General features: G+C 44.7%; 4 protein-coding genes and 1 long non-coding RNA gene across 10 annotated transcripts in view; 2 read left to right on the top strand and 3 right to left on the bottom strand.

Annotated features, from left to right (window-relative positions):
• Window positions 1–419: 419 nt before the first annotated feature.
• On the top strand, window positions 420–33,836 carry TMOD1 (tropomodulin 1). 2 transcript variants are annotated; one of them, XM_026111155.2, is made up of 11 exons: window positions 420–565; window positions 12,406–12,569; window positions 15,130–15,286; window positions 19,227–19,346; window positions 23,962–24,051; window positions 25,059–25,189; window positions 26,769–26,876; window positions 28,389–28,532; window positions 29,557–29,701; window positions 31,428–31,487; window positions 32,311–33,836. In XM_026111155.2, exons 2-10 carry the CDS (start codon window positions 12,450–12,452, stop codon window positions 31,460–31,462), a joined length of 1,050 nt encoding a protein of 349 aa, XP_025966940.1. In that variant the 5' UTR covers window positions 420–565; window positions 12,406–12,449; the 3' UTR covers window positions 31,463–31,487; window positions 32,311–33,836. The 2 variants fall into 2 exon arrangements, with proteins under 2 accessions (XP_025966940.1, XP_025966939.1); XM_026111154.2 differs by having other exon boundaries at window positions 432–570.
• On the bottom strand, window positions 32,741–48,941 carry TSTD2 (thiosulfate sulfurtransferase like domain containing 2). 2 transcript variants are annotated; one of them, XM_064501242.1, is made up of 9 exons: window positions 48,629–48,937; window positions 48,278–48,561; window positions 47,151–47,259; window positions 45,388–45,513; window positions 43,288–43,393; window positions 40,502–40,620; window positions 39,703–39,861; window positions 38,636–38,774; window positions 32,741–37,319 (listed from the first exon to the last, which is right to left on the bottom strand). In XM_064501242.1, exons 1-9 carry the CDS (start codon window positions 48,722–48,724, stop codon window positions 37,060–37,062), a joined length of 1,398 nt encoding a protein of 465 aa, XP_064357312.1. In that variant the 5' UTR covers window positions 48,725–48,937; the 3' UTR covers window positions 32,741–37,059. The 2 variants fall into 2 exon arrangements, with proteins under 2 accessions (XP_064357312.1, XP_064357313.1); XM_064501243.1 differs by having other exon boundaries at window positions 37,097–37,319; window positions 38,622–38,774; window positions 48,629–48,941.
• A 53-nt stretch (window positions 48,942–48,994) lies between these two features.
• Window positions 48,995–80,560, top strand: NCBP1 (nuclear cap binding protein subunit 1). Its single transcript, XM_026111169.2, has 23 exons — window positions 48,995–49,235; window positions 49,409–49,494; window positions 50,282–50,382; window positions 51,934–52,090; window positions 53,936–54,043; window positions 55,390–55,511; window positions 56,006–56,075; window positions 57,764–57,979; window positions 59,159–59,256; window positions 60,523–60,586; window positions 63,178–63,288; window positions 64,593–64,657; window positions 65,366–65,428; window positions 66,785–66,859; window positions 67,589–67,692; window positions 68,534–68,656; window positions 69,591–69,693; window positions 71,270–71,363; window positions 73,166–73,269; window positions 74,015–74,129; window positions 76,562–76,705; window positions 77,112–77,225; window positions 78,140–80,560. The coding sequence occupies exons 1-23, from the start codon at window positions 49,202–49,204 to the stop codon at window positions 78,251–78,253; spliced, it is 2,385 nt and encodes a 794-aa protein (XP_025966954.1). The 5' UTR covers window positions 48,995–49,201; the 3' UTR covers window positions 78,254–80,560.
• A 1,470-nt stretch (window positions 80,561–82,030) lies between these two features.
• Window positions 82,031–90,841, bottom strand: XPA (XPA, DNA damage recognition and repair factor). 4 transcript variants are annotated; one of them, XR_010386258.1, is made up of 8 exons: window positions 90,777–90,841; window positions 90,193–90,398; window positions 88,925–89,056; window positions 86,771–86,876; window positions 84,847–85,012; window positions 83,993–84,110; window positions 83,123–83,291; window positions 82,240–82,464 (listed from the first exon to the last, which is right to left on the bottom strand). XR_010386258.1 is itself a non-coding variant. In XM_064502409.1 (7 exons), exons 1-7 carry the CDS (start codon window positions 90,824–90,826, stop codon window positions 82,316–82,318), a joined length of 921 nt encoding a protein of 306 aa, XP_064358479.1. In that variant the 5' UTR covers window positions 90,827–90,841; the 3' UTR covers window positions 82,031–82,315. The 4 variants fall into 4 exon arrangements, 3 of the variants coding, with proteins under 3 accessions (XP_064358479.1, XP_064358478.1, XP_064358480.1); XM_064502409.1 differs by lacking the exon at window positions 83,123–83,291 and having other exon boundaries at window positions 82,031–82,464; window positions 90,783–90,841; XM_064502408.1 differs by lacking the exon at window positions 83,123–83,291 and having other exon boundaries at window positions 82,031–82,464.
• Window positions 90,842–129,792: 38,951 nt separating this feature from the next.
• Window positions 129,793–141,647, bottom strand: part of LOC135324715 (uncharacterized) — a 12,935-nt gene continuing 1,080 nt past the window's right edge. Inside the window, exon 2 of the long non-coding RNA XR_010386006.1 lies at window positions 129,793–141,132. This is a non-coding gene — a long non-coding RNA (uncharacterized LOC135324715). The remainder of the gene's footprint in view (window positions 141,133–141,647) is intronic.

A 141,647-nucleotide genomic window follows, 5' to 3' on the forward strand; every position in this document is an offset into this window, starting at 1 on the left:
GGTGGCCACGGATATGTCTGAGCCTTGAACCCCCCCGGGAGAGGAGGAGACCCCCAGCTTCCCGGTGCCCTGTCCCAGGCCGGCACCACCCTCCCGGGGAAGGGTTCTTCCTCTGTCACAGCCCCAGCCTCAGGCTGCTTGGCACGCACGTGTACCAGGGCTTGTGCAGAGATCCCAAACCCGCCCGGCCGCGGGGCTGTGCAACGTGCTCGAGGCGACCCTAGATGGTCTCGGAGGCCCCTGCCACCCTCCCCCGCTCCCTTTCCGGAGGGCGTTTGGCCAAGGGCCCTGCTCCGGCAGCCCCGGGGAGGCCGCGGCGTGCACACGGAGCTCCGAGCGGGCACGAACCGCTCGGCTCCCCCGCGCCGGGGGCTCGGACCCGCCGCGCTCGCCGCGCCCCGGGATGCGGATCCCGCCCGCTGCCGGCGCCGCGAGGGGCGGCCGGCGGGGAGGGGCGCGGGGCCGCCCCCGCTGAGTGACGGCCGCGCCGGGGCCGCGGGGCCGCAGCGGCGGAGCGGAGCGGAGCGGAGCGGGGCGCGGGCAGGACGCGCCGCCCGGGCACGGGGTGCGGTAAGCGGGGCGCCCTTTTCGGGGCAAAATATTCGCCGGGCGGCACCGGCTCGCCCGAAATAGCGGCCGCCTCCGCGCTGCGTGCGCCCGGGGGGGGCGGGCCGCGTGGGAGCCCCGCGCGTGGGAGTGGGAGCCGCGGCCGCGCTCCCCGCCCAGCCCAGCGCGAAAGCGGCGCCGCGGTGCGTGGACGCGAAATCGCGGCGGGAGGGTGGGGAAGAGCGCGCTCGGAGTTGTGGTTTTCTGGGTTTTTTTTTTTTGTGTGTGTGTGTGCTTTTCCTTGCTTTTTTTTTTTTTTTTTTTTTGCTTTCTTTTTGCTTTTTTTTGCTTTTCTTTTTGCTTTTTTTTTTGCTTTTTTTTTTTTTCCTCCTGGTGCTGCATTTGTAATCCTTGGGGGGGAAACGATTCTGGCGGGGGGGGACGGCGTGAGAGAAAGTTGCGCTGCGTTTGTGCAGGGGAAGCGAGAATCGGAGGGGAAAGCGACTCCGTGGGTCGTGGCGGTGCGTTTTCCGCGGCCGTGCTTTGTCCGGCTTGAGTCGGTCGCTGCCTGGCTTGAAAGACGCTTCCCAGCTCGCACATAACTTTCCCTCGCCCGACCGACCGCCGCTTCTGTCGCCGCTCGTGTGCCACCCTGACGTGCGCAGCCGCCTGCGTCCTCTTCTGGAACGGTCCTGGGCGGTGTGTGGGGCGCAACAGCGCGTTGCTCTCCGGGCCTCTTCTGGGCTGGTCTCCCTACCCCCGGGCAGACTTCCTCTGTGTAGCTGTTTTACATTTTTCCACGGGTGTGGGGCCTTGAGCCAGGAGGGTGCTCGGCTATGTGGCTGAGGTTATTTTTAAGTCTGTATAAACTCCCTTCCTCTCAAGTGACCTGCCAGCTCGCACTGCAGTAAAGTATAAATTTCTCATTGATGAGACAACGGTTGTGCGGAGGTGTGATACCTTCTTTTAGACTGGCTGGTGGAGCAAACAACGGACAAACTTCTGAGCGTGCAAGGCCTTCTCCAGGCTGTTGTAGTGAGCCCTTCATCTTTTGCTTTCTTAGGAGGAGGAGCTGGGCCACAGCGTTAAAGCCAAGCACTGTCTTGCTGGCACCACGGTTGCCAGAGCTGAATGCGTTTTGCCGTGGAATAGAGCAATCCTCACTGATGTCCCTTGACAGCCTCTGTTTGCGTTACCCGGACTTACATGTGTTTGGTTATTCTGACATGCATACCACATTGCAAGCTCACAGCTGGTCATTAACAAGGTCTCTTTATCTCTCCTGTCAGAGCTCTCCCTTCTTTCTTCCAGCAACAATGCTCGCTTTTCCAAAGCGACTTGCCTTGTTCTTTTCTCCACAAATTTCTCATTCGTGTTGGTCTGTCAGTTTTCTTCCCGGTAATGTGTTTTTACATGATGCTGGGAAAGTGTCGCTGTCTCTCATCCTCCCTGATATATTTGGGAAAGTCAAACCAGTGTGGAGGCAAACCGGTCTGTCTCATTACTTGTTTTCTTTGCGCAGGTTTTACTTTCATTCACACTAAAGTCAGTTTGATACATCTTTTTGAGAGGTACTGAATGGTTCTTTTGTAAGAAACGTGTGTTCCCTGTTGCTAGATGTGCTGCTCCAGAGTGATGTTCTACTGAATGTGATGTTTGTGGATGTTCGCTTATTATTTGCTGCTTCACTATTTTGCAGGCACATGGAGTTGCAAAAGTCCAACACAGCTCAAGGGGGGGGGGAATCAAGATCTGCTTTCAACTTAGCTCCTCTGCATACGACAGCTGTTTGCAAGCTATGTGCTAGGAAGCCTCTTCTGTATTCAAGGCAGGGACTTGCAGTCAAAATGCGTTTATTCTGAAAATAACAGATTGTTGGAAAAAAAGCAGGAGATAACAATTGTGTTCCATGGTTGTGTGTTGCTGAATTGCCATGTGCTTTCAGCTGCATCTAGAAGCTCACCAGGGTTGCAGACCCCCCACCTCCCTGGTGCCCTGTCCCAGCACTGCACCACTCTCCAGAGGAAGCAGTTTTTCCTGGCCATTCATGAAGAACGGGATAAGCACGTAAGAGAGGCTGTCCTGGATCAGACCAAAGTGTGTCTAGCCCAGGATAATCTGTTTGGCCGCAGCCAATAGTAGATGCCTGGGAAGAGTGTAGAAATAGATCTTCGGAGCAGCTTCCTCAGAGCTCTCCTGGTTCCAGTTTAGGAACACTCAGAGCTGGAGATGGTGGTGTTGTTTCTTTAGCCCTTGACAGATTGTGTGAAGATCCCACTTCTGTTAAGTGTTTTGCTCAGATTCGGTGCACAGCTCACACCGAGTGGAACGGTGCTCATTTTATTCCTCTGCTCATTAAACACCAGCCTGTCAAGCGCCGTTAGATGCAGCTTCACAGAGCTCCACTTTCACTTCCTCCTGGTTCAGCTGCACTAGCAGTGGGGTGAGATCAGGGACATACAGATGCAGATGTATTACTAACCAGCTCACTGTGCCTTGCCCCGATGGTCTGACGAGGGCCTCTGTTGCCTAGGGCATCGCTATACCCGCTCAAAGGGTCTGAGGCACTGATCAGTGCAAGGCAGGTGTCATTCTTGCTCCTGTGTTCGTGTGGCATCCATCAGGCTCAGTGTTCCTGCAGCTGGAGTGTGCCAGAGAAACAGAAGTGCATCAGAGGACTAACAAAAGTTAATGCAAGGGACTCAGGATTTCTTCTCTGAGGAGGAGAATATGCAGGCTGTGAAGTTTCCAAGTGGAACATTTCAAGTTACCGAGCAGGAACTGAATGTATAGTGTTGCTAATGACTCAAGTGTGCCCGTGTGCTTTCCATATGGATTAGCAATTAGGCAATTAAGAAGTACATGCCAGGTGCATGAGACAACATCACCCCAAATAGAAGAAGGCATAACTGTGCTTACAAGCATGTGCCTTAAAAGTATTCAAAGGGGGAGACATAGCAGGGGTGGTTTGTATTTGGGCTTTGGCAGAGTTTGACCCCACTACGTGTTGCCTGTGTTGTGTTAGCTATTTGCTAGATGGCCTTGATACGAAAGACTGCTTGATAAGAGCCGGTGTTGAGCAGTGTGGCTTGCAAAGCTGCAGAAATGTTGCAGAGAGAGGGACTAGAAAGCATAGGCAGTTTCTGAGTACCAGGTTCGAGTCTGGGTGAGCCGTACTTCCTAGAACGCTAATACTGGCCAAGGAGAGAGGAATATCCAGGACAGTGCTGCCGGCGTAAGGCTCTGCTCCACGCCAGTGGATGAAGGGAGAGTTTGCTTCAGTCGAGCACGGGGGACTTTCTGTAGTATATGTGTGACCTTGGGTAACTGGCTGTTTGCTGTGGAGCTCTCTAGTGCAAGGATGAGAAGGTCAGGTCCACAGTAAGGATCTCCATGGGAATGAAGCAGCGTCATCAGTAAGTGTTATCCATGACGTACTCTACTGCTTTGCTGTAGGGTTTTAAGTAAGTAGAGGTAACTTCAAATATCAATAGTGTTATGTATTGCATGGCTGGCAAGTTGCTTGGAGAAGTGTTGTGGGAGCATTGTGTGACTGCCAAAGTCATGGTGTGCTTTGATAGATCCAAAATGCCACATTCCAGATGTTTCTTTTCTAATATTTTACTAAGGTGAACATGAATTGCAGTCTCTTATGTTAACAACACCTGGCTGTAAAAGTTTTAACAAAGTAGGGGAAATGCAGGTCTTCTTTGGAGAAGCCTGCAGCTTCCCGTGGAGACAGCAAATTCCCTGACAGGTTTGGTTAGGCTTGAGTCTCAGCAGGGAGGCTGAGAGGGGCTCAGTCTTTCTGGCTGGTGGTTTGCCTTGGTGCGGTAAGGGTGTGTGCTGAGCTCTGCTTTATGTGCACGACTTAGAGACAGAGAGTCTCGCTGTCTGTAGCATCCCAGCCCCTGTCTTTTCTCTGTCCCCTCTTGCCTTCCAGGGCATGGCTGTGCCAGCAGTGCATAGCTCTGCTGGTGGAAAGGCTGAGAGATACATGTCTGATGGGCACTGCTCCTTGGGCAGGGGCTGGGGATGTCCACTATACTGTGTGCTCTGTTTTGTTGTGGATTGTTGAAGATGATGGTTTGCTACTGTGCAAGCTGCACAAGGGCTTCTCAGCGCGGTGCTGCAAAGCAAGACACTGCGATGGTCTCCTGAGAGCTGGGCTGCACTCGCTCTCATGCTGCAGAAGCAAGGGGCTTAGGCCGTGTGACCTTGAGCCTCATCTGTGCTCTTGGTAGTTTGAACAGTTTATTTCAGGAGAAGGCAGCTAAACCCCCTTATCTTGAACCAGAATCAGGACTCAAAATTCAGTCAAAGTGGTGAGGGCTTGGATTCAGTGGGGTAAATGAAATGAGTGCAGAAAACGATCAGCTTTTGCATGAAAGTAGCAGATCAGCCTGCAGCCCAGTCCCCGTCCTGTGTAACCTGCAAACGTGGGCAGTCAGGTAGAGTGCTCTGCATTATTCTGAGGTCAAACCGTGGAAAGTTTAGATGGGAATGTCCAGCGTCCTCCTCTGAGCAGGGCTAGCTGCAAAGCTAGATCAGGTTGCTCAAGGCCTTGTCCAGTTAAGCATTGAATGTCCAAGGATGGAGATCCCACCACCTCTCTGGTCTTTATCCCATGGCTGCACCACTCTTGTGTCGAGGAATTTTTCCCTGATGTCCAGCCAGAATTTCTCTCGCTGCAACTTGTGCCTGTTGCCCCTTCTCCCTTCCCTGTGCGCTTCTGAGAAAAGGATAGTTCTGTCTTCCCTATAAACCCTTTCCCATTAGGTAGTGGATGAGACTGCAGTTAGGTCCCACTGCAGCCGCCTTCTCTGCTGGCTGGTTCCCTGAGCTCCCCCTCACGCACTGTACCCCAGCCCCCTGCCCGTCCTGGGGCTCTGCACTGGAGTCCCTTCAGCTTGGTAAGATCTGTCTTTTACCGGGGGGCACCAAACAGGATGCAATATCCAGATGCAGCCTCAGTGGTGACAAGAAGAAGGGAATAACCACTTCTGTGGACCTACTGGCTACGCTCTTTCTAATGCAGCCCAGACTGAAAGTCTAATGCAGAATTTGTAAAAGTCTTTTGTAGCTTTAAGTGTTTCAGCATCTTGTATACGCAAGGTGGTCATGTGGAGCCCAAGCAAACTGTGCTTGATGCTGTAGCCTGGGCCTATGTTTATTGCTTGTTAAAAAGGTGCTTTTCTCTCTGACTAAGAAAATGAGATCAGCCCCCAAAAAAGTGTCCAAAAAAAAAAAAAAAAAAAAAAGTCATGTAGGAGACAATCCCTTAAAAGGACTGGCTTTAGCTACTTACTTTCCTTTTGTTTGTCCAGGCCAAAGACTTGATATTTGGAAAGAACAAAGTATAGTCCTAATTCACTTGAAATGGGGCTAACTTCTGAATGCCTGTAGTGCAGGTGCAGAGCATGGGGTCCCCTGGAAGGCAGCTGCTGGACTCTGGTTTGTCTTCCGAAGAAGGGACCGCTGTCTCTGGACGTGGCATTTATACCTGTGCTCGGGGAGGAATGCATTCCTGTACCACCTGCCTTTACATCACCCATGACCTGGGTAACTGGTGACGGGAGGCATGCAGCAGGAAAGAACTGGGATGTATAATGCCGTGTGATGACAGTGGGGAGGCCCAGGTCCTCCTGTGCTCTGCATCACCCCATACTATGGCTTCGCTAGTAGATTTTGCACAAGCCACCTGCACTCACATTTTTAGACGTGACCTCAGAGGGAGCTGATGTGCATCTTTCCCTTCTGTCGTTACTGGATCTGGCCCTAATTGGGCGGACCCTTCTTGCCGCTCCTGGGAGCTGATGGTATGATGCTCAGCCCCAGGAATTCAAGCAGCAGAGTGGAGGTAGGCTCAGGCTTCTGCAGGCCAGCACCGCAGTACGCTGGGATGTAAGCCCAGAGTTAACATGCTATCCCGTGAGTTGCAGAACCAGCAGAACCTCATTTTTGGTGAAGTGATGTCCTTTATCCCCACATGAATCCCCCATTGGGATTGCCCCAGCTTCACCATTTATAATGGCTCCCTCTTCTTTCAGTGCTTCTGGTACCCCGGTTTCCCTAGACCTCGGCCCTCTCCTTTGTTCCCCGTCTGCTGAGTGAGGTGCTTGGGCTGGCTCTGCGTTATATACACACTGAGCAGCTGTTTGTATACATCTGCAGCTTGACAAGAGATTAGTGTCTGAGGTATGTTGAGTCCTGCATGAGATTCAAGTTAGCTAATGGTTTTAAGATTTGTCTGACAGGCCATGTAAATATACAGTCTTCATTTAGGAAACCAACTGGATCTAGTTTGTTTCTCTCACCTGCACATACCTACAGCATGCATCCTAGATCAGCACCTAGGTGATGTACTGAAGTCTAAGCATATGCACAGAAAATACTTAGTTCTCTTGAATTTATAGTAATTGGTCCCTTGAGGTATATCCAGTTTTCCAAAAACCACCTGGTGTTTATCTTTTAAGTTATGCTGAAGGTCAAAAAGAAGAAATAAACTTTTGTAGCAACTACAGAGGGATTGGTTTACATTGGTTTATTATTTTTATAATGTAAAAATAATAGCTCTGAACTTTGACTCCATTTTTTACTTAAGCCATGCAGAAATCTCATAAATCAAAACCCTGCATGAGCCAAATAGAAACTGTTTTAGAGCCAGGCTATCCCTGACAAGATTAACTCCTGCCTCTAGTGCTTCTTAAAAACAGCTTTAATCCTGAATAGCATTCTGCTTTAAACTTGGCAGTTTTTCCAAGAATCATCAATAATCCCACTTGTAGCACTTGTTGGCTGAGTACCTATCTCAGAAACCAAACTCTTGGCCTACTTTCTTATTTCAGATTGTTGGCAGTGTTTTTCAGTGGATTTGAGGGTTCTTTTGGGCAGACGTTCATTTCTTCAGCCATGGCTGTCGTTGGGGAGTACCTAGTGCTCATTGTGTCCGCCTTTTGCTGGTAATTCAGGGTGACCAGTGACTTAAGATGCATCAAACACTCCCTTAGGCTGCAGTCCCTGCAGACAAGGTCCGGTTTTATGGGCTGCAGGAGCACTGTGGTCAGAATCTGTGGAAGTGACAACTCTTCGTTGCAGCCTGCTATGAAACACTAAAATTGGACATCAGCTTAGATTTGTAATGGAATTTAGCACTAGAAAGTTCTGTGTCTTCCCTGAAAGTAGTTGCTCTTTCACCCTGTGTGTGTGTAAAAAGACAAAGGCTTTCCATCGTTTCTCACTGTTACGCTGCTGATGCAAATGGGAATTGGTGTGTTCACAGGCTGGGCTTCTCAGAATGAGAGTGCTAAGGACCACTGTAATACTGTGCTATGCTGTATGTCATGGGAAGTCTCTCTTCATGACGTGTTTTCTTTATGGCATTTTTGTTTTCTTGGAATTTGTCATTTTCCTTGCTGTTTCTGTCACTTTATCCAGTCCTGCTTTCTTATTCTTTCTTTTTTTTCTGGGATTGTCAGACCCTTGAGAGGTGGTCCCACAAGTTCTCTTAGTCCGTGCTGCTCCTGACCAGGGTTACTACACCTAGCCGGCGCTGGACATGCTGCAGCCTCCCCAGGCAGTCTGTTCCAGCCTAAGCCCTTCGCCACCCTCCCGCCTGCTGAAGAAGATGATGGTCCTCCCCGTTGTGCAGCCCTTCACCTGTCAGAAGAACACGACCATGTCCCCATGCCTGTTTGGTTGTACGGACCAGACACAGTGGTCCTGCATGGGTCGTGTTTCCAGGGTTTTTGAAGTTTCTCTCTGAGCAGAGGTCTCTGCAGCTGGCCTTGACCTGTGGTGCCCCAGCACAGACACGGTACTCCAGGGAGGGCCCTACCTGTGCAGAACACAGTGAAAAGAGTATTTTCCATGTCTTGTAGGAAATGCTCATCTTTTTTGCTTGTTCCGCATTATCAGTTCTTTTATTGAGCCTTGAGTATTCTTTTTGGTCCCTTCAGAAAAAAACCTATTTTATCCTTCTCATAATCACAAACTCTATTTTATTTTGTTTTCCTTTCATTCCACATATATTCGCAGAAGGAAAAGTCTTCTCCATACATGATCTGCAGTGTATGTTCAATCTTCATCTGATTCCATTTTTCTCCTCAAACCTCTTTATTTGTCTTCAGGCATACCGACTTGTGAACTCATCTAACACATCAAGGGCAAGATTTTGAGTTAATGTGTCTGCAGAGCAATTCTCACAATGAGACCTACTATCTCACTATCTTTGTAGCTGATGTCAGTCTTAATTTTTAAAGATTTTTCACGTTGAAGTTGTGATAGTGTCAGTCCTATGCAGCTTCTGTGTATTAAGGATGTATTTCGTTGCAGTGTTTCTTTAGTTGACTGAATGAAAAGTGGAGTGGTAGGTTTAATAACAAATAACGAGAGATCAAATTTGCATCCTCAGGGTGGCATTTGGAATAGATTTGATGGAGCAGGTTTATGGTGAATTTGGGGTTAACTCTTTCCTGAATGCCCAGATGTGCTAAGATTTAATATTTGGGCGTAGTATTGCAGCCGTGTTGGAGGATCATTGTTTTAATCTTTTGTAGTGCAAGTGTTTGTGAAGAGGACCCACGTCATACGTTGTGTAAATGACAACAAATATGCTCAGGCAAAATCCCCTGCTTTCTCACTTGGGCAGCACAAAGCCCTCTTGCCATTTACAGCAAACAGGCGATTTGTGTTTTCCACCACTTGTCAGCAAGATAGGGAAGAACGGGCCTGGGATGAGGAGACAGGGGAGAGTCAGTGAGCGCAGCGGCCCTGGAAGCCGTGCTGGTGGATGCACTTGCGCTAAACCAGTACGACGTGTTCGTCAGGCTGGGGAACCGTACAAAATGTCTTGCCACCGCGGATACTGCTAATTCTCCAGGCGCGTTCTCCGTGGGAGCAATGCAGGTCAGCGTTTCGGTTCTGCTGCGCTGGCACGCGTGCGAGGGGACTGTTTCCTCCCAGCAGCTCTGCTTGGGATCGCAGCAAATGAAGTTCTCCCTGCTGGGATTTACGCCGCGTTTCAGCAGGCTCCACACCTGTTCCCAGCACTCACAGCCTTTGCTATATGCAGCCCGGCCTTTAATTCTTTGCAAGATGCTTTGAAACCTGGAGTGTTTTCCAGAAACGTTGACTGTGCACGCTGACATCAAATGTCTCTCCTGCCTTTCGCCTCTTGGTGCTGACAGTCTCTGTCCTTTCGGCGGGCAGCTGCAAGGTCAGAGCGGCGGAGCATGCGTTGTGGTGTTCTTCTGTATGCGGACAAGTTGCAGGGTTACCCCTGTTTGCTAGAAAAAGGCTGTGGGTGCCTCAAGTAACAAAGATAGAGATTGCCATGTTCGTGCAGATATGGGTATTTTGAGCCATCACACAGAATATAGCCGTCTGAGGTCAGTTATCCTCTCCCTTCCTGCCTGTTTTTCAGCTCCAGCTGTTTCTGCAGGCAGTGGAATAGGCAAAATTGAAAACAGAATTCAAAATACGGCCTTGTCATGGCTCATGCACTTTAAGGTCATAGTGGCACAACACTTCTCTAGATTAGGTCCAGACTGCTTTTCCAGGATCTCTCACATCAGAGGTTATCACTGTAGCAGTAAGAGTTTGTTGATATGTAGTTGTGATAAAAGCTTTGCTTTTCTCTCACGCCAAACAGAAGGACAGTCCCGCTGGGGCATTAGACATTGCTGCGCCTAGTCTGGCAGATGTACAGTTGCACTGTGGTAGTACATCGGTCACTGGACACAAAATGTGCTAGGCTTAAGACCACACTGGATCGATAAAGCTCGGAAGTGCCGGACTCCAAACCGCTTTGCTTAGCTGATATGCCAAAAGCATGAAATGTCATAACTTGAGCTTCCTCATTCAGCTACCTGCTGGCAGTGCCCTGAGTGTTTGCAGATTCGCTTTAGTGGCGTAAAACAAGGGGTTGTTCTTACTGTGTCGGTTCTGCCCCGTAGGAGCCCAGGGGGCTGGTCCTCCAGTAAAACAAGGCATCGTTTCCTAGCGCTCCGCTTCCGAAGTGGCGAGTGGCAGGAATGCCAGTGATGTAGGAATTGTAATCGCATCGGTGGGAAACCAAATGTTGGACCAGATGACTGCTCTAAATTTAAGGGCTTGCTGTCAAGCCACGTATGCGTTAATGTGCCCTTTTGTGACCAAGCTAAAGATAATTTTATCAAGAATAGTAGCTGCAATACAAGTTGTATAAAGAATCTTCTCCACTAATGAAGAACAGTCATAAGAGCATGATCCGCCCGGAGAGCATGGGCAAAGCTGGAGCGATGTGACTCAGGGCAGGCCTGTGACACGCCAGAGGGACTTAAAAGAGGCCATTTATAGAAACAGAAGAGATTTTTGTCTTCTTGAAAAATGGATAAAGACTGCAGTTATTTTACTGCAGATATTACTTGGGAGAATAGCAAAACTTTTCCCCCCTGTTTAAACTGTAGGAAAGCTGACTTTAAATAAAGATCAATATTCTGTGCAAAAATCTGGTCAAAAAACGTAGATATACAGACTGTGCTGTGGAACAGAGGGAAACTTTCAGCTAGAAAGCCGAGTTGAATGCACTTGTGTTGTAGGTGCTATTTCAGGTTCTAATGTATTTTTAACCCACTGGCATGTTTTAAACAAGTTGAGCTTAGTTGAATCCCCGAATCACTGAAGCTGGAAGGGATTGCTGGAGTTTCTTTGGTCCAACGCCCCTACTTACAGCAGCATCACCTACAGAAAGTTGCTCAGGGCTCTGTCCCGTCCTGTTTGAATGTCTCTGACGATGGAGACTCCGCAACCTCTCTGGGCAACCTGTTCCAGTGTTTGATCACCACTGCGATGAAAAAGTGGTTTCTTGTGTTCACGTGGAATTTCCTGTGTTTCGGTTTGTGGCCGTTGCTTCCTAGCCTGTCACTGGACACCGCTGAGAAGAGTCTGGCCTCATCTGTTTTACACCCTCCCATCGGATATTTATACACCCTGATAAGATCCCGCTGAGCCTCCTCTTCTCCAGGCTGAACAGTCCCAGCTCTCGCCGCCTCTCCTCTGTTACAGCCTTTCTCGTGTCTCTGCAGTGCACTCAGAGCTGGCAGAGGTTCAGTTATGTATCTATGGTTGTGTATGGCATTTTACATTATGAGACTTGGCACAAAACCCTGGGTCAGCAGGGGTTATTCAGATAGAGCATTTAGCGTGTTTCTGCCATTTCTCCTCTTGGCGGTTTGGTTTAGATGTAGACTAACACTTAGGTCATGTGCTTAGCTTGCAGCAGTGCACACACACATGTTGTTACCGTGAAGGTGGGTAGCTAAACAGCATGTTTAACCGGCTGTGTCTTGAACATGAGTGAATAATACCTCCTGATCTTGTGGCTTTAAGACACTGATCCGACAGGAAGAAGTGCTATACGCTGAGATCTGTGGCCTCCTGGAGATTTTCGGGACTCACGTGTATTCAGTGATGCTGTGATCTGTTTTTCTCACCTGGCCCCACTATCCACAGTGCTCTGCGCAGGATGGTGTTACCGAGGATTTGTACGGGTGCGGGGGTTGCAGCCGTTCTGATCTGTGGTTTGTTGTCCCTCAAGGAAATTAACACGTAGGTCATTTCGTTAAAATCTTACTACTTGGAGAAAGAAATCTCTAACTGGGCTCCTATACAAAGTACTTCCTCCCTGCCACCCTGTAAGTCTGTGATGGGGCCAGGGTTGTTACCCAGGTGCAGAACAGGGGCAGCGCCCTGAGCAATCTCGCCCAGCTGTGAAGCAGAAATCTTCTGCAGCGCTGTGATATTCAGCATTCTGCTACCAGCAGCACTGCAGTCTGTGTTTCATGTATTCAGTGTGATGCTTCTTGTTTTTCATTTCAGATCCTGTTTCAGTGTAAAAGTAAGGTTCACCAGACTCCTCTAAGATGTCTTACAGAAAGGAGCTAGAAAAATACCGAGACCTCGATGAAGACAAGATCCTTGGAGCTCTGACAGAGGAGGAGCTCAGGAAGTTAGAAAATGAACTTGAAGAGCTGGATCCTGATGTAAGTCATTTTTAAAAGACATTTTCCAGGTGGTAAATCTGAAGTAATTGTGGAAGAAGGTGGGCAAATGGGCCTATATTTAAGTGGGATATATTGCGCAGCCCATACTCAGTGCAAGGATGGAGGAAACTGGCCCCAGATGAACAGAAGCCGTTTCGCCATCAAGAGCACTGGCTCTGGGATGGGACTTTGCTCTTGTGATATTCCTCTGCCCTTGTTCCACCATGCATGCCAAGATGAGCATTTCTGGATCAATTGTTTGCGTTCTTTGGTCTCTGGGTTTCGTGGGCTGTTTCTAACTGATGGAAGTGAGGAGGCTGACACCAAGCCCCTGAAAGTCTGCCTCTGCTGATTTGCAGCACTGATGTGGGTCAGTGCTGGTGCAGGGCTGTGGGGAGGTTTTGCAGAAAGCAGTTGGGTCTGGTCCCCTTGCTGGAATGGGACTTGTAAAGTGACTGTCCCCTGGGGTGGGGAGTGTATGACACTTTTAGCGAGTGTATGTGTTTTTTATCTCGCGGCAAGGTGTTCTGAGATCTCTTGTCTAAGGGCGAAGGGAGGTCGTAGCAGATTATCCTGATACATCACAGTATTCCACCATAAAAGACCTGTTGTGTCTTGACCTTTCCTGAACTCTTTTATGTCTTACCTGTCTGTTTCCATGTTTTGTTTCTGGCTCAGTACTTAAACAGTCAGGATGTTGGAGCAAAAACTTAGGTGTTGTTTTATTGCTGCACAGCATCTTTTGCAACAGGGTCTTGGCCTGTACTTGGGGTTCTTACACCATCCTGACACAATTATGTTTTGGGAAGAGCTGTCCTAATAATTGGACATTTGCTACAAACTTGAGGAACCTAGACCTCTGCTCCTGATCAGGCCATTTTGGAGGAGGTGTTTTGGGTTTTGTGGGTTTTTTTTGCTATTATTATTTTTGCATTAGGAAACCTCAAGAGACCTCACTTTTCCTCCATTTAGGAAGAAAAGCAAATCCCAGAGTCTTGCAAAATGTGACAGTTGCTTTCTAGCCAACCTCCCAGCATCAGCAGGAGCTACACGTGTGCAAACACTGTGTATACGAGTGCCAAGCCATGATAACCTTTTGAAAGCAGTGTTATCCTGTGCCCATAGCAGGGGATGTGCAGAGCCAACTGGCAGGCCATTGGGTTATGGCAACACTAGATGAGGCTGGACACAGCCAAGTGAGAAATTGTTGCCACAACATCAACGTCTCTGGGGAAGTTAATGTCTCTGGGGAAAACAATGGGCAGTGTAGATTGCATCATCAGCGTTTTTAATCCCAGGTGTCAACACAGAAAAATAATTAGGTGGCAAGCAGTCTCCCAGGATTAGTTGTATGTGCTGGTAGGCTGATTCTGTGTCTTTAGAGGTAGCAGTAATCAGACAGCATTCAGTAAAAGATGCTGAAAAGTAAAATAATTGCAATCATCTGGCAGTATATGTATAGCCTGAATACTGGAGTTAAAATATGAAGATTGCATGGTGACTTCTCACAGTACAAAGCCAGAGGAAACATAGTGCATTAGAAGAGTTCTTCTGTGCTGTCCTCTAAAGCTGCCTAGGTCTAATTGCTTTTCATTATTTTTCCAGGCTTTCCACTAATACAGACTTACATTATTATGAATTCCTTTTATTATGCAGGCAAGGAAAAATCAACACTTGGTCCACTGTCATCTTGGATGTCTTAAAAAATAAATGTTGACTCCTACCCAACAAAGCTCTAAAGAACATGCTTAGTGTCAAATCTGGGAGTAGTCTTGCTTATTGCATTAAGGCTGTTCTATATTTAAATATAAGCAGGTGCTTACGTGCCATGTGTGTCAGGCACAAAGCAACTTCCCATGGTGGCTCGTGTCGCTGAATAACAGGGAGACATTTAGAAAAAGAGCTGAGGTTCACAGGGGTTTTATTCTGCAGTGGAGTTGTGGCCAGTCAGTCTGAAGTGACCTTCGCTATGAGATCCGACCCGTAGTTTTGGGATGGGCCATAAAAGGCAGAAAAGACCACCGTGACTTTCTGATTGGCTGTCAGAGACCACAGGATTTCTCTGAAATGGTTCTTGTTAGGCCCAGAGTGCATATCCTGTCGCCTCTGGTGATGCACGTTGGTACTTGGACAGGCACATAGGGAGGAGAAGCTCTGTCAAGTTTAGTAACTTGCTTCTAGCGCTGAAACAACTGCAAAGTAGCAGCAGAACTGGAGGGAGTGTGGAAAGAGGCCAGGAAGAGAAGAAAGTGATGGCTGAGAGCCCCTGAAGAAAGGGCTGGACCTCCTGCTGTAGAGAAACATCCTCTTTGCAGCATGGAGGTCTGGTAACAGCACTGTGCATATGAAATTTCATGCTGGAATGAGAAGGCGCACAGTATCTCTAGACTATATGGGAGTCAGCGGGGTTGGGTTGGGATCACGTTGATGCAATGAGAAGCAAAATATCCAGCGAGCCAAAAGGAAACAGTTCAATGAGGAAAATGGAGAAGGGAGAGAGTGGAATGGATGGGGACTGTGGTCTGCTAAAATAATCTGAGTTTCTCCCCTGTGTGTCTAGAACGCACTGCTGCCGGCAGGGCTCCGACAGAGGGACCAGACGCAAAAGCCACCAACTGGCCCGTTCAAAAGGGAGGAACTCATGGCCCACCTGGAAAAGCAGGCAAAAGATATTAAAGACAGAGAAGACCTGGTTCCTTTCACAGGAGAAAAGAGAGGTATGATCATCTTTCGCACCGTGCTGAGGGTGTCATGATGAAGGCAGAGTGCAGCAGGAGGCTGCTCTGCGTGCAGTGAGCCTGCTAGCATGGCAGAAGGGTTGTACCTGAGCCAGGGTTGTTAAGTCCTGCTCCGTTTTGACACCGGTGGGGTGGTGAATCTGCTCTATCTGCCGTATAGCCCAAGTACAGGCTGGCTGATAGATTGGGGTGTACCAGGAGGTGGGTGTTCATGCCGATTCGGGTACCACCCGGTGTGTTGTCAGGTGATGGGGTGAGGCTGTACCACTGTGCAGCATGTGTACTTCCTCATCTCATTGCAGCCGCATCCAGATCTGGGGAAAACATCTTCTGTCCTCTCTTATTCTTCCTCTGAGCTTACTGGGCTGTTCCCTGTCTACCCCTGTTGCCTTTCACGCTCCCTTCCTGCACCCTGACCTTCATCCTGGTACAGAGAAACTCCACAGCTCTGCACTCCCTTGTACCTCAGTGACGATGTTTCCAGCAGTTCCCTTCTAGTCTCAGCCCTGGCAAGACAACCCTCGCTTTCCAGCTCACTGCGGTTGTATGCTTCTGCCTTCCTACGCCATGCTCTGTCGCTGCTGATGCCGCCCCGCTTTCCTTGTCACTGGGGCCACGGACTGGCTCTGCCTCTCCTCTGTCGCCTTGTCCTGCCACCTCCCTGCCCATCCTCCTGTGACGTGCCCCGTTACTCAAAGCGCTTCCCTGCTCCCATCAGCACGCTGAATACCATCTCGTTTGACACATGGTCCAGACAGCCCTTGTCTGCGGGTGCCAGGGGATGCTCACCAGCTTTTTTTGCTTTTGTGTTCCCCCCTGCACCATGATCCCCCTCCAGCAGAAATTCCACTTGTGCACCGTTCTCTCTCCTGGTTGTCCTATGCCAAAACAGCAGAGGTGTACTGAAAACACGGGCACACGTGTATTACAGGTTCCCCAATGCAGTCTTTCTCAGAGCTGCCTACCTCTTCTCCCTAATGATCTGTATGCATCTGTGAGAGAGAGTTCATGTTTAAATCCGTCTGACTTAGTAAATCTTGAGGTGATATTTTTAGAAAAATGAGTTCTTCTTAGAAGAAGTAAATGAAAAGATTAAATTGAGTGCTGTGGGGAAGAGTAATTTAGCAGCTTTCAGCATATCTCAACCCAGCTTTATTTACCAGCCTTTCTAATACAGCAGAAGGTTACAGCGCTTTGCAGGAGAGGGAGATATTTAAGGAATTTCAGATCTTCAGCTTCTGTTATGGGTTAATTATATTTCCATCTGATCATCCAAAACACATTATACATAGTTTCAGTTGTGACTCTCTATGAGATGAGGACACTACTTATACTGAATGCAAGGCAGAGATGTTAAATTACTTGCTCACAGTTGTTGTAGAGCTGGCAATAAATCCTCAGATTTGACGTTCTGAGGGTAGTTTACCAGTTTGAACATCTTATGGGAGATGGCTCTCCACTCTCATGCTAGTGGACAGGGTAGGAGTTGATGTGTGCATACATGCTCTACTGTGATATATAAAGCTGTATTAGCACCATCAAATTTAGAAAAACAAACTTGTAGTTAAGAGTGATTGAAATACAAAATTGCTTAAAATTAAAACCCAGACATTTTGATGACAACGAGATGTCAAAAGGAGCTTTGTGTACAGGGCGGAATTAGTTTGTTCTGTTCCTTTTACTTCCTGCAGAACTGACCAGTCTTATTTAGTTCGTTAAGCAAAGTGTCCAGTGAGCAACTGGGAAGAAAACAATTGCAAGTATCTACACCAAGTCAGAGCTGATGGTGCCAGTCCTTTCCAAACGTTTCACTGCCAAATACCCAGAAGGTGTGTGAGCATACAGGCTCACATGACACTGCCTATTTTTGCTAGAACAGCTGCTTCACGGAAGGCAGATTCCTGCCCGCTTTGTCAAGGCAGCAGCACGCCGAGCGGAGACGAGCGGTTCCACAAAATGCTGTCCGTGGCAGCCTCTGTTTCGTACTGAGGCGGCCCAAAGCGCAGTTGCTTCTTCCTTCAGTCTAAATTTAGTTGCTTCTGTTTCTGTACGTCCCTGGGCAGTGGGATCTTTGTTTCTCTCCTTTGGCGTTGCTGACTCCGGTTTCAGAGAGTGGCCAGAAATAGTCCTGGCCGGCATTCCAGGCTGAGCGCTCTGCACTCGCTATCTCTGCAGTGATCCTGGACTGTTTCAGGGGAGGGGACCGCTCTGAAATGCTCTGGGATTCCTCCTCCTTCCTTCCGACCTGCAGCAGCACTGAATTTCACCAGCAGCCCACTCCCTGCCATGTTGCTCTAAAACACAGCGAATCTGTTTCTTTTCTTTGGTGGCGGGGGTGATTGCAGGCTTGTGCACTGTGGTGAAGTCCTGACGGACTCAGCTTCTGGCAAAGAGATGCACCAGCCTCTCAGATGTGAGGCGAGCGTAGGGATCAAGATGGGCATGTGAGGTTAGTGCCTGATATGCAATACTGGGGACAGCTGCCAGGGGTCGTGTCTTCTTAGAGGGACGGGCCATCTCCCGGACTGGCAGTAATGGAGGAGGCTCTGCCCACTGCATGCCGTGGGATGTCAGCTTCCCCTGAGGCTGGCTGGACAGCAGAAGACGTCCTTCTGCGAAGGATTGCTCTGCTTCCCAGGGCAGGAGAGTCTCCTTGTCCCACCAGCTGGAGCTGCAGAGCCTTGCTGATCGGAGCCTAGTGTGGTGGTGTGGCCAAAAGCATGGTTTAGTGGGTGACGTACCTGCCATTGCCCTCAGCTCAGGGTGTGAGGCAGCCACACCGGACGCCCATGCAGGAGAGCAGAGAGGACTACCGGGTTCCCCAAGGAAGGACAGGCAAGGAGATGCCAATGTGCGGAGCAATCAGGAGCTGGGAGCAGTGATGCTCTGCAGTTAACCTCATGCCGTGCCCTGTGCGTCTCCTGCTCCATTGGGATGGAAGAGCACTGCAGCGTTCGGAGGTGGACGGGAGCTACCTCTCTCACTGCACAGCCCCTTGTTCATTGCTGAGTTTGGAGTTTGTGCAGTGACTGTTGGGAAAAGGCCACAAGTGAGTTTCCTGTCAGCTGAGGCAGCAGCGAGTGGCTTCGTGTTATCAAATAGCAACAGTACCCTTCGCTTTGCACCTTTGACTGCGGGGAAAAAGCAGGTTTCTTGGCCTGCTGGCAGCCCGCAGTCGAGAGCATCAAGGTCCCCATCAGGTATGCCCTCTGCTTCCCGCCCCTCTGCCCTGGCGTCCCCTGCAGCGGTGTTGAGCCAGACCAGCTGCCCATGCCTGCTCCTCCTCGGGTCTCTGCTGCCCACATGCACACGTGGCAACCGACTGCTGTCCTTGCCCACCACTGGTTCTCCATCGCTTTCTTCCCACCTTCATTTCAGAAAAAGGCCATCTGCTCTGCCCCTGTGCATTTGGATTTAGCAGCAGCAACTCTTAGAGACAGGGGTGATCCAGGACAGCGCCTTATCCAGCCCACTTGGCTTTCCTCTTTCATCCAGATGTTGGCAAGAGTGCATCCCTTTTACACATCTGTGATGCAGCCTTCAAATAAGTGAAGTCTTGCCAGGCCAGACTGAGTGTGTCTGACTCCTGTATGTTCAAAAGTCATTATACTGTGGAAATGTACTATTAGGCTTTGTAGGTGCAGCCATCCACTCTGGTAAACGAATCCAGCTGTACAGCTGGAGGTGTCTGGCAGGTCCCTCCTGGCATACACCACAGTTGAGCCAGACTGAGCTAAACTGGAGCGATTCAGTACCTTTCCTGATTTTTTTCTAGGTTATTCTGCCTGCTCCATGTCTTGTGCACTGTGTGAATTTCACCTGATGGAAATTGCACCTGCACAGCTAGTAAAATCCTGCTTTGCAGTTGTGAAACAGATGCTATAACTACATTGAGAGTGACCTCACTTTGTGTTTATAGGAAAAGCTTGGATCCCCAAGCAGAAGCCAATGGATCCTGTTTTGGAAAGTGTGACTTTGGAGCCAGAACTGGAGGAAGCCCTTGCTAATGCCTCTGATGCAGAGCTCTGTGACATTGCTGGTAACATAGTTTCACATGAATCAGGGTTTGGGTTACTTAACTACTGATTTTTTCCTTCGTTGGGCTTCTTTGGTGGGAAATGAGTGAATGAGCTTTTTGCTGCTTTATCTGAATGCTGTTAGTTCCTACAGGATTTATTTGTTCATTAGAAAGGGAATGTATATTTAAAGTTTCTTTCAGCCTAGCAACCCCATCTGATTTAATCAGGAGCATGAACCAAAGATGAATAAGAAGATAAAGGATTTATCAAGGGAATGGAATACCATGTTCAATGTCTTCTCTCGTCTCTGCCATTGAATCTTGCAAATTGCAGCCTGTCACCTTCAGGAGCACAGCTATCTTTAAGCCAAAACTTTAGGCTTGTGCAACCCATTCAAGGAGCTGCCAGGTTAGGGCAGTCTTTCAAAGAGTGCTCAGGGCTTCTGTTTGTCAAAGGGCTTTTCCAACACATTTTGAAGATACTGGTTTCCTGCAATTCATGTGGTCAGTCAGTTCTGTGAGCATTAGCTACATAGGAAAATGAAAAAGTTCATGTACTTAATGGTGGCTGAGAAGCAAGTTGGAATGAATTAATGAGCAGACTAGCAGGGCCTAGACCATTGCATATATTCTGTGTATATGAGAGTGCTCTTAAAACTAGCACAGCAGGATGCAAGAAGAATCAGTGACTTAAATTTCGCTATGACAAATGCAAATGCCAGTTCAGCTGCACAGTCTTAACAATGGTTTGGCCTCTGGAACAAATTCCTGGGGAAGGGGATAGAGTTTCCGTTTTCTTTTTCATGGTGGGAGGAGGTGCTTTTTTCAGATAGGTTACTGGAATTCCCTGTGTTGTGTGGGAGATCCGTCTGGGACATCTAATGGCCTTTAAATCTATAGCCTCTCCCTGAAGAAGGTATCTGCTGTGCAGACCTGTGTGGAAGATCTACCACCTGCCAAGGGAGCTGAACTGCTTATTAGCAGCTGTGTGCACTTGACCACAAGCTGATTTGCCTGTGAAATACCTGCAGCCAGTACCCAAGTAAGCTGGTATAAAGATGTTGTCTTGGTCTTTCCCTTGTTGCAGAGTTCATGCTCTCTATCCTGCGGTTGCTAGGGGCTGCTCTGTGCTGTGCTGAGACACGCAGACCTTCAGCTGTGGCACAGACATCGCTAAGACTCTGTTTTGAGTGCAGGGAGCAAATGCCAGCTGGGGTAGCTGGAGGCCCTGCAGTGTGGAGACTGCTATGACTTGCTCGTGTGGCTGCCTCGACTGAGAACTGGGTGAAAGATTAATAGCAGAAGTGGGTTTTGCTCTGCTAAACCACTGGGACAGTTTCTTCAAGCCTAGAGATAAAGTCACTTAATCCTAGCAGTGTGACCAGAAGGAACAGCTTCTCCTCGGTCTTTTCATGCAGACCTGAAGCTGGCAGTTGCTTCTAGGCGAAGGGTGATGACATTGGCATGTCTCATTATTAATGACTGAATGCTCACATTCCCTCAGGATACCCCAGTTGTGCACAGGATCTCGGCAGCGCTGGTGGCAGGGCCCTCTGAAGGTCTCCAGTCCAACCCTCTGCTCACAACAGGGCTGTCCCCAGTCCTAGGTCAGGGTGGCCATGGCTTTGTACAACAACATCTGGAAACTCCCCAAGGATGGAGACCTCCCACCTGCCTGGTGCCCTGTCCCGGGGCTGCACCACCCTCCTGGGGAAGGAGTATCCAACCTGAACCTGCAGGGCTGCAATCTGTGGCTGTTACTGCTTGTTATATCCCCTGGTACCACCAAGGGTTTGGCTCCACTGGCTTTGTAGTCAGCTGTGAGATCCCCAGCTTAGAGCCAGCTGTTCGATAGATTAGTTCCCCGGACTAACCAAGCCCAGAGATCTGTTGTGCTTGGTGCTGTACAAACAGAGGAGGACAGGCATGGTCCCCACTCTGAGGATTTTAAGCTTCAGTTCTGGTTAGATTAAAGCAGTGTACCACTGTTGCTTTTCAGGACACTTTACTTGAGTGGAGGTGACTCCCCGCAGGCCTCCTCGCCCTGCCACATTAGAAATGGCAATATTGGTGTCTTGCTGGGGCTTGCGGTGTAGCCTTAGCTCTGCGACTGAGACAGGGTGCCTTGGCCAGAGGAGTGTGAACATCTCAGTGTTGCTTTAACACGTTTACATGTGTCCCCTGCTGGTCTGGCAGTCGATTAATAACCCTGTGCTACTGGTTTCTCCTTCCAGTTCTGTCCCCTTCAGGTGTCCATACTCCCTGACGACTTCCTTCTTGCTAGAAGACTGTAGGTGGGAAGCCTGTAGGATAACCACATTAACCTGACTCCTGCTGCTGCATAGTATCACATTCAGGCGTAGCAATGAATTACTGCATTAAGGCTTCCAGCGTGCTCTGGCCAAGCATTTCATTTCTTGGTTTTGCCTTTTTTCTGTGCTTGTAACGTCCTATAAATCCTACTCCATAAAATATGGTTTACTAAGCTCCAAACCTGCGAAGTGATTATTTTCATACAGAAATGCTATTTAGGGCAGTTTTTAGTGCAGTCTCCCTGTAATTTTTGGGAGAATACCCTTGAAATGGCAGCAAGAGAACTGATGTGATACAAGCTGTGCTGAAATCTCAGTAGTGACAGCGACAGCGTTGCTTTTTCCAAGTCTGCTAAGACTGTTAAACAGCTTCTGCCTATTTAGCAGGGCTCATTGTCTGCCTTGACGTGTTTGATCCTGTCTTTGGCAAGCCCGGCTGGGCTGCCCTTGTGCATGCTGGCTCTCTGCAAGTCCTGGAAGGGCTCTTGGTTTTTCCAGTGCCTTTGGTCAACTGCAGGAGGCTCAACTGGATGCTCTGAGTTCAGCTTTGAGTGTCCTTGGACAACACATGATAAGCACTAGACTTCCAAACAGCAGATCCCTCTTACCTACCAGCACAAACCCTAAAAAAACCCATAAACCTTTAAAAAAACCCAAGATCATAATAGTATATCCTTTCCTCTATCTGTTTGCAGTCCAGATATCCCCAGGTGTGGCTGGTGGAGCAGTTTTGTTATCAAAGCAAGCTGTGTTTGGGGGTGTGCGTGCGTGTGCGTGTCTCCGAAATTCTGAGTCCACGAATTATTTTCCCTAGCAGTGTTGCAATTCTGAAAATTTGGGCCGTGAGCACATAGCAGAGAAGAAGGCCAGTTAAAAAACAGGCAGACAAATGCACTCAGAGTTCCCGTACTCACTCAGATTTTCAGATGGGGACTGCTTGGCTCTGTGAAATCCACCTGGGGACATGTTGTGGGGGAAGTGGATGGTGGTGTTCCCTGATGCCCTTGCTGTGGGCACCCTGGCTCAAACAGCCAGGACCTGCGAGTGTGACGAGCTATGACCACATGAGACATCATTCACATAAGTGACAAATTGCCAGATGAAGGGCCCCAGAGGGAGCCTCGCTGCTTCTGCAATTCCCCGTGCTTCTTGGCACTGAGAAAATGGTGACTATTAGGTGCCAACCAAGCATAACAAGAACAGCTTGTGGAAAATAAAAGTTCACTGGTGGTTGCATACTTGAATTTTAGGCAGAGATTTGCCCTTTATTTTTCCTAACCACTGTGAGCTCAAGACATATTCATAAATGTCTATTCATAGCAAATATCTACATGTATGCAACTTTCTGTAGAGGGTCACATACCTATTTAAAAAAAAGATCGAAACCTCATTTTATTTCTAAACACAAACTTTCTGTGAGGAGCAGGGTTATTTTTATAAGAATCTTTGCCCAAATGTTTCTAGCCATTGGCTTCTCGCTCTTCATTAGCAGCTAGCAAGATTGTCAGCAGACCCCATAGGACTGTTGCTATGTATATTTGCGTTTTGGTTTTGTAGTCATGAGATTGAGATGCACACATTGTCAGATATTTGGCTTTTGTGCTTTTGCAGTCTTTGAATTGTATTTGTACCATCACTTTCTGTATTTCAACAAACCAGTGCAGCCTTAGATTCTCAAAATGTCAACTTTCAATTATTAAAGAGCACAAAGGTCAGTTCAAAGCCACCCCTGCTTTTTGCTGAGCAGAAACAGAATATGCACTGCTGAAGTTCAGGGACTGTCATGCAGTAGCTTGCTGTCTGAGAGTTATTTGTCTGAGAATCTCTTGGTTCTGAGTGTGTCGCAGCTAATTTCAGAAACAGGATTATAGCAAAGTGTGGCACACTCCCAGGTGTACAAGGGTGCTGAGGGTGTGCAGACTCCTGCTGGACTGGACCTTAGATTAAATCCTACTGATGGCATTTTTTTATTTCACTGCTTTTACATGATGCTTTACCAAGGCTGCTATTGAGAAACCTCAGCTGTTTGTCTGTTTGCTGTCCACAAGACAGTGGTTCCTCTTCTCCTATAAATCAAACTGCTCTTGCATAAAAAGGAGCACAGTTGAGCCCTGTTGTATATTAATGAGAGCTGGGCGATTTGTTCCCACTTTGTATGTTGTTCTGTGCTTGTACAGAAAAAGGTAATGTCCTATTGACACCCATCCTGAGCAGCTCTGGAAGAACTGGCATGCATGCAGATGTGACATATAAAAAGGCGCATCTTTTCCTGGCTTTGGAGTCTGCAATATCTCAGGTTGTTTTCTCCTTTTCTTTTACTGCAGCCATCCTTGGCATGCACACCTTGATGAGTAACCAGCAGTACTATGAGGCACTGGGGAGCAGCACAATAGTGAACAAAGAAGGGCTCAACAGTAAGTGATTTAGAGTGCTTAACGATCTGCATGCAGGTATTTGGCTGCCAGTTTTGAAGCTGCTAGCAGAGAAAAAGTGGGAATTACTTTTAGGCTGCGGATTGGTTTTTATTTTCTTTGTACTCCTGCCACTCACGCCAAGCTTTTGTGTGAGTGAAGACCCTTTCCTTGGCTGGAGCACAGTTGCTACAGCTGTGCAGTCCTGAGTCGGTGCATTTGGGAAAACCATTTCTTCTGCAGTCTGCCGTCTCCTGGTGTTCAGCTTGGGAAATGCCTGTCCTGTGACTGTGGAGAGGCTGGGTGTTCACAGGAGAGCTGCTGGGGCAGAAGCAATTCTCCCAAGAGACATTTCAAAACACTCCCTCCTCCCAGGCTAACAGGGAAGGTAACTGGAAACGTTCGAGTTTTAATGCACTTTGACCAGGAAATGTGTCTCTTGGTTGATCATTCCAAGCAGAATGATTTCTTCATGTCAAAACTAAAACAAGTGACTTTTAAGAGGAGATGAAAACATTTCTTCTCTCTCACTCTTTTCTTGCAAGTGAAACCTCAGAGGGGGGAAGGGAACCATTCAGATAGTCTGTGGCTCCCAGAAGATTTTACAGTGCTGTAGCCATTGCTCATCACCTCCCCATAGACCTTGGAGTGTCCTCTAAGGCTTCTCAGCTGAGGAGTTAAACAGCCAGGAGCTAGTGTGGGCTGCAGAACAGTCCCACACAGGCAGTACGACTGTAGTCACCCAGTTTGGGACCCTGAGGGCATTTAGCAGCAGCCCCTGGCTGTGTTGTGCAAGTTGGCCCCTGTGCCTGGCAATGTTTCTGGACTTGCACGGGTATAGGTGGAGCTGCCAAGTGCTCGTGCAATCTTTGCATCTCATGTGCTTGCAGCATTTGCCAGGTCATACGCCTCCTTCCCAACACTGCTTCTGGAAGAGGAAAAACACACCTAAAGAGCATGGCAGTCCTGCAGGTATTTTGGGTTTTGCATGTTTTGCTTTTCACTTGCAGGTGTGATTAAGCCCACACAGTACAAACCAGTTCCAGATGAAGAACCAAACTCAACAGATGTGGAAGAGACTCTGAAACGAATACAAAACAACGACCCTGACCTTGAGGAAGTCAACCTTAATAATATTAGGGTATTTGCTCCTTCCTACTCTATTGCCTTACTAGCAAGAGCAAACGTTTGAAACACAGCAGAAACCAAGTGTGTTGTGTTGCACAGAGTAATGGCATAACACTGTGTGTAGCTGGGTGCCATGTATGAAACGCCAGTGCTTTCCGTCTCTCTGGGGCTGGAGGGGTCGTTACCTGCTGGGTGATAAATGGTGTGGAGTCAGTAGCAGGAGATGTCTGCAAGAGCTGAGCTGTGTTAAGGGCAGTTTGAGAAACCCATCTCCAGGCTGTCTGATTAAAGGTGTTTTAAGTTGTTTTTAATAGTTTTGTCAGCCTCTTGGTGGAGTGGCAGTTCATGGAAGATAAAATAGTGGGAGGAAAAAGGCTTCATAGTCTTGATGTCATGAAAAATGAAGAAACCTCCATTATTGCTTGTATCTCTGTCCACCTCCCCCTCACCCGCCCTTCACTGGAAATCGTTTACTTCTTGTAGAAAGCAAATCGTGGCACAGCACAACCTTTTGTGTTGCCTCTGGAACACATACACATGCTAAACAGTACAGTTTCCATTTACCCTCTTTAATTCCAGTCCACTGAGGACCCTGTCTCACGAGGTTTGTTAAATGATGACATATTCAAATAGCAGGAACGTGGTTAACTGCATGTGCACAGCAAAAACACGTGTGCCCAGCCATTTTCACCTGTCTGTAGTGAAAAGATTTTTACTTCAATGTTTTCAGCTGCGGCCAATGAATGTGCCTTAAGGACATCAGGCTTACAAAAACCAGACACTTCTTTTTGTGTTAGACTTGTGATTTTGGGGACATACTTCAGAAAACTGGGGAGTGGAGGTGGAAGAGATGATAGTCTGCTTAGCTCTGCGTTATCTGCAGATGGCTTTGATTATAGGTTTTTCCACACTGTGTGGTCCAAGGTAAGAAATCTAAGCTGGGGATACAGCTTAAAATCTTAGACAGCTGAAAATTGTCTGCATCTGAAAAGGGTATATAAAATCTCTGATGAGTGAAAAATACTCATTTTATAAAGAACTCAAAATAGGCAGCATGGATTTATTTTCTGGGCTGAGACAGGATGGCAAATGTTAGTCTGAAAGGAATTGTATAAAGCAGTATTGAACAAAGGAGAAATATTCCTGAACATGACATGAATGTTGTTCAGAGCTGTCATTAGTATTAAAAAGCACAGTAGCAGTGCTTTATAGGCTCATGGATCCTAGTTACGTGCATCCCCACAACACCTTGGTTGGTGAGTAGCTGAGTTTCTGGACAGTGAAACTGAACAGGAGAGACATTAGACCTTCCAGTCAAGGCAGTGAGCTATCAGCAGAGTGGGAAGTAGGATGAAGACATTCCCACAGTTCTTAGGCCATGATGACTTTAGATAGAGAACTTTTAAAAACATGTATCATTTCCTTCATGAATTACCTGAGTGTATTTGGTAATGGTTGCAGCTTGATTGTGATAGTTAGTCGATAATAATTTTAAAATATTGTTTAAATATAAAAGATTTGTTCCAGTCATGTACCACAAACATGAAGACAGATGAGGGCCTAACACACGTTTTCTGTGTTTCTTTTCACAGAATATTCCCATCCCAACTTTAAAAGCCTGTGCTGAAGCACTGAAGAACAACACCTATGTAAAGAAGTTCAGTATAGTTGGAACAAGGAGCAATGATCCGGTTGCTTTTGTAAGTGCTGTATCACATAGGCTATTCGTTATGAGGAAGTTGTCACATGACTTGTTCTTGGGCAAGGTATTTTCAGAGTTACTTATTGCTGCTTTTATATGTTACATTGCATTTGGCATGTTCTGCACTTTTGCCGCAAGCATTTCAGTTTCACAAGCATTAATGAAAGCAAGCAATAGACAGACTCCACTTTCTTCAGCTCATTTTTCCACAGTGGAGATTTCAAGTTCTTTATTCCAGGACACAATCCTTTAATCCTATTAGATGTCATATTTGTCCTTAAGAATCTCCCAGGAGAAGTGTGGTAGACAAGAACTGACTTCCTAGTGATATATTTTGAAAAAGTCTAAGAAGAAATTTTTCTGTTTCTGTTCATCATACATCATACTCCATTTACTCTTGTTTGTATAAAGCTGTATGCCGCTGTGTGCACATCCTTCCTGCTCAGTGCGTGCATATTCTTCAGCTCTGTTTCATGTTCATATGCATATATAAGGTAGCTCACCTGTCCCTCCTGCTACCTGCTCTTCCCACCAGTCCTTCAGCTGCCTGCCACATGTCGTCCAGCCCCGTGCTGGAGTGTCTCAGCCTACATAATGAAATAAAGAGAGTGAGAGAGTGAACCTGAATGTGAGCCTCTCTGTCCCTGCTGCTTTATGATTAGATCTCCCCCAGAGCCAGCCTGGCGAGTCCAGGGAATAGTTCACACTCCAGGCACTGCTTTGAACTTGCAGCATGGGTGAGACTGCTCCCAGGCTGCATCGTGGCACAGTCCACCGGCATGATCACAGGAGACCTGATATCGCTCTTCACCTGACAACCCAGGCAATCCTTTCCTACCTCCACACACACGTGCAAACCGTGTTCTGGTCCTTCTGCTTCATGATATAGATGAGGCAGCTTATGAAGTAAGATTATTAGATCTGGTGGCAGAACTTGGGTGTCTGGGAGTGTGCCAACCCACTTCTGGACTTAAACGCTGAGGGAAGCAAGAGAGATAATATGGTTGTGATGATGCTTGGAAGAAAGCCTTAGATGTGGAGAATCCCCTTCTGCCCAAGACAGACGTTCCTCTCTCTGACTGCTGTGACAGGAAGCCTTTCAGCTCTGTGCAAAAGGAGCAGTGCAGGGAGGGAATGGACCAGGCAGGAGCTAAGGCTGAGGCCATCCAATCCTCCCAGCCATCACCATGCTGGCTGTAGAAAAGGGACAAACGAAGCTTGCAGGACAGAAGTGTGTGTGGACTGCACCTTTTGGGGTGGGCCTAAACACTTCTTCAATGAGATATTGCTGTAGCCTCCAGTACATTCACATTTGAGAATCCCCCTGAGACAGGAGGGAAGTCCTTTCTTCTTGCCCAGAGCTGTCCCTCTTGGTGGCAGTGGAAACACACACCATCCAAGGTCCTCCAGGAATCTTCCAGATGAGAAGAGAATTGAGCCCATGTCCCTCTGGGGTGCTTTGAACCTCCTTGCCTAACTGCTAGCTATTCCTGTGTATCTCTGATGGCAGGCACTGGCAGAAATGCTGAAGGCGAATAACACGTTGAAGACCCTGAATGTTGAGTCAAACTTCATTTCTGGGTCAGGGATCTTGGCTGTTGTTGAAGCACTCCAGTATAACACATCACTCATAGAGCTTCGAATCGACAACCAGGTAAAGCATGCATGAGCAGGAATGCTGGTCAAGTAAAGGTGTCCTGATTGTGAGAAATCAAGTGGCTGGTCAAAGTGGGTGGCGACTGCCTGCTGCCACTGTCAGTTTGCTTTGGAGAGGTTTCAGCCCTTTGTCTTGCTGCAGCTCCTGGACAGTTTTTGATGCTACCTACAATAATTAACAAATACTGCAGTAGTGCAAGATGCTTTCTGTGTTCCCAGTGCTGCGCTGAGAATGCAGCAATGCACTTGTCCACTATCACACCCTGGTCTGCACTCTGGGCCAAGGGGCTTAAATAATAATAATAGGTATTTAGTAAAACTGAATATTTTACTATGAAGCAGGGAAACAGAAGGTACCTGGCAGGAGAAGGCTGGAGTGTGTAATGGTACAGATGTCGTGGCAGGTTAAGTTTTCTAGAAGCCCAGGAGTAGAAGTGAAACAGCTAAGCTGTCAGGAGCCCTGGGACAGGTGACCATGACATCAAGATGAAAGGCCCTCTAGACTGCTCTGCAGCTGCAGATCCCTCCAAGATAAAGATTTTGGGCAGCAGAGCTCGTGGAGGATGACTTCTGCGACAATCAGAGCCACTCAGTTTATCAGGATCAGGCCTGCAGTTTGTTTCATTGGCTAGAAATGCTGAATAAACCAATAGATCTGAAGAAAGAGAGAGGGAGGAAAGATGGCAGATCTGATGGCTCACTCTGAATCACCCTTTGGCCTGACCAGCTTGGCAGGGTCTGCAAGCCAGGATGTATCTCTAAGCAAGGAGGACAAAGATGTGGGCAAGTACAAGTCATTTACAACAGTAAAACATTTGAGCTTTGAAAGACTGAAGTGCCACAGGTTCCTGGGCATTGCATGGTGAGGGAGAAGCACAGGCTTCTGGTCCACCTCCAGGACAGTCAGTGACTGCACAGGGAGTCTTCCAAGGGCCGCAGTGAAGAGGCAGTCACTGAATTAAAAAGCAGGAATAGGAACCACATCTGCCCTCACTTGCTTTTTTGTTTTCTGTTTTCAAAAGAGCCAGCCTCTGGGCAATAAAGTAGAAATGGAAATCGCAAACATGCTGGAAAAAAACACCTCCCTGCTGAAGTTCGGTTACCATTTCACTCAGCAAGGTCCCCGGCTGCGTGCGTCTAATGCCATGATGAACAACAATGACCTAGGTGAGTTGGGCTGGCTGCAAGCTGGTGAGCACGGGAACGTCTCTCCCTTTGCGGGTCCTCCTGATGGGCAGCCTGGGAGAAGGGCAGAACTGCTTATGTGAAGTGGATGTGCTTGAATCACCACCTCTTGAAAGGCCTGGTGATTCCTTGCAGACTTCACTGACAGGTTCCTGATGCAGAAGGACTTGTAGCAGCTGCTGTCACCAAGGCAATGGGTTGTGTTCCATTTTTGGAGAAAGTGTGCAGCTAGAACTGCTGGAAGACACTGTTCTTGACTGTAACAGTGGGTCCTGAGTGGAGGAAGCCAGAGCTGTTAATGTGCTTTGGTACAGCAAGTGATACGGTTTATGGCAGATGGGTTATGAACTGACAGCGCTTTTGATTCCTGCCAGCTGTTTGTCTTTCTCTAGTTTCACTTCCACTTTAACAAGGAGATGAAAAATAGTAGATTTGAACTTTGAAGGCAGTGGGGCTTGGCGTATTCCCTTCAGTACATCAGGCTGAAAGAATTTCTAGAGAGAGGTGTGAAGCCATGTGGTTCTGAGTTGTATTAATATCCCCAATGAAGTCATCAAAACTGCTTGTGAAGCACAACGTGGGCAAGTTTGAAAAATTGCTGTTTCAGCTAATGCTAGTGCTTGTCTACAGGCTGACCTAGAGCACTGGAAATCAGTCCAGCAGAGCGCTACTTGAACGCAGTTAAAATAGCAGCTTAGCTCTAGTGAATGGATCCTAACTGTATAGATGGGATGACACAAACGTGACACTGCCAAACTCCTCTCAAAAGTGGCAGAAAATATAACAGGGAGGAACGGCGACAAGCTGCAGAGTGAACACCCAGTTTCCACATTAGGAAAAAATTCCTTCTCCAGGAGGCTGGAGCAGCCCTGGGACGGGGCATGGGGGAGGTGGGGCTTTCTGTAGCTTAAGGGTTTCCAGGCTCAGACAAAGCCAGGGCTGCTCTGAGCTACGGCTGGGGAGAGCCCCGCTGTGAGCATGGGGTGGGGCTCGGTGCCCCAGGGAGCCCTCCTGCTACCAGCACTGATGACGTCTGTAAGAAACATCAAACATTGAGAAAGGCCTGGTTAACAGGCAGGGTCTGAGAGAAGACCTAACATATAAATGTTAGTCTTGAAGACTAAGCCAGTCATGAAGAAATGGCAATAAACTGGACCCGCCTATTTTAATCTGCATGTGGCTTACCAGTCTAGTCAGCTGGCCTTCTGGCCCTTCATGATTCAGCTTCATGTTTAAAAGCCACAGCAAAATAGCTTTAAATGGCTGTCAGATAGCTGGATAAATATGTTTTAAAAAAACAAACAAACAAACAAACAACAGTCTGGCTTCAGCCAGTACCATGCTCTTAGGACAGCATGGCCACATGTGGAGCTGTGTGCCAGTTCCTCAGTGACCACAAACACTGAGTATCACAGTTCACTCTGTATTGCCAGTCATTCTGGCTGCCTTTGCATTTTGGGTCAGTAGAAAGCTGCTCTAGGAAGAGCTTGCTGTTTTCTGCCTTTTAGAGCACAGCAGGCTTTATAAGAACATGCGGAGTCCGTGGCATTCATAGCAATCATCTGAAAGATACACGGATCTAGTCTTTTAATTGTTCCTGCTTTGAGGCAGAGGGGATTCACAACTTTGCCTTGCATGTAGCAGTTGTGCAGTTTGCCTCTTTGACTGTTAAGATCTGCATTATGTCTGATCTGGTTCTTGTTTACAGCTCGCATTCATCGGTGTGATGGTGTCTGGCAATAGCTTCTCAGCTCTACACCTGGACAATGTATAAGTATAGAAAAAACTTTATTTTCCTCCCTGTCAGCAACAGCTCTCTGCTTGTGTGCCACTCCGGTGCTCTCGCCTGCCATCATCACCTGATGCTACCAGAATTTGGTCTTGGTCCTCTAGCTTCTGTTCTTTGAGATGCCCTGTCCAAACTGGCTGTGAAGGCTTTTATATTCATTCTCATGAACTAATTTCTGTATCCTCTTTCCAGCTTTCTTTTTTCCTCTTGTCCTTGCAAACATTTCTTGAAAAATCATGGTTGAAGCTGTCAGAGCTGCAAATTAACTTTTAGAGAAGATATGAGACTCCTTTAATCACATTAACCATGGCCAAAAGACTGGAGTTTGAAATCAGAGGTTCATTAAAAAAAAAAATCTGTCTCATTTCTTAGTTGAGAGGACACCACTGGGAAAAACTGGCAGAGGAAAAACTGTGGCATCTGTCTCCTGTGCTATCTTCACATCAGTCAGTGTTAGATGCCTTGTAACAGAGATGCTATAGCCAAACAGATTACAAAGACAATTGGATGAAATATAATTGACCGTAGAATAAGGGATGTATGGCTGAAAGTAGCTTCTAGCCACAGAATTCATAGGGACAGAAATTTTAACTTATTTCCTTTAATTTTAAACTGTGTAAGTTTAAAATTCTCAAAGAAAACCAAAAAAACCCCACCTGCTCAAGGCAGAAATTCGGAAGCTCATGCTATCCTGTTTCTCCCTGGTAGAAAGTATGTCTCTGAGATCCTTTTCACAATGGGTAAGCCTGCAATCCACATGTTCCCATTGCCACAACTGACTCCTCTTCCTCTTCTTTTTCAGTGAGGAAGAGAAGACTTGCAGAGTTGAATGGGCCTATTTTTCCCAAGTGCAGAACTGGAGTGTAGCTCCTGGCTACAAAGGTCGTTCCTGGTGATCTGTGCTGTACTGTGGAAATCTAAAGGCAACAAGTGCCTTGACAGAGTATTTGTGGTGACTCGGTTCTGTGTTATGCACTAACAGTTTAAATTAACTAGCGGCTGTAGTTGAAGATTTTATCCAGTAGGACTATTGGTGTTTTCTGTAGAGCTGGAAACTATTCAAGCCAGTAACAATTTGCCAATTTTAAGCAATCTTGGTTTAGAGTACATCCCAGTGTAAAAGTGACTATTAATCAACCTAAGACCTAATTTTTCTATAAATTTCCTGCACGGTGTTTCATATAGTTAGGATGTGGTATGCATGAGTGAAAAATACTACTGTTCCACACAAATTATAGAAGTATTAAAAAAATACTTTATTTTTTTTTCAAATTGATCTCAAGTAACTATAGAGAAGCAACTAGTTTAACAAGCACTTCTGCTATCCTGAAATATGGTTAATGTAAGGAATTTTTACCAGCTTTTGCTGAGTCAGTTAGTTGGAGATGCTGTTTCAAATGCATCCCTGTTTCTTAAAAAAAGATTTTTTTTCTCCACACAGATTAAAAGGAACATAAGGCCACCAATTACAAAATAATGGATTCTCAAAAACTGAGCACTGTAGGATGGATTGTTTAATATCCTCCTGTCCTATGCATGTCTGAGTAAAGCTTCCTCCATTAGAGATTTGATATGAATCCTAACTCCACAGAGATGGCCTAACTAATCAGCAGACCAGGGTCCTCTGTTCCAACCCCCGCTCCCTTCAAGTTTGTAATGTTAAAAGCATGTCCAGAGCCTTACCGGACATACGTTAAATCCTTACTCTTCGCTGTTCTGCCTAATGACCCTGTCCATTAATTAAACTATTCTGCTAGGAATTGTTTCTCCCGCGACCATCCCTCACATCTGCATAAAGGCAGCACTGAACAGCGTGCCATAGCAAAGGTGTTACTTGAAATATTCTGACTCTGAACTCCTGCTGCACACGCACAGTTTTCTGTCAGAAAGTCTACGACCCTTAATCTAGCCTGGGAGGAATTCCCCATAGGCTTACGTAGCTCCCAGACTTTGAGTGGATGGGACCCAAGACTATCCCATCCAAAACTCCTGCTGTTGACTTGGATGGGATCATGTTTGATAGGAAGAGTCTCCCTGACAGAAGTGCTGTCATACCAAAGCCTTATTCTTTCTTTGATGACAATATGTCCTAGCAAATGTTCTCACTTACTAGAAATCTGTCTGCACGCATCTGTTAAGAGTATTTAGCAGCCTTTACGCATATTCCAGCAAAAGTCCCACAGATTTCAACAGAGTTTGTGCACAAATGCCACAGAGGATTTAGCTCTGACCAATGACATTGTACTGTCAACAATGTGGGAAACATATTTGTTACTCTTCAAATCTTAATAAATGTGTCAGCAGCGTCAAATAAACTGTTTCACTACAGCTTCCTTCTTTTTCTCCGTAAGTTCGGTTTCAGAAGATGAAGCATACAAAAGGGCATGATTTAAAAAAAAACAAAACAAAACAAAAAACACCAAAACACACACACACACAGTAGCCAGACAGCTCTTTCCTACCATATGCACCAAAGGACTTTAAACAGTCAACTAAAGTATCAAACCAGAGCCACACATTTTCAGCTAAGCCACATGCAGATTTGCATGGTACAAGCTCAGCTCTCCCACTGGCTTAAAAAGAACATAAATGCATCCTATGCTGGGAAATCCTGATGGCAGTTGGCAGTAACAAAGTTAGACATGCAAGGAAATGCAACTACCTGACAGGGAGCACTACCATTGACCTGACAGCAGCATTTTGTCTTGAATGAAAATAAAATAGCCCTTAAAAAAGAACCCCCAAACCTTTTCATCCTTGTTGCTATATTAGCACTGAACTGAACTATGCTGTCCAAATGCACATTGGGACTGCATAGTTAATGGGATTGCTCCAGGGTCCTCAGCTGATCCTCACAGAGCTGCAAGTGAGAGAATGCAACTGCACTGAGAGCTGTGCAGCAGCGATGAGGCTGCGCTGAGAGACATCAGGCTTTGTGGTAAAAGGCTTCAAGCTGTGGAACGACAAAACAGTGATGCACAGAAACAAACGGATTCCTGTTTCATCCAAGCAGCTCTTCAGGAAAAAGGGAAAAAGCCATCTGGTGACTGCAGCATCTGGCAGTCACAGCCAGTCTTGCCTAACTCCTGCCTTTCCTGCAGCAATGCTGTACAGTGCTAACATGCCTTCTTTAAGGTATTACAGCCAAGGTGCCTGGGTCTCAGCACACTCTATTTCACACTTTGCACTTTTTTGTATTAACTTGACAAAAATAAGCTGGAGGCCAGGATACAAAAGCTGCTTATAAGCTGACATGCAGTAGACCAAGGGTGTATCTCATTCCTCTCCTCCTGTCTCTGCAGCTGAGGGAACTTGGCTGGTTGGGTCTCCATCCATTCAATCTCGGACCCTTCCGACAGGTCCTATGGCTCGTTTCTGCTTTTGAGGTAGACTGTCCACATGCTAGGAACTCTCAGTAGAACTGCACCTTGTAACCAGGTCTATTGTGTGACATGCGGTTAGCTAGGTTTCAGCATTTACTCTTATGGAATTAACGGCCTCTGACATACAGATGAAGCGTATTTGTGCAGTACTTCAAGAATTATGATGGACGCACTAAAGGTTATTTATCACCTCAGTAATTTCAGAACCTTACATATAAAATGTAGTTACCTTCTTGCTGTTTTGTACTAAGAAATTACACAAAAACAGCTTTCCAAATGGAATACGGTATTCCAGACCTGCTGATAGATTAAATTATAAAATGGTGGGCTTTTTAGCCTAATACCTGAAAAAAGATGCAGCACAATATGCAAATTGGGGCATTTTAATCAGTGTTCTAGGCCAGGCCTGCAAGTGGAGCTTGCATGGTTTACCACAAATATTCCAGTTCTCAAAAGCACACAGGTAAGCTGGCTAACAGAGCTTGGGAGGCAAGGTGCCAGGGGAGCCTGGGTCCTGCCAGGTCTTCTGCTGAAGATGTCTACTGATGGGAGTTTTCTAATTACTTCTCTAGCAGATCACAGAATTACTATTTTTAAATGCCATCCTTGGAAGATTCCCAACGTACACATTCATTAGTTTTCAAGTCTTGCTTCATGAAAGGAACCGTTATAAAGACCATTGTTGAACAGCTATTCATGTTGGCAACACTGGAAGTAAGAAGAAATGCCTTGCAATGGCTTTAATGTAACCAGTGCCCCTGTCTTTAGCTGCCAGTTTAGTCACCAATGAGACCATGCTGAATTTGTAGCACTGTGGGAAAAGGTTATGACCTATATTAAAATAACACTGCTCTAACTGATGCTAAGCAACTGCAGGAACCTGAGTAAGTTGTTTTCATGTCTTTAAAAGTAGTTGCCAGTAAAAAATAATAAAAAAGTAACTGATTTTGATTTCCTAATGACTAATGACTTAGTACCAAAAATGAGAGTAAGTTTCAAAGATTATTTTCAATCATGACACATCATCCACACTATTAATAAAACCTTTCAGTACATTCTACAGCATCAGGCACACAAAGCAGGAGGCAGTATTTTGAGCTCATATGCTGTGGATTCCAAGTCAGAGACAATTTCCCCACTAACAGAAGCTGGAAAATGCATAAACATCTCACAGCTTTTAAAAAACTTAATCCATGTTTACAAAGCACAAATGCTCCCCAAATCATGGATTATTTAGCTTGGATAAATGATCTGGCAGTCTCCTTACAGCTGTTGCTGGCGTTTATACACAGATGCCAGCATTCACTTCTAGAGCCATAACACTGGTATTTTGGCAGCCTCTGTGCTCTCCTCTGAGTGTCTCAATTTCAACACACTTCAAGCTGTTGATTTTTTTTCTAGTGCAAGTGGAGCTGAGCCCTGGATATTTCACATACTGACAGGCTGAGGGATATCAACAGCTCCCAGGGAGGCAGAACATCACAATGAGGGTTACTTCTGCTGTTGGTCCCACAGGTCATACACAAGTAAGGCTGGACAGACAGTACCTGTGGGCAATGCACATCCTCCACCTTTGCTCCACTTAAGATAGGAGTCCTCACCCTGCCTTTAACTGGTTTTACATGGGAGTCAAGTCAATGACTTCAAGGTAAACACCCCTTGCTTCACACTGGTAAAAAGCAAATTAATCTAGTCACACACCCAGAAGTTAAAACATATGCTGTTTTCATCACCCTAGCACTATCTATTGAAGCTGCACGATCAATGGAGAAGTTGGACAGATCCACCTCCACGCATGCACATCCATAAATTAGAGGGGGAACAGCATGTAATTGTTCTTCATTCTCTTCAGTTTCTTTTGAACTGTGAACAGCTGTGTCCCCAACACATTCTTCTGCAAAATCCCCAGAGAGAAGCACAGTGCAAAACTGCACCTAGGGAGAAAAATCCTGTAGCAATGGTAATGGGTTGACCACTCTGGTAATTTACACTTAAGTAATGGACAGTTTTCAGGGCATATTCAACATAATGTAGGGTACGAGCAAGACTTTCCAAGCCAACAAATTATTGTGATATACAAGTTAATTGCAGTAACAGAGAGGGATCTGGTTTTAGACGTCCTTCCCATTAACACAAGTGTCAAATGTGAAACTAGCTAAAGAGACAGCTTAATCTTTTCCTGTATCCAGTGTGCTTTGTGAGATATGTTCAATAGGTACCCTTGGCCGTCTCCTTGTACATTCACATTCCTCCTTAAGTGCCTGTCCTGAAGCCCTTGAAGCCACCTTGAGCTCTTTCTCTTGACAAACAGGACAGCAAGCTGTAAGCCCTTTCTTGCGACAACCTGGACACGTCAGGACAAGCTGCCGGCAGTGCTGGCTGGAACAAAGTTTATACTGGTCCCACAGCGTCCCACAGTATCTGCATGCTGGAGGGAGGAGAAGCAAAGTTAAGATTCACATTGCCCCATCTTGTCCCCCTTTGCTACAATCTCTCATTCAAGTGGCTAACCATCGTCTGCTAGGTATTTTAGTCCTGCTCCAGCCTGGTATTCTAGAAACTGGCTCATTTTTAAATGAACTTTGGTTTGGACATCAAAAGCTTAGGACAAGCTGCCTCTCAGGACAGGCTCTACCAAGAAAATAGCGTGTGCCACTGCTTCCTTTAGTTCAGATCAAACAGATTTACAAGTTCTTGCTGCCAAGAGAGCAAAAAAGATAGGCCGGTAGCTAACCAGCACCCAGGACTGCCTGCTGGGGAAGGAGACACCACAAGACCGGCTTCTTTCTGAAAGCAATGGCTTATGTGTATGGGGACGTCATTTGTAGTCCTGGTACAGTCCTTCCACAGCAGCAGGCAGGATTTAACCTTTAACAGAAAGCTTTTATCATAATTGAACTGCACCATCAAGAAGGTGCTTGCCCCATCACTTCCCCTTTGATACTTCTGTAGGGATGGCTGTGGTACATCAGCGTATGTTCTGTTTCTGTGCCAAGCTAGGTACCTTCAAGATGGATATGGTAAATGCAGAAAAGGAATGGGAGGTTACGCTCAAGAAGCTGCCCACTCAGAGAAAAAAACCAGCACTGATTCCTGAAAAAAGGCTAGAGCCAAGTTGCTTCTATCTGTAACTGGCAACTGAAAAGACAATGACAAATATTCCGGCTGAAATAGCTGAAGAGCTAACCCAGCCAGAAGACAGGGCAATATTCTTAACAATTTCAGCTAGAGGTCACTAGAATCCTACAAACTACAGAAACTTTTAAAACACAAAACAGCCAAGTGCTGTAGAGTTTAGTGCCACCACTTTCCCAAAGCCTGCCAGTCTGTTCTAGTGTTCTGTGAGACTACTGGAGGGGAGACCAGCTGACAGCAGAATTGTTTAATGCTTTGGTCACCTGGCCAACCACAGCCTGATTGGCACTATGGGCAACAAGCAGTAACAAAAGCAATAGTGCTTCATGTCTTCCTTGGGGCTGATGGCTCACAACAGTAGCCATTTTGCAGAGGATGCATCTTTCTATTGTCCTAGCTTTAGCGAATTCTGTTTCGTGAACCCTTTGGTCCTATTTCTGTTTTAGATGTTAAAGCTGATGGCCATCACGGAAAGTGGCAGCACTAAAACACCAAAGTGAATAAGAGGAAGAACTACACAGGCCAGTTTGGGTCCCTGTGGCAAAGACAGCTCTATAGCAACCATTGCAATAGAGTCCCAGCCTTCTGCACTTACATATTTAGTCCTACCTGAGATGATATCTTCATTGGAACAAATGGCGTAACGATCATCAAATACAAACAGCTTCCCCCTGTAGAATCCATCTGGAAACTCTTCCAGGTACTTGTGAATCCCGCCTTTGAGCTGGTAAACCTCTCTGCACACTGCCTGTTCAAAGCATATTAGCAAAAAAGCTCAAGGAAACAGTGGCAGCAGGCCTGTGCCAGAGTGCCCAAAGCAAATGCTGAAACCACCACAGGTCAAGGAGAAGCAGCAGCTTCTCAGTGACCAACCAGCACCATGTGTGCTCACAACTCTAGCCAGAACCATGGGAGATTAATGGGCTGCTCTCACAACGCTGACAAGGGCCCAAATGTACAGTAAAGGTACAGTTCAAAAAAAAAAAGGCAGGTAACCTCCTTGCTTGTTGGAGGTTCGTTGCATCACAGAATGCCTCTGTGAACCACTGCTTATTCTGGTTTTATGTAGTGAGCTTCTGTTGACAGGAACAGAATTTCTCAATGGTGCAACTGAAAAAGGATGAAGGTTTAAATTTCTAGAGAATCTCTATCCATGCTGTTCCCTTACTCTGTGAGGGAAGGATCCAGGGAAAGAGTGGGATGGAAAGTGGAATTAGGAGAATGCAGTGTGCTGGATTTAATTCCACACCACTGGGAAAGTGCTGACTGGCTGATCTTCACCACTCCGAAATGCTCAAGCGGTGCAGTAACAACCACATAGCATAACCTAGACAGAGCTTGTAGGCAAGGGTGTGAAAGCACTATAAAATGCTCTCAAGCCTTCCTAAAATGCCACAACAACGGGCAGGGCAAACTTGCAAATATCTCTTCTCAGCAAATGGGTTATGTAGCTTTTCACACAGGAATCATTGCTGTAACTGTAGTTCATGCATATTATTCTCAGCTGTGTTAGACTACCTGTGTCCTTGGCAGGCAGCATGAGGCAAACCTGTATCAGAGACGCTCCCAGACTGAGCAGTTTATGCTCCTCAAGAATTTGCCAGCAAAAGAAAAGACAGCTGCCCTAAAAGCAGTCTCAGCTCCCCAACACTTGTGCCCTCACAATGATATCTCACCTTGCTCCGTAGGTAAGCAGAGCCTCTTTCACAGCGGATCCCTCCTGTGCAGTACATCAGGACACGCTTGTTTTTAAAAAGCTCCAAGTTTTCATCTACATAGCTTGGAAAATAGCTGAATTTCCTGATATCTGGAGCCAGACAGCCCTGGAAATGTCCCTGGAATAACAACAGATGGCCACGCAACTGAATGCAGGCTGACTTACATGCCAAGGCCTGTGTCTCAAACCAGAGGAAGTAACAAACCTTTGGGCCAGAACATCCAGCTCACTGCAGCTGCTTTAGGCAGTTCCTCAACAGCATTTATGCATCAAAATACCTGTTAAAATCTGTAAGAGGATTCCCGAGCAGAGCATTTCTCCTCATTCAAACATAGAAAGGGAGCTGAGCAAAACAGAACTGTCACAGGGAAGGATGCAAATACAGCAATACAGACGGGGTGGCAGATGGAAGACAGGAGAGCAGGATGCCCCCTTTCTTGACATACGGAAGAAGGCAAAAATACTGGAATATCTCTTTACAAATCGTGTTTTCAGACTATATACTATCCACTGCTAATGTTGAATGGACCACTTGCTCTCCTTCCTGCCCCAAGCTGTATAAACAGTTAGCCAGGCAAGCTCTGCTCTGGGTTGCTGGGCAGGGTCCTGCACTGCTTCAATCTAGACCACATTACTGAACTAAACTATGTACATATTCCAGTCAATATGAACTCTTCCTCTCAGTAAGGTCACACACCCACAATGCAAAAGTGCTTCCCCCAGCACCTGTAACACACTAAGAAACAAACCGTACTTACTATTTTACTTTCATAGAAGTTCCTACAGTCCAGTAAGATAGTATCACTTTGTCCTTGATTGGCCTGAGACAAATATTGTTCTACTTCTTTATGAAATTCCTGAGGGGATAGATGGATTCCTTTAAAAAAGAGAGAAAGAAGTTTTGAGAAATAGAGCTACAATGCAACACTGCAGAAGATCTCACTGATTCAGATTCTCCTCAGATTTCCAGCTGTGACAGCTCACACAGTTTTTATGTCATCTCAACCTCAACCAGCCAAGTCTATCCATGTTTAGCTTCTTGTTGGTGAGTGAAAGGAAATGCAACACTGTTCTGGGTGACAGAAAGAAAAACAGACTCTCTGTATGATCTTTGCTATGTCCCGCTGGCAACTCCTACACTTCTAAAAACAAGAAAACAAACCACAGCGAAAAGTACTTCCCTCCTTTTTGCTTGTTTTTTCATCATGTTCACTTTGTGGAGGTGCAGAAAGCTACAAAGACACATTTTTTTTTCAATGAAATTTGTCTCAGCTGATCAAAATGGAAAATTTCCATAAGCGTGTACTACTTTCAGTGTAACTTTAATTTACATAAAGTTTCTCAGCTTGCAAGTGCCATTTCTGATTTTTGAGGAAAAGAAGTGAGGTCTGATACTCCCTGAAATACCCAACAGCAGAAGAGCTAAAGAATTTATGATACAGGAGGAATGTTTGACATTATGATTTCACTCAAGCCACGGGCTCTTGCCTGAATATCTTAGCCTTATGCTCCACTTGCCATAGAACTACCTGTTCTGGAGCAGAATTTCTTCCATCCTTCGTCAGACTTGCTTCGATTTGAAGAAATAATGAAATAGAAAAAGAGAGCGAGAGAGCAAGAGAGCGAAAGAACTTAACCCTTAACCTTGTTTTCGTGATACTGTGGTGAGAATTGTGAGCTGCAGGATCAGTCTAACATGAGCAATAAATATTAATTGATCTTGGAAGTAAAACAGCTGACAAATATTTCACAGCAGCATTGAAGTAATCTAGACATTGTTCTCTCCAGGAGAAATGCCTGCCAGAAAGATATTAAGGAGCTAAACTGCCAGGAGCCAGTGTTCACAGTACTGGACCCACTGCAGAGGGAGGGCATTCCTGAACAAAGGTACATATCCACTTCCATTACTGAAGGACAGAAGTCCCCTCTCTTCCTCTCTATTTATTTCCACACTAAGTTAGGTGTCTCACGTAAGAGTCAAACTCAGGACTGCCAATTTCTCTAGAGAGCAGAGCACACTGTAATGCCAAAACAGTTTGGACAATACAGCTACAAGACCCTGCCATGTGCTCTGTTCATATTGATCTCTCTGTGCCTGGAAAGTAACCAAGACATTAAATGGGACTGCATGCAGACACATAATGCACTGCATGTTGCAGTGGAATTGGCCGAAATACTCTGTCAATTCTAATTTCTGTCACTTGTCCAAGCATGGGTGAATCTCTGTCAGAAAGTCTCAGTGCAAGACTAGGGCTGCAGAACAATTCATGCTGGTGGGGACCTTGGGAGGTCTCCAGTCAAATCTCTTGCTCAAAGCAGGATCAACTATGACCAGATTGCTCAGGACTTAGGACTCTGAACCTGCTGAAAAAAAATTAACATCCCCCACCAAAACCTCCTACCTTATTAAAAAGAAAACCCCATAAATGGTCGAAATAATGGGAACCACCTTTACAAACTGCTGAAAAATATAAGGAAAAAGAAAAAAAAAAAGCAGGGGAGGAAAGAACCCTTCCCCCCAACTACTGAATAATGGAAAAGAACTATTCTCCTGCCAAACTACTGAAAAATACAGGAAAAAGTGTAAATAATGCTGGAAAAATTTACCACCAACAAAGCTCTTACTGTGAAAAAAGCCCCAAATGAACAACTGCTCTGCTGTTATTTGCTGTGCTCCTGCTTACCAGCTATGTAAGTGTACTCACAGCAGATGAACACCTGGTTACTCCCTATCGGGCATAATCCACCCTAAGGCGTTACAGGTAGCAGACGCAACTTGTGTCGGGGGACAGCCAGAAGCTGATTCAGAACCTGGTTCTGCTTCAGTGTAACAGACAGGAGCAGGGCTATTAATTTCAACAGAAGCAAAGCTAAGCCAGTAGTGCCTAATTTAGGAATATGTGTCTTTTCAACTGTAAGCATCAGTGGGATGCTAGCATTTTCTCAAAACAGAGCATAGCTCCTGGCTTCCAGGGCTCCAGAATCCACTGGATACACCAGAAGACTCCAAGGGAAGCATTTCCTACACAGCTTAGTTCTTAATGCAGGCTAACCACAATGACAGAGCACTGGAGCTCTCTATACAGTTTCACTTCTGAGCTGTCTCAAGCATCTACAGAATATTATAACAAATATAAATATATCCTTGCATTGACATGTCTTTCCTAATCATTATACATAATGCCTTTAACATTACACATTGCCTTTAGCAGGTGTCCTATGACATATTCCCCGACTGAAGCACAACACTGTTACCCCAAAACAAGGTAGTTACCTTGTTGATATCGCTTGAACTATTACAGTTTGGCACAAAACAGATGGTTAACTCTGAACTTTTTGAGGCAGCTAAACACTTAGCAAACCAAAACCTGGGCCAGCAAATTCTCTGCACCAGTAACTCTGACTACCAAAACCAGATTAATTCCCATTATCTACTTCTCCTGTGTCCCGGCCATTGTGCAGAAGGAAATTTTTTTGCTGAAGGTACTTGACTTTCACTTACCTCTCACTTGGGTGAGAGGCTTTATTTTTCAAATCAACTTACCAGTTTCTTTATAAGAGACTTTTTTTGGATCAATGCCCATAGGTACAATTTCTTCAAATACTCCAACTCGAAGGTCTGGGAAACAGTGAGCTCCTCCTGCACTGCTCTAGGAAATTAAGCACAAAACAATTCACTGAAATGTTCCAGCCATTAAGATCATGATTATCCACTCAAATACAGTCCAGTGCACTTCTAATTTCTAAGTCTTCAATAGAATATGAGAGTATCTCCATGTCTGAGGCAAAGAAACACGTCTCCTGCCAAGATCAATACTCTTAAATCCACAGGTCAGGGAGTGGCCCCTTACCATGACCTTAATGACAGGTGTCTTTGGCCCAGGGACTGTTCAGTAGGTGAGATGGGCACTATTTGGCACCAGGTCCAGTCCCAGCAGAGCCACCAAGGAGTGAGAAGACCTAGAGACTTCTTAATAAGAAACAGTGTCATCAGCACCTATCATGAGAAAGTGAGGCTACTGAGCATGCTGACCCCAACAGAAAGATGGTTTTTTTAATCATATATTCACTTAAATAAATAATCCCTTCCACTAACTGATCCTGCTGACACATCCAGGCTCTGCAGTTCTCTTCAGCCCTTCTGATCCCTGACACAAAGCACAGCTAGGCCTCTTGTCATTACATGGGTGAAGGGAAGTGCAGTACTTCATGGTCTTAAAACAGACACAGGGGAGATCAGCCAGGCTTAAAATGTTAAAGCTGTGGATTCTGACCCCCTACAAGCTTATGCATAGGATTTCCCCTTTGGGGCTCTAGCAACCCCTTTCTAGCAAGCACCATAACTGCAGGGGATAGGAAGAGAGAATTTCTGTAGGGTCAAGCCTCAGACATGACTTAGGCACTACTAAATATATAAACAAATAAGAGAGTGCGATGCTGTGTAGCACTGGTCCAGCTCTCACTAAAGTCAATTTGCAATAACTACAGTGGCCATTGAACATTTTCATAGTTCCAAGGCTCATTTTTCAATCCTCTACCCCCCTGTCCTTTGGGAATAGGAAGCTGCAACCTCACTTGTATATACAGTACACAGAAGAACTGTGAGACAGAAAATGACGACATGTACTAATGCATGAGCTTTGGTGCCCAGGGAGATCATGCAGGGTTGGAGATTTTGCCAAGGCTGAGATAAAAGTCCATCCCTCCTTCACATTTACAAGTCACCAAATCTAACAGGTTGGATTACCTTCAGACAAGCCCAGCAGACATTTAGAGAGCGACAACTGAATCAGCACTGCAGTTCTACAGGGATTTTAGCTTCATGAGCTTCACCAACTCTAATTTGATTATTTATGGAAAATCAAATAATATTACCTATAAATAAAAGTGCCTGAAAGACAACAATACTAAACAAAAGAAGCATTTTTTTATTCAGAGAATGCAGTACTCATAGCGCTGGAGAAGCAAAAGCCCTCCAGAATACCAGTGCCAGCTACATCTGCCATCACCATGTGAAGACAGCAATCAGCACATACACTCAGAGACAGGCAGAAGTTAGCACCTGACTCTCCTTTTAGTCAGGCATCAACTAGAGTAGAGAGAAACTCTCTCTCTGACTCTGACTGTCTATTTTCTTTAGAAAACATCTGATTTGTGGAATTGACAGTGCATCTATAAGGACACCAAAGCCTGCACAAACCTAAACCAGTAGGCTTCTAGGTCAGGATCTCACAATAGGGTGAAGAGGAGTATACACAAATATTTTGCAGAGAGAAGTGTAAATTGTGATGCTTAGATTTCGGCAGTCAAGCTGGAGTAAAAATCTGATAACAAATGGTGGAGCTGGAGCATGCTTCCTCCTTCACCTGTGTGCAGCCTGCATTGCTTGCAGCTATACTCATAGCTGCCAAAGCTTGTAGCTGCTGCTGCTAACTGCTACTGCTGCTTTCACCGGTAGAAATACCTGAACAAAGTAAGTTTAGAAATCCTCACCTTAGGTCCACAGTGGGAGAACAGAAGTGCTAGAGCTTTATGCAATTTCCTTCAAGCAGCAGAGGGGTACTATCAAGAAGCAATAAGCTTACTTTTCAAAGATTCAGCATCCTATATTAACAATATCTATGCAGAAATTGTTTTCTCATACCTTGAAATCATCTCGACACAAAATGTCTTTGAACAGTGGCTGGGAGAGCATAACTTCAATGTAGAGATTGGTAGCTACTTTGCTTCCGCCAACTGTTCCATTAATTCCCTCTGACGCAATTCGTACCTGGAAGGCAGCAGGAGAAGCTGGGCTTAAGGTCTGATAACAGCAGAAGCAGATCACAGTGAAATTAGCAAAACATGACCAGGTAACAAAGGCAGACACAGAAATATGTTCACAAAAGAGACAACTGAAGAAGGAAGGAATGGAAGACAGTTACAGTGAAGCTGAGCAGAAAAAACATAATAAAAGAAAAACTAGAATAAATATTCAGTAATCACTTTTGGGCCATTTCATAAGAAAAACAGAAAGAAAGTCAGAAAAAAGCTGTGCAATAAGCAGAGAAATGGTAACTGCTTAACAGGCAAATCTTGCATTCAGTGTTAAAATTCCCACAGGAGGTCTGCCCAAGGAAGAACAATGGCATTGTGCCCAGTGACTCAGGTAGCTAGAAGGAAAATGTGAATATGCGTAATGTTGCACATAATATTAAATCCCAAAGTGAGTCATTTTATCTACAGCAGTGACAGAAATGAAGAAAGAGTCTGAGATGTTGCAAAAAATGACTGAATTAAAGAGAACTAAGGAAAAAAAATAACTGGTTGGAAAGGTAAATGCTGTACCTATTTTGGGGGGGGAGGGAACAGGTAAGATATCTGAGCATAAAAAAAAAAAAAAGTTACTGCATTAGGACATTTTACCCTCAGACCTGTGCAGTACACTAAGGAGGGTACCCTCCTTTCTTCCCTTCTGAATAAGGAAGGCTGGCTTTGCATATGCAGAACATTGAATCTGTTTTATTTTAAAAAGCACCAGCTCTGGGAAAATGTCACAGACAAGATGTGTATTTATTAGCTGAGTCAGAATATCGTGAGAAATTTCTGTCCCAACTCCTGAGATACAGAAAAGTAAAAAATACAACAAAAAGAGGCAAACAGAATGATATGAACTTTGGGAAAGAGACAGAGAACACAGTGCTTTGATGGCACAGTCCATCCTGTACCAGATGATTCAGACACAACTCATACAGTAATTTATATGGAACGAGGCCACAAGTGATTGACAAGAATGCTCAGAACATCCCCCAAGAAGTCAGAACAGGAAGTAAAGTCCTGAAAATAAGAAACACAAACAACATAGTAGCCATTAGAAAAAAAGAATATGGGAACTGAAAACCTGAGAGGAGGAAATGGGGCAGATGTTCAGAACTGGAGACGCTCCTGCCAAGGTAAAGATGTCTGCCAGTATCAGTAGTGCAGCTGGGTAACTCCAGTGTAACTACATGGTTAAATTTAGGTCACAGAAGCCAATCTGCTACCATTGGCACAGAAAGAGAGGCTCCTTTGCAAGACAAGTCAAAGGTAGAGTAGATTCTTGCTCTGACTCAGCCTCTTGAAAAATCTTTCTCTCCACAGATAGCTCAGGAAAATGAGCTTCATCAGGCTACAGCTAACCCTCATCCATAGCCCCATGACACCAGCTAGATGAACCAGCTGATCTCCTTAGGCCTAGTCTCCAGGGAGTGAAAAGAACAAAGTGGTTCTGCAGGGATGAGTGGCACTATCCCATGGTTCGTCAGTTGTTCCATTCTTCTCATCTCTGACAGCACAGTTACAACTTGCCTGTCCACATGACACACCACCCTGCACTAAGCAAAGATGATGCTTCTCTGTAAAGAATACAACTACTGCTTAAAGCCTTACCTTGCCAGTCAGATGCAGATGTTGGCACAGAGCCTTTTGCCAAGCACAGAGTTTCTCTGGATCCTTCACCTCACAGTAACAGTAATACAAAAGTACTTCTCCCTCCTTGCTGCCCATAGCAGGCAAAGGAAATAGGAAAAGGATGTTAGAGTTGACAGTGCAAAAATATCACGTTATTACCATCAACACTTCAAAAAGCAGTCAATTTTCTCTGTATATTGTAAATATACATATATATGCAAACACACACACACACATATATACATACATATACATATATATACACATTAGCACTTTGGGGTTTAATCCATTCCCAAAATACAGAAATACAAACAAAGACAGCTCCTGCATTCCTGGTTCTTGGGACTAGTTACAAAACGAATTCATCTCTACAGCACAGGACATTTCTGCCAGTGGCTTACAGTGTGTTGCACTCAGATTTATTTCAACATGCAGGATAGAAGAACTGTTTTCTGGGCTCTGTAGTGTCTCATCAGTTGCTTAAATTGACAAACTGGTACACTAAGGATTCAAGTTTAAACAAAAAAAGCTAAAATTTTCAATGATACAGTGTATGGCTGCATTCTGAGCAGCACAAGCTGGCCTCTCTTCTAGCCAGGAACATTTTCCCGAGCCTACTCACTCATACCTAAAAAGCCTTTAGCCCACTTGAAAGAGCAGGGCAAGGGATCTACACAGACTGTGCCCTACTATTTCACTCTTTCCCCTTACTGCCTTCCCTTGCTGAGGGCCTGTTTACAGACATTAGCTGTCAAGGAAAAACAAGGTGGGAAAACACAGCTCTGAGAGTGCGATCCATCAAAAAAAAACGGGACAAATCTACTCCTGTACCAGCACAGCAGCAATCTTGTGCTTTGCACAAGGTGTGAGCCGTTGGGAAAGGAACTGAAGCGCAGTGAGTGACTCCTGGGGGGCACCTATGCCTGCTGAGAAGGGCCTAAAGGCACAGCAGGTAAGGTTTGTTGTGTATTCTGAAAGTCTGAGTGGCCTGACGTTCGTTAAATAAAAAAAAATAGTAATGGTAGTAGCGGTTATGGCAGTGGGAGGCGACGCAAAGCTGCGGAGGAGCTGCAAAGGCCTCCCCGGCCGCGAAGGGCTTCGCTCACCTCGTCAGCGCATCCGGGCTCACGTGGCTCGTGTCCGGCAGCCCCCGAGCCACCTCGGGGCACCCCTGCGGCCCGCCGCCTCCGCCCGCCGGCGCCGCCGCCCCGCGCCCGGCCTCGGCCGCCAGCTGCTGCAGCGCCAGCCCCACCTCGCCCGCGTGCTGCGTGGCGACGTGCCGGTGCACGGCGGCGCGCTCGGGGAACGCCTGCCCGCAGCACTGCCACCGCGCCGCCTCGCCGCCGCCGCCGCCCGGCACCTCCTTGGCTCTCACGAAGAGGGAGAACGCCTGAAACACAGCGCCGCCGTCACCGCACCGCGCCGCGCCGCCCCCCGCCCGCCCGCCCGCCACGCACCTTCCTCCGGGCCAAGGCGCGCTGCTTCCTGGCGGCGGGCGCCGGCTGCGGCTCGGCCGCGGCGCTGCCCGGCGGCGGCGCCTCCCCCGGCACCATCTTGGCGGCGGCCAACGGCCGTTGGCCGTTAGCGGTTGAGCGGTTGGGGCGGGGGGGAGCGCCGTCGCCCGGGAGACGCCGCGCGCCAGGACCGGCCGCAACTCCCGGCGCGGGGCGGGGCCTCGGCGCAGTGGGGCGGGGCCTCGGCGCCGCGCCGCAGCTTCGCGGCGCTCCCTTGCCTGCCTTCCCGCCCCGGAACTCCTCCAGGCCCGCCCGCGCGCCATAGAGCGAGGCGCAGAGCGGCGCCCGGCTCCCCCGCCCGCTCTGGTCTTTAGAGGCGCCGCAGCGCCTGTTGCCCCGGAAGGAGAGGCGAGGCGGGCCGGAAGCAGGCTGTAGAAGGGCCGCGCTTCTCGTCGGCGCGGCGCGGCGCGGCGCGATTCTTCTCTGCTCTCCTCTTCTCTCCTCTCCTCTCCCTTCCCCCCGCCCCGCCGCAGCGGCGCGCGCTCCTTCCAACCGCCGCCAGCCGCCCGCGCCGCCATGTCGCGGCGGCGGCACAGCGACGAGAGCGACGGTGAGCGCGCGGCGGGTGCCGCCTCCGCGCGGCCTCTTTCCCTCCGCTGAGGCGGCGGGGCCCGGGGGCGGCCGCGGGTGGCGGTGTGTGTGGGGGGGAGGGCAGGCGGCGCGGGGCGGGGGGGTGTCTCTCCGCCGGCGGGGGGTAACGGAGCGCTCGGTGTGTTGGAGCAGGGCAGCCCCACAAGAGGCGGAGGACGTCCGAGCCGTCGGAGATCGAGGAGAGGCTCGAGTCGCTGATATGCCGCGTGGGAGAGAAGGTACGCGGGGCGCTCTCGCGCGGCCCTGTGGCGCTGGGTCCCTGGGGCGAGCGGGTGGGAGGTAAAATGTCTCCTGTCCCTTCCTCCTCCTTCCCTTCCCCCCCTGCTTGTATGGTGTTGTACATTAGTGGTTCAGTAGTAGTCGAAACAAAACAAAAAAAGCCTTTTTTTTGAGATTAATTGGAAAGTTGTCAGATTCCACAAAATCGAGTGCCACAAAGGGAAAGATTTTAAATGCGTGTGTTCTTTCAAGCAGTGACAAAGCAGTGACGGCTTATTGCTGTACATTTGTGAATGTTGTTGCTGCTTCCAGTTTTCTCAGGTATGGGAGGAATTAATGAGATCTGGCTGTTGCCCAGGTCTCAAGTCCTGACTTGGTTGAGGCTAATAAAAATGTGTGGAAGAGGCTAAGGATGCAAGTGATGGTGCATGTATATTGTCCAAAACAAAACTACGAAGGTGTTCCGCTTCGCTTGGTATCATTATTATATTGCTTAATTTTGTTACTGAGAGATCTCTGAGGCAATGTTAACTCTTGCCTCACAGGAGGCATGACAGCTCCTTGCTGCGGAGGTGGGCTCACAGTTGCAGCCATTCTTAGTGACCTCCGCTCCTTCTTTCTAGTGCGTGAGAGCAATTCTGTAGCACTGATGGAGTTGGAATCATTTCTCTCAACAAGAAGATAATGTAAAATAATGCTTTTATCTGATTTCTTTGTCTTCTACCTGTAAGTTAGGGATAGGTTGATATTGCCTGACTGATCAGGAAACCTTCTATTTTTTCTTAGAGTACCTCATCCTTGGAGAGCAACTTGGAGGGCCTAGCTGGTGTTTTGGAGGCTGACCTACCAAACTACAAAAGCAAGATACTAAGAATTCTATGTACTGTGTATGTATGCAGGAGGTCTGGGAGGTGTTTTCTTATCTCTGCTCAGTGGAAAAGCTGCAGTCTTTAGGGTGGCTTAAGCACAAAGAACAGCTTTTAGTTCTCGAATGCTGGTATAGCTTAGGGTTTATCTTGCTCCAAACAAAAGAAATAAGGAAACAAATTTGTTAAGTAGCGGGTATAATTTAAGGAAGTTCCTCCTCCTCAGTACTCTCACTTGAAATGTGTGCAAGGCACAAAGCAGACAGAAGTAACCTTAGAGTTGCTCTTCCATTGTAATGAGGAATACAGTAATGCTGGGTGATACTGTTTCTGAATGAAATGCTTAAAGTACCAGAACTACGAGCTGCTAATACTGATTCAGTTTTGTCTCTGCTGTTTTCATGTTGTTCATTCCTCTTCTCTGGCACTGAGATGCTCCTGTCTTCATAAGCCCCTTCCCTAGCAGGGGGAGGATGGAAAGGTTGGATGTAGGCTGTCCCATGGCTCTCCCAACTGTGCTTCTTCCTCTCCCTAGGGAAGTGCAGGAGCAGAGGTGCCTGTGTCAGGCTCTCTAGAGACGTGCCCAAGGAAGGGGTTGTGTTGTCTACGGTAGTAAATGGAGGAAGGGGGTGGTGGAGAAAGAGAATGTTCCAGCACTAGCTCTTGCTACAGCTTTATAGAAACTTTGCATCCGCTTTTTAGCAGTTTGTTAGTGCAAGACGAATGGTAAATTCATTTCCCATGGTAGTAAGGCGCTTTTGAAAGTACAGGGTTAGTTTACATGCATATAAAAAAATAGTTGAGGAAAGTGAATTGTTTACAATAGCTCCCAGCCTTTCTGTTCCTTTGCTACACTGTATATAAAATCAGTTACTTAGACTTGAGAAACTTGGAATCAAATTTAACGATGTAAAATTTGTACTACTGTCATGTAATCTTGCTGTTGCTATGAAACAGAATGACTTCTAAAATGACAAGACAGCTTGCTAAATGTAGCATAAATTCTGAAATTTTTATTTTTTATATATATGCACATATATATAAAATAAATCTTAAAATGAATCTAGTATTTTCAGAGATTTCTGTAAAACTATACATTTATTTCTATGAAACTGTACACTTACATTGTAAAACATTGTAATTAAAAATCACTGCTATCTGTCATTCTAGACTGAGGTCTTGTCCTATCTTTTGTCTTCAATAATAGCTATTGTTCAAATTACATAAATTTTGTTGATTCAGTGACTAAAGCTTCAAGGGTCTTAAAGCATGGCTGCCACACTGTTTAGACCACAATTTATGCCTAAATACCCACCAATTAGAAATAACTAAAAAGCAAATACCTTAAAGGTGGTTGCAAGTAGCACCTGCCTTTCTAAATGATTGTAGTTCTAAAAAAGATTGTCTTTGAAATATTGTCAACTGGATAGAAATCAAAGATAAGGCTAGCCTTCTTTATTTCAACATATGATGAGTTTAACTTCAACTAAGCAAATTCTAAGGTACTATGTAACTGAGTTGTCACATGATGAATAAACATCTAATGCAATGTTTCTTTCTTTTTTATGTCAGTGCACGTCTGTTACCAGAAAAGCTTACTGTTTACACAACACTAGTTGGGTTGCTGAATGCCAGGAACTACAACTTTGGTGGAGAATTCGTAGAAGCCATGATTCGTCAGCTTAAAGAATGTCTGAAAGTCAATATGTATAATGAAGCTGTGTATTTAGTAAGTGATATTTCTCACATCTTTTCTTCCTCTCTCTCCTGGTCTTACCCCCACCCCACCCTATAATCTGACTTACTGTTCCTTTCAACACCTAGAAGAGTTGGAACCTTTCTGTCCTGTAGTCTTTTTCTGGCATCAACATGCAGTGCTCCAGAGATGTGCCAGGAGAATTTGTGTTATGCAAGAAGTATTTCCTTCCTAAAGGGAGAAAAATCACATTACAGTTGCAAAACTGACTTCCAGCTGCATATTTTCTGGGTAACAAATTAACTCACAGTAAATAGGAGATGCTTCCCCTCCCCCTGCCCCCATTTGTTCTACAGTCAGATATGAAGGACAGGTGAAAACCATTCATTTTTAATTGTGTTCAGAGGTGTATGTTGTTCTTGTGGTTTCCTTGGGGGAGTGGAATAGAAAATGAATAGTCTAGCTCTTAAGAGCTGTATTTGGCTGTTATCAGGCCTGTGTTTTCATGCTGCTAACAGGGAATGAAGATCAAGCAGGTAGTTTTCAGTGCAGTCTCCTTCTGAAAGCATTTGTTCAGCTCTTACTGCTTTAGAAAAGCTATTAGAACTTCCAACCTGTCTGGTTTGGAAGTTCACTGCCAACATCCCTCCTTCTTGTGAAGCCTGAAAATTAAGGTTCCAGTATTTTAGCATATTTTGCCAAGAGACTGCAGTTCCACCATGGGATTTTCCTGCTAATAAATCCTCACTAGAACTCTGAATGTACTGTCCCTTGGCTTTAGTTTCCTTGGTCATGCTCATTTACAGATGACTAAGAGTGGCAGTGGAAAGCTTTCCTAAGCTCTGGCAAGGACTCTTCAAAGACTATTCAGTGCACTGCATATTGGGAAAGTAAGAGTGCTGGACTTTCCTTCAAAACAGTTGCTATTTGAGTGGTAAACTGTCTGCTTAGTCCAAATTGCTTTCCCTTAGACTCCTTCCCAAAGATTTGCCTTCGGAAAGGAATACCTGTGTTGGCTTTTTAACCAGTTTAGGTCTGAGATCAGGATGCCAAGCAGTCAAAAGGGAGGAAAAGGGGTGTGTGTGGGGGAGCAAGACCTTCCCAGACCCCACCATACCTGGTAGCACTGCTCTGCCCCAAAGGTTTTATTTTAAATCTACTTCTATTGCCTTATCTGTTTTACCAGAGTGTTGTCAAATCAGGAATGTATTCCTGCAATGGAGAACTTTCTCCTCAGGCAAGTAAAGGCCATTTGATTCCCAACATGCCATCAGTTTGTCATCTTTCTAGAAGGTGAAAATCCCAACATTTTCCCTCCCGCCCCCAGCTGTCTTTGTGAAACTGTTTGTAGTTAGGAGTAAATAATTTTAGAAATTCATTGTGTATGAAAGGCTTGTATAAATGGTATGCTGATTCAGACCCACTGTATCCTGATGCACTTCTGGACTCATGAAGCAATGGATTAACCCATCTTCAGTCTCCCCCCGGCTTTTGTAATTTTAGTCATCTGGTACCATCCAGAGTAGAGAGATGCTTGGCCTTTTCTCCTGCAGTAGGAGCCAGTCTGTATGTCTTTCAATGCATACTGGTGTTTCCCACCCTTTTTTAATTAGAAATTTTTCCTTTCAGTGTTAATGGAATGAAACAGACTAAAGATATTATGAAGAACAATGTCTTCAACAGTGCTTATGGTACTCATTTTTCAGGGTTGACAGGATGGGTGTTGTACAGTATACAGTATTTCTGCCTTTGTATTACTGGGTGCTGTATTTTTACTGATGGTTTGTTTTAGTGGTTGGAATAATGCTTATTTGTTCTTGTCCAGTCAGTTACAAAGATATTTAAAAATTAATAAAACAAGTTTTTTTCCTTTATTAGGTCCGTTTTCTATCTGATCTTGTGAATTGTCATGTAATAGCTGCACCTTCAATGGTAGCTATGTTTGAGAACTTTGTGAGTGTGACACAGGAGGAAGACGTACCCCAAGTAAGCAAAAGATCTGTAACCTCATCCACTGCTGTTTTTAGAGTCAGTTATAATGTACCATTGCTTCTTCATTTATGGTTAGAGTAGGGAAGATCTAGAGGTAGTAACTGGAAGGAACTGTCACGAGCAGGTTCCTTAGGATGAGTAGAGAGAACCTGTGGCAGTTAAAAAATACACACATACAGTAATAAGGCATGGTCTTTTATGGCTAGGTAGCTGAAGTGAATTCATTCTGCTTATTTTTGGAAGTGTATAATGCCTGTTTTTTGTTTTGGGGTGGGAGGTGGGGGTTGGCCAACCTTGTGATACATGGTTATATGTACTGTGATACAAAGTTGTGATACATAACTAACCTGCAGAAGGACTCCAGAAGTTATAATCTCTCTTTATGTCTGCTTATCATGTTTCAAGTTAAATATGGTATGTTTTAAGCAGGACTATATTTTCATGGTTTGTTAATCCAGCAAGTGTACCGTAGGCTGTGAGAATTGAGTTTAGCTCTGTGTTTAAGCTTCTTTAAGAAGGTTAAAGTCAGGTTAAGGCCATTGTAATGTGCGTGAACTTTCACTGCCTATCTAGGAAGAGTCAACCAGTAAATCATTCTGCTGATAGATAAGATCAGAAGAAAACTTGGTTCAACTGCAAAACTGTTTACAAAGAATTCTTCCTGCAGCTTGGCAGCAGTAGCTTTGAATGACTTAAGCATTTGAGTAAAAGACTTTTGAAATAGTCTCCCTTTAAACTCCAGTTTCTCAGGAGAATGTGTCAAATTCAGTGTGATTCAAAACTTTTACATTAAAGTATGCTGTGTAAATGTCAAATAGAAGTGCAAAAATAAGTAAGTAAAATCCCTTATTCTTATCACGAATGCCTTTCCTGTTGTGAGAGAGATAATCTAATAGTACTAGACTTTACTGGTTGTATAGCAAAAGGCAGATTGAAATTGCCAATGTTTAACCGTGTTTTTTTTTTCCTAATTCCATTATTAAAAAGGAGTGAAATAAGTCAAGCCAAGAGCTGTAACAGACTCTTAACTAGTTTCACTCATGCATTCACAAGCCATTGAATAAAACACTGTATCTCCAGATATACTGTGGTCTAAATATGTCCTTTGAAATGCACTTTCATGTTTTCAGAACAGTCTGACCTGTGCCTTTAGGAGCTTTCCTTGACAGGTGGCCCTAATTGCAAGTATTAATTGCTCCTTTAACTGGAGCTGTTTTTTCAGATTCTCCCAAAATGCTGGTTTTGCTAATGTTTAGTTCAAACAAATTAAAATGAGATGCTTGTTTGAAATGTTTTGGAGCTTACTTGTATACTTAGAATTCATTGTTTCTTTCCTATAGGTACGATGTGACTGGTATATGTTTGCATTTCTGTCCTCTTTGCCTTGGGTTGGAAAAGAATTATATGAGAAAAAGGATGCTGAAATGGATCGCCTCTTGTCTCAGACAGAAAGCTATCTGAAGTAAGTTGTAACCCATAAAAAAAATTATTGGTATTTATACAAGCATGGATTAGTTGCTTTGATTATTGTTCATTTACAAATACTATAAAATCTTAAATATGAAGAGTTCTGGGGGGAAAAAACCCCTGGAATATAGAACAGATGGAGAGGTGTTTGGAATTTTTAAAAGTTTAATTATCTCTCTAGTGTAGGTTGAAAATCTTATTTCAGTCATAAATAATCTTATTTCAGACCTACAGCTATAACTGTGCTGTGAGTAGTGATTGATTGGTTGTCAAAGTATTCCTCAGTGTGTCTGCTTTCTGTCTAGGTAATTCAAATTAACACTGCTGCCAGGATATGGTAATAGTGATATTTTGAATGTTTACAGACCTGTTGTTTATGTATTATAGACTCCAACTGAAGAGATGAAATAGTAGTAGAATTGCAATACGAAGACGTTGCTGTCCTAGGTTGGCCTTTTAAATGCTGTTTTTTCTTTCCTGTGTAAACAGACGCCGCCAGAAGATTCATGTACCCATGTTACAAGTTTGGACTGCTGATAAACCTCATCCACAAGAAGAAGTGAGTGGACTTTACTTCGCACTCTTTCAAAAATTTTTAAAAAAACTTTTTGGTTAAAGTGGTCTTTTTCAGAACTGTAAAATTAAAAGGTGCCTCTAAAAATGTTAATTCTTTTGCATCATCTCCTGTTTGTCACTATTTCCAATGGATTCTAGGGAAGGAGTCCTATTCTAAGTCTTGGGCCTAAATTAGAGGTTGTATTCGGGGAGTAGGAGAGTTTTGTTTTTTGCTGACAGCTCCCCTGAGGAAATGTTACTAAATGAGGAATGGTTGCAAAATGGAGTATTCTTTTGGGAAGTGCCGCAATAGAGCTTCATGCTAAAAGGATCTTTGTGAGAAGCAGGATGTAATTCCTTACCCCTTAATGTTTTCCCTCTGCAAGAAAGAAACCGCGAGCACTTCTTTTGTAGTGGCTTGGCTTTTTCAGCTCTAGAAAATGCTAAAACAAATACATGCAAAATTATGCGGCAGTTACCGGGCAATGGCATTTCACGATTAAACCAAAAATATTGGAGGGGAGAGGAGATACAAAAGGCAAATTCCACCCCAAAACAGCCATATCTGATATTTTTCCATCTCCTCCCTCAACTCATTCCAAGGACAAATTTAGTTGGAAAATATGATGAGATTTAAATTGATCTGGGAAGTTTTGAGACCTGATCCTTTTAGTTTGAAGTTCTGATTAAATCAGATACCTGTTTGTGCATTCCTAGTCTTAGCAAGTCATGTTTATCATAATTTGGAGAAATAGGCTGTCCAGTTATGGATGATTTATCAACACGAGTGTTCTGCCTGCCCAATATCTAAATTTCCTCATTTAGCTCACTAAAGGAGACATTAGCAGAGTGCTTCGAGATAATGTGGTACCCAGAGTACCATGAGCATGACTGCTCTCTTCAAGTGAACTTGTTAACTAGTTTTGTCCACATCTTGTAATATCTAATAATTTCAGTAAATGCAAACCACTTGCATGTAAAGACATTTCTTGTACCAGTTATAACTTAAAACTCACATTCAGTACGGCCACAGACTCTGGGGCTTCCCCTCCACCCCCACAAGTTCTTGGACTACTTTTAGCAAGAGCATAGAAAGCAACTCAACAAAACAAGCCTATTGCCAGTTGTAGAGGTGTCTTCCATCTCTGGGAGAATGCTGTAACTCACAATTGTGTTGAAAACCATGGCAAAGGTATTTAATACTCAGTATTACTGTATTTGTTTCAAATATGCAGTAGTTGATAGTTTTGATTGCTTTGGGAATAGCATGTCAATACTATGGAATGTCTTTTTGGCTATAATATTGATACTGTGTATCTTTTAATACTACCAATAAGCATTGACTGGAGTAATGTTCATGGCTGCAGTCACTCTGTGGTCTTGCTGACAGATTCAAAGGGTCACAGTCTGCTTGGATTCCTGGGCTGCATTTTGGTGTTTAAAACCTTGAGTGCAGTTAAATTTTACTAACACAGCGATATGTGGGATTAGGAGCAACTCTGGTACTTAGAGTTCTTAAATTATTTCTTGGTTTACTGAATCAGTAGATGATCTGCAGTAAGCTGTTTAAGCAACTGTTTTTTTTTCTGAATGTAATATGGAATTTAAGAAACACATTTTTCATAGTCCAAGGAGCTGCAAGATTTGTTACAAGGATCAGTGAACCTGATGTTTCTTGTCTTTTTCCTTCAGTATTTAGACTGCCTTTGGTCTCAGATTCAGAAGTTGAAAAAAGACCGTTGGCAAGAACGACACATTCTGAGGCCCTACTTGGCTTTTGACAGCATTCTTTGTGAAGCATTGCAACACAATCTGCCTCCATTCACTCCTCCACCTCACACTGAGGATTCAGTGTACCCAATGCCAAGGGTTATTTTTAGGATGTTTGACTACACGGATGATCCTGAGGTATGTGATTGCTGTGGGAGAGAGCTGGTTTTACAGCCAGGGTACCAAGGCAGTATTGATCAAAATATGATATCCTCTCTCCTAGAATGGCTAGTGGTTTGAAGACCCAGCAGTCTTAGGTCACTAGGTGATCTAGGTAACTAAGTTTTCTCACAGATCTGCTTTGTTTGGCGAAGAACTTAAATGAGGTTTTTGCATGCTTTCACTCAAAATGACTGTGTTGAATGAGTTCTCTAATGGATTCTCTATACTATACTCATATAACTGCATTCAGATAGCAGCCTCTCCTTCCATTACACTGATGACTGGTCTTTTCTCAGCCTAGCTACCTATAGGAATGTATCAAGACTGTTCTTCAATGTGCATCAATCAATTTCAGCGGAAGAGTATGCAAGAAAGGAGTGATTGAGTTAAATCAAAGGCCCTTCTGGCCCAATATTCTGTCTCCAGCATTGGTTGAATGCATAGCATTTGCACAGCAAACGCATAGACGGAAGTGTGTAAGAACAGGATAAGAATACAGAGTTGTTTTCCCCGCCCCGCCCCCCCCCCCCAGTAGCTTCTTACCTCCCTTTGCCTGTTACACTGTAGCTTAATTTGATGGCCCTTAACTTTTGCAACAAAGAAGACCTTGAGGTGTATTTCCTCTGCTTTATCCAGGCCATTCCTGACTTTGTCAAACTTCATAATTTGGCTCAACCATGTCTTTTTCCAGGCTGCATGGTAGTAGCCTGCCTCATTGCTTCATACACAGAACCTCTTCTGTACTCTAGGTCATTCTCATATTTCTCCATATTTCTGGTTTGGCTGTACTGTTGTGGGAACAGGTAAGGAGGAGAATGGAAAATGGGACAAAAACTGCATGTAGGATGGAAGAGGTGGATACTCCATGAACTTACAATGGTGTTGTCGTATTTTGTTCCTCTTTGTGATGAATCCAATGTTAATTTTGGTTTTGAACACCTATCTGAGGTTTGCATTGAACTCTGTCACAGCTGGGTTCTCAGTCCTGAACAGTACAGAGCAGCTGAGAGATCAGTGTGTTTATGTGGAAGTTGGACTAATTTTCCACCTGTAAATAGGTGTAGGGTGGCTGTTAAGCATAGTACCACCATAAGCAGTGATCTTCCATGAATCTTAAATTTTTATTTATTTATTTATTTTTCTTTTTTTAACCAGGGCCCTGTCATGCCTGGCAGTCACTCTGTTGAACGATTTGTAATAGAAGAGAACCTTCACTGCATCATCAAATCCCACTGGAAAGAGAGAAAGACTTGGTAGGGAGACACTTAGCACTATGGGGCCCAGCACCACTTACACTATCGCAGCTTCTGTAGCATCATCCAGGGGAACGGGTTCCTCGGGAAGAGAATTCCTGGATAATCCAGGATGTGTGGCAAAAAAATGTGTTAGACACATGCACCACTGCAGAGAGCGTGTTTGTGTTATGCTTCCTGGAATTTTGAAGCAGCTAACTTGTTCAGGCACAGCCAGCCTTGAACTGATTCTGTCTGTAGCGGGTCCCGCACTGGAGTTCATAAACCTGCTTTTGCTCTTCCTATTGTTGCATTCTCTTCTCTTCAGGATTATATTGCAGAAATGAACTAGCTCTGGGGAGCCATTGCAGTTCCAACAAATTTTATTAGTTTGAATTCAGCAGTGCCAGGAATTAGTCCAGCTGCTTTTCTTTTGTTTCTGCTGGAGTAATATCTGATGTGGGTAATTGATAACGCAGATGATTTGCTGCAGATATCTGCAACCTGTATCATACTTCCAAGTAAGAGCTACTGAACTCGGTATACTGTGCAAAAAATGGGCAGAAGCAATGTTTTTCGGTGATGGTATGTGATGCAGATTTTTGGGTGCAGCTTTTTGGTTCAGCAGAAACTAGAAATTCAGGGTTGTTGGAAGTCACTGAAATGTTTGGGTCCCCCCCCCAATTCTCTGAAGAAAATAAGACTAGAGGAAGGTTTAAGAGCTGCCAGAGAGCCAGAACTAAAATCAGGAGAGTAGCAGTTGTTTACTTTGCAATAGTGATAGGTGATAATGAGCTGATTAATAGTTGAAGCATTTGTAGCCTGAGGATTTCTGATGTAGCCCATTAGTTTAATAGTTGAGAATGACTTGAAAGCACATCTGTTGTTTGGAGGTTTTTTCCTCTTCATGTACCAGATTAGTTTGTTAGGTGTTAGTGGACACATGCCAGCATTCAGATTGCCATGATTGTTTATGTAAAACTGCATTTTAGCAGTATATTTTTCAAGGGATGTAACTGAATAGAGATAAAATGTCCTTACAATCCATGGTTTAGGCAATACTGGTATGATCTTGTGCTGTTTCTGTTGTAAGAGTTCTGTGGATGCATGGGATGTTGCACAGCTGCAGTTGTGGATAGAATGCCCTTTGGAAGGGTGGTTTGTGTGTGTGCGTGCGCTTTGTAAGGTAAACTCTTGAGTGGAGTTTAGCATTTCCTGTAACTGTGCTTGATGTTTGTCATGTATGCAGTGTTATGTTCTAAACTAAATGTATCTATTATTTTGCAGTGCGGCACAGCTGTTGAGCTATCCAGGAAATAACAAGATCCCCTTGAATTACCACATAGTAGAGGTATGCCTTTTTTTTATAGGTAACCTCTTTTGTGGCTCCTTTGTTTTCCAAGTAACACATCTCGGTTAACAGCATGATAAAGCTGTTAAATTTGCTTTGACCTGGGAGCCCTTCCTTTCTAAATTAAAGCAGAGGCATTAATGAGCAGATTCCAAACAGCTGAGTGCTTTTTTGGGGGGGGGAGGAGGGGTGTCTTTTTTCTTCTCTTTCCCCCCGCTCCCCACCCCAACATGGTGCCTGGAAGCCTTGTTCAAGTAAGCAAGATCCCTTAGTGCATTACTATGACAGGTTGTGGTATTTCTCAAGCTTTTCTTGAAGTTTTAAATATTCTACTTGTTCTAATGTACAGAGCAGTCTAAGAGATGGCTAGATTTGAATTGCTTTCAGTTTTTTCTTAAAAGAAAGGATAAACTGAGCAGGTAACTAATAAGTGAAACAACATGAGGAAATCTTCATGAAGAGCATCATCAGTGACTGTAAACCCTCAGATGCTATGAATGATTGTATGGCTGGATGCTTTATGCTCCACAGTACATTACCTTCAACAAATACTGTGATTCCTGATGAAGTATGTTACTTCTAGGCCTTAAATTCTCTGGTTATTCAGAAATTCCTAGGAGGTGAAAGTAACAAAAGTTTCTGCAGATGAAATTACTGGAAGAAATTTTTGGTGTACAAATTATTTGACTGTAACTGTCCTAGTTTCCCTTTTCTCGCAAGTATTTGGAATTATTTTAGAACTTTATTTCTTGTACCTGACTGTTTATTTTGAATAAAACTACAGTGGTTTTAACGCTTAGTATGGATTTTGCAGACTTAATTCAGTCTGCTTACTGCTGTTCCCTTGTAAGGTTTGACAGTCAGGTCATTGATACGTTGCTTTCAACAGCAGTTTACCCAAGAGTTCCGTCTGTGAAATTTCCCTTGCTTGGCAGAAGAGCATTGAACAATAGAAATAATTTGGTCTAATAAATAGAGGAATATTATTTAAGGTTCAGAACATAATGGTAAGGCAGAAGTAAATGTAACTTCAAGGTGCTCAGTACCTTCCCAAACGTGTCTGCTTTGGAGATCACCAAGGCTACATCTCAATGTTTGTCAGGCCAAGCACAGAATGCTGCATGCTACATAAGTCTGTGCAAAGCACTGCAACATGTGTCCACTTTCTTTCAACAGCTTTCTCATAGACATATGTGGATATTACTGATATTTACGAACAGAAGGTGTCCAGACAGTGTCACTAGGTTGTTGGAGTGACATGGCCTGTTGTGCTCTGACTGCTTGTGGTAGAACTTAACGCTTTACAGAGTTTGGATGTCTAGATAGTCAGTGCCCTGCCTTTCTCATACCTGGTTACTTTCACAAAGTATTTTATGCCAATTTGAAGCATTCATCTGAACATTTGATAATGAGCATCTTAATGAATTTCAGAAACATGGTCTTAAGCAAGGTCTCAGATAGTGACTTGTCACCCAGTTGTTGCTATTTCCCATCCTGAGAGTAGGAGCAGTTCTCTGCCTAAGAGGCCCACCCACGTGCAGACACCATATTTGTCCCAACAGTATGTCCAAATTCTGTTTTAATAGAATGACATCTATTAGCCCTAAATAGAAAGGCATCATCTAGCCTCTTTCTACTCCATCCTTGCAGTAAGTTCTAGTCCATGTTAGACTCAGCTTTTCATGTGTTGTCTATGAAGTCTATAAATAGATGTTGATTTCTTACACCGGTAAGAGGATTATTATCTACAGTTTATTTGTTCAAACTTCAGTCCCTCTCTTCTGGGTTTATTCAGAAGTTTAAAGTTGCTGCTGAGAAAAATGATTGATTATAATGAATCAAAGTTTCCCAATGCCTTTGATATAACTTAAATCTAACTGAGAATGGCATATAAACTAAATAGAATTTCAAACATGAATGTGCCACAGTAGTCATTTCTTTGTAGTCCTGATAGACTTGCATGCTATGATTATAGGCAAACTTGAAAATAAAAACACAAATGCTGACTGCAGGATTGTTTTTCTTTTTTCTTAAAATGATCCTCAGCCAAGGGCTACAGAGCAAATGTATTTGCTGTATGAAATACTGACTGTTTTCAGTTGAAGGTTGTGGCTTTTTCCTAAGAATCTAAGCACAGATGTAACTTTCATGCAAATAGTCATTCACACTAAATGCTTATGTTTCATTTAACATGTTTAATATTTATATTACTTAGTAGGAACAGAAGGTTTTGGCTTCCTTCTTTGCCCAGATTGTGCAGTAACACTACATTAGCTCATGTTATAACTGTATGGACACTTCTACACTTTTTTTGGAGTATTTTTTGGCTGTGATAGATGCGTAATGCTGGTACTGTGTGTGGAGTTAATATGAAATGATGAGGGCAGTTAAAGTGGACTGTATTATTATTGTGCAGTGTTAGCACTGTCTTTGGAAGTTTCTCTATTATTCCCAGAACATACATTTGACAGAATAAAATGAGCTTTTTTTTGGTATGTAGTTGTTTAAGATTGACTTCACTTGTTCTGAAGCTGAGGGTTGTGGAGGCCAAGTCTGGCTGTGGTCTCATTTGGTGCCTTCCTCTCTTACAGGTAATATTTGCAGAATTGTTTCAACTTCCATCTCCACCACATATTGAGGTCATGTACACAACACTCCTCATTGAACTGTGCAAACTTCAGCCTGGCTCTTTACCACAAGTTGTATCCTTTCTGTTCTGCTGAAGAGCATTTTAAAAGTGGAGTCTTTTGTTCCCCCCAAAATTGGATAGCAATAAATACTGATAATAACACATTTTACAGCAGCTGCATTAAGCTTCACCTGTAACGCTCACATGAAGGAAGCATAGCCCACTAACCACAAGTCCAGTCTTCCTTAGCTTGCCAACTGGGTTAACTCTTCAGCTTCCTGGAAGTAGTTCTGATACTTACTTTCACCTTCCCAGTAAGTCCTCTTTTAGCCCAGAAATAAAATACCAGCTCCCTCGCTTGTCCCTGCTCCCTGTTTAGATCTGGACAACGCATGGCATGGTTGCAGACTTTAAAACCTCAGAAGAAAAGGAAGTGATCAAGTTAAGACATCTGTGGTAATGACCTTGTGAATGCTCCTACTCTTTTTCAGTATGAAATGTAGCACATGATTTAAAGTAACTTGCCTGAGTTCAGACCCAAGTGGCTTAGGAGCCTTCAAAAGGCCAATCATCTGACAGCTCTGCTGCGGTATCTAAATGCTGAAGACAGAAGAGTAACTCGCAGCTAATTCTGAGTATTACATTGTCTATTTTGTTGCCATTTTAGATAATCCTTTTAGATCAAGCTACAGATTCTGAGAATAGAGCATTATTAACAGATACCTATCCACTGTTAATTTCATTCCCAAATATTTGTTCTGATTCATGATGTCACCCACTGTTTGTGAATCACATAATCTCAGTGATTAAAGCTTGGTCTAGTTCTAGATTTGTGTGGACCTCTGTGCAGTAAGTGTTAAATATTAACAGGGACACCACGACAAAGCACCAGGGGTTGGCTGGTTCTTTGGATAAGGCTGGTGTAGACATACGTTTTCAAGCCTTTAGTGATGATCAGAGATAGTTTAGAGTCATAAGCATCAACAGCAGCTTGTGAAGCTAGAAGGATTAGACTACGGAAGTGTCCTCTGTAAGGAGGCTGATACTTGTTCATGTCAGTGCAGCTTTCATTATCACGTGATGGGATTTCCAGCTTCCCATGCAAGCAGCAAAAGCACACTGATTGTAAGAATGGAAGAAAAAAGGTTTGGATTAGGAGAGGAATGGTACTTAGTGGTTTGCATGCCTCTCCTGCCCTGCCTTCCTCCTGTTTTTCCCCTCCCCCCACTTTGGGTTTACTGTGATTTGCCTGATTTTAGAATAGACACAAAGAGCTGTCAGTAGCAAAAGATGATGAAATTCGCTTCAAATTTGAAAGGAGTAATGTCTGATTTATCTAATAATTTTCTGTTAACCTTAATTAAAAAAACCTTTCAGCTTGCACAAGCCACAGAAATGCTCTACATGCGTTTGGATACAATGAATACAACATGTATAGACAGGTAAATATGTCTTTTGAGGACAGTGGAAAATGTTCTTAATTTTTGCTGTGCATTGGGTTTTGGTACATCTGTGCAAGGAATCATCTGAAATCCTTGTGGTTCTTTACAAAAATGTTTTTTAGTCTATGGACTTGAGCTATCTAAAGAGAAGGTATGGGACTTAGCTTGCCTCTCCCTCTCAGAAACACTGCCTGGAGGCTAGAAGTCTGGCCATCTATACACCATAGTTAAGATCTATGATAACTCTTCAACATTCAAACCCTCTTCTGTTTTGCCCTACCCTGACTCTCCCTATTGGTCTGAGAAGTGGGTTGGAAATGGACTTATGGCACACATGCCACCTAGAGGAGGAAAGTGGTGGTGATTTTTTTTGCCTTTTGGGTGAAATGTACATTGTTAATTATTAGTTCTCCTACATAATCAAAAACATGAAAATCTTCCAATTCATAGTATTTTTACATTTTTGTCCTCCATTTGTATTATACAGCGGAAGAGGAGAGACCCTCTCTGTCTACAGAGGCTAGTTTCTGACTCTCTGAACTCGGTCTTCTGTATCTGTCAACACAGATGGCCGTTTATTGCCGTGATGGCTTCAGAGTGGAGAATTTAGGCTTATCTTTGACAAGTAGAAAACATTTCTAAGAAAATCTCAGTGAAAAGCTTTCCTGCACTTCTGGTATTTAATGGAGCTTTTTTCTTTTGATAAAGGTTTATTAACTGGTTTTCTCACCACTTGAGTAACTTTCAGTTCCGTTGGAGCTGGGAAGACTGGTAAGTGTCTCTCCTTGTAATTCAAACTTGATATTGCAAAACCTTTAAACTGACAAACTTATCCAGCAAACGTCACAGAGGAGTGGACCTGTTAATTGCTTTCCTCTCATTCTGTGGAGATCTCTCTTAACCTGTTTATCACCGTTCTGTGGCAGATTATCTTTATATTTTTTCACTCACTGTAATATCCCTGGGTAACTGTGATGAATCTCAAACCAGTACAAGACTTCCCTAAACAAGGGAAGTAGAAACATGATTTCCGTGTTGATTTGTCCTGTTTTCTCAGTCAGTTGTTAAAAAACTTACCAGAACAGCTCCTCAACTTACCTTTAATGGCTTGTCTTGACTCTTCCTCCCTTTGGTTGCTGTATTGGTTGTATAATATTGCTCTGTCCTGCCCCAAAACTTTCATTATAACATTCATCCATGTGACCTTATGATCTGTTTCTGCTTCCTTACTGCCACCCTGAAAAATCTTTGCACCCTAAGTTCCAGTAGACCTGGCTGTGCCATCTATTTTTATGCCAAATCTTGAACTCATACCTCTAGCAGGAGCTCCCAGGACTCCCTCAATATCTAACTGCAGCTTTCACCAAAGCTTTGCGTTCCAGAGGCTGTGCTGTGTGCTTACATCCATCCTGTAGCTCTCCCACATAGAAAGAAAGGTCACCTGGGATTGAGTCATTCCTGTAGTCCAGACTCCTTCAGCCTGCTACCATATATGCCTTCCATAACCAATGTGTCAAGTTGTCCTTGTGGAGAGGAGTCCAGCACTGTTTATGATACATCACTGCAGCTTTTGCTCAAGTTCCTTGTGCTGTCCCCATGTGGACCTATGTGTTTGTGCATTATCCTAGTATGCATTCAGTCTACAATTTGTTGTCTTTTCTTTGCCTGAATGCCCTTTGGTGAGAACACTTATGTGGGTGTCTCTCCCAAGCTGATGTTTTTCACAAAGGTTGTACATGTAACCGTATTTGTGTTCTGAAATGCATTTGCCCATGCAAATCAAAAATCAGTGTGAAGGGGGAACAGGCAATGGAATTGCACAAGGTTTGTTTCCCTAGAGAAAGGGAAAGGAAACTAACCACAAGCACAGTGCTTTTCAATTTTGGTGGGCAGGGGAAGGGGAACTACTCAAAAATATATTACACAAAGATGAGATTCTCAAATTGCTATTAGCCAGTAAAGAAATAGTGATAAACTGCCTCATTATCTTAAAACTGCCTACACTGTAAAACAGTCTTAAGCACTCTAATTATGCATAGACAGTGAATATGTACCTGCCAGTCCAAGCCAAAAAGAGATTAGAACATGTTCATTTGCTAAAAGGTGTTGCATTTTGTCCTTTGATAGGTCAGATTGCCTTACTCAGGACCTTGAAAAGCCCAAACCCAAATTTGTGAGAGAGGTTTTAGAAAAATGCATGCGGTAAGTAAGACTTCTGATATCTTTCCTTCCTACTTGCAGTCAAAGCAAAGTTTGATTGCTGCTTCCAGATAGTGTCAGGTTCTTCTCAGCGACTCTAATATTCATCGACTTGTTTGTTTAAAAAAGTACAAGAGCACACAGGACTGAATTTAGGATTGTTGATATGGGGGGGTATAAGAGAGAGGAAGCAAAATGTTCAAAAAGCCTGTATAATTCAGCATCTTGCATGAAAAGTCACCCATTTTTCAGCGAATTCAATATAGGAAACATGAGAACATTGTACTACAAAACAAATGCGTTTTGCTTGTGGCGTTCCTCCAATTCACTGAAAATTCTAGTAGTGAAATGAAACATTTGTAAGAGTGAAATAAGCTGGAAAATGAGAACTTTTTCTGCTTTTAATACAACATTTTACTAGTTGCCTGCATAGCACCTTAGTCTTTTGCACGAAGCGTACTACCGACTGGCCTCTTAATCTTTTCACAAGCTAAATTAATTGCACTGAGGATGAAACACCAATATCGACGAATTCAAACTTAAAGTATGTACTAGTAAGTTTAGTTTAGCTAGCTCTTACTACCCACAGAAACTATCATTGCACTGAATAAACATCTTGATTTTTGTTCTGTGAAACTTAAACACAGGAAAACTGTTTTTAAGCAGTGATTTGAGTTAACCCTGAAGTTATTCCCATTTTAATTCTACTTCTGTGAAACTTGCTTTTTACAGGCTCTCCTACCATCAGCGAATAATAGACATTGTTCCTGCAAGCTTTTCTGTACTCAGTCCTGCAAATCCAGTGTGCATTTACAAATATGGAGATGAAAGCAATAGTAAGTATTAAAGTTACTGAGGGGTCAAGTTGAAGAAAATTGTGTTTCAGAGCAAGGGAACACACAGGACTGAGTGTAGTGTCATTTGTCATCATGAAGATTACAGGTGAAATAAATATGCTTGATTTTGATGTAGGTAAATATGCTCTGTGTGAGCAAGTAATATAGCTTAAGTGTGGATCTTCCCACTATAATCCTCTTGATTACTTTAAAAATGAAAAGAAAAGCCGTATATATAAAATCAGTCTTACTGAGGTGGTTGGGCATTGGCACTATGGCATTGCCTTGCTTGTCAGAAGTCTAAAATTGGAAATATCATGCATTTTTCTTGTTCAGGCAGAATACTGTGCTTGGAAGTCAGCATAGCGAAACATAATGTGGGCTTGTTTTTTCAAACTTCATAAAACAGTGGAATGGTTTTACCAGTGAACTTGGTTTAATGAAGCATACAGAGGCAGCAGAACATATGAAAGTTGAGGTAGAAATAGACTTTGTTGTTACTGAGAACAAAGACAGTCCTAATCATAAAGGTGTCATCATCAAAGACACTGAGGAAAAATAAGAAAGTACTGTATTTTTAGGAAATTGGATGAAACTGGAGCAGAACTTTAGACAAGAAAGTGATTTCTTGGCCTCAACTCTAAAGATTCTACCAAAGGCTTTGAATTTGATGTGAAAAGTAGGAAAGCTGTTGAGCAGTATTATGGAATAGTGATGTGGACTGTGATACAGAGAGCAGCTGGTTTTAGGCATAGCTGGGAAGTGTACTTGCTTCTCTGAGAAACAAACTGATATAAAAATTCTCGCGTTCTACATTTTTGTCCTTTTTGCTTTTGTTTAGGGTCTCTTCCTGGATATACTGTAGCCCTCTGTTTAACAATTGCAATTAAAAATAAGGCCAGTAATGATGAAATCTTCAGCATTTTAAAAGATGTGCCTAATCCAAACCAAGATGATGATGATGGTAAGAGTTCAGTTGTTAAGCATTGCAAGGCTGTTACTCCTCTTGTATCTGATTAGCTATCCTTTATTCTGAGGGTGTGCTGTTTAAGTAAACTACTGTATGCTTTTCCTTCTAACAGTTTCAGTTTTAACAGTAAATGGAAATGATACACAATTGTCAGGGTTTGTTTCATACATGTCATGTGCAGAGGCAGGCTCATTTTTCATATTGGAGGTAACACAACACTTGATGTAGTAATTATCAACAGAGGTAGCACAAAGGGATTTAACATTCTCCTTGCCTTCAACAACAGAGCACCATCCATGCTGTCAGCCTTGCCCCTGAGATGGAGTGCTTGTGCCCTCGAGCTCACCTCAGAGCTTACCTCCTCTCAGTGCAGTCCCATGACAGATGAGACAGCCATCATGCTGGCTTTAGTCTGCCATGGATGGAAACTCACAATGGGACTCCACTCAGGTTCTTTATAGCAGGCCCACAGCAGTGTCCAGGGGACTTAGCACCATTCACCTCTAGTACCCATATTTGCCTCTGCCCAAGCTCTGTTCCTTAATCACCTTCAGCTTCCCCTATCCTCATCCGCTCTGCTATCTTCATGGCCTGTCAGGCTTCCAGCTTGATGCATAGCTCTGCAGCTTCCGTGGCTGTCATTTCCTACTGCTCTCCATCAATGCAGTTACGTGATTTCAGTGTGACTGTTTCTGCTGCCTTCTTCACTGACCTGGAATTCTTTCTGCATATTTTCCCCATGACAAAATGGGAGTACCAAGATCTGCAGCTTTTAGATTTTTTTTAACAACTCCCTAGTCAGCCTTGCAAAATCTGGTTGCTGAAACTTTCTTTTGTGAAACGAGTTAAAACCATGAATTGTCTTTTAAAGTTTAGCTTACAAGCTCTACTTGAAGTACTTACTGTTTCAACTTTAAATAACTTGCAGATGAAGGATTTACCTTCAACCCTCTGAAAATAGAAGTTTTTGTTCAGACTCTGCTTCATCTAGCTGCAAAGTCTTTCAGCCACTCCTTCAGTGCCCTGGCCAAGTAAGTGCACCAAGTGCGTTATTTGGGGACTTATGGAACTGTTTAATTATGACAGTGAAACACTTGATAAAAGAACTGAACCACAATCTTCAGCAATGTTTTATGTGCTCCACCATGCAATATGCTGGTATGTTTTGGGAGAACTAGTGACACTGTTTACTGAAGTATAAATGCTAGGCTACATAGGTGAATAGAGTTAACAGAAATGTATATGTCACAGCCATGTTGTCTGCATTCAGGCAAGGGTTCTACAAGTTTTAAGAGTCTCACAAGTAAGAACATATGGATCAGTTTTGGTCATATCCGTGCATATCCATGGTCTTGACCCAAATGTAGCTCTGTAAGTTTTCTGAGGAATGTAGTATATTGTTCTTTGTACATGATACTGCACAGTCTTGATACTGCACATCTATCATGTACTGAAAAATATTAACTGGTTTCTGGATTAGGTTTGCAAGTAGATACTACATCCTCTTAATGACAGTTTTTAAGCCAAACAAATGGAACAGTTTGGCCATGTGAGTCCATTTTAAAACTACTGAGTGTTGAGAGGAACAGGTGTTCTTACATTGGAGTGGCTGGAAAGCTCCCATTGCACCATCTCATACTACCAATAGGACTCAAAAGCCAATAAGTATAAAAAGAAAGAAGATGATGTAACATCTTTGAAGCAGCTTCCTATAAACTTCTTTTTATCTACCAAAGCAAAATAACATCTATTTCAAAATATTTGGAATGTATCCCTTAAAGACATGCTTTAACTTTTAAGGAATTTACCTCATTAGCAAAATGATTTGAAATAACTTGCTTTCAATACTGTGTACCTGGGAGATCATCTTAAGTGGTCTTGGTATATAGGAGGTGCTCACATGTGTGTTAATGAGTTATTTTTAAGTGCAGATAGAGAAATATATAAAGCCATTACAAAAACCTGTGTTTTGTCTGTACCTGGAAGCCTTGTAGAGACAGTGTTTATAACAAGCAGTAGATAGCCTGCAGTTAGAAGTACAAGAAGCACGGTGCTATGAATACTCAGAGCTACGATATTGTCGCTGCCGCACGCCAACGGTGGCAGCCACAAGATCAGAAAGAGCCACCTAAGCTTTATGGTTACATTACAATAAGCTGGGTTGTGAATGCTTAATAGCAGTCAGCATGCTCTGCTAAAATAGAGGTTCTAGCAGCATTTCACTTGATAAGGGTATATTGGGTAAGCGTCTAAAGTTACCGAAAGCTGTATCAAGAGCGAAGTCCAAGGCTCAAAGGAAAACAAATTTTGCTCCAGCTGTGTACAGATAAGCACACCAAGCATGTCAGTGTCTCACGCTTTTAAAAGCGTGAGGAAAGGTAGCCCAGCTTCAGGGAACAGATTTGCCATTAAGATTTAAGTTGCTTTTAGGAGCTGTCGTGTCTCCTGTAGCATTTTTAGCTCAGGTCAGTTATGTCCTTCAGGAGCAGTTGTTCAAGAGTTGTTGCAGGTAGTCCCACGATTTCTTTTGGCCAGTCTAAACCATTTGCCTCATGTCTGCTGCTTTTTTGACCTGACCACAACCCCTTTACTTACATCTATTAAAAGGTTTCATGAAGTCTTCAAAACACTTGCTGAAAGTGATGAGGGGAAGCTCCATGTCCTGAGGGTTGTATATGAGGTTTGGAAAAATCATCCGCAGGTAAGATGTTGTAATACCACATACCTTTGTGGGTTTCAACTCCAAAAAGGTCATATTAAGTAAAAAACCTACAGTTTACTTCTTGTACTTTAAAAATATGTTCTCTGCCCTTATTTGAAGGAGAATTTGGATTGTTTTTACCCTTGTTAACGGTGCCTAAAATGAAGACTGGGCATAAAATACATGCTTCGTCAGTGAGGCCGTTTTTTCCCCTCAAAGTTTAGTGCAGGAGAGCAAAGGCTGTGATTGTGACTCTTGGCTTTGTGCTATGTTTGCCTTACAAGAGAAACGTTTCTGTTTAAAAACCTGTTCCTGTTCAAAACTGGAATACTAGAACAGTCCTTTGTATCTTCCAAGATGTAGATACCATTACACAAAAGCAGACTAAGTTCTTATAAATGAGGATTTGGGGGGGGCTTGTTTTCAATTGTTAGTGAAAGCCATGCAGTAAACCACAAAGATTGTGCTGGAGTTCTGTGTGGGCAGAGTGAGTAGACCTGCAGTCAGTAACTGTTCAGAACAGATCAGTCTGACAGTGCAGTAATTAAGTTCATTCTTGAGCCAGAGGAAGTAATACCCTGAAAGACCTATGAAAAATGCCATGGTGGCTTAAGCTGTTCAGTTTCTTCACAGTAGTTGTTTCCCTCAGCTGTCATTCATATGGAAATGGATAAGAAACTTGCATTGAATTTACTTACATTAATTACTTCTAGTATCTCTCACTGGTGTGTTTGTGTTATATGTTCTTGTGTTTGAAAGTGAACTGTACCTCAAAGCTGCACAAGCCACTCTTCCAGATATGATCTCACTGAGAACAATGGATAATCCTTGCATCTGCTCCTGGGCCTAGGGTCCATTCTCAATGGTTACTAAAGGGAGAAACATGGAAAATACATGGAAAATCAGACTGAGTAATCAGAGATTCTTCTTGGCATTACAGGAAGACAAGTAGGGTATAGGATGCTATCCTGGGACTTGAAAGATGAGTCCTGAGTCTTCTGTATGACTCATTCAGTTACTTCAATTTTCTTCTTTAAAAGGAGCTTTGTTACCCATCCTTATTGGAGAATGCGTGGTTGTGAGGATAAATATATTACAGATTGCACTTCTTAGATATTGTGACATTCAGGCACATGAGTAACTGAGATAAATCCTTTATTCTGAATAGCTTGGAACTGCTTTAGTCAGTAATTCATCTCTGCATTTGCCTTCTTGATACTCACAAACCTCCCAGAGTCATGGCAAGGCATGCCGTAAGTACTTCCATTGACTGCACAGTGATAGTTATGTCCTAAAATGAAGAGGTCCTGCAGGAAGAGCTTACTGTCACACTTCTGAAGCCTGTTGCAGTGCAAGAGGAGTAGGCTAGCAGTTGCTTCTGTTTTGTGAATATGTAACAGGGACATATGCTCTAGTTGGCTTCTTCTTTGGCTGATGTCAGATAACTGGGACTTATTTCTGTGATGCCTCATTTCAAACTTTGATGCCTGTATCTTTGAATTTGAGAGTGGTGGAAGTATATCCACTAGTGAAGAGTGATCCATCACTCATGAAAAGTAAAGAAGGTTGTTAAACAAAATGTGAATGCATGCTTTGTATAATTAATACAGCTCCCCTAATTTGAGCAGGTTCAAGCTAAACTAACTAGATGTCAGCTCTGCTCATTCAGATGACTAAGGTAGAGTTGCATTGGATGATCTTTAGTTGTATCTGAGGCTAGAGTATTTACACAAATTGCATGTTACAGCAAGGCCTTTCATTATTTTGAGGGAAATATCCATCTCTTCTTTTCCAAATTATAGATGATTGCTGTGCTTGTGGACAAGATGATTCGGACTCAAATCGTTGATTGTGCTGCAGTAGCAAACTGGATCTTTTCTTCAGAGCTTGCACATGATTTTACTAGGTAATATGTATGAACTTGTCTTGAGGTTTTTTTTGTCTGTAAGTTTTATTTTGAGTGGCTAGTATGTGGTTTCTTCTATGAAAGCTAAGTAGTGGAAGAGAAGAGTACAATTAATCTTTTGTTTCTTCTACAAAATAGTACTTCAGCATTTTGCCATCTGAACTGGGGTATGAATTTATAGGGCAATGCAAGAATTTTGTTAGGGGCTACCTGCAAAACGGCATGCTAAGCATGTAGAGGTGGAAGAACACTGGAAACTATTCCTAGAGAAGGACTGTTAGTCTGTGTTGCATAGCTGCTAGCTTAGTGAAGCCTTGGTCTTTGGTTAGGATATGTATCTTGCACTACCCTCAATACACTACTTATTGAAGTGGAAGAAACTTAGTCAGAAAAGTCAATTTGATGCTGGCAGTGTTGCAGTATGCAATAAAATGCTAGCTTGGAAATTTAGTGAAAAAAAATAGGAAAGAAATGGCTGTTAAGCTTTCTTACATTACAGCTATGCTTTTGTATTTGTTGAGTGTTTGCTCACTCCAGTAAATATATAATAATCAGGAAGTTCTGTAAAATCCCCGAGATATATTCTTCTGCAAGAAAGCACATGTATTTTTAATATATTGCAGTGAAAAATCATGCTGTTTATGGTCACTCGAATAACAAGAATTTAAAGATGTTAAATGGCAGAGTGCTTGCTATCTTGGAGCAGTGTATAACTTACTGTTCTGAGTTTTGTGTTTTTTCCTAGGTTTTATATTTGGGAAATCTTACATTCCACAATTCGTAAAATGAACAAGCATGTTCTGAAGATTCACAAAGAACTGGAGGAGACTAAGGCAAGGTTGGCACGGCAGCACAAAAGAGTAAGCGATTTGTTTATATTTTTTAATATTTCAGGATAAATTGTATAAATCTGCATGATGTCAGACACAGTTCTGGGAAGGGACAAAATAGATATGCTTATCAGGAAGCAAGTCGGCAGACACGGTCATCTGTAGCACTGACACCAAAAACTGGATGCATGTTGTTCACGCACCTTTTTAAAGGCTGCTGAAGTCCAATAATTCAGCCAAGTCTTTAAAGGAGTTCAGATGTTCTTGCTGGGTTCAAGGTTCTTCTCACAAGTTTCTATTCAAATATAAGCATGTCTTCCACTTACTAACTCTGATTCCAGTTACCTTATTAGATAACGATACGAACAGTAACAACTTATTTACAAATTTATGGTAGGTGCTTTTAAAGAGTGCTCTTTTAGTTCCGTGGTAAAGTGCACAGAAACAGTGATTTGTTGAAAAGTTAGCTGTCACTGTTCTTATGCATGCTGTTGCATTGTGACATGGGCATCTGTCTTTTCCTTCCTTTAGTGGTTTTTTTTGTTTTAATACCTTTGCATGATCTGGATTATTATATGCAACAAAGTGTCTGTCAAGCAGCCTCTGCATTGTGTTGTCCCAACTGGGACAGTAAAATGTGGTGTGGGTTGCCTCTTGAGGCAGCTGTAGAGGGTGGGATCCAAGGAAGCATTGCTGAATGCAGTACTCAACCCTGATAGAATGAAGCCAATTTATAAATATGTTGTGGGTTAGAGAGAGGAGAGAATGCCCTTGTTCATAGATAGTCAGCAAGAATGATTACCTGCACAAAACTCTTAGCTAGTTCTAAAATTCTTGCCTAAGTTAATGCCTGAATTTGGCACAGCATGGCACGCGTGCTGTTGGTATTTCTTTGAAAGAACCTGCACAAGTCATTATTTCCTATGAGGATCCTGAGAGATCTCCAAGACCTAACACTTTGCCAGTGTCTGTTCATCTAGCTCCTTCATCTTGTTTTCTTCATTCTTGGCAACAGCCATGATAGTTGCTTGCATCCTCCATCTCCATTGATCAGCAGTTGATAAATGCCTGTGATTATTGAAGATCTGGATGCAATCATTGATCTCTCTGTGAAGCAAGGGGCTTCTCTAGCATCTGTGAACAAATACACCAGTGTTTTCATTTCAGTACCTGTATCTTAAATGAATGTTATGCCATGAAATGTATGCCATGTATGCAACAGTGAGTAGTTCTGCAGGCTGGGTCTCTGTTGCATCACTGTTTCTTTTTGAGGAAGTAAACTGTCGAATTTTTGTGCCCCCACAGAGCTCATTGTTGTATTATTGGATGAATTCAAGGCTTGTGTGCTTTCTTTTAGGGCCAATTGGTCCTTTAGCATTTTAAGTCTAGGAAACCTGTGTAGACAGGGAAGAATAAATTCCTATAGAGAGAATAAAATTAAACTTGCAGTTGCTCTTCTAAGCCCTTTTTATTAGAGTGTTGCACTAATTCAGAGCTGCACAGAATCTTTGGATTGCTAGTTTGGTTTGTATGCAGTAGATGAGTTAACACATAGTCCTGTGTATTTTACAAGTTGCACACACTCATTTTACAAATATATGAACTCTTTAACTGTCAATTTATAAGTATTTTTGCACAGAAATAATCCCAAGAGGCTGAAACAATATCTGTAGTTGAATTTGCCTTAATCCATCAGATTATTCCTTTCCTACTGTATCCCATTTAGTCTTGTATTGGAGAACTTCATCTATGAGATTGCAGGTCTGGAACTGTTTAATTAATTTAAGGCAATAACTAAAGACCATTATTCTCACTATTGAGTTGACTGCCACCCTGTTCCTTTCTAGTTTGAGAGCATCTGCTTTGATCTTGAGTATAGGTGGTCCCCTGGGGTGCAATCTCTTGTCTTCCTTTTGTAGTAACCCACCACATCCATCTGAGCTCTAGCATAGTGTTCACTTTTTTGAATCCTGAAACTTCAGAACTGCTAATTGAATGGATTAGCTGTAGCAGGGGACAAAACTTAACACATTTGTGACATTTGTGCGAGGCTTTTTGTTCATTCATTCTCATTTCTCTCTCTCTCTCTCTCTCTCTCTCTTTTTAAGCTATTCGTTGTCTGCTAATGATGAGGTCAGCAGGCTTATTAGCTTGTACTGTGTCTCCACTAAATAAAATTCTTGTAAATCTTTAAGCATGGTCTGTTTCCTTTGATGTTTTGCTTTTTCAGGCCTTTCCCATACAGGTGGTGTATTAATTTGAGATGCTTAATCTGAATCTTTCCTTCCAAATTTGCCTCCTGAATCATACTCAGAGTAAACATCCTTCAATATATAGTACTTCCCAGGTTACAGAGCAGCTTCAGTTGCTTTACAGACCTTCTCACAGGTGAAACTAATGGGCGTTAACATCTCCGCAGGTTAGCTGGTTTGCTAGGTAGTCATGTGTTATTTCACTTACAGCGAGACAGCGATGATGATGATGACGATGATGACCGAAGTAGTGATCGGGAAGATGGACCACTAGAGGAGCAGATAGAGCGCTTGCAGGAGAAAGTTGAGTCAGCCCAGAGCGAGCAGAAGAATCTCTTTCTTGTCATATTCCAGGTAACAGTGGGTGAGGTGTTGTCTCACTTGAAGATTTTATTGTATGTGTAAGCTTATAGCGTCATTTGTTTCTTGGGAATCCTCTTCAGATGAGGATGTCGGAAAGGGTGAATAGGCTTATTGTGGGAAAAGGTCAGTTCAAATGATCCCCCAGAAAGGACTGCTGGGCTCTCTAGAGCAGGATATGTTCAGTTTCGAGTGCAGAGGAGTTCTCTGCTAGCATACAGTTGTTGAACAAGCAGAAGGTAACTTGATTGTAAGTTGTTACTACATTCAGTGTCCCCCAAGTGCAATGACTGTTCTGACATTGCTGTTCAAAGCTTCTGTCCTGTGTTATCTTGTCTGAGGTTAGAAGCCTGTTTTTGTTTGGCAAGACCGAATCAATGTTTTTCCTATTCTTCTGCAGCGCTTCATTATGTTGTTAACTGAGCACTTAGTGCGTTGTGAGACTGGTGGAATTGATGTATTTACCCCTTGGTACAAGAGCTGTATAGAGAGGTTGCAGCAAATCTTCCTACAGGTAAGTTTCACCTCTCTGCTTAGAAGGCTGTGGGTCCGTGCTGGGTGGAAAAGCTTTAGTGACTTGAGAACCAGGCACTCCATGAGAATAGTGGTGGACGGCAGCACCAGGACTTTGCAGAAGGCTAATGTAGTTAGGCACACCTCTTGGGTCCTGTCCTGTTTCTGCTATAGACTCATAGAGTGACTGGTCCTCAGTTACTTCCTGTGCTACAAATATCTGGCAAGAGGGTATTGAAATGTGTTTATAAACTTGCGCTTCTCTTAACTATGCATTATAGTACAAGGCAAAGTCTTGAGCAAACAAGAATACTAAAACATATATCTCTTAAATAAGTGGCTAAAAAGGTTGTAAAATGCTTTTTAATAAGATGCGTAAAAAACTTTTAAACTTTAGTTTGGAATTCTCAGCTTTATATTAAACCTGTTAGCAAGTGCAGGTGACTGGCTGAAAGGGACAGAATAACATACAGTTACAGATGTGGGAACATAAGCTACACTGAAGGACAGGAGACTGCATGGGAGTGGTGGTGTAGTGATTCCATGGGGTAAGCTCTTCCCTGGTCATAGAGGTGACTTTAAAGCAAATATCATGAGTTTCCTGTGATATGTGTGCAGCTACCTCTGTGCGTGGCATCCTGCACACGGTTCAGGATCAGGAGTGAACAACTGCAGGGAGCACAGTGCTCTCAAAACAGGATTTCAACATGGGAAGGATTGCTTCCTTCTTGCAGTTGGTAGGGGCTCTGGATCATGCTTTTCTTAGTGGCTAATGTGTTGTGGAAGTGAGATGTGCTCGTCAGTTTTGGTGAGAACGTTTGACCTGTGATACTGTCTTGACTTCTGTACTTGTTCTTGGTATAAAGTTGAATGAAAACATCAAAGTCTTATCTTTTTTCTTTTTTAATCTATCAGCATCACCAGATAATCCATCAATACATGGTGACCCTGGAGAACCTCCTGTTTACAGCTGAACTAGACCATCACATACTGGCTGTGTTTCAGCAATTCTGTGCTCTGCAGGCCTGAGGATTGTTCGTGTGCAGAGTCTTGTCTGCAGGACTTTAATGAATTTAATTTTTTTTTTATGGGAAGACTTGACCTGGGGAAGGAAGAAACTTTTTAATTAAAACTGGCTTTCATGTGCTCCTATATAAAACAATGCAGTACTCTAACCAACAGCAACTCTGTAAGCATCATAAGCCTTATTAGCTGTGACTGATAGAGGATTGACATGAAGTAATGTGTGAGTTCTTTTAATCTGTCCTTTCATTTGGTTTGAATCTTGCATTCAGGATAGTATTTTTGGTTTTTCCCCACTGTTGTTTATATAAAAATAAAAAATAGGCAAAAAAAAAGTATAGAATTTGTTACCTCTACCTGCCCCTTAAAGCAAAGGAATTACAGAAATGTGAAACAGGTCATAGTGTTTTATGAGTGTGAAAGGCAATGCACCTTCTCATGAGCAGTGTGGTAAGTTCTCTGTAGTATGGCACAGGAAAAGTGTCTTAACTTTGGGCATGCAAAACACCGAGTAAAGCTTTCAAAGTAGTGTAGATCATATGGGTTTGTTTATTGCCAAACCAACTAGATTTTCACAGTTTGAAAGAACATGGATGTAATACAATTGAAATACGTTTTTTAAATATATTGTCTGGTGTCTTATTACAGTAACTGTAAACAACCTGTAGAGGAACTTCATGAACTCCTAAAAAATGTGAGCCTTTATGCAGCATGGTCAAAAAATAATGACCCGTCCTAACAGTAGTCTTAATTGGTAGAGATGGTCAGCAACAGTCTGAGTTGGGCAAAGCTATTTCCATACTGCAAACTATGCCTAGGTGTTGGGAGCTGCAGCCCCAAACGCTGGGGGTGAGGGAAGGGCGGTGTGTTGCCTGTTTTGTTTTTGGCCTGTAACTACATGGGCTGCTGAGCTTGCAGTGGTTTGGACCTACAGGTCTGCAGTGATGCCAGAAATTTTCCTGGCATTGATTGTGGATAAACTAATTGCCCATCACATGTGGATTAGTAATAACTGCTTCATGATGGTTGTATCTGCTACCCTTTCCTGTCTTTTAGTCTTTGAAATGTGAAGAGAGCATGTGGCTCCCATGTCTCCAGAAAGGATTGTAGCACTGAATTAAGTGCTACCTTGCAGGAGACAGACTGTGGTGAGACACAACCTGAAAATGGAGTAGCCTTTGTTTGAGTTATGCAAATAACATTACTTCTGTAAGAAAACAGACTGGAGTGGTCTGTATCAGGGCAAGGAGGGATGCATGGCAGAGCAAAGACACTGCCTCAGGCACTTGGCTCTGTGTATACTGACATTTGTGTACACAGGAGCTGTTTATGGTCTCTTCTGTTTTGTAGATGAATGTTTGAAAATTTTCAAACAACACTGAAAATGATGAACTTTGATTTGGTTCCTGTACAAATTATTTTTCAAATACTATACCTAGTAATACATTTCATTTGTACATCAAGCAATTGACCTCTTAAGCACAGAGGGCAAAAAAAATGTTTCTACTTTATGTTGACATAACCTGTTCTGTGGCCTGTAACAATTGGGTATATCCTTGTAGACTTGATTCTGTTATTTCTGCTTTCTCTGCTTATCCTTTGTGATTTGACAAATCCCTCCGTTCTTTTAGGGTCTATCCTTTACATATTTGTAAATTTGCTTTATGCAGGGTTTTTGTCAGTCATGCACAGAGGTCTGCTTCAGATCTGTTAATGTTCTTGAATAATCAAATAGCTTTTTTCTTTTTTCCTTTTTTTCTTTGTTTTTGTAACATTTAATGCTGTACAGAAGTTTTAATAGGGTCTTAGCCTTTGATTTTTTTTTTTCGCTGGGTTGGATCAATAAGGAATTCTGACTTTGAGTGTCAATCTGACTGACTTGAATGCGATTTCTGTAAAATTGATAATGCAGTGAAACTTATAGAGCTCTGACTTCTTCTGAGCCTTTAATGTACTTCACAAATACTGGGTCTGGGGATACAGCAGCAAATACCTGAGCACGGACAGCATAATCCTATTTCTATGATTTAAAACCAAGCTATATTGTCTTTGAAAAATGATTTATGGTAAGGAATTCATTACATTTCCTTACTGTTAGAAAGTATCCCCTCTTTGTAGGTAGCGTGGTACCTGACTTAATGGGGAAACTGGTTGGATCTGTAGGAAAAAGATGTTTGCATAGTGATAAAAGCCGTTAACTGGAGAAACTTGGAACTGCTGCAGCATGAGGTGTAAAGATGCTGTAGAAATGTGGTGTGGCTGGAAAAAAAATGCATAATTAAAGACAAAAATAAATGAAGGTGAAGCAGGTTACTAGTGGCAGTGTTTGTCCTAACTATCTATTGGGGCCAATGAAGCAAAGTAGTCATGACAAGGTTATTCTGGTGTTAAATAGGGTGGGGATGGGTTTCGCTTTCCCTGTACATAGGTACATTGACTGATCTGCCAACCCCCAAGCCTTCACATCCTTGCCTTACGAACTAATCTAACATGCTTCCCTGCTCTGCATGCCCAAGCGATGCTAGCATGCATGCTGCCAGGTGCGCTGCTGCAGCAGCTCTTCCTTTCCCTTGCCACTCCTGCTTTCTGGGCTGTGCTGCATCCCTGTGGCAGGTGCAGCCAAGAGTTTATGCCATGGAATGGCCCCTGCAGCCTCCCCACAGGTAAGTGATGTAGCAGCCAGTGCACAGTACCGGTTTCTGCCCTAAATGGCAGGGGAGAGGAGGTGGGGACCCACATGTTGCGTTGTTTGTATCTTTGCCTGGACCATATCTGACATTCCTCAAGCTGCACAGGCCTTTCTGGAGTCTGGAGAAAAGCCAGACTGGATGAGTCTACATGATGCAGATCCCTGGCTGGCAGGCTCGGCTCTGCCCTGCCCTGCAGAACCCCTTCCGCTGTCCAGAAATGACTGGACAACAGAAGGCTGAGAACTCATGAGATCATCCACAAACTGTTTCCGCAGCAGGACATCTTCAGCACTCTGTGACGTGGTCTATGGGCAGAACCATCAGTGCTCCTCCTGGACCTGTTCCCTCCCTCACAACAGACTTCCCTGTGCTCCATATTTACAATGGGGAAGAAATACACAACAGCTGAATAAAGCGTGCTCCTCTCTAGCATTTTCCGCACTCATTCCCCAATTGTTCCAAATTTCACTGCTCTTACACACTTAAAATTTGAATTTTAACTAATTCCATTCTACTGAAAGCCAACAGCAGCAGCAAGAATCAAAAATAATTTTATATTTGTCCATTGCTTGAAAAAAAATCATCTTATGTACCACACGGTAAATGAGCAGAAGGTTGTGTTGTATTGTAAGGGTCACCTTGCTTTCTATTCCAAAATGAATTGTGTGTCTGCTATGACACATGGAAAAGATGTCATAACCATGGGTGTCAAAGCCTTTCTTGCAGTGTGCTCCTTCCAGTAGTGTTTTGATAGTGTTAATTTTGATTCTAAGCACTCAAAAGTCTAGAATGCACCTGCCTGGGTGTATGTGAGCAGCCACTGGGCATACCATTCATGTGCCTGTGGCCTAACCTTGCTGCTTTCCTGCCAGAGAGAACGTTCCTTTCCCAAGTGGAGCCTTCCTTCTATGGGCTTTAAGGTCTCAAAATCAAAGCAGGAGACTGTGTCTTTGATGCAGTCTCCAACCACAAAGGTAGGTGTATCTTCAACTAGTCGATTTCTGCCAGCTGGTGACAAGTACTAGTAACTGACCAGACAACACAGTGTGGAGACTTCCTTCCCCCTCCACCCCCAGCACAAGCAGAGGCATAGTGATTTAACAACTCCTTTAATTTCATCATCATGTAAAACAATGATGCCACCTTATCCATTAGGCCATAAGATACCCATTTCCTTGAAAAAGTTAAAAAGGCTTACATTACATTCCTAAGATCTGGTTTAAAGAGCCAAAGCTTATTTTTCCTGTACAAAGCTTCTTGCAACTGAGGAACATCATTCTTTGCATACAATTTGGCAACAGCTTGTTCATGATCAGATTTATTTAATACAGAATACCATTAAAAAGACACTTAATGAAATTAAAAAAACATGATAATACTACATCTTCTCATAAGTTAATTCATGGCCACATATCATACATGTTTTTCTATACATATCTTCTTCAATGTTTTCTTCTGGTCCATATTCATGTTCATGGATACTAGCTTCTTTCTTCCACAAACTACTCCTTACTGCACGGCGGAGTTCTGAAGGTGAAAGTAAAAAGGTTTTTTGAATTGAAAGATTTCGAAGTGTCAGTTAATAAAAACCAAGCCCATCGCCTTTGTGAGGATTACAGATGACAATTTGCTTACTGCCCATCTTGTGCAAGTAAGTTTTGGGGAAGAATCTGCTATTCCAAGAACACATTTTGATTTTCCTTATGGAGTCTTAACCTCATTTTGTTCATATTGACAGGAAATTCACTGGCATGACACATCACAGGAAGAATTTTTCATCTGAAGTATGAGTTGCTCACTGCCTCTTTACAGAATGTCATTCAAAGGTATCTAAAAGCATCAGTTGGAATTAGGAGGAAAGCCTGGACCAAAACTTTGCAAAATATTTGCAAAATTGTTTTTTTACACAACCAAGAAAAATATTTTTTTCCTTCAGGTCAGAGTATGCCTCCCAAATGACTCAGAGTTCCCAGTAAACTTTATGCCCAATACTGTGAGTTACTACCCCAGCAATAGCAGTGAAGTTGCACTAGACTTTCAACTAGGCACAGCCTGGCAGGTAAGTCAGTCAGACACGTTTCAGGAACTTGGAAGTGGGTGGCAAGAACAAAAAAGAGCAAAAGGTTGTAGCATTTTCAGCCAAGTCATTCAGGCTGGAAATATTTGGTCATGTTAAGGCCTGTACCTGCACTTAACTCCACTTCTGCAGTGACCCACGCAGCCTACATCTCAGCTAGAGCCTGCTGTGAGTGTTCTTGTGCACAAAACACTGATGCTGTTAGGGGTGATTTGCTCAGTCCCAGGTTCTGCCTCCTCCGCACAAAATTGTTCCAGCTAGCTGGGGCGTTCTGGCTCTGGGAATAAAAACCCAAACTCAAACATGGATGCTAGGGGACAGTATAGACATTGTTGATGGTAAGACAGGTCTTGGAGAAAAACAAACACACCATCTTTTTAAAGTGACTACCATGTTTATGCTGAAAGTCTTTTTCAAGAGTTCTACCTATTAATTACTCCCTAAATATTAATTTGGTTACCAGAAAAAAAACAAAGATAATGACCAGTAAAAACAGTAGCAGGGAGTATTCTAACATGGTGGGAAAAGCCATTTTCTACCTTCATTTACTCCACCTGAAGTAACTGCATACATAACAATTATAACCCACTCCCACAAAATGCATGTTCTCTTGAAGTTCAGAAGAGTAATTAAGAGAGACAAGTTATGGCACATTCTGCATCATACTAAGGAATAATAATAAAAATTAAAAAAACATAATGAAGAGTCATAATTCATTTCTGTCACTTACATGATTTCCATAAGATAATAGGAAAATTCAGGGCGGAAGAGACCTTAGGTCTTTAGTCCAACCCCCTGCTCAAAACTGGGTCAGCTATGAGGTCAGACCAGGTTGTTCCAGGCTTTACTCAGTCAGGTCTTGAAAACCTCCATCTTGCCATACTGAAAATTCCTAACTACCTTCATCAGATGCAGATACAGTCCAAACAGAGCCAGACACTGTTTTACATGCTGCAATATATAAGTTAAACTGTTTACCTTTAACTTTCTTATCAAACTTCTTCTGTTTCATCTTCTCCCTGTTGTCACGGCGGAGCTCCTTTGCCTCTTGCAATGATTCTTCACTACCCCAGACTTCAAGAGAACGCTTGATTACCTACAGGATGGATATAAATGTCTTTCTTTTTTTCCCTGGAAGTGATAAATAAGCTATGCTAACTCATAAATTTAACTTTTTCCTATACATAGACAAAATAAATCAACGCTACCAAGAATCTTGCCTCTGCCTCCCATCTCTGCCTCTCTGCTCTCAACCTGCAAATAATGAACGTTCCTTCCACAGTAAAAGATCACTTTTTTGAAATTGATTTCTCATCAGCTAGACATAATTTACTCATTAAAGTCAAACCCTAATTTTGTGCATGTTCAATTAAAGAAGAAACATTCCTACAAAGCAGCAAATCAGAGATGAGTGTCTTGGAAAATCTCACTGCCATTCCTGTGAGAGCAGAACAGGAGACATGAGGCCATCAGCCACAGCTAGAAAGGGCTACACACAGCAGGAGCCACCACATTCTTCAGTCTGGCACTGAAAGAACAATGACTTCATGACCATATACTTGTGCAAATGGGTTAATTGACTGAGGTTTTGGGTCACAAGTCTTTAAAATGCTCTCAAACAGGGACATTTTCATGAATTGCCCATAACTATTTTTATTACGAAGAAAATTTGTACAACTGGTAGCAACGAGAAGTCTGTTATCTGAAAAAGGAAATGTACTTAGTCTAGTCCCAATGATGCAGAAGTCAGAACCAAAATGACACATTTTGTTTACCAGTCAAAGTCGCACGAAGCTAAAAAGAGGTCTTAAAAATGCTAACAGTTTCTATACCTGTAGTTTTAAATAAAGTTTCATGTCACCCCACCGTGAATTATGAGGGTTTTTCTTCAAAATAAATCTGAGCACTGGTTCTCTCTTGTCTAAGTCACAGTCTTTAAGAAGATACTCTTCTTTTGCTTCTGTCCTTGTTATAAGCTTATGTTTATCTTCAGCATCTCTGGAACATGTAAAATAATAGTGAGAAAGCGGTATCTGAAAGCCATGTATTATCAGCACTTAATTCCCCAGCACTTTTCTTAAAATTCCTGAAATAGTGGCAGCCTTCATCCTCTTAGTTTTTAGGTATGCAAAAGCAACTTTATGAGTTCTTGCACTGCAGCTGAACTCCAAGTTGGTTTACTGAAATTAAGTTAGAAAATCTTCCCAACTGAGCAAATGCAGGCTTTTCGAGACTCACTTTTGGTTTTTCTAGAAGGGCTTTCCTTCTCTTGATTTTTATTTTCTTACAAGAGGAGATAACTGAAACTTAGTGAGATTATGAATAATTTTACCCTATTCATCCAACTCCAATATAATTCAGAGGACGAAAGTACCAGCCATCACGTGGTCAAGAGAAAGAGTGTGTAAAGTGAGACAGGTCAGACCACCAGAGTGAGATGATCCACACAATCCATATGCTTCCAGATCCCAGAAACAAATTAACTACCCCGAGCACTTGTTTCTAAATGCCAAGAGTGCAGGCATAAAGGAACAGTAGTAAAATAAAGGTCTTAAATACAAAGATACTGTAACTTTTATCAGACAGATAATTAAAAAGACAGGTTGTATAACCACAGCAGTGGTACCAGCAAATGAAACAAGAATAAAGTTTGTTTTCCTGTATACCTGTATCACCTGAACTGCTTAAGTTGAAACAATCTGCCAAATACTAAGCACTAGCAATCATCATCCAGAAAGTACTGCTGTATATATAGCTTTAATGAAATTTCAAGTTCATAGTAAAAGCTAATGCACTGAGCATTCTCTAAATATTCAGTTACAATAGTTACCAGTCTCAACAGAAACCACTTTGTAAGGCCTCCAAGTCCTCTCCTTGCACTCCTCTTTTTCACCCATCTTACCTTTGAGAGACAGCACTTTGTCTCCAAAGACTACGAACTGCTTAAACCATATGCACACCTCTGACACTCCATGCAGTTACCTGGGAAGCTCTCACATCATGGCAACAAACACTTCTAGCTGCAATCTTTCTTCCGTCCATCTAGTCTTACATTTATGGGTGGCTGGCTGCTTCAAAGTTTGTTTCATTGCTCTGGTGATCCGGATGGCTTTTGGAATATTTTCTCTGAGTTAAAGACAGAGATCACAGAGAGTGCCATCTCCTGAGGCCGAACTCCTGCCCACCCTGTAGTTCAACTGTGTTCAAGGCCTCTGGTCACCTCTTGTGGGGAGTCTACTCATTTGACTGCCATCCTCCAGGCTCATCTGCACTTTCCCAAGTACTAACTAGATGCTATTTAGGTTGATTCACTACAACAGCAAATATTATCAGAGCATGTAATTTTAGTGATGACCAAACTGGCTTTATTTTTAAAAACAGATGTTCTCTGTTACACAGTTAAATCAATGCCACTTTTTCAAACACTTATAATCTGCAATCAGAAAAGTTTCCACAGACATGATGATAAAAACTTTAACTGCTCTCAAGGCGCTCTCTTTCCAGAATATTATGCAAGTATTTACTGATGCCGTTTATCCTCAGACACACTTATGAAACAATGCTGCTGTTCTTCAATTCCATAATGGAAGATATAAAGGTATGAGACAACTTCCATTTGCTTTTCCAGCGAGCATTACCTTATTGAAAAACACTCCTTTGCTGACAGCCTTGTAATAGAAAGTTTGTAATTAACTAAATTCTAGCTATCAACCTATTTATAAAATAAAGCTTGCCTCTCCTGATTATTTGTAATACCTGCAATTATCACATGTTGCCCAATCAAAGTGCTGCATAAGGTAGGAATCCATGAATTCTTTGCCACAGTCTTCACAGATGAGATAGTCAAACTCTAGTACAGGTGCTAATGGAAAGAAAGATTTTTTTTTTTTAAGGAATTACGATGCAAAAAACAAGTATTTGGAATTGGTATCACAGGCAATTTTACTAAAATTTACATTATAGTTTTTATAATATTCATTACAGACTAATTTCATTCCTCCAAGAAAAGTTTTCCAGAACGACAAAATACAAATCAAAAACCTAAATCCAGTAATTCCATCTTTGTTGGTAGATTTCTGTTCTTGCTCGAAGGCTCACTGTATCAAGTATTGGATTTCAACATTCAAAAGCACACATTTGTTTCAACTTAGCAATTGTTTTTTTAAAAAAAAAAAAGAAAAAAAAGAAACACACAACCCTCCACACTTCCCCATGAAGTGCTTCATATCCCCTCCTACAGCTTCCTCCCTTCTGGCTGTCCAAAGCATCTCCTGATGTACAGAAGACATGCAGTCAGAAATGGGAGAAAACAGAGAAGGGGATGCAGTTAAAAGAAAGTGGCTGAAGCAGGAAGCAGTACAGGAGCTGCACTGGCACCAGAGTCCTCTCAGCTCTGCTCCATCCTCTTCCTATCTCAGCCACACCTGCCTCTCCAAGAAAGTGCTCAACGGAGGTTTGGAGCATATGGCAAAGCTCTTGTCCATCCCAGGTGGCAGAAATGGAGGTGGACGGCCAGAGAGCTGCTAGGAGTGGAATGGGGATGGAGCTCCACTACAATCCTCTCCCCAAGCCCTCTCAGCACTGCTCCAAGCCCAGGCTCATCCCAGTCCCGGCCATCACTGCTGGCCACATCCACGCCGGGTAGATCACCTCCAGTATGTTCTCCTTCTGCTTACGTTCCATGGGACACAGAGAACCACTGATTCAGGTAATTGCAGCTATCACAAACATTCCTTTAACAACAACATTATGATCCTAGTAGAAAATTAACTTTTTTATACAGTTTCACCAGCTGCAAGTGAGATAGCAGTGTAAAATATTAACAATATCTGAAACATAAAACTAATTCTTGACATGCAACATCATACATTTTAATTGTGTTCGCATTTATAGCAGATCGAATCTAGCAAACATAGTATTTTATCCCAATTTGAAGTTTTACTGGTCACAGCAGGAAGCTCAGTACTTCACATAGCCATGCTCTTACATTGCACTTCATATTTTAAGGCACTACTTCCAAACATACAGACATTTTATTAAGACAATGACATTATGAATTACACAGCAAAAACATCCCCAGTGCAAATGCATCCCAGACCTACTTAATTTATTATTAAACACTAGCCCCTCAAAACCAGTAGGGCTGCTAGTTGCTTACACTCTTAATGAAATCTGGTGGTGATTTCTAACAAAGAGGTACACTGCACCAACAGCCCTGCAGCTGATTCAGAGCAGAACAAAGCAAGACAAAGACAATCCTAGGGAAGAAAATGCATCTATTTTGAAATTCTTACTTCTCCATTTGCTTTTGGGAGGGAGAACATCACGAGACAATACGCTGAAATCCCCCACGAAACAAATCAGCAACTTGGCATCAATATGTATTATAATGATAAAAGCTGACACTGCAGCACTGCTCCCACCTTGGCATAAAGGGTACCAGCCCCGAAATTCCCAGGGCTGACGAACCCAGGCTGACTTAACGCTTACTGTGGCCTTACGGGTTCAAATTCCCCAAAGAAAGAACAGAGCGGCATTTACTGGGGAAGGGAGAAACTGCCACATTCAAGAGCACTGACCGTGTCCCACTTCCTTCGCTTACAGTTCTTCATTTTTCATCGCCCCTGATCTGCTAGCTGCTTTGTTACCGAAAGATTCGGGCACGCCAGAAATCCTGCGTGCCCAGAAACACGCCTTAAGCATGTTAAATTTTTAAAAAAATTAATAGTGGTTAAAAAAAGGGGGGGGGGATAAAAAAAGGGAGAAAGGGCACGCCGCTCCCCGGCCCAGCCCGGGCTCAGTGTCGCCCCCGCGCCTTCCTGCCCGCTGCCCGCCAACTCCGCGCCCGCGCCGCCGCCTCCCGGCGCCCGCGCCGCCGCGCTCCCCCGCTGCCCGCCCTCGCGCCTTTACCGGGGGGGTGCACGGTCCTCGCGGCGGCGGCGCCCGGCTCTTCCTCCGCCTCGTCCTCCTCCGCCGCCTCCTCCAGGAAGAAGCCCCCTCCCGTGTCCACGACCTTGGGGGGGGCCTTCACCCGCACGGCGCCTGCGGAGACAAACGGCAGCGGCCGCCTCAGCGCCCCGCGCGCCGCCGGCAGGGGGCGCGCGCGCCTCCCCGCGGCGCCAGGCGGGGGCCGCCGCGCGCCAGAGCCGCCTCCCCCCCCCCGCAGAGGGGGGGAGGGGCCCCTCGCGCGCCGCCGCCGCCGCGGCGCCCCCTCCCCCCCTCCCCGCGCGCCCGCCTCGCGCCCAACGGCCGCGCGGCGCGCCCCCCCCCCGCCCCCCTTCCCGCCGCCGCCCGCCGCCCCCGGGAAGGGGAGCGCGGCCCGGCCGGCGCGGCGCGGCGAGCAGACCTGCGGCAGGGTAGGGCCGCGCCGCCAGCCGCGCCTGCCGCAGTGCCAGCGCCCGCTGCCGGTTCCGCTCCATCTTCGCCAGCGCCGCCGCCGAAAGGGGCGGCCTCTCGCCCGCCGCCGCTGAGGCCTCGCTCTCGCCGACCGCGGCCGGGGCCGGGGCCGCGCCCGCCATGGCGGCGGCGGGGCGGCCGGAGCCCGCAAATCCCCCCCGCTTCGGCAGCGGCGGCTCGCCCTTCCCTTCGCCGAGCCGCCGCCGCAGTGCGCCTGCGCACCACGGCAGGCGGGGGAGGGGGCGAAAGGGGCGAGGCCCGCGCGCAGGCGCGCAGCGGCCGCTCCGCCGGGCGGCTGGCCCCGCCCCGCCGCCGCGCGGGGGGCGCCGGGAAGCGGGGGGAGGGGGGCGGCGGGCGGCGGCGCCGGGCCCGCGGGGCGCCCCGCGGCCTGCGGCGGCGGCGGGCTGGGGCCGGCGGCCCCGCCGCCCGGGGCCGTTTCCCGGCGACGAGCGCCGTTTCCCGGCGCCTCCCCCACCGGCCCCTCGGTTTGGGCTCGGAGCCAGGCCGTAAGCCATGAGGCTGCGAGGGCAGGAATGCAACAGCCCTGCAGTGCCCGGCAAACACCCTTTTTTGTCCGTTAAACGTGCCTCGCCCTTGGCGCCCCAGTACCCGCCTGTGGCGCCGCCGGAGGCGCCCTGCCTGGGGCGGGCGCCTGGTGCCCCCCAAACACGCGCCGCCGTGGGCACAGCCCTGCGGTGCGGCGGGCCCCGGGGCACCCCCGTCTCTGCGAGGCCTTTGCTCGCCCGAAAGAGCGCGTGGTGGGGCTGCGCGAGGGCACGTACCTCTGCCCTCCGCCGATCCAGCGGGCAGCGCCTCGTAGTTCGCCCTCTTGGGCCTGCCCGGACGTGTTCGGCCGCATTTCCTTTCCCGAAAAAAGGTGCTTCCCCAGCACCGTGGCAGTTGCAGCCCCGGTGGTGCGAGCTGCCCCCGTTTCGGGGAAGTTTTCTCGCCAAAATCCCAGCCTCTTCCTCTAAGGGTTGTGGGTGACCTGCAAGGAAAAGGAAGGGGAGCACAAGTCGAACCTGTAACCTCTGGTTACTGGTGTGATAGAGGAAAATTGCTTTATCATGCAAATATGGCTGTAAGCCACTTTCACGTAAAGCCAGCTTAGCGCTGAGCGGCCAGTGACCCTCGCCTGCCTGCTAGACGGTGCCTGCCCTGTCCTTGAAGCAAAGGAAACGAGAGAGACGCCAGTACCGACGTGAGCTCGCCACCTCCAGACCTTACAAGCGCCGAGGCACGTCCTCCTCCCCCAAAGGCGTTTCTCTTTCACGAAGCTAATCCGATATCCTGCCAGCCCTTCCCTGCTGCCCCAAGCGCCCCCCATCCCGCCACCCCGTCCTGACTATCCCCAGCCATTACCTACACAGACCATGTTTCTGCTGGGTTGAAACACGCTGTTAGGTTTTTCTGCATGTCATCTGTTCTTGGTATTGCTTTCAACAACAGCCAGCAGAGTGTGCTGTGAACATGTATGAAAACAACATCCTGCTCCTGGGAGTTCATACATGCTCAAACACGGAGGGGTAGTTTTTAAACGGCTCAAACCTTTGCCCGACTGGCAAATAGTTCCTCCTATCAGTTGAAGTATTTCGCTTATCACGGATCTTTGTACAATCCAGAAACTCTTCCCTCAAAATTAATTATGATTACCAGGTCATAATAAACTGTCTGCTTTCAGCAAGATTGCTTCTGTGTGAACTTGAAAAAGTGCTGCGATTAACTTGTCCAAATACCCTTCACAGTCAAAGAGAAGGGTCTATAAAACAAGACATTTAGTAGACAAAAGTATAAATTATAATCCTGGCCTATTTAAAGTGATTAACAGTAGATCAATGTCACTGACTTCTAGGAAATGGCTTGTGAAATGATACAGTATGAAGATACATCTCTCTCCAACTTCATTACTTTCTCCTTTGGATTTAGGAAGTGAAATGGTTGTTGGTAGATACATTACAAGTAAATACATTGCAAGTAGTTTGAAGCAAAGTGTTTACTAGATCACTTGGAACTGGAATTAATTGCTTGAAAAGCAAGCATCATTGTGTTTGGATCCCTTATTTTATTCTTGTCTTCTCACTTTTTCTCTCTTGTTGTTCTGTTGGAGTAGAAATTTAGAGAAGAGCGAACGTCTGAATTGTGCTTGAGGGATTAACGAATAATTCTGTATCATTCACAAACCAGAACTGCATTAAAGTGAAGATAAGATTGGGAGCCTGTATCGGGATTTAAGGGTAGAAGTATATCATTATTATGCCACAAAATCAAAATTAAGATTAAAAGAAAATCCAAACATACAAGCAAAAGCGCATCCATGGGCAAGGCACTCAGCATTATCTGTGGGCTGCAGCTATGCCATGCAATGCAGCTAGTATTTGACTAAGTGAAGCTGATATAAAACATACATTCGAGTTCTTCTTTTCTCAGCCTCAATCTGACGGGGCAATCAGAGCAGAATATTCTTGCCAAGTCTCCTATTGTATCAGAATGAATCAAGTACAGTGTTACTAATTTGCATGTTTACCGGAAACTTACAAAAACAAAAGTTATGCATTAGCGAGGGCCTACACTCTGTTTCACACACTTCTGGTCATGCATTAATACTGATGTTACTAAATGCACATGGCTTAACGGGTGCACACAGGCTAATGATTGCAATGGTGGCTATGTGTTGGATTCTTCTAGAACTGTATGCCAAGTAAGACTTGCTGGTAGCTATATATTAAATAGCTACTGTCGTTAATCAGCGCGTGTAGACACGCTTTAGTTCCTACTGATGAAGAACAGCACCAGCGAGTAGTTCAGTACAGGCAGGCAGCTAACCAGTGCTTGACAACTTGTCGTCCACTTGGAGAAGAGAGTGAGCAGCAAGATGAGAGTGTCTGCTGACAATAAAAATTTTATTAAGTTAGCAGGGTTGAGGGTTAACTGTAAAGAACTGTGGGTAGCTAGCCATTAAAAGAGTAGATGAAATTCAGGTTAGATAAAAGTCACAGGGTGCATGTGGGGAAACCTAGGCCTAACTTTACAGAAGTGATGGTGATCTCTGAACCATTTTCTGCCACGCAGGAGTGAGACTTTGAGTTTATGTGGGCTGTGTAAAGGAAAGGGGTGGAGAGCAGAGTGGAGAATGTAATTATGCCACTCTGCAGATCCGTGGTGAGCTCACACCATGAGCGCTGCGTGCGGTTGTGTTTCCTGCCTCTCAGAAAGGATATAGGAAAACTGGAAAAGGTCCAGAGAAAGGCAACAAGGATGTGCAGCACTCCGGCCTGGCTTCCACTGATAGGAACAGTTGAGTGAACTTCTGTCACTCAGAAAAGAAACGCCCTGGGGAGGATATGCCTGAGGCCTATCAAACCCTGAGTGACCCGGAGAGGGCAGATAGCAGCCACCTTTTCCAGTGACAAACCATCCGGTGAAGCTAGTGGAAGCGAGGCTCAAAACAAACCAGGGGAGATGGTTCTTCCTGCAGTGACAACAGCAGATCTGTGCAGTGCCTTTCTACAGGACTCACTGGATATAAGATGTTTCTCTGTGGTTTGGGGGAGGCTAGCCATGTATTTGGAAGAGGGATGTAGTGCAAGTTGGTGAATAAACACCATCTCAGGCTCAGGAAATCCCCTGACCTGCAAATAGTAGGAGGCTGGGGGAGTATTAAAGAGGCGTTATCACGTGCTTTGCCTTTTTCTTCCTCTTTCCTACGTGTTCATCTATGGGTGGTGGAGGAACCAGGCCACTGGACTGATGGGACTGCAACTGAAGCAGTGCATCTCTTCCTCTGTTCACTGGCAGTCATGCTGTAACTCATACTTAAATACTTGTAGCCATGTAGTAACAATAAACCTGTGTGATGGGGGTCTTTTGAATCAGATTCAATGTTCATCTACACCAGGAATTACTTGCAGAGCAACCACTGTGCTGTATATTTACATTTTGCTCTGTGATATATTTCTCTGTGTCCACAAACACAGAAAATAGCAATCTGCATTCGGTTGCTTTACAGCTTCGTACCTACAACCAAACCATTTTTTATCCTCTTTAAGTTAAAAAAAAAAAGTTCCACAAGACATAGATCTGACAAAGTCATTTTCTATGGATTTGTCTTTTGAAGGGAGTGGCTATGGAGAAAACTCTCTTCAGCTCTCTCCGCTGTACCCCTCTCTGACAGTTCAGGTTGGAGCATGAGCTGTAGCCACATCTGAGTTGTGTAGTTAAAAACTGACCAGCCAAAGTGCAGGGGCTGACTAGCTGGTTGGCTGCTGCCTCTTGGCATGAATAAGGCATTCTTTTTGCCCAATGGTTTCAAATGTTTTTACGGGAGAGAACAGATAATTGAATTGCATCCTTAGAGAAGTAGGGCAAAAAAACCCCATGCCCCTTAAGACTATGTTTCCATCAGATTTTTAGTTTGATATGCTCATTTCTTGCTTTACCCTAAATAAATGGCAAAGTATTGCTGGCTTCTTGATGCAGAAGAAGCATGTGACCTATAAAAAGTGAAGGGAACTGACTTGTTAAAACCAAAGAGTGCACCTGCTTGGATTTGTACGTTCTCTTGATGAATTCACCTATGGCAAGCTCATGGATCACAGAGGTATGTGGTGAATCATCCTGTTGGACAGAATGGGACATGCAGAGTAAATTAAGTTTGTCATCTCTCTGTGAGAATTTCTCATTTGCTCACGACCTGTAGGAGGGGATTTTCATAGTAATGTGACCTGTCTTCATGCTTCATTTATCATCTTCCAATTGATGTATATAATCTTGGCTGAACAGATAGATAATGGAGGAAGCATGTAAAGTGTTGAATGCTTGAACAACAGATTTGAAAAGAATGGGTAGGCAAGAATTGAAGTGTAAATGTTTAAAGATAAAAATTGGCATTCTTCTCTGACAGGAGATCCTAATGCAAGTTTTTTGTTATTTTCTTGTTGCAGGAGATGACAGGATGTGGAATTACAATGTAAATCTCCCTTATTTACTAGCATTGTACATGACTTTTCTGTTTTGTTACTTTTATTGAATAGGACTTTAATATGTTTGCTTTTAATATCAATAGAAAACACTGGTTTCACATCCGTGAACAGGAAAATGTCATGGCATGATGAAACAAAAGTTGTTTTTTACTGTAACAGAGATCACTACAAAACTGACTACACACTTTTGTTGTTGTTGGGTAATCAAGACAGAGAAATCTTCTTTCATTCTTTTACCAGGAAAATGCTCCTTCTCTTCCGTGCACATAAAGAATTGGAAACTGTGGCAAAACAATGCACATGCTCTGGAACTGTGGCTAACAGCCCTTGACTATTTGATGATACCTTCAATGCAAAGATTATTACAATGTAGGAAAGCATTTTTTTTCCCTGAAACTAAGGTTCTGAGGCTTTTTTCCTTCCCCACCAGTGAATGGTAGAAGACATGTTATGGAAATGGGTTTGGAGACTTATTTCAGCTGTCACAGAATCACATTGTTCAGTTTTTTCCCCCCCCCAAACATATAAGCCTTTTAATGTATAGGGATATTTGCATGTCACTTAAAAGGGATGTGTAGACTGGCAGATTTTTCCCCTCTCAGTATTCCAATTTAGCCAGTTATTTAACTCATACAAAAGCCTTTCCTAACATCCCTTAGTAACTGAGTATCCTTAAAAAAATTTGTCTAGAGCTTTAACCACTTTTCTTTCTATTAAGAAGCTCTTGGGTATTTCTGAGAGTGAAAACCAATACATCATCTCTTATACTAATTTCAGAAACATGAGGTCTAGCCATATTGGTGGTAAAAGTTTGAGCATTCTGGGGAAAAAAGCGTAGTCAAAATTATGAGTGCAAAATTCTAATCTTCCTGAAGCATTCAAGGAGATTAAGAATAGAAGTATTGGAAAAGAGACTCTTCAGATTTCTGCTTTTTAGTTTTCAATCATTAAGCCCTTTTTTGAAAACATACTATGAAGAGATTCTTTTTTTATGATTGTTTCCAAGTCAGCCTGAGTGGTTCCTGTATGCAAAATGGCCAGAACAGAAAACCATAGAACAGCTGGCAGAGTCTTCCATAGCAGGAAAATCATGTCACAGTTACCAAGATTTGTGTGAGATATGTCTCTTCTGATACCTGCAAATATTTGCAAAAAGTTTTGGTGCTCTTGTCCAAACATTTAATCATGTCTCTCCCTAAAGCCTGGTTTCCTAATATTAGCAAAACAAGAACATGAGGCACTAGTAGTTCCTCTCCCGCTGTTGGCCACCTGCACTTCCATGTCCCTGCTCTGCTGTTCAGGACAGATGCTACCAGGGACTATGACCACTTCAGTGTGTTGAAGAAAGGGCGGGGATAGAAGGTGTGGAAGTGATCTTAGTGACTGGATGATGCATTTTACGCTCACAAAAACCTAGTTTTGAGTGGAATATGGAGCTAACATATGACTTCAGCCACTTAAGAGTGGGGGATAAATGAGAAGTATTTCTAAGGTATTATGGCATCTACAACATTTGAACACAATCTGAATGTAACCTCTGAACATGACCAGAAAATAATTTCTGATCAGTATCTTCACTTGTTACCTGGATTCCTTCCATTAGTTTATTTTGCTTTCTTAGTTTTTTTTTTAATTTCCCTAGAAGAAAAGTTGGTTCTGCTTGGCCAGAAAGAGTAACGGTGACCATAGCAATTTAACATGGAACATTAATTGACTCATCTCTTGCAACAGGGAAAAAGGGGTTCCAAGGGTTTTAATTGCCCTGATTTAATTGAAACTGTTCATGAGTGAAGGGAAATTGGAAGCTTTCCTGATGCCTCCCCTCTTTTCTTTCAGGTCTGAGACATATACTACATTCCTGTGTTATTTCCCCTTCATCTAGATCTCCCAGACTAATCTGTTCAAATCAAACTCTTGCACGGTAGCAGCCAGATAAAGCCCTATCCTTCAGAAAATGTAGCACCCTTCTCTTCTGACCAGCTCTGTGATTCTTCCTTCCTCAACCTTCATCTTCTCTAGTTTTATTTTTGCGATTGGTTTACCCTTTTTGTCTTTCAGAATTGTTTTTCCTTGTGATCTAGATACACTGAACTTTGCCATTTGCTGGAACCCTGTTTCTGAAGATTGTGGTATGTCCAATTGTTGCCTACAATTTAGGAAATAATTTGGGTAAGAAAAGGCTTCTCTTCCTGGCCCTATTTGGGATCCAGTGAAACCATGCTGTACTTTTCAGAAGACTGCACTTCCTTTATTTTCCTTTAACCAGAGTTTTAATCACATCAAAGGTCAATGGTTGCTTGTTTTCAGCATCGGATTTGAATTTGGAGGCAATAAACAGTTCACCATTTATTGAGAGCATTCTGACCTCTGTCCTCATCTGGCTCTGCCCACCGGTAGACCTGACATGCACAGATGCCAGCCTTTTTACTGGATTCACCAGTTCTTTCCCATGCTGGAAGGAATGTGGTATTTTTTCATGAATCTGAATATATTCTGTCTGTCCAGGGCGTGTCAAAGTGCTTAGTATTAAACCTTTATGTAACACTCCATCAATGTTGGGTTTTGAGCTGTCAAATTTTGGATACAACTCAAATCACATTTTTTGCTTGTCATTTTTCTGGTTTCTTTTTTCTAGAGATTTGCAGGAAGTTCTGAAGTTTGCACATTGCCCTCGGTTGTGTTTGAGATAGTGTGAGTTTCTGCTCTTTCTTAGCTTTTCTTATAAAGCAATAGAAACAGAGAAAAAGTCCCAGCAACATCCCTTAGATTCATTAGGTTTTCCCTTGAGTCTAACAAAGTCTGAAATTGTCTGTATAAATTTTCTCCAACACCCATAGGCTTGGACAGGTTAGCTGCACTAGTCACTTGATCTCCTCTCTGAGCAGTGTAATTTCTCATAATACTTTCAAAAGCACTGGGATGCTTTATACATATTTCATTGTTTTCTGGATCTGTCACTCCTATTACCCATAGGAAGGGTCTTCTTGAACATTTTACTGCAGTAAAACACAAGCTCAATTTATGCCCTGATTTCCTGATAACGTAATCACTTTTCTTCTCCTCTCTTGTTCATTTCAGTAATTGACTTAATACTATAAAACTTGCTTTCTTACCTTGTCTCAGTGTTCCCAAATTGGTCGCTCAAAGCCATGTGTGCAACATAAAATCATTTTAACTTAGGTAGAATCCTGGTGGCAAAGTTAATCACGTGACATCAATTCTGTTGATCCATATGTTTATCTGGAAAATCCCAGAGGACCCACCTGGTGCATAGTAGGCTTTCACTGGATCAGATGAAAACCATTTTACTTACCAAATTAATCTTGCAATATAGTGATTAAATAAAGACCAATGTGATCCAGGTATGACATGGCAAATTGTGGTGGTGGTAAATGTGTAGGACATGTTTGCAGACAAAGTAAGCTTCTTGGCTTCTTGGCTTTCAGGCTATTCTTCCTGATTTTTCGCTTGTGGCAAAACTCAGTCCATCTATCTCATACTTTTGGTAGTTTCTGATGCTGTAATTCCTGATCAGTCTAACTAAAGCTAACTTGACCTGACCTGCCTGTACTATACCCATGCATTCCAACCTACTATCTATCTATCTCCTAATTCTGTTTTATTTCTAATGACTATCAGATAATAATTTCTGTATTATCTTATGCTAGATTCTATACTTAGGCTTTAAAATTTATGATTAAATGGAAAGTCTACTTGTTCCATGATTTCTTCAGAGAACTGCAAAAGATCTGTAAAGCAAGACTCCGCACTACAAAAGCCACAGTGATGGTTTCATCCCAGCATATCACCTTTATCCAGCTGTCCATTAATTTCATTCTCTATTATAGTTCCTACTAAGGTCTGTGGTATGGAGACCAGATTTACTGGTCTGCCATTTTTCATATCTTTCCTGAGGACTTTCTTGAAAACTTTGAAAACTGTGAATACTAGCTTTATTTGCCCTAAACTACAAAAACTGTTAAAATATTTTTCTTAAATATACAAGATCTTTGAAATGTAACCTTGCAGTTATATCTTCTTGACTGCTATAGTATGAATAACATACAGAGACTTCACATGTATATTTTAATAAACTTTCAGTATAGTCTGTTTGCCTGAGAAAGCAGATACTTTCACCACTTACTTAAAAAGATTTAATTAATATACATGATAATGACCACTAGAGGATGCTCTTATTACTCTTCCATGAATGCTTATGTAATTGGACAACTAGTTTTAACAGTATAAAAATTTGAATTCATAATGAGTGAATCTTGCTAAGTTTTCTGAAATCAGGCATAAGGCTTGATTACATAATCCCCACCCAAATATGTCTTCCCTGACTTCAGGGGAGTCTAAGCCCAACAATATTTGCAATTATGCAGCTTTCACTTTAATGCATTGTTGTTTTTAAAATTAACACTGCTGTAGAACAGCAAGAACTTCCATTTGCTTTAGTACATATTAAAATGTTTCATATTTGATCTGAAAATCAGTAGTTCTGTTTCAAAAAGAAAAAAAGTGTTTGGTACTGCAAATGCTGCACTCCTTTCATCAGATGCAAAACCTTTTGCAGAAGGGACTGCAAAAGAACTTGGTTTTGTTTTCCAGCTTATTGGTGATTTGTTCAATGAGGCTGGGCAGGACACCTAGTTTTCAAAGTCCCTGAACGTTCACAACCGCAATCGCTGTTTAGCATGTACATTGCCACTGAGTTGGTTCCTCTAGCAGGGCAAGGCCTTGTCAGTAAGTGTTGGTCTCTGCTAACACACTGAGAGGTGCAGGTGCTCAGGACCTTTGCATGCTGACCTTTACGTACTTCAGGCTGGGAGTTCAACTTGACAGGCAGCAAAAACACCCCGAAATAGCAGAGATCTGAGGAACTGCACATTTTTGAATGAGTTTTATGACTCTGTTTCCATGTGTGCAAAACAGAAAGGTGTCCGTTTTGGTTTTAAAATGCCATTTACGTTCCTAACAGAGTGGATGCATTAGAGCACCATTCCCCACTTGACTGCTGGTTAGTGAAATACGTGTTAGACATGATTCAATATAGACATATGCCAGTTGGCTAACCTGGTTTCAAATGTGAATTTAGACTGCTGTATTTGCACACACATCACTAATCTTCTTTTGTGCCGATTTATGCTGAGACCGTAATAACTTCCAAGTGGGCCACCCACCCTGCAGTGCAGGAATGCTTTTTACACAGTAGACAGACCTCTGTGTTGTTTCCTTCTTTTTCTTTTTTTAATCATGTTCCTATGAATCTGTCATTTATAGAACAATAGATGCAAATAATCATGGCAAAGTTCACTTTTCTGCATGTTCATGCTACTGACAAAAGAGCATCGAGATCAGAAGAGGGAATTTTGCTTCTGCAGGAGCTGAGGTTGATGAGATTACTGCTGCTGTAATTCACACTGTGCAGTTTTGAATGGAGCAGGAAAGCTTCTAGCTGATTCTTTTTTCTCTTTTTCTGCAGTTAAAAGGAGCCAGCCCTGAGAGACGCAAGAGTGAAGTGAAATCCACTGTGGCTCTGAATTAACTCAAGCCACGGCTATAGTGCTCTAGGCTTAGGAGTCCAAGGGCTTGTCTGCACACTGAAATTGCAATCCAGTGTGACAGAGCAGTGAAGGCAGACACAGCCTTGCAAGGGGGCCTGGAGCAGCAAGAGGATGCCTCTGCCAGGAGGGTGTGTGTCTGGGTTTATCAGTGGCGAGCTGCCATGCAATGTTAGAGATACCCCAACTGACCTGCCACTGCTCTGTGCAGTGCCCATTCACTGAAATCAGTACTGCTTCTTCGTGTCAGTTTCAGTTTCAGACATTTTTCCTGAAGTATTTTGGTTAAAAATGCAGGTGTTTAAGGCCAAGATCTGAGAAAAGTGTATCCTTTCTATGCATTCCGTAGGGCAAAGAGTGGTGTTCATTTTTTCCCTTGTATTTAATTTGGTTTTCAGTCGGCGCTAAGTGTACATGTTACATTGTCCTTCTATCCTTAGTGACACAGTTATGTTTGTGAATGAGCTTTGTTGTGAGTATCTAGCACCACCAGTGAAGGCAGCTGCTAGCAAGATGATATAAGAACAGATAAAGGATTTGGAGAACAGTTCTGGTAAAAATATATGGACATCCATGAAAAGCAAGGAACAAATTAATTAAACAGATGTCCTCCTGTTTGCTCACAGGATCTTCCAGCACCTGGAATCCTTACATTAAAATCATCTTCTATATAAAGTTGTTCCCTAGTGGTCATACGTTTTGCTTTTTCATGCACCGGCTCTATTGATTATCAGTGTGTAGTCCAACCTTGTTCTGGCTTTTAGGGAGAAGAGGAGAACTGCTCAAGATGAGCTTGCTCCCCAGCACTAAGTAAATGTTGCATTTCTTAAATTTTGGAAAACTCAGGATCTATGGAGTTGCTCAAGAACTCAAGAATTACTCACAACTCCTCTTTTTCCTAAGCAGAAATTTTGTCCAAGCAAGAAAATAGAATTTGTGCTGTTTTTCCAGTATTTGTGGATGTCTAGTGGTCTATTCTAAGAGTAATGCTGTGCAGCCCAGCAGTGGATATCTCGGAATGCATCCAGGAATCCTGAATGGGGACCAAGATACATGTGTAGACCTATTCTTCTGTGTACAAGCAGTGAATTCAAGAGGAGCTTAATGCTTCAAAACCTTGGCACATGATTTCCACGGTCAATCTACATGTGTTTAGCCGGTCCTGGGTGTTCTGGGCGCACCCATAAAATCATTCTGTATGAGCTCAATAGATCCTGTATGTGTGAACATACAATGCTCGCTGCGCAACTTCTGCACAGCCTGTATGTGTTTATTGGGGACTAGCAGAAACCTAGCAGAAATAGGGAAACTTTACACAAAAATGTTACTGATTATTCTGTCAGTACCCCAGCTGAAAGTCTAATTTGGGATGAAAAATCCTATGTCCCATGTATGCTCAAGGCAATTCTGCTTCAGCCAGAATGTATTAAAAAATCTTTCACCAGATAATGACATTTGACCAGCATTGTAAGTCTAACGCACAATAGTAGGTCAGTTTCTGTCATTTCTGAGCCTTCCAGCTGCATAAAAGCAGCAAACAATTTGAACTCCTTGGTTGCAAGGTGGAGAAGGCAAATGTATGTTAGAGTTTGTCTACTCTTGAGTGATGAGATCTGGTGCATCTCAGAGCACGCAGCTGCCGAGCAATGGTGAGTTTGCTTAATAAACACCTGAGATGTGCCAGAAACTGGAGAAATAAGTGAGATGAAAAAGAGGGGTATGTTTTGAATTCTTTTCACGCTCCTTTCTGGTCAGTAAAAAAGCAAGTGGAGAGCGTGTTTAAGTTCTGCAAAGCTCAATTGCGTGTGTGTTCTGCCTCCTAAGGCTTGATATTAATGACAGAAGATGCTATTCAGGGCTCATCTGTGTTGCAAAAATTTGAACTTCCTTCCTCTAAGAAGAGCAAATTCCAGACAGAAGGGGGAGAGAGGGAAAAAGAGAGATAATACTTCAAGAAGCTGTAGGTCTGAGCTCTCACATGTACCATGCCTCTTGGGCGAACCCAGACAGGTATCTTTCCCGGCAACAATTTTGCTCAGCTCTTGAAGCCATGCAAAACTTTAGGCTTCTAATCTAAGCTGGTCATGTAAACCATCTTTGGTATTAAACTGAGGGGCATGGGATACTGCTAGAGATGATTTGGGCCCTCTGTCTTAGGAAGGGCTGAACTGCATGAATTTCCCATCTCTCTCCTTTGGCTATAAAAGGAACTCCTTTGCAGAGTTGACCTGATGCCGTGCAGGATAACAGATGTGGTGTCATTGCCTGTTTCCAGCTTTCTGTCTGGATAGTAGTTTCTCAGGGCAGGACTGGTGCTGTAGAGGCTGGCAGACCGGACCCAACAGGGCATGTAGCGTGGACAGAGCTGGTAGATGCTACTTTTATTTAAAGAGTAATTAGAAGCGAAACAGATTATTTCTGTTTTCTTTAGAACTTTGAAATATTTCCCAGAAGGTACCACTTGAAGCCTAGTACATGCAGGATCGTAAGTATGACTCGAGGTAAAAAGTGCTACAACAGCTTCCTACCCTTTTTCTGGTCAGTGCACCACAGATTGTGTGACCACTGTGTCTTGCTGTTAGTTCAGGGATCATGAAAGACTGTTTAAAAACAGCCTAAAGCATCTTGTTTCAAACAGTGGGAAGAAGAGGCCGGATAGTCCCTAAAACGGTATGAGAGTGTCTATTTTCGGTCTGGTTATGATTTTCACCAGTGACAAAGCAACGCTTGTGAGACTTGTGGGAATCACTACTGCAGAAAATCCTGCAACAAGGTGATCAGAAAAGTGGCTGAAGGTGCTCCAGCATGTGTTCCAGGAACGGCACCTCCCTCACTCAAATCCTTTCCAGTACTGCAGGGCAGGCAGCGGTGCAGAGGTACTGGGTGAGTCACAGAGCTGAAGGCTGAGTGCTGAACCACCCAAGAAGTCTGTGGGTTTGTATTTAAGTTGCATGGAGGATGTTTTTCCTTTGTCAGAAACACTTTTGTATTTGATTAAACATAGATGATTAGTCCTGGCTTGCAGTGCTGGTCACACTGGATGGCACATTATTCTCAGTATCTGAGAAAGGTTTATGTCAGAAGGCATTTCTGGATCTCAGGTAGCTCTGAGGTCCTTGTCCAGTTGTGTTGGATATTGTGAAGGATGAGGATCCCACCACCTCTTTGGTCTCTGTCCCAGAGCTGCACTGCTCTTGTGGAGAGAACTTTTTTCCACACTTCCAACCAGAATTTCTTCTCATGCCTAGTACCTCTTGTCCCATCACTGTACATGTCTGAGAAGCATTTGGCTCTGTCTTCTCTGCAATGCCCTTCAGTGGGAGACTGCAATTAGATTGCTCTTAGCCGTCTCTTTTCCACACTAAGGGAACTTTCTTTCCTAAGATGCATTTTCTGTTCGTTTTTGTTTGTTTGTTTGTTTAGAATGGCTTCAGTAGAGAAGATTTCTTTAATATGGTAAGAACACATTAATCTCTGATCAGAAACTGGCAACAGAAAGCATGGAGACAAGACACATTTTCTTTAGATGGCATGAGGCAACCTGTTGGAAGTAACTGTGGTCTGTTTTTAACAATGATATTAAAACCTAACTTTGTTATACCACTGTGCACATCCCCTTAGGGGATAAACGGGGACTCCATAATTATGGATTGTCACTGTATGATTTCAGCCCCTTTTTTGGGGTGGTGCTGCATGAAGGTGAGGCCTGACAGAGGGGGACTTTAACCGTCTATACATTTTTCACCACAGTTAGCTGCCCCAGGAGAGGGTCCCATGCTCCCTGCTCAGCATCACAATTTGACCCTTTTTGCTAGGTCGGGATATATTCCTCTTGACTACAGCAATGTTCACTTTACAGACTTTTGCGGATTTCTTTTCTTCCATGACTTTGCCCCCCACTTCTGTGAAATTGTCTGGTGGATTTTTGCACCAGGCAAAACCATAGGATCTGTATTATCTGTTGGTAATGGGTCACACAGCTTAACTGTGTATGGTAAGAAAAAAAAAAAAATCTCCTTTAGTTCAATGTGAAGCTGCCGTCTGCAAGTTTCATTTTTTGCCTCTTCATTTTGTATTGAGAGACACATGAGCATTTATTACCTATTGACCTTTTCCTTGCCTCTCACCTTTTGCAGTGGATCTCCTGTCACCCTGCTCATCTCTTTTCCAAAACAATGTCTCTTAGTCTAGTTAGCTGATGAAGAAACTCTTCCTTATTTCTGATCATCCTCACGATAATTCTCTGTCCTTTTTCAGTTCTTCCATCTTCTTTCTGAGCTGGGGACATAAAGGTTAAATATTACTCCATTGGCATTGTAAGAGGTGTGTGAAGGAGGAGACATCAAAAGGAGGTTTTGGATACCTTTAGCAAGGAGGAGAGAACTGGCCAGTTGTTAGTTGTTTATCTAATGTGTCTCTGGTGGGCTGAAGGCTTCTCAGTGATGTAGACAAAAATCATGACCTGAATCACTGTCACTTCCTTCATCTAGGCCCTGGTCCTTCAGGCAGCTTCAGTAAAGGTACCAGGGATGTTGTAGGCTTTTCCATATTGACTCATTTACCAACTGCCAAGCCGAGCTTAAAAATAAAGACAGTCCCTTCCCTGGCCATGAGGATGAGAACTGTACTCTTAATAGAGTGCTTTTAAAGAAAAAATGTTCTTTTGATTTCATTCTCCTCTTCTCTCTGCCATCCACAGCGGTCGAGAGGTACTGTTTCAAGGTGACGTCTGGAAATCTTTCTCACTCACCACTGGGAGGTTAATACAATTCTACTGTGAACTGTCGTGACGGCTCCATGGATGTTTTCCAGATTTGTTGCTGAGGTCATTTTCAGAATTCGGACCAATTTTGTGTGTGGAAATCACCTTGTCAGGTTCAGCTGTTGAGATAATACAGGTACTTCAGTGAGGGTCTCTAACAGAGGCAGCCACAAGAGTTACTCTATGGTGGGACTAGTTGTTTGGGGCTCTGCATCCAAGCAGTTATCACCTCCTGTTGCGGCAGTGGTGAGATCTGGGTCGCTCTGAGTGGATGTCTGAGAACAGGGTTTTTACTTTCTTTTTCTTTCTCTTTTTCTTTTTCTTTTTCTTTTTCTTTTTCTTTCTCTTTTTCTTTTTCTTTCTCTTTTTCTTTTTCTTTCTCTTTTTCTTTTTCTTTTCTTTTCTTTTTCTTTTCTTTTTTTTTTTTTTTTTGCAGCCATGGGGGAAGGAGATGATTTGGTATGAGGTGGTCCTCTGGGTTACGTTATTCAGAGACCTTCAGTGTAACACAAATGAGTGAGCTTCTAAAGCCAGAGTGGAAGGTGGAAGACCAGGCAGACCCTTCAAAGATGATGTGACCCATGAAGTAACGCTGTTGGAAAAATGTCTGACGAGAGAATAGAGTTCTTGCAGTGACTTGCAATGGACCCTGAAGGCCCCAAAGCAGGTAACACCGGAGTCATTCCTTCGCAAGCAGTTTTTTTTTTCAGGGCTGTAGCAGAATCCTCGAGCTCTTCAAGCTGTTCAGGTCAAACTAATACCACATTATTAAAGTAGCTGAACCAACCAGTTTTACTATGAGAAAGCAGCTTCTCAGACATGCCTGGAAGAAATGGAGCTAGTTCACTTTGTGAGTTGCCTTCTGTGGAGGAAACAGCCAAACTGTGCATGTGCGTTTGTGTGTTTGTGTTTGGGTAGAGGAGTGTTAAAACTAAGCTTGGGCAGGAAGGCACTCAGGATTGTGGACGTGGGAAGGCTGGCAGAATTTTCTACCTGCTTTCAGTGTTTCTGAAATATTTGTACGTACAGTGGTCTGGATTTGGCCCCATTTTTGCTCGCACAGCTCAGATCTCCGAAGGTTATTGCACAGGGGTTGTGGCAGCCCAGAGCCAGAGCAGGTGCTGCTCTGCAGGCAGATGCTGCTGTCCCAGAGTAAATAGGCAGAGTTCGGGGGGCAGCAGGCACAGATGAAGCAGTAGTTTGTAATTTACTGCTAGGAATTGTGTGCTGGTAAGAATCCTTGTGCTTTTTACAGAATTATCCTCTCTTGCTGTTGGAGTATTTTCTCCTTTAAGTCATAAAATACAGCAAAAAAAGAAAAGGTACTGCATTAAGAGCAGCCTAGAGAGCATCAAAGAGCAGATTTTTGCAAACCATTTCTTCAAACCGTAATTCCTGGTCTCTGTCCACTACCATCCCCAGGTTGCAGGCACAACTGCTACTGTGATGCTTTAGATCACCATAGTAGCAATGCCAAGGAGCTCAGTAGTGCCATGAGATCTGCATCACCTGTGATGTATGCTTTTTGGCCTTCAACTGATCCCCCTGTTCTGCCGTGACACAAATCTTCATCTAAACACCATTGCTCTGCTTTCCTTTAAAGTTCTGTCAAGTCCTGTGGGGGATCTTGAACGTGTGAGCAACTTCTTCCTTTGCTACATTCCCAAGAAAGCATTTAAACAAACCTAAAAGAGAGACAGAGATATTGTGGCACCCTGTTCCTGCAGCAAAGAGATGCCCGCTGGGAGAATCAGGTTGCTTTCTGGTTTGGGGTGTTGCTGGAGATGAGCCTTCTTTCAAAGCACTGGCAGGATAAAGCTGCTTCTGCTGGCAGCAATTAAAACACATGCCATGAGAGGAAACATTGGGGTATATGGCATTCAGACTCCTGAGGTACAGCGAAGTTGGCTGGTGCAGGGAGGTATCATTCATGCAGCCCCTGCATCAGCAGTTGGATATCTGGCTGTGGGTTGTACTGACTCTGGCAGCCTTGTTATTTGTCAGTGGAACTAACTGCGGTGGAGGAAGAGAGGAGCATCCCCAAGATCCACTTCAAGATGCAGATCCTTCAAGATCTGTTACACGAATATTTTACACTGTGAAATACAACACCCACAAAGACTGCTGAGGTAGACAGACAGGAAGATGTATGGGTTATGTCCAGACCTGGGACGTCTAGTTAGGTTTGCCCTAGTCGGTGAAACAAGACCAGGACACTGACCCGAGCACTTGTCCACATCCCTTTTCCTGCTCAGCTGTCAGCACTGTGCTTGCCACTGTTTCAGCTCAGACCCACTGTTTCGGCTCAGACACTGTCAGACAATGCCCAGGCCTGGGACTGGTCCCTGTCAATAGCGTGGATGTGACTGTCCTGTTTGGTGGAGGGGTAGGAGGATGTAACCATGCAGACATGAGTAGAGTCATGTTGGTTGGCCTCCAGGCTGCAGAATGGTCCTGGGTCCTTTGAGAAAGTCGTATAACTGTCGCCTGCATGCCCAAATCCCTTCAAAATCAGGCCAAGTTCAAGCACACTTGAGATCCCAGCTGCACAGGTATCCATCCTGCAAGATGATCCACATTCATGGCCCTTGGGCACCCTTTTGCCTTCACCCCTCGTTCCACTGTCCAAACTAGCTCCATGGTCCTGAGCAATGCAACATCATTGGCCTGTGGCGAAGCAAAGCAGATAGTGCAGGTGTCTGTGTGTGCATAGGGGACATCCTGCCCAGAGGGAGCCCCTGAAGCCAGCATCAGACAGGAGCTAGGACTCCTGCTATGTTCCTGCCAGGGCTGTGGGGAATGGGAGTATCCTCACGAAGCAGCTTCTCCCATCCAGGCAGGTCAAGCTTTGACTCCTCAGCTGCTGGCAATTAGCAGCTCCCAGGCCCACAGCACTGACTGAACTGACTGTGTGGCAGCTTTAAATCTCTCTCACTCCTCCCAGAATAGCAAACCAAACCAAAATGGAAAGCTTGCACGCAGTGGAAAATGGCAATAGCTCCTTGGCATTTCGGGGAGATAAAGTAGTGAGGGGGTTTGAAGCTGAGACGTGAAACAGACCTACATGAACACGGTACATCTTTGTGACGTCCCAGTAGCACAGAAGCAGCATGGTCCCCTGTGCTGCATCCTCCTGTGTTATCCCTGGGTATGGCTGAATGCCTCTCTCCCTGCCACCTCTCTACCTGCTGTGCATCACAGGAGGGGGTTCCCTCGAAGGGAATGAACTCTGCAGCCTGCACAGTGTTTGGCCCCAGTAAGGACAGCTCTGGTCCCTTCCCTAGACTCCAGAGTAGCCACACAAATGATCCACCTCCAGGACAAGTTTATCTATACTGCCATGTACCCCAGCTTTGAGGAATACGGGGCAAACTTAAGGAATTAATGATAAATAGAGTGGGCTTGTGTGTATTGCCATTACTGCTGGTGGGTCCCAACCTTTTAAGCAGCAGAAAAGGCACTGTGCACACTAGGCCCAGGACAGGTGCAGACTGAGTTCTCAGTCAGAGATGCTCTTGAGCTGCGTCCAGCAAGGAGAACTTGAGCTACATCCAGCAAGGAGAACTTGAGCTGCGTCCAGCAAGGAGAACTGAGCTGGAAACCAAAGAGAGAGGAAGCTTGGGACCAGCAAGAGAGTAGAAGGGCCAGAGAGGATATTTATTTCTCTGATACTCTGCTTTGTGCTTCTGGTGAGAAAAACATTTAGGAGAGTCCTTCTGTGGCACTGGTGCACCTGGGTCTTTGTCACAGTGTCCATGAAGAGAGAAGCAGACAGTTCTCAACCTGTCTGATTGCTGCTGTGGGCCTGGTTTATACTTGCTTCGTTTCTGCCTGTCTCATTGCTTCACGGTTCATTTGGCTGAACTCTTCACACAAAATAACATGTTAGACGAGCTCAGCGCTGGGAACATTGTGGGAAGGCACTAGTTGTCCAGGGAAGGGATGGGCGAAAGGACTCTGCTTTCAGCATCCTTACTGACTGCCTACTGAGCAATTGTGCTTGTTTGCTTTGTTAACCCGTCTAGAATAATTGCATTTCAAGTCACTGAAACACACCTATCAAACAAAACCTACCCGGCCAGTGACTGTGCCCCCAAGCCTCCCACAGCATGCCCTGCCTGGCTTGTTTCAAGTCTTTGCTTTATGTTGCACAAGGAAGAACGAGACTAGCGCGTGCCTGATGTTTTGGCTGAAAAAACTTCAGTGATGAATGAGTCCAAGAGGCATTTCACTTCCAGACCTTTATCTTCAGTCACCTTGCAGCTGTGCTGCAAAGGGAGCCAGAGTTAAAAAGCTGAACAAGCCTAAGGACAGGCAGATGCTTTTTTTTCTGAAGCAGCATAAGGAAATCCACCGATCAGAGCCGTCAGCCCCAGAGAGGCACTGAAATGAGTGAACAGGGTTCAGAAGTGCCTGGTATGGCCTGCGTGACTGCAGCTGCAGAGGGAAAGTGCTGCTTGAACGCAGGAACTGCGAACACTTGCATAAAAATGTTCTGCTTGGGTTTTGTACCTGGCCTTGAGTATGAGCTCTCCATATGGCGAGGGGACCAGAGATGGGCCTGGGCCCTAGCGTGGGGTCTGGGAGAGCTGGCACTGCCACATGCTGCTGTGGTGTCCCTCCATTCTGACCTGCTTCTGAGCACACATGAAGTGGGGGACCAGGGTGGTGGCAACATGGGGACCCGTGTCCCCATCATGGCTTAGCTTGGTGCCAGGGTGACTCAGAACGGTCTCTGGGTTTGAGGGCAGCCTGAGAAGCATAGGACCAGCGTATGAGGTAAAGACTGGAGCTGCAGAAAGATCAGAGGAGGGGAAACTTGTTTTAAAAAAAGTTGGCACTCTTTTTCATGCTGTGGAGTCCCAATAGTGGAACAAGTAAGCTGAGGTCTTTTAAACTTGCATCTCATGACCAGAATTGCTCTTTAAATCCTTTAAATCCAAAAGCTTCATTGCAAGCAGTGATGTTAGCTGATTGAGAGATCTCACAAGGGTCTATTGGGCCCCAGGCTGCATTCACAAAGGTGTATGAAACATTTTTACAGTTAGTCCAAAGGCTCAGAAATGCTGAAGGATGCTCAGAAATGCTGAAAACCTCCTTACTTCCCCAAATCAAACAACTGTAAAATCCATACTTGAGGATCATAGAAATCACAGAAAAATTTGGTTCAAAAAGGAGCATCTGGAGGTCCTCAGTCCAATTCCCTGCTCAAAGCAGGGCTCACCAAAGCTAGATCAGGTTACTCATGGCCATGTCCGCTCAAATTTGGAATAGCTCCAAGGTCAGAGATCCCACCACCTCCATTTCTGGGAAGAAAATGTCTCTGTTTCTGTCTTTTCTGCCTTCCTCATTTAGGTAACAGTTGACTGCAATTAGACCTCACTGCAGCGTTGTCTTCTTCAGCCTGGACAAACTCAGTTCCCTCCACTTCTCCTCCTATATCCTGCTCTCCAGTCCCCCGACCATCTTAGTGATCCTGCGTTTCAACTCAGTTCATCCACATCCCTCCTATACTGGGGAACTTCAGATGTGCTGAGCAGAGGGGAACATTCATGTTCTGCAGCATTTTGGTTATGCCTTTATGCTAGCCAGATTTCAAGATGTGTGCTGTCATCTTTTTTCGCTGAGTCTAGAAGCTGTACGGAAAGGAAGGTCACAGCCCAGCTTCTCAGTGTGTGCCCTCAGCTGATGGAAACTGTCTAGCTGACTTGGGGCCAGTGCGGTATACGCAGTTATAGTTGGACCGCACTGGCCCAGGGCTCACGTTGTTTGCCGTGTGCATTTTGAGAGTTCTATATAAAAATCAAATTGCACAGGGCTGCATTGCTTGCATTCATGTATTCGATCCTACAGACCCACACGTGAACTAATACTGCTTTTAGAAATCCTCTGTGGAAGTACAGTATGTCTGGCATACCGATGCTGTCCCCATGTTTGGAAACATGCCTTAAACACTTTGTATTACTTGATATTTACATCATTTCAATCTTTATTTATGTTCTTGTAATTTCTAACTAGCCTTTATTTACAGAACAGAGTGTGAGAAGTACTTTTGACAAGCACAGGTAGTAACTGGTTTTAGAAAGACCAGGCAGGGCTCGCCTTACAGACATTTTTAGAATATAATTAGGAAGAGTTGTGGGGAAGAAGTACCTGCAACTGCATTTTTGTGTTTTCCACTGATCTGAGCTGCTATAGTTTGGGATACACTTTTTTGTGTACACAGTTTGACTTCCTCTTCGTAGGTAAAATGGTCTGGCACCCTGGAGTCTGCTCCCAGCTTTTGGTTGAAGTTTTTTTCTTGCTGGCATACAGTTTGAAGCTGCAGAGCACCGCAAGCAATTGGGTACTCTTCCCATCTGTTAAAGCAACAGATGCTGTACCAGTGTCAAGGGCTTTTGTTTGCAATAATTTTGTTTGTTGTTCATTACAATGCAGATTTTACGTAGACATAGCTGCCTCTGTAATTCATGTCTAGGAAAGATGATCTTTCTGCTTCACTACCTTGTGACAAAGAAGTTGTTAAAAGAAATTAAAACAGCCTTTGGACAGGGGTCTTGCCTTCTCGTATGGCTTTTGGTTCTTTTGCTCCCAGTTCTACAGTGCTGCAATGCAAGGAAAAGACAAACCTGGATCCTGAATTGCCTAACAGAAGATTCAGTTGTCTCAGAGAAGTGAGATGTTTTACCAACAGCAGAAACAAAAAGGATCAGGTCTCTTGCACACCCTTCCTACTCCCATCCATCAAGCATAAATTGTTTTTTGATGCAAAATTTATGTATTTGCTTACAAAAATGGCTAAGAAATTTGACTCATCTCTTGCAATCTTTCAAAACCAGAAGCTGTTCTTGTAAACTGCTAGCTCACTGTGAACCTAGAAAGAGTAACTGCAAGTTTGCATTTCCCTGGAGGTGATTGGAAGTGATATTGCTGAGCAATCCAGTAAAAAATTGATGTATATTTTCTTGCATCCAAGGTTTTTTCCAGGGTTGCATAAAACAGAATTTAGGGGCAGTTTTATTTCACCTTTTAGTAATGAATGACATCTGGGTTACTTTTAAACTTTTGGGTAGTCAGAATGGCACATTGCTCATCTATTCTTGTTAAACAGATTCCAGGAATGGCTGAAATCCCAGAAGCTCTTGTATAAAGAATATACAACAAGTTGATTTTTTTGCTTCCTCATGCTTTAACAGTGCATTGTATTTCATGGCTTTAAAATGCCAGAAACAGGAAAAGATAGTCATGTCAAGTTATGTTTGTGTGTTTGTGTTAGTTCATTCCTATTTAGCCAGGCCTCAGAAATCAATGGCAAATGCATCTGAGGTGAACTACAGATCTGTATGTCTCACCAGCACAGTGGCCACTTACACACAACGTAATTTCTGGTATTTAAATTGGATGTATGCATTTGTGCTGTGTAATGTAATACATGCTCACCCATATCTGATTGTGGTATAATGGCCTGTATTGCCTTCTCTGAAGTATTAACATATTGAAAGGCAAGAGATTGTCTTATAATAATGAGCTTTTTAAAAATAATGAAAGTAAAATTCCTTTTTCCCCCAAGCCTCAGGGTTCTGGTTTCTCAGATTTGCCCTCCAGCCATAAGGACTATTGCTATTGCTCTAGTCAAAAGCTGAGATCCTTATATAATCCTCTGACTATGGGAGAAGGGGTTTTGGGAAAAGGGCAGAGCAATGCGAGACTCTTAAAAATTCAAGGGACCTTGCGGCAGCACACAAAGTCTTCACAGTTCTTCAGCCCCACATGTTGACTGCCACAACCCTGGAACACACTTTGCTGGTTGGATACTGGTTGCTGCAGGGCCATGAAATTTCCTTTTTTCTGCTGATAATACTCTAATGATTACCGTAATTAGGTCCATTATTAGCTGGACCTAAAGTAGAGCCTTGTGGGTTTATCAGATCCTGATAAAAGAAGGAAGAGATTACTCCTCAGCTAAAGAATATGCCTCTGTCTTTGAGGTATGATACTTGGATCTAGCAACGTTGCAGGCATGTTCTAAGAAAATACTCACCCCAATTTTTGCATTAAATTTTGCGCAGGGACAGTGAGAAAGATAGTGCTTGGCTCATGCCTATAGCAATTCAATAATCATCAAGTCTTTGTGACTTTATTGTCTAGACTTAATTTCATGGTTGTGAAAGTGCTCACATATACATGCCTAAGGAGATAAATAGGCAGATAAAAGCTAATTTCTGCCTGTTTGGTTAGAGACATTTAGCCCCTGGAGTCTCTAACCTGGCTCTTTGCAGTGTAGTTACAGAACTCAGAAAGGACTGAATTTCCTGATGTTTGAGATCCCCAGTGTATGTGCACAGATAACAGCCATTCCAGAAATGCTGAGCCTCAAAGCTATGGTTCATGTCAAGGAATGGCGTGAGATACACAGAAATAAAACATTTCTCTGACAGAAAAACATGGAGGAGCACAGCTGCTGTGGTTGCAAGTTGTAGTAACATCCTAAAATGGAAATGAAAAAGCTAATGTAAAAACATTTCAGCTTGAACTTTGGAGTTTATATTAAGAATGGGTTTAGTTACTCCAAGGTGTTGTTTTTTTAACATACATATGTAATGTATGTAATTATCTGTCATTTTATGCCTCTCTAACTTAATAGGAGAAGTGGGCTGCAGATACCTGTCTCTGAAAACAGCTTAGTTTGTCTGTGCCAGAAAGGTACTGACACTTTACATGACTGTTAATGCTATCACAGAGCAAGATGGGCTACCTGATGTTCTGGACTCACCAGGAGTGCAGAGCCAGTTGCAAGTGCCTGCCTAAGTAATTCTCTCTATACTGATAATTTGACTGATACGTTCCAGGTTGTTTTGTTTAGGAGACATATATAGTATCACAATAACAAAAGACTGTCAGAGGGAGTGGTGAAATTGCCCTGGAATTACAATCCTTCAAATTTCTAATAGTTAATGTGACTGTTCATTGCTTCGGAAATGGTTTGGGCGTGATACGGCTTTATGTGTACATTTTAAGTGCATGTAGGAGATAGAATCTAGATGAGGGGTAAAAGGGTGCAGCTCCCTGGTTTTTGGCTTAGGGTGTCCAGGACATGATGGGACACATCCTGCTATTTTCTGTTCTGATAGATGTGAACTTGAAACCCAAGCCTTCAAAATGCATGTCAGAGGGGGAGAAAATGCTTCCAAAGATCAGCAAAAGAGATATTTTCACTACAACAATTAAACCTGCTGAGTGTGGTATGCCAAATATACCCCCAAAATTATCACAGCCTATGTGTAGGATCTGGCTGGGAACTGGGCTCTTCCTACCCTCTCTGGTCACTTTGGCATGAACCGCTTCCCTGATAGGAGTTCTGATACGCGGGATCAGTAAGACCAGTACGCTTCGGTTTTTGTATCCTCTGTTTTTGAATGCCTGAAGTGGGATTGCTTGTGTCTAGTCACCAGGAATGTGGGAGAACCCACATCTCAGCTGAAATCAGCAGGAGCTGCACCCCACGGTTGCTTCTGAAACCAGGTCTGTGAGGTGCAAGCAGCTGAAAGATTTCTCATGTTTCTTCTTCGTCGGGGAGTTAACGGGACCGCTGTGAGGGGGAACTTACTGGCATGGAGAGTCATTGCTTGGGAGAACAGGCCTTCACCTCTCTCCCCTTACGACTTCGGTTCCCCTCCGTCTTCATGGCTTGTGCTATCTGCAATCTGCTGGCGGTGCCAAATTCTGCCACATCTGCCAAAATCAAGCAGGGCAGCTCAGTGCCCTACCCTGCCCGGGATTGAGCTTGGGGCATAGGGGAGAGAAACAAGTTGAAGCTTAATCCAGCCATAATATGCTGTTGGCTCGTTCCTGCAAGATGAGGAGACAGCATATCTGCTTTGTAGCCAAGGGGTGTCTGCGTTTGCAGCTGGAGGTCTCTCCGGGTAAAGGAGCGGAGTTCCTTGCCATTCCTGAGCGACTGGGTAGCAGCAGGTCTGGTGGGACTTTCTACTTCCTGCTGCCAACAGATTGCGGCACAGCTTTCAGAGGCTGACATCAGTTTCCATCGTGCTTTTATCATCTGAACATTCAGCATCACAGGCACTTCACATGAGCTCCACCTTAAATCAGCTTGAGCGTTGAAGTATGGGCAGGACATGGCAGCTCCTTGCTAAGCTGGGTATTTTGCTGCATACACACAACAACATAGCGTGCCTCTGGTTTCAGGGTGGAGTTCGAAATGTGGCTTCTGACCAGTAAAGCCTTTTTACCCTGCTACCTTGGGTATGCTTTCTAAGTGTTCAACAGAGAGGTCTCTTGGTTCAGCAAGGGGAAGCTTCACAAGGTCTGTGTCCTGCAGCAGACCCTCTGCTCTACGATTCCTCAGCTTCTGGATCCGAATCAGCAGAGCTCATATCTGTGACCCCAAAAGTATGTTGAAAAATTTGTGCACACCTGAGATAGGGGGTTGGCTTGAGAAGAAAGCAAGGCAGGGAGACCAGTCCTGATGGCATGTGCAAAGTTCCCATTTGGCCTTTTCACTGGAATGCTTTGCACTGTTACAGCATATACACTTAATCCATGACTTCGTAGTCATAAGGACTAACTCAAAAATATATGCCTGAGTGCTCCAGAAGGGCACTTTGTATTTTGTTTCATACGTGACAGTAAATAAATGATCCAGACAAATCCTTCCACATGATCCTACCATTCCAGGCAGTGGAAAAAGCAAAGGTCAGAAGATAACTCCGCACTAAAATTGCTTTATTCTGAGAGCAATTGCAGGACAGCTCACAGCAGCTGTCTCCTCCAAAGGCTTTGAGAGTCACCCATGTAGTGACTGAGTCAATTGTTTTATCAGTCGATGAACACTTCTAAAACACTAACATGTTCTTATCTCAGTTCTCAGAATGGTAGGACAATACTGTATATATGGTACCATCACTCAGAAAGTTCCCACAGCTGTGAGCTTGTATTTGTTGTTTAGTTTGCAGGTATGATTAAATATCTTTGTGTTTTGAAACAGGTGAAATCCACAGCCTTTAGCTACCACATAGCAAAGACTACAAGCTATTTGCCTAGCCTGTACAGTGCTAACAGCTAGTAGAAATAAAGGTGACAGGCCTAGGAGACTGCTAGCCCAAGCCTGGTTGAAGGACCTCTCCAGGAGGAAGGTGGTGCTGGGTCTGGCCAGTTTCTTCTGTGATGGACTCTCTGAAAAGCTGATCTAGAGGGTCCCCTGCCCTGCAAGCACCCACACGTGCTTGATGATGACCTACCGAAAGGACCAGGTGTAGAGGTAACCTGTTTTCTCAGCCTTTCTTGTGCTATGAAAGCAATTCTGAATATCTTTTCTGTAAAGTAAAACCAAAGTTTTCATATATCTTGCCTGGAAAAGACATGTGAAATAACTTCACGGTTAGGGTCTAATAATTTATGGTGTTCACTAGTTACTGGAGCTACTCATGGATTTGTCAGTATAATGCTTTTGCCCTAAGAAAACAGCAAAGCGATGACACTTAAGCTTTTAGAGAAACTTGTAGAGAAAAACTGTCTGAATTTACCATCTAATTCTTTGTTGTGGCAAAGGGAACTTTGAAATGCGTGGAAGTATGGGCTCATCCTGTGAAAGACGAGTCGGTTTTTGTGCAGGAACTCTGTAGTGGACAGTGAACTGCAAGTGCCCTGGGAGTTTCAGCACGTCAGTTTTCATACCAGATCTTCAGCTAAACCAAGGAAGGAGCAACGCTGCGTGAGCACGTGTGTGTGTGTGTGTGAGCTCCACACCTGCAGAAATCTGAAAGGAAGCATCATCTGATCCCTGCTATAACAGCCAGATGCTGCAGGCTATGCAGTGCCCTAAGGATTAATGTTCTGCCATTCATCTGGGCCTTTTCAGAGTGCTAGCAGGGTAGTACCTCGGCTGCAGAGTTTTGGCAGGCGTGCTCGAAGTATTACTCACTATACAGCTTTGTCAGTACATCAGATTAAAGCACACCCAGCCTATGGATAAAGCCAGATTTCTTTGCTACATAGAACTCATTCCTGTAGCGCACTTTTTGTCCCAAGATAATAAAAGCATCAATGTTCTTTTTTTCTAATTAGTGAAAATTATGTTTACAAGGCACTGTCAGCCCATTTCCTCCATGTTATCTGTTTCATTGTCTGATCAACAGTACATGAACTTTCTAACTCCAAGGGGTTACAAAAGATGGATTTCCTGCTGGTTTTCATGTATGACAAAACCTTTTTCCTTGTGCCAGCATAAAATTGTAAGTGGGTGTTCTTTGCCACAATGACAGGGCATTCAGAACAGCAGGCACAATATCAGCATCCGCATTCCCAGATTGGGCATACATCAAAGCATCAAACTGAAAAAAAGCAGGCCCAAAAGAAAAAAAAGTGACGAAACAGTTTCTGTCTGAAAACGTTGGGTTTTCAGAAGAGAAATGTTTTTCCAAGAGTTATTTTTGAGTTTTGTGAGCATTGCTTTTGTAGCTGAAGCGAGGAAATACGGATTTCAGAGGTGTACTACAAGGTGGGTGGGTAACTTGATGGACAGTCAGCTCAGAGATAGCGGTCGACCGTCTGAAGTCTAGCTGGCAGTCAGGTACAGATGCCGTTTCTCAGGAATCAGCACTGGGCCAGTATTTTTACTACCTCCGTCGAAAACTTGGATGAGGAGACGGAGGGCCTTTGTTGCAAGTCTGGTGCGGATCCCAAACTCGGAGAGAGCAGTGGAAGCGGTGGAGGGGAGGGCTGCCCCTCAAAGGGGCCTCGGCAGGACGGAGGGACGGGCTGCCGGCACCTCCTGGAGCTCTGCGCGGGCAGAGGCTGAGCCCTGCCTCGGCCGAGCGTGGCGGCGGTGGCCCGGGCTGGGTCCAGCAGGCCGGGGAATAGCTCGGGGGCCCGGGGGGGTGCATGTCGCCTTGGGGCCAGCTGCCCCAGGGCTGGCCGGGGCTGGGGCTGTCCTTGCAAGAGCGGTGGCAGCCAGTGGAGGGAAGGTCTTCCTCTCCGCCTTGCTACGTGGCATTCACGAGATGGCACCAGGAACTGGGTCCGGTTTAGGAGCTCCAGTCCAAGAGAGATTTTCACAAGCTGGAGAGAGTCTAACAGAGTGTGGGGGGGATGATGACGGGGCTGGAGCAGAAGATGTGTGAAGAGAGGCTGGGGCAACTGGGTTTCATCAGGCAGGAGACGAGATGGCTCGGCGGGGATCTAATAGCAGTTGTCCACTGTCTTGCAGGTGATTACAGAGAAGATGGAGCCAATTTCTTCTCAGAGGTGCGCAGGGGAAGAACAAGAGGCACTTTGCACCAAGGAAAATTTTGGCTGGGCATGAGGAAAAAACTTCACCACAAGCATGGCCCAGAGACAAAGCCCAGAGAGGTGGTGGGATGTCCATCTTCGGAGGTACTGGGCATTCAACTGGACCTGAGCAACCTGACCGGGCTTTGTGGTGAGCCCTGCTTGGAGCAGGAGGTTGGACCAGGGACCTTCAGAGGTGACTTCCAGCCTGAATTTTTCTGAGCTGCTTTGATAGCATTTCGCAGGACACTCTTGCAGGAATGTTTGAAGATGAGATAATTTGTTTTGACAGGCCTCATTCTGTTTCCTTCCAACTTTGTAATTTCCTTTGAACTTTCTTCACTTCCAAAAAAAAATTCAAAGCTTTACATGCAGTTTCAGAGCCTGCTGTTATTTCTGTATAACAGTTGGTATTTTCTATGTATAATAATGTTCTGGCATTGTAGAGGTCAGAAATATTATGAATTAGGAAATACGTGTGTGTGCAAGCACAAGATGAAACAGCAGAAAAAGATTAAAAGAATAATCTTCATTGATAACCAAGAGAACAATTAGCAGCAGCAAACACTAAGAAATGTAGCTTTTTATGTCATGCTGAGAAGGCCCGTGCTCAAATCAAATGGTGGCTCTTAGGAGACCCTGTGGTCTGACGAAGGAGGGTGGCAGCAAGGTCCCAGAACATGTTGTGCCTTTCCTCTTTCTGATAGCTCAAGACGCCTAAAACAAGGAAGCATAACACTGAATTTGGAGTTCTGAGACAGAAGTATCACACCGTAGTGACCATCGAGCCCTAAATAATCCCTGTCCAAAAAACAGTTTATCCTTACCATTCAAGAGGAACCCCAGGACACTCGGCGAGAACTTGATAGCTGACATCCCTCATCCTCTCTGTCACCCCCAAGTGACCCTGGCCAGACTGCTTGGGCACACAACGCCTCGTGCCTACGAACACGCAGCTGTGAGGGGTGTAAGTGAAATCTGTGGGAGAGTAAGTGTGAGTGAAACCAGTTTTGTTTAAAATTAAAGTTGCCTTCCTGTTCCATAAAAGCAGAGGCAGATCACCGAGTTTCAGAGGTGCTGAGCAGACACAGTCCCAAGGAATCACAAGAAGCTCAGTCCTTGGGAAAGGCAGACTAACCATGCCTACGGTGCCTCTGCACCTTTGGATAATTCGGAGATCAGTTGGAGGCTGAGGATGCAGAACTTCATTTCTAGCGTTACTAACCTGACAGAAGGGAAACAAAACTGAAACATACAATGCAGATATACCTGACAACACTCAAAAATAGCAGTTTGGATTTGGCAGATGCCTTTCATCCTAGTTGGACCACATGGATACTTGCCTGCCTATTTGAACCGTTCTCCTACGGTGTTAGGCACACAGTGTTGGGTAAAATGCTACATCAAAGCAACATCTGAGAAGGAATGGAAGAAAATCATGAACTCCCATCTGCCAGATATTGTTGCAGGCTGAATAATCACATCGGGCTGCTTAGCCGTTCAGTTAAGAGTCAGTCCTGCACTTGGTACTCAAGCAGATGAGCCCCAGGGTCACAGAAATAATCCTCAGGATTACTCACAAAATCATTTTAAAGATGTGATTAACACATGACTGAGAGTTGCAGGGTCTGGTCACAGAATCACAGGTTTTTGTCGCAGAAGGACTGCTCAGGTGTGAAGGCACCTCTGGAGGTCTCCAGTCCAAACCCCTGCTCCAAGCTCAGCTGACGTCGAAGCGAGATCAGGTTGCTCAGGACCTTGTCCAGCCCAGTTTTGAATATCTCAGTGGGTGGATATTCCACCGCCTCTCTAGGCCCTCTCTCAGGGCTGCACCACTCTCACGGGAAGGAGTTTTTCCCATGATACCCAACCAGAATTTCCGTGGCTGCAACGTGTCCCTGTGGCTCCTTGTCCTTTCCCTGCTCCCCTCTGGGAAGAGGTTGGTAACCGCCTGTGAGGCAGAGGATGACATCTATTAAATCTGACCTGAACCGTCCCTTCTTCTGGCTGAAGAGACCCAGCTCCCTCAGCCTCTTCTCACACATCTCACGTGCCAGCCCCCAACCATCTCTGCAGCGCTGCACCCACCTCGCTCCAGTTTGGCAGCAAGTGATGTTTGCCTCGGTATCTCTCTGCTCACAATATGTTATGCAGAAGAATTTCAGCTGCTCTGAGGAGATAAGTGAGATAAATGCCCTTCTGGTGACAGTCTTGCACTGACATGGCAGTACCATGCTTTCAGCATTGGCAGTGGTGTTGTCCTGGGTAGTGCTGTACCGAACATCTTCCCCATGTGAGACCTCACAAGGGGAGCTGTGTGGTCAGGCAGCAAGTATGCTCTGGACTCTGACTGAGGTAGGGGTTGGTTAGAGGCAGGATTTCATCCCAAGATTTGAGCATCGGCTTTGACTGGGAGCCCAGGCTCTTTCTATGTCAGTACTGAACAAATATGTAAGTAAAGCAAGCTATGTTTGCATTATAGATGTCCTTGTCTCCCTCTCTTTTGTATTAGTTTAGCTTCCTTCTCCTTCTCCTTCTCCTTCTCCTTTCTTTTTCCCTTTCCCTTTCCCTTTCCTTTTCCTTTTCCTTTTCCTTTTCCTTTTCCTTTTCCTCTCCTTCTCCTTCTCCTCCTTCTATTTCTGCTTCTCCTTCTTCTCCTCCTCTTTCCCCTTCTCCTCCTCCTCCTCCTCCTTCTCCTCCTTTTTTCTTTTTTTTGTGATGAAAAGGTCTTCATATTTTGCTTTCTCTCAATGAGCATTGAATACTGGCATCATGATGCTTTGGCACTGTCCAACCACCCACAAATCTCTCTAGCCCAGGGAAATGGCTGTTTGCTTGTGGTATCACCATGTGTCTGCGACTTTCCAGGATAGGTGCAAGCTCCAGAGAATGACTATTGAGCAACACTGCAAAATCTGTGGGCCAGAGCTCTCCTGAGGGTTGCTCCAGGCAGGCCAACAGCACAGGCATGTCAAATACAGATCTGTATTACCATTTTAGCAGCAGTACTCAGGGGCTCTCACCAGTTCTGAAATATGTTAATATCACTTATTATCTGGGATTTGAAATATACTCAATGGCTAACAGAGACTGATTAAGGTTGTTTGTCTGTTTGGGCATTGGAGAGGGCAGACTCATTTCTGGGGCTGCAAAAGAGTCCATACTTGCCATAGCAGGAGGATGGTAACTAATGTTTTCAGTCTTTGCATTTCTGCTATAACTGTTACCTATTCAGGAAGTTGTTTATGCTCATCACAGTGCATTCGCTTTTCACACATTCACTAAGGGGGATTCGGATGGTTTTAAACACACTAATTTCGGCTCTTGCATAAGCCTCTCCTTGCACTCAATATTACAGCTTAAATAAGCTTCCTTGCACTCGGTATTACAGTTTAGATAAGCTCACCACACCACAAACCATGTGCTCCACCCAGCACACTACAAAGTTATTACTCCTGCTGAACGCTTGTTTGTTATGTTCACAGGAACTTTGCAGAATGTGCGAGGAACTCACTCCTTCCCGTGAAGATTTGAAAGAATCGGTCCAGACACAGCTATGAAGGGAATAATACGGAATTTGCCTCCACATCTGCAACTTTCAGCTTAACCCAATGGCCTCTGAGAGAGACACAGCTGAATTTCAAGGGATCTTGAATAACTGTTTTGACAGACATTGCCCATTGTTGGAAGTCCACGTTCTGATCTTGGGTTAAAACTTGATTTTTGCAGATATCAACTGTGTTTTATGTAAAAGGAGAAGCCTGAAGTAGAGTGTAAGTGTAACAAAATAGACCAACATTTCTCCTATCTGTTATGGTGCTGAGGAGCAAGTGGATGTTGCTGGTTAATCTGGAGTTTACAGGAATCTCACAGAAATGCATGTCAGAAACCCAAGGTAGCATGACTGAAACTTGTGGAATTCTCCAGCATTTGTTCCTCAGCTGTGCTTGTTTAGACAAACCAGGCAAAAAGTACCTGATTTAGTCTGAAGAGGGAAGCTGGAGTCCAAGGTAAACAAGTATGGGCAGCACTTCTGAGTAGCCTGACTTTCAGGTTTCCTGAGAGCAGTCATGCCCACGGAGTCACTAAGGAGAAAGAATTTGTTTGCTGAAGGATCTCTGGGGCTCTGTGCTTCTTTTCCAGGTGGGGGCATTCAGACAATTGACGAATGAAGCATTTTCTGTCTGGGACAGTAAATGTTTAACTGGAAAGTTTAGAGAGATCTGCACTTCTGAGTTTTCAAGGCCCTCTTTAACAAAACTTTCTTTCCTGTAGTCACAGTACAAAAAAGGTACAGAAGGAAGGACAGACACTCGTAAACACGGGAAAATCACATAACCTGGATTGCTCTAACCTGCATTGCCTCCTCTGTTGCAAGCACAAGAAACTGCAGCGTGTTTCTGTCTCCCTACCCACTTGGTCCTACCACCCACAAAACACCATTAGTGATTACAGCCGATCCCTGAATGTTCAGTGCTTTTCTTTCCTTGCAAAAACCAAACAATGAGATACATGATCTACCTAGAAATCCCAAATGAAGTTAAGAGGGTTTTTTTTAGGTGAAAGTGTCTTTCTCACCTTTTTCCACTGCTGTGTCTAGCAGCTTTTGGGCATGAGAGTGGCTCCAGAAAATATCTTGAGCTCCTTGGCACAAGATCTTTGTAAAGGCCTGGTAGCCAAGGTGCCAGGAGACATTGTGGTGTTTTATTATAGTGTCTTAGGGTGGACTACCACCAGTTTTGAAGGCCTCATCCAGGTGATGGCAGGGTTTCCAATGGCTTCAGTGGAGAACTGGAGCTGCTCTCAAGAAGATGAGTGTCAGAGACAGCTAGATTCTCCCATTCAGTAACAAGGATATATTTTTCTGGTTTGTCCTGGAAAAGTACCTCCAGGAAAAGAGCCTTAATAGCTGTTCTGTGACTGGCTTTACTGGCTTAGAAAGAGCTGTGCATTTCATTGCCTTCTAGGATGACAGAAATGTGAGCTGTGTGCACTTGGCTGGAGGCCACAGCACATTCTGTAGTTCAGTACAGCGGAAAGGAAAGGTCCCAAAGACCTGCATGCTCTGCTGCTGAAACAAACTCAAGGGCCTTCTCCTTTCCAGCACGATGCATACAATGTCACTGATGAAATGCCTGCCTGGAAGTGCTATGACAAGGAGGCTTGAATCCACACTCAACTGTTCAATGGCTCATCCAAGTGGAGACCGGAAAGAGGACCTGCTGTGGACCAAGTGTCCTTAGGGAGGTAATGCAGTGTGCTGCCTTGAGAGCCGTCCATCTCTTCAGAGCTAAGCACTGGCAAGAAGAGTGCTGGAAGGAGAGAGATAAAAAAGCAGGGAGGGGTCTAGCAGGGAGATTAAATGGGCTTTTCCTTGGGATTAGCATTTTTCTGGAGCATGTCTCCACTGATCTTGATGGCTGGGTGTTGGCTGATTCTCCAGGCTGCTTCTGTTGGCTGATACGCTTTCTCATTGAAAGTGATCAGAAACGTCCCTTTGGGCTGCCAGACTTTGAGTGGCCCTGGATGGGAATAACTTATCGATGGGAGACATTTAGAAGAAAGCTATACAAAGAAGTGGTGGCAAACAGTTTGATGCAGCAGAGCCTCTGCACAACCTGGTAAACAGTAAGGGATAGAAGAGGACTGGGCTTGTTCAGCCTTGAGAAAAGAAGGGGACCTAGCTGCTCTCAAGCACTGCCTAAAGGGGTTACAGAGAAGACAGAAACAGGCTCTTCTCAGAGGTGCACAGGGAAAGGACAAGGAGCAATGGGCACAGATTGCAACAAGGAAATTCTAGTTGGGTGTAAGGAAAAAAAAATCGCTCCCACGAGAGTGGTACAGCCCTGGGACAGGGCCCAGAAAGGTGGTGGGATCTCTCTCCTAGGAGATATTCAACACTTGGCTGGATAAAGTCCTGAGCGACCTGATCTAGCTTTGTGATGAGCACTGCTGTGAGCAGGGGGTTAGACTGGAGGTCGTCAGACATAAATCTTTCTGTGATTCTTCAAGAAGCTACACAGCGACCCTCTGAGCCATCTCTGTTACAGAGGGGGAGAGCACCCACATCTAAGGTCAGCGCATGGGCACATTGCTTCCCATGCACGTAAACAAGTTACCGGCCGACGCTGAGGCTGCGGACCCTCTGTGCTCTGTGGGTGCGTGACACCCGCTGATCGTTGGGCAGCACGAAGTGACCCATTCCTCACTGCCTGCAGTAGCAATGGCACATCTATGTGTTGGTGCAGGCAGAGAAACCCCAGCTGACACATTCTGCTGGCTGATCCAGGATGAGGAACACTCGTCGTGCTTAGGCCTGTATGAGGTGAATGCAGGCATCTGGGATGTGGTTGCTCTAAGTTTTCTCCAAGGCTCAGAGAAGCACTTTCCAGAGAAGCCTGTGAGATGCTCCTTCATGCAAAGCCAGACTGTACTTTTATCCTCTCAGCCATTTCCATCCCCTTCCAAGGACTTGCCAATGGCTGGTCCTCAGGACAAGATGTCTCTGCACTGTGGGCATGGGCTCTTTGTGACCCTCCAGAAGAGCTAGCCTGACCTGCTCTTCTCCTTTGCTCTGATAACAATCCCATGGACTTCGATAACAATAAATCAGATGGGTACCCATGTCAGGATAGAGCCTGGGCCATGGTGAGACACATGAATGTAGGTACATGCATGCCCCGTACTGCAAAGGAATGTGTCCAACATGGTGTTTTGGAAGAAAAGCCTCTCTTTCCCTGTCCTTCCTAGCTACTGCCCTGCTGGAGACTGTTATGGAGTCCTCAGAAAGAAGGCTGTGATTCATCAGAAGTGAGCCTTTCACCAGATGTGCCTGACTTGCCCACGTGTAGAAAAAAATATATCAGGCATGCTAGTGATGTTTGATTTCTGTAGAGCTAAGCCTCTCATACAGCTGACCTTTGGAAGAATGGCATTTCATGGCCAAAAAAGCCTTCAGATGAGACACCAGCAACTGAAAATTTCTCTGTGCTCTGCAGCAGGTGTGAAGAGGTGTGGAGGACACACTGAAGCTAGGGACAGAAGGGGCCTCCGTTGAGTTGGACAGACGATGGTAAAGTTGCTGTCCGTAAATTATCTGGAAGCATTCAGAGACTTAGCAGGGATTTGCTGAACTTACAGTGGGATGTTGCACGAAGGGCTTCATGTGGATGACGACGGGGGAGCATGAAAAGCAGGAAGCCTGGGCAGATTTTCGTTGTTTTGCAGAGAGTGCAGACAGAAACCATTTTCAGAGCTAACTGGCTGAACGAAAATCCTTGTAGTAGGCATGCTCTTGTGCTTCTCCGCTCTCTGGAAAGGGCTTTGAACAGCAGAGCCAAGGCACACCTCTCCTGGGCTTACCTGTGGGAGAAGTGCTACCAGTGGTCACATGAGAGCAGCTGGGAGAGGGGCCGGGCTTGTCCTGTCTTCTCAAAGGATGACTGTGTGACCTGCTCCTTCCTGGAGGGACCCATGGGGGCCAGGTGCAAGTGGGATGAGGTTTAATCAGTAGAGACACCAGCAGTGCCATCACTCTGCACCTCTGGAAAGGTGGAGGCAAGCAGACGAAGGGAAGTGAGAGACCTGTAGATGTGGTTGGGATGGCAGAGGTGGAACCTGAAGGGCTGTGGAGGTGCTAACAGTGGTCTGGAGGGTAAGTGGGGCCATTGCAAGCAGCATATTTCGAAATACAGCTGTGTTTTTTGCCTGCGAATCACCAGCAAGCAGGAGGTACGGCTCATCCAAGAACTCCCCTGTGCAAAAGTGTTTGTGAGCGGTCATTGCATTACTTATCACCATCCCATTAGGACATAATTTGGCATTACCTTGTTGCAGTTAACTCTGCCTACCAGGAAGCAGTTCTCTGCGGGTGTGAGTTCATGTTTTACAGTGGAACCTGTTTTCAGTGGACAATCTCTTATTTTTTCCTTGGTCATTAAACATTTTCATCTCAATGATAAACAGTTTTTAACAAATCCTTCACAAATTTATTTGGGGTTTTCCAACAAAAAACCCACATCTTCCAAATTTCTCACCTTTTAACAGAGGATTTGACAATTTTGAGATGAACTCCCATCTTGCCAAAGAGACGGGTTTCTCCCCTTATCTCTGATCCTTTCCTAGACCTGTAAGAAATCCCATCTGAATGGCTGTCCCTCCTGGCTTCCTGGGGAGAGAAGCCACTCAGAGCTGCAGAACATTAAGCTAAGGACTGTTCTGGTCTCAGCTCTGTGCAACAGAAACTGGAAACAATTTGGAGACCATTTTGTGTGTGTGTATGTGACAGACAGAGGAAACCCAACAGTGCTGGAGTTGGAGAACGGGGCATCCAGAGTCCTCAACAAAGACACTCAACACTTGCTGTTTTGCAGCATTGCCCATCCAGGCAGATGACTCCAAGGCATCAGGTGCATCCTGGCCAGAGTGATCGGGAGCCTGCAGCCCTCATGTGCTGAGCACCCGGCGTCCTGGCTCTCTGTGCTTGCTCTTGACTCACTGCAGCAACAGGAGAAATGTCAGACTTTAGGACTGCTCATGAAGGCTGGTTTGAATCTCTGCTCAGACACCAAGAGGTTACACTTTTTGGCAACACAAAAGGACAAAAGTGGACAACAGAGAGACAATATCCAATAACTGACCAGTCCTTTCCCGAAGTGTAGTAATTTCAAGTTCTCCTTGCCAACTTCCCACGTCCCCTAGGAACAGGACACCCCAGTATGGGGCTGCCATAGCCCAGGTTGCTCTTCTCACTGGTGGTGGCAGATTTGCTGCCAGTTTCTATTTTTCAGCTCTCGGCTATTCTGTGAGATGACATGCATGGTAATTCTTGCTACTGAAAAGGGTTTATTAAACATAGCATTTAACTTCTTTTTTAAGTTTAGTTCTTTTGTAAAGGCTAGGGTGGCAATACACCTAGAGGCACTTCAGCACACCGAGCTAACTGAGATACCCAGCAGAAGCGTGTTTCAGCCCTCCTTGAAGGAGAGGTGCAGAGGAACCTCCCCTGCATTGCCATCGTCCAAGTGTCTGAGCTCAAGAAGTGAGGAGCTGGCAAACGCGATGAACGGGAGGCAGATTTCTTCTGTCCTTGGCTGGAGAAGGAGCACTTTCTTCAGAAGAAAATGGGTTATCTGCAGTTAGTACTGCGCATTTTGTGACACCTTCCTCCTTTAACTTTCCTATCCTGTGCTAAAGATATAGGTTGCAGATATCGTGATAAGGTCATGATAAGGTCGTGATAAGGTCACAGAATGCAACCAAAGCAGGATTTCATACTGCAGCAAAGAAGGCAGGCAGATCATGTGTGAAGATCTAAAGCAAAATCCCCAACGAAGTATCAACCAGCCTAGTAAAACTGAAACTGTTCAACTGTGCAAGAGATTTAGGGTTGGAAGAAGTAGTTTTAAGCTTACTCCAGTTTCCTGCCTTCCCTTGCTTTGTGTTTACACTTGAAGTCATGCAGGAGACATGGGGAATCTGACGCACACTAATTTATACCCCTGAACGATCCTGGATACTCACCAGTCCTGCCCAATGACTAAAGGCACAGCATAAGCTGGAGGATGGTAATTACAGCAGTCAAATGGCTTTGTCAGCACTTTCCATTTTATCTCATTTTAGGTGACTAATTAGGATCTTGTGAAGATCTGTGACATACTTGTTATGCAGATTAAAAGACAAGTAACTGATAAAAAATAACTATCCTTGGAAAGTTGTATTTCTGCCTATTCCTAAAAGAAATCCAGCAGGCATCTGTTCTCAGCCCATCACTTGGAAGTAACCTAGTCAAAGATCTAAAAGAAGATATTGTTGCTGGTCAGATTTACAGCCAGTACAGGCACAGGTAGAATGGTACCTGGGCAAACACAAAGTGTGTTTTGTCATGTCCACTGCACATCTCGGAAGCAAGACTGTCGGCAATATTGAGAGAGTGGGGACTTGCTGAAATGCCTGAAAAGAGCTCGATGAATGCGGTGGAAACCATCCCCATGGGGGAGCAAAGGCTGGGAGAGTTAATGGGAAACAGGTAGCCATGGGCATGGGCTCCCTATAAAGCCGTGGTTAGAGAGGATCATATTTTGCCTCTTTAATACTGCTAGACCAGCTGACTTGTAACATTACTACAATCACAAGAGTTATGACTGGAAACTTCATCCATCCACACTTTAAAGAAACTAGCAATAATAGAATTTTTAAAGAATGATTTCCACAAAAATCTGCCTGACAGTACAGGACACATACAGGTCACTTAACTTTGGGCAATTAAAATGTAAGCATCTAATCTTAGTTATCCGGCCTCTGTGGTCAGTGGAGAAAGGCAGAGTGCATATCACCCCACCTGTCCTGAGCATAGTCCTATCTGTGAAGAGAGGATTTGTTCACAGCATGTAAATATCTGGGTGAAGGGAAGGTTTCTGACAACACATGACCCAGGGTCATTCCATTTCGTCTGAACCACCGTAAAACTTTGGTTCCTTTTTTCGTCATTTTAGAGGGTCTTCAGTTGTTTAAAAAATAAACTCAAGTGTGAGTTAAATTGAAAGATCCTCCTGAAACAAGAAAGCAAAAAAGTTAATTTGGAAAATGTCAAAATGCATTGTTTCTGCTTTCAGAAACTCCCCCCCACCCTTTTCAGTCAAACCTGTGTGTCAGTTTGGATCAAATTCAAGAAATAATTTCATTTGCTGCCAAAGCACACCTTTACTGGATCAGGTGTGTTTCTGGAAACTCCAGCCCCAATGCTGAGCGTGCCTGTCTGCCATTACTGTAGTCTTGTGTGGAAAAAAATGGTTCTTGATCACTGTATGTGAAACTGTTGGAACAATATTTGATTGTAATAAAGCATTGCCTTTATCAAACCCCTCTGATTCAGCTGGAGCAGATGTTTCAGAAAGAAACAATCTGGATCTTAAGACTGCATAATTAAATTACTGATGAACTAGTAACCAAGACATCCATAGTCTGATTCCATGCTGACAGACTTTGGTCTCAAAAAATGTAAGAAATCCCTGATCAAACAGTGCTGAGCTACCATCAGATGTGGGGATGTCGAGCTCTGAAAGTTAAGAGGAATTCTTTTGCTTTTGTGCAAAAGCTGTGACAAGTCACTTAAGCTTCCAGAGCTGGAGCCAAATCTGGAGAGAATTCACCCATAGAGGAAGCAAAGATCTCACCAGCGCCAAAATCAACCTCTGACTCTGTGGCTGCCTTCCCAGTTTGTGAGGTTGCTCCAGCAGCTCCCAAAGCTGGGAAGTCCCTCAGCATGCTGCACTGCTAGGGTGGAAGGTGAAGGGTGGAAGCCACCTCAGAAACGACCCCTGATCTCACCGGGCAGGAGCAGGAGGACACCAGAGCTGCCCTCAGGGCCAGCCCACCTTCTCCACCACCCCATTTCATAACCCGATGTCATTTCTCCTGCTACCTGCTCTCCAAACTCTCCTGGGCTCATGGAAAAAAAAAAATAGTATCTTGGAGGGTGTTTCATGCTTTCTGCCAAGGGGATCTCACCAGCTGTGCCTCCCCTCCACGTGTCCTTTCCCCGGGGGCAGAACTTTAGCCCAACAGGCCTGGAGAGATGCTCTGCTCCAGGGACGATCATTTGAGAGCGGTAACAGAGCTTGCCACTAGCATTTTCTCCATCCCCAGAAAAAAAGAAACTGGTCTTTTAATGGCGGAACCACAGTGGTATCACAATTAGCAACTTTTATCTTTCTCATCTGTTTTTTTTTTTTTTTAACCACTCTCAGCATTTGCCTTCTCAAGAGACAGCCAATCACCAACACAGACAGCAAATATTTCATATTTATTCCAGTCAGAAACACAATACATGGGTTTTGGCCTGAGCCTCCATGGATCCTGGAGCGCTTAGACAGGGCCTTTTACCTGAAACTGGTTTAATTTTTTCTTCAGGCAGTGGCAGCACAGGGTAACGTGCAGTCAATGGTGGCTCCAGGCAGCAAAAGGGAACAACATATGTGAGCCTACAGGATAGAATGGGTATGAACAGGGTCATTTCAGGGACAAACTTGGTCCTGTAGAGAAAGACTGAATTTCTGGGCTGTGTAAAGGTGGCTTGCCCTGCCTGCTTTCCCTGGTGTGAAGGCATCACCTGCCACCAGGAAAATACCATGTTTTGCATCAAAAGAACCCAAATATGCAGGCACAGCATTTACATGGGTATTTTCTGGTACTGTTGAAATTACCTTATCGTTGAATCACACAGAAAGATTTAGGTGGGAAGGGACTTCTGGATGTCTCTGATCCAACCCCCTGCTGAAGGCAAGGCTAACTTCAAAGCTTGAAGGGGTTGCTCCAGACGTTATTAGTGAGTCAGCCTAAGTTCCTTGCTAATACCCCAGCTGCAACAGCAAAAAACTTTTATTTGAGTTTCTCTCTACCTTGGTTCTGAGATTGCCTGTCCAACCGCAGCAGAGTGTGATACGGGGCGTCATTTTAATTCAGACACTAACTTGCTCAGTGCCATCCAGACCTCCCGCTGACCCGAGGTTTGCCATCGGTGCACGTGAAAAGCCTGCAGCTGGTGGCTCAAGGGCTTCTCAACGCTCAGAGAGGCCTCCAAAACTGTATTCACGGTCTGCTTTTTTGTCAGATAAGAGAAGCCCTGAATTCTGTCCATTGTAGCCTTGATCAGTTTCAAGTGCTGCATTCATGGTCGAGTAGTTCTAGGGCCCTTTCTGGTGACACCCGATTTCTGATGAGTGTTGCTGGAAACCCACAGAAAAAGATAAGTGGAAAAAACATGACAGTAGGTTTTTGAATGAAAATGAGGGAAAAGACACCACCCTGTTTCCCTGCTGAGGCCTGGTTTCGCTTTTATTTGGTGTATCCAGCTCCCATATACAAGAGATGCTGACAGTGCTGATGATGCTTGTGATGATTTATTAATGCAACTCCTAAGAGTCTCAGCCAAGACACCTCTGTCCAGGGTACAAGCACAGAAAAGAAAGGTGGGAAAAGCACAGGGCACAGAGCTGGAGAAGGGGAGTCAATAGAAGACAGCTTTGCTCACCCGTTAAGTAGAAATTGTTAGGTTTTTACAGGTACTTCAAAAAGGAAAGCTTTAAAGAGAAATCACATGGACAATGGTAACGTGAACAAAGCACTGAAAAAAGAGAATATCGTTTAGCCAGTGGAACAGATGGAGATGTGGTAAATATGTTTCTTTTCATAAAGTAAGTCTTGTAACAGGGAAACCCGTTTCAGCTGAAGGGCACATTTTACATTTTACAGGAAAACTGCTTCTGCTGCGGTGGACACATCTGCAGGAAGTTCCTGCAGGGCTGGCTGGGTTGCTTTCAGGGGTTAGGACTTCACTCTCATACTTCGTGAAAGTCATAATGTTGACTGAAGCCAAAATCCACAGATGGGAGAAAAATGATAGAAGTGTGTTCTCAAGGAAGGATTATTCTGTCACACGAAACACAATAGAAACCTCTTCTTCTAAGTACTTCAAAAAGTTTTACTTCATGGTGGAATTCCTGCTTCAGAAAGGCACTGTTACGGGAAATGGATTCTGCCTGGAGACCAAACATCGTTTAGAGTATTCCTTGTACCTCTGCAGGCTATTGAGAATTAATGCTGCTTTAAGAAAAGTGCTGAGAATATTGAAATTTCTTTCTTCACCTCCTTCTTTCTCCTTGACAAATTTGTACCAAGGATGTAATTATCTGAAAGCCCAGTGTTGGGAAAAACAGGGAGTGAAACTTTCAGACATTTCTCGGTGATTAGAAACCTATCCCCAAGATTTGTGAAAGTTCACTGGAGGCCTTCAGTAGGGCTGAACTTCCCAGCAGGTGTCTGGATACAAATGTAAAGGCATTTAAATGCCTCTAACAGCTGACCCTTTTGAGGATGCGCCCACCCAGGATTATCCTGGCTCTAGGGCTGAAGAATAGCGGTTGGCCAACTAATGGACCGCAAGCTCTCCTCTTTGAATATCTGCAGTTTGTGCTGGGTAGCCACAACTGGCAGGAAATTGTTTCCCCATTAAAATGACTAAAGCTTTTGAAAGATGAAGGTAGGGGTTGTTTCTCATGAATCACTGGAGGGCTGCATTTGGGAAATATTGTTCCTTGTTACCCAGAAATTACTCAGCAGCCCGCTGGTAACAGAGCATCAACACAGTGAGGACACGCAGATGCCTGATAGATGAATATATTCCCTGTCGGCGTCCAGCCCAGGCCCCCAAAGAGGCTGTTTTCTCCTGGTGCTGCAAAGTCACCTTGTGCTTTAGGTGCCTGGTGGCCTCCAGGGCCTTCGGACCTCCTCAGACGTGGCGTAAGGAGGCCTGCGTGGGCCTAGGGCAGCTCTGCAGAGCCCTGGGGAGCACCAGGGACATGTCCGCGGCGCGCAGGGAGCGGGGTGCCTTGCTTCAACCCCTGTGCTGCTGGAGGGGGCTGGGGGTCACACCCCCTCTCCCAGTTCCCACGCCCCCAGGCAACATGCCACCGAGCGAGCAGGAGGACGTGAGGAGGAGGGGTCTGAGCCTTCCCCGCTGAAGCTGTCTAAGGATCGCTGGGCCAGAAAGAGGGGCCAAAGACCAGCATCGCTTGTGCTCCTGCTCGGAGAAGTGTTTACGCATCTTGTCTGTTGGCCGTTTCACTTAACAGCACTGCAGAAGTCCCCAGAGCAGGACAGGTGCAAGGGACCCCCGCGGGCAGGGGCAGTGGTGGCTGCCAGGCGGCCCTCGCAGAGCCCCAGGCTCTTTCGCCCAGGGGCTGGGGGCCCCCCCAGCGCCAGAGCAGCACGTAGCACAGCTGGCAGGGCGGGGTGGGCCGGCTGCTGCTGCTCTGCGGCAGGTACTTGAGCTGTTCAAGAAAACTGAAGCGGCAAACCTCCTACTCTGACTCAGAATAGAACCAGAAAGAAATGCCTTCCTCCCTTCTGCCTCTCTCCCTAAGTGACCCCTCCATGTATGGTGCGTCTGAAAGCCCTGCAGGCTTCCAAAAAAAAAACAAACAGAAGGAAAAATCAAAGAAATGGAGTATCATGAGAACCAAAAAGCGGAGAAGGACCTCAGGCACCATTTCGGAAAGGCACAGTGTCTTGCTCCGGCACAGTGCCATCTGTGCTCAGTGCCTAGAAGGCTGGGAAAGGATCTAGGGAGAAAGGGCCACTGTGCAGGAGCGTTTTAAGGGCCTGAGTAGTAATGAGTCAGTGCTGAGGTTTGGCTTCCAATGCTTCCTACCAGGTACTTGCCAAATGTGCCAGACCTTGCTGGGGAAGGACGAGGAATACCATGATCCCTGCTCTGCAGAAAGGAAACAGCTGCTGAGCAGAGGGAGCACTGGCCCAAGATAATACCTGGAATGAGGTGGGGGTCTGGGATGAACAGGTTTCAGGCTCCATAAGGGGCAGAAAACATCCCAATTCCATAGCAGTCTCTGTTCAGCTTGTTACAGTAACCTCATGCTTTTGATTCAGAACTGTTTCCTAACAGCAAAGGAAGGAGGCAGAGCAAAAGAGTGATAGTCAGCCCCTGGGAGATCTGGCTGAGGTCAGTTCACGCCTGTGACTTCATCCTATTCATCCAGATGAATAAATCTCCGTCTCTTTTTGGCGGTGCTTCAGGCCCTCCCGGAGCTGGCCGCTTCAGCCCGGGTGAAGCGCAGATGTAGCCACGGCTCTCACCTGCAGGCCACAGGGCAACCTGTGACAGCGGACACTCCAGATTCGGGTAGCTGCTGTTGCCCTGTGGGTATGGGGAAGGGACGAGAACCTGGCCGTCCCACGCTCTGTGCATCTGATCAACCCACAGTGGAGACTGCGATCCGTGGGTCTGTCGTGGCTTTTCCGTCACTGCTTCGGGGCCCTTTCCTTTCCCACTTCCTCCCCAAACCTGCCCCGGGCCTGTAGTGAGCAATGGGCTGAAGGCAGCCAGAGCCAGATCACAAGCCAGAGGTGAGGCTTTTGATCACACGGCGTCTCCGAGGTGTTAGCTAGGACTGCATTGCTGTTTAGCCGCACCGGCAGATGCTGGGTAGCTGACACAGAGCCCATCCGGCTCCATCAAGGAGAAGCATGGAAGTACAGGCTGAGCCTCAGGCTCCAACACAGCCTTGTCCCAGCATTTCATGCTGCGCTGGCTCCTGCACCTCTGCTTTATCTGGTGGGACAAGGTACCCCCCAGCTTAGCCGCATGCAAAGGTAAGTGCTGCCAGAAATGTGCCCGCTGAACTGCTCCCAGCAGGGAAAGGCCAACCCATGCAGACTCCAGTCATCACAGCGTGGGTCTGGCAGCCCCTGGAGACAGGAAACAGGCGCAAACCACAGAGCAGCTGCTTCCCAAGGAGATATTGCCTGGTAGCTGAACCAGGCCAGACATCTTCATTCATCTCACATGGCTGCTGCCTTCGCAACGAGGTTGAGCAACAGTCAGGCAGCGTTTGATTAGGAGCTAAATCCCAATTACCAAAAATGGACTGTATCTGACTGGCATGTGGGTGCAAACCCTTTTTATGCTCTGTTTGCCCTCATTCTGGCATTGACCCCATCATGAGCTCATTGGAAGTGGCTGCGTGCATAAGAGCCCCGCAAGATACGCTTTTCTCCACACCCAGCTAAGGCCCCTAAGGGAAAGGGGAGGACTCATGTAATCACAGCTGTCCCACGACACCAGTGGAAAGGCGAGGCAGGACGGTCTGACTGCTGTGCAAGCTGCACAGTGCCTGGGGCTACATGCAGATTTGGGATCAGAAGCTATCCGTGGTCAGTCCCTTGAGCAAGCACCGCAGGGAGATGTCCTGGTACGCAGAACAGCACAAGCGGCAAGGCTAAACTCCATGAAAGAGAGGAGCAGAGCTCATCGGGATGAGCATGAGAAGCTGACTGAGTTTTTCCCTGGGATCCCTACCCAGGATCGGGCCTTAAATGAAGACACGTGCTGCCACCACTTTTCTGACCACAGCTGCAATCCTCTTTGTTTAAGACATTATGTGCAAAAGGGAGCAGAGCAATACACACCTCTCGGTGTCACACTATTGTGGAGAAAGGTGACTCATAAGCTAGACCAACACCAACAGCTGTTTTGAGCAGCTGGATGAATTACGGAGGGCTTAAGCCCCAGAGCATTGCAATGAAAACCCATTTGCCTTTAACAAACAACCCTGTCCACTGTGTATCAGTGGTGCAGCAAAACGCAAGACCAACAGCAAGCCCTGCTCCGGCCCAGTGCCACCACCTCCCAGAGGGACGAGGTGTCAGGAAAGCCTCCACGGTTAGGCAATCCTTGCCCAGGACTGCGGGGTTATGCTGCTGTAGCAGCCGCCGTGACCCATCCAGTTTTTCAGGCTGCAACACATCGCGGGTTTCGGGTTGCGCCGGGAGGACATTCCAGCAGCGCTACACTCCCTGCAGGGCTAATCCGCGGGGGAATGTGCCTGCATGCACGGCCAGCCCCACGCCGTCCTCAGCAGGGCCCGGAGACACCGAGGGGCAGGCAGGGTGGCCGGAGGAGGCCGTTGCAGCCCTGCTACGCACACGCACAACCTCCTCTTGCCCGACCAGCCTCCTCCAGCCAGAGTCCCCCACTCACCCCTACCAGAGACCTCGGAGGTCCACCTGGAGACTTGTGTAGGGCTGGCTCTCCAGCAAGCCTCCTCCCGCTGGGACTGCTTCCCCCGTCGTGTCCTGGTGCTCTCACGTGCGGGCTTTTACAAGGTCCTGAGTAAAACAAGTAACTTTGAGCCATCACCATCTCCTGCTCCTTCCCGCTCTCTCTAGCGTGGTGACAAACACACCAAACAGCGTGAAAGACCAAAGCCTCAGCTTTCAGCCTGGTAAGAGAGAAGAGGCGACGAAATCCCACTTGCTGCTTTCTGCGTCTTTGCCCTGTGTCCGTTCATAGCCTTTGGCAGCCCTTTTTGCAAGTCTTGCTGGGGATACTTTCACAGCCTAAACTCACCGTGCTGACAGCAACACCGCTCTGCCCACATGCTCAGGGAAGTCTAAGGATGACTGAGACAACACTTCTTTCTGCAGAAACCCTGCCGCCGACACCCCAGCACTTCACCGCACACTGAGTGTCCAAGACTACTACGGGATTTGCCAGGTCTCAGCTCTTCCACGAAGCCAACCTGTCCTTTTCCCTCGTGGCTTACAAGAATGGGACCTGCAGCTGCTGAAAGGCTGCAACATCTCTGTTAAGGCTTCAGCCATTTCATAAACAAGTTTCTTTGAAACTTCTCAGTGTTTTATACTTCTTGGTGCTTTATAATTCCTGGTCTCTTATTGCTCTTTTTTAAATGATCAGCTCATGTGAGCACCGCTTTTCTGCAAGTGTCATATTTCTATCAACTTACATGGAAAGGCTGGGATGGAAAAGTGTCGTCTTCTCTGTGATGCTATTGCATTTTGTTATTGCCACACTGTCATCTTTATCTAACTAGATGAAATGTTTCAAAAAATAATGGAAAAATGAACCTCTGCAATCCACACTCTGGAGAGGGGCTCTCTCTCAGCAATCAGTTGGATATGTCTGCAAAAATTTCAGATGGAGGAAACAAGCTGAAATAGTTAAAAGAATTTCCCAAGGATGCACAAAGGAATGCACTGTTTGTATGCTATATTTTCCAGAAATCCAAGCTCCCTTTCCTCAGCCCAGGTATCTAGGCTAGTCTTCTGCTTTCAGTCTGCTATTATGTTGTCCTTGCTAGAGAAATCTGCTTGTAAATAACCATAAATCTTTGTCAAAGCTCCAATACTTCTCTGTTCAGACTTGGCTGATGTAGCCCCTGTTAAAAAATGCAGAAAATATTTCAAAGTGAAACTTTAAAGGGACAGCCATTGTTTTGTGTTTAATTAATAATAATAATAATAATAATAATAATAGTAGTAGTAGTAGTAGTTTTCCAGTCCCATGGTAATTAGCAATCCAATCTACAGCTCCCATGGGAAAGAGCCTCTGTTTTTGGATCAAGTGCGCTCAAATATTGACTTGCTCTAGACATTGCCAAGGTTTTGAGTATAGCAATTTGTTGAGAGGGGGTTTCCAGCTTTGACTCTGTAGCAGTTAAACTGTCAAGCTCCAAACCACAGAGTTTTACTACGGCCTCCATTTCCCTTTGTTTTACCTGAACTTCTCATCCTGCTCTGCAAATCGTATGCCAGAATGAGTCATTCCTGCAGGATTAGCTCTCACTTTTCAACTCCTCTGTCAGTGTTGCCCAGACTAGTTCTAAAGACAAAAAAATGACACTCCCCATTCAATAAAGCTGGATAACAAGGGACTGAAAGAAATTACCTCCAGTACTCAGCTATTTACACTGAACCAGCAAGGACCACCCCGTCTTGTCTCAGCAACAAGCCCTCTGCGTGGCGCAGCGCTGCCGGCAGCACATCGCTGGCCGCCTCTCTTCGAAGAGGGACGTGACCGATGCCTCCCTCCCGTGCATTACCCAACTCGCTGGCCAGAGACGCAGCTCCCGGGCCGTGGGCTCATGCTCAGAGGCATTTGCTTGCATTTCCTGTGCTGCTCAGCCCAAACGGGGTGTCCAGGGGAGGGCTCTTACCCAGGAGCAGGGCACAGGGTGCTGCACATGGGGTGCATCTCCCCAGCTTTTGCCACCGCAGCTCTGGAGAGTTTACTTCAGGACGGGTGGCACTGGATGTCTTCTGGAGGTGCCCTCTACCCATGGACTGCAGGGGTGAATCCCACGCCACTTGCACTCAGCGCATGGCTCCGGCTGGAGAGAGTCTTCTGCGGTGGGATTTACCTGATGAAAGCAGATCTTGCCCCCTTTCGGCCTACGCGTAGATCTTTTCTCATTCTCACATCTAAATAAACATTCGCTACTGAAAGAGACTTTTTTGCATTTTCACACTTCAATTTCCGACCTTCCTTTGCTCTTTGTCTTTGAAAATAATAATGACATTCTCACATAGCAAACTTGCATGGTCCTGAAGCAGAATAAAGAGTGGGAAAACTCAAAGACCTCAAAGATGTCACTTTACATCCATTTCCCTGTCCAAAATACGATGCTGAAAATGATTGCTTAAATAATTTTTGGAAGATCTGTTTTCTGATAATGGTCTAGCATGGTGGCAAATCTGTGATTTGCATATGAAGACCTAAACTGCATAAGCAAAACTATCGGAGCCAGCTGGGAGAAAAAAGATCTGAGCACCTGGCATTTTGAGAATTCATTTTGCCTGTGTCCGTGGGTCATTTTCCTATATCATTGTCAGGATATGAGCTGACTTGAAAGAAACTCCTGGAAATTGTGTTTCAACCTTACAGTGTCTCTCTCTGTAACAGATAGAACCACAGAAATATTTCGGTTTCTGACCTAGTCTTTTGCTCAAAGCAGGGCCATGCCTAAAGTTCAACCAGTTTGCGCGGGGCCTTGTCCAGTCAAGTTTTAATAACCCGAAAGGACAGAGGACCCGCCATCCCTTTGGGAAGCCTGTCCCAAGGCTGCACCAGCCTCCCGAGGAAGCAGTTTTTCCTTCCGTCCAGTTCAAACCTCCCTTGGCGCAATACGTCTCCTTCCCACATGCGCGGCTGAGAAGAGCCTGGCTCGGCTTTCCCTGTAATCCCCGTTCGGCAGTGGATGTCTGCTGCTAGGTCGCCCTTTGCTCTCCCTTCTCCCGGCGGAACAAGCGCAGTTCACTCAGCCTCACCTCCTCCATCCCTTGCGCTCTGCCAAACGATCCTGCACAACCTTGCAGAGACACAGATTTCACGCATAAAATAAGGGCTAGTGATAAAACAATTAAGATCGGACTGTCCAAAATGAAGACGGATTTCTGTAGCTTTGTGCTGTCACTGGAAATATACACAGTATAGTTACAGTATATATTTTTAATAGCAGCAAAAACTTAAAAGCTCTTTTTGCTATGCAGATGACCATGACCCACACACTTCTGGAAACATATATGGCCTTAGGTAAACACAGCAGATGCGTATCTAGTATAAATCCACGCAGGTCCATTAACTTGGGCAGGACGTCGGCTACCCACAGCTTTTGTGGTCTGGTCAAAGAAGAGGTTCAAACATGAGAAATAACCTTTCTTCTCAGCTGGGACTAGGTGTTTTGCTCTGGGTTCAGACAAAACTCCAGCAGATTTCTGTAGGCATTTGTAAATAGAGCACTATTTGGCAATTTCCATAGTGATTACTAAAGGGTCAGAGAGTAGTGACGAGAACAAAAATGCCCAGGAAAAAACTCAAGAGCACTTTGAGAAGCTTTCATATTTTGTCCATCATAAGCTCAAACCACCCCTTCTTTACATTGGTTTTCAAACCAAAGGCTATTCGCATCCCTTATTCATGGAATTACAACCCTTTTCCTGGAAATACAACTGTTTGTAGAACAAACAGTGTAGATGTTACAAATCCTTCTTTGGTGTTTTTTGCAGATCTTTGAATTCACTGATGGCAGATGATACCTACCGACGACCTCACAACCAGGTCTTCTTCCCCATTCTGTGGTTCTTTACGCATTACACAGGTACATGCACACACACCCTCACATGCATGTTTACCAGGCAGAGCTGGGAAAAGTACGTTGAGCGTTGTGGTTTCCAGGGATGAGCTGATTTTAGCCACAGCATAAGAGGTGAAATGCTGTGATCACATACAGAGGGAAACAGACAGATCTTTTCTTTGTAGTGAGGGAAAAGAAAAAGCAGTGGATGTGTTTTGAGAGAGTGGAAGATGATCAGAGTGCGATCTTTGGCAGAGCAGGTAGTTCATGAAAGAAGGACCAGCAATTTACACCTTAGCGCGTTCCTTTAAATATGGAGATACGTGTATGACCTTAGAAGAGGGTATATGGTGTCTCACATAGGTGGAAGCAGGCTGATTTATGAGTGTTCATCCTACTAGTCTACATGGATGATGATGGATGATTACCCCTGTTCTGAAGTCCGAACATCAGGGCAGAGACTCAGGTCATAATTTTCATTCTTGCTGGAGTTCTGACTGAAAGCATCTCAGATGTGATTTGGGCATTATTTAGCAATTTTCCTTCCCAAGGTAAGCGTGCAGCCCATCTGTAAGACTGGTATTCAAGCTCTCCAGTCAGGTACGAAACATATGAGGAACAGATTGCACTGGAAGACCAAGTACAAAAAATCTGTGACAGAAGAACAGGAGAAAAACTGCCCAGGACAGCATCCAGCTGCTTGAACAGTCCTTTCTCCTCCTACCATTCCTGCCTCCTTCACTACCTAAATCCTGCAGCAAATGAACCTTGGCTGCACAGCTGGGATTCATCCACAGCAGGCCTGCCTCCTGCCCTGTCTGAGCTGGGGTCTGGAACCAAAGAGGGGTTTGTGACAAATAAAATTTACAGGGGAAGTGCAGGTTATCTGGGACTTTTCCCCTGTTCCCTTTGTGAGACTAATAATGTTTAGTAAGATAGTTTAATCAGCGATTTTCTGTGGTTTAAAGAAAAAACTCACGGCACTGGGAGTTTGCCGTGCTCCCTATGGACCAGTCCTAGGGAGCGTGATGTTAGTTTTCATATTTGTTTAATCAAATTGATGCTGAGACTGAAGGTCTTCAACTCCAGAAGCCCACTCTGCTCTGGTGGGCACAGCTTTTTATGTCCATCCCTTCAAACTCTCCTCCACAAAACAAACTCTTCCTGCCAGTCTTCTTTCAAAGGCGCCTCATCTCCCTTCAGCTCCAGCCCCAACCATTCCCCTCCAAATCCCCTGTTCTTCTGTGGGGCTTCTTCTCCTCCTCCTTCTCTTTTTCCTGCTTTGCACGTTCCCAGTCTCCCTTTGCTGCTCCCATCTGCTCCCTCCCAACACCTCTTTTTTTCTCCTTGTTTCCCTCCTGAGCTTGGCTGCCCTATTCCCTTTGCCCAGCCCTGCGCTGCAGCACAGCACGTGCCATGGGACAGGCTGATTCAGGAAACTAGTTACTAAATTATAGGACAACTCTACCGCAATTTGTAAGAGTCTTTTAAATGGCCGTATTTGGGTGGGGCAACAAGAACATCACCAATAAAGAATGTCACCAACAAGTTTCTCCTCCGTGGAGAAATTCATTTCAAAACACTACGGTTTGGCTAAAATTACCTGTCCCCTCTCCATCCCACAGTGAAATAGTGAAAAGCTGGTAAGAAAATACTAATGATGTCCAGGGCAGTGTGATTCTGTCTGCAATGAAGGAAAAAGGAGAAGTAACATTTCTTTTCAAAGAAAAGATAACTTACTGAAAGAAAGGAGGATATTTGCAAAGATATTTTGTTTACAGTAAGACAAGTAATTCACCTCTTAAATAGTTATTCTTAAATAAAATTCCCAGCTTCCAAAGTAAGCAATAAATTATTCTCTCTGTACTGAAATTATTCTCTCTCTACTGCTGGGGACTTGCACTAGCCTATCATTGTATTTCAAGCATCAGATTTCACTGCTGGTTGTGGAGTGGGATGAACTAGCGATCCTGCAAACACAATTAGGCTTTGGATGACAAGCCGCCCTTCCCTTCACAAGGCTCAGTGCCTTGCCTGCCCTGTGAACCCCTTGCAGGAGCTCCTGAACCAGCACCCAGAAAACCTGCAGCAAGACCAGTTCGCCCTGCAAGATCCGAGCCACCACTCTGCCCTGCAGGCTCGGTCTTTGCCTGCCCTGCCAGTGTCAGTGGCACGCACGGCACTCGTAGCCGCGGCACT

The sequence above is a fragment of the Dromaius novaehollandiae genome, chromosome Z (genome assembly GCF_036370855.1).
Source record: "Dromaius novaehollandiae isolate bDroNov1 chromosome Z, bDroNov1.hap1, whole genome shotgun sequence".
Lineage (NCBI taxonomy): Eukaryota > Metazoa > Chordata > Aves > Casuariiformes > Dromaiidae > Dromaius > Dromaius novaehollandiae.

Coding starts and splice junctions, on each gene's coding strand:
- XPA (XM_064502408.1), bottom strand. CDS start 90,826: ATGCAGAAAAACCTAACAGCGTGTTTCAACCCAGCAGAAACATGGTCT. Junction 89,057..90,192: donor TGGATCGGCGGAGGGCAGAG/GTACGTGCCCTC, acceptor TTGTCTCCGCAG/GCGCCGTGCGGGTGAAGGCC. Junction 85,013..86,770: donor GCAACATGTGATAATTGCAG/GTATTACAAATA, acceptor TACATGTTCCAG/AGATGCTGAAGATAAACATA.
- TSTD2 (XM_064501242.1), bottom strand. CDS start 48,724: ATGGTGCCGGGGGAGGCGCCGCCGCCGGGCAGCGCCGCGGCCGAGCCG. Junction 48,562..48,628: donor GCGCCTTGGCCCGGAGGAAG/GTGCGTGGCGGG, acceptor GCTGTGTTTCAG/GCGTTCTCCCTCTTCGTGAG. Junction 39,862..40,501: donor ACTTCTATGAAAGTAAAATA/GTAAGTACGGTT, acceptor TTGTTATTCCAG/GGACATTTCCAGGGCTGTCT.
- NCBP1 (XM_026111169.2), top strand. CDS start 49,202: ATGTCGCGGCGGCGGCACAGCGACGAGAGCGACG. Junction 56,076..57,763: donor AACCTCATCCACAAGAAGAA/GTGAGTGGACTT, acceptor TTTTTCCTTCAG/TATTTAGACTGCCTTTGGTC. Junction 77,226..78,139: donor TGCAGCAAATCTTCCTACAG/GTAAGTTTCACC, acceptor TTAATCTATCAG/CATCACCAGATAATCCATCA.
- TMOD1 (XM_026111155.2), top strand. CDS start 12,450: ATGTCTTACAGAAAGGAGCTAGAAAAATACCGAGACCTCGATGAAGAC. Junction 12,570..15,129: donor TTGAAGAGCTGGATCCTGAT/GTAAGTCATTTT, acceptor CTGTGTGTCTAG/AACGCACTGCTGCCGGCAGG. Junction 19,347..23,961: donor AGAGCTCTGTGACATTGCTG/GTAACATAGTTT, acceptor CTTTTACTGCAG/CCATCCTTGGCATGCACACC.